Here is a 144,179-nt window from a genome sequence, read left to right on the forward strand (position 1 = left end):
AAGTTTGATGCCTCAATGTCACCTCTAAAAGCTAAGTTTTACTACTTAGCTTTTAGAGGTGTCATATATTATATTAGATTTTTAATTAAATATTATGTTATTGATAGTAATAAAATTTTGATGATGAATGATAATAATTATAATTATAAGTGTGCTATAGCGCTTTTCAGGCTTAAAAAATGAATTCACGTGAACGTGGACACTAATTATGTATCCATGCAAGCTATTTAAATACATTAGGAATGTTTTTTCAGATTGCCAGGAACTAATTAATTTTATGTCTTTCGTTCGTCTCGTTAAAATAAATAATTTAATTGGGCGAGGGAGTCGCAACCGTAAACTCGTTTTATGAATTCGTGCCGCATCCGAACGAAACAATATGTTATTATTTGATTGCTTCATTTGAGACGCTCCGATGACGTTTTGAAAAATAGCCATCGAACGCTTTCACAATCGGCTATCTGCCCCAATGATAATCACGACCGGCGACCGGCGCGGACGTTTCGCGGATCCAATTAGACTCCATTTTGTGGCGATTAAAGATAGCTTAGTTGGCTATTGTTTAGTTTGTTGATTATGTGGGAAGGCGTCGTCGGCAGCCATCGCTCACTAACTGTCAAACGGTAACGGGTGACGTTTAGGCGTCGGACGAGACACTCTATCATATTGCGAGCTCCTCGCGCTGACCGATAACGACTTAAATGCCCACTCCTCCTATCTTATCTTAAGGGCATTGAATGTGATCAGTGATCACATTCCAAAGTATAAGGTCTTCACTATTTAGATTCGATCGCAGTACCTATCACGAGACTAATTAAATTTTATTTCGACGTACTTACATTGTAACTTGTACAATCGCAGAAATTGATTCATAGACAGATGACGGACGCGCGGCACTTGGTCGAGCTATGTCAAGTCAATGTTTAGGGCTCCCGCACAAAGCTGCAAATCGCATCGCAGCGCAATGTCATTTTTTATGAATTTTTTCGCAGATATTTTGCGATGCGATGTGAATTCGCCGTTATGTGTGGGAAGCCCTAACGGCCTGTCCACATTTCCATGTCACGACGTCGCGTCGTCAACGTGGAACGGTGCGGTAACGTGGCACATTACGTTGTCTCGACGTGCAAATTACGTCAACGTCACGTTGTGACGTGAACATGTGGACAGACCCTCAGTCGTGATCTGTCGGCTGGGTTTGATATAAAAAGCGACCAAATTACGTAGGTCTGCCATCTGCCTATGAATCAATAATTCTTTGATAGTACCTACAGATTTAGTCATCACACATAGCTTACGTACCTACATCATAATTCGTAATAGATACACATTTAAGAGTAGTTGAGCAAATCTAAAGTAGATCCTCATATGTAGGTACCTACTCTACAATAGTTTCCCTTTAATATTATGGCCACCCATGTAAACATTGTGTCCAGTCACACGGCGCTATGAAGATTCCATAGATAAACATTTCGCAGATAATTCATTAGGTGTCCACAAAAAAGGCTCGGTTGAGTTATTCGCCAAGTTTTATATTATCTGCGGTACGAGTTACGATAAGCTTATCGCAGAATTTTCAAGACGGAAACCCGATACAATAAAAGAAAAACATTATGCTAATGACGTCTAAAACAGAGCTGTTTAACATATAATAATATATTATATTATGTGTAATAAAATAAAATCGATCCTGATATTTATGCATTAGTTACAACATTGATCGCCAAAACAGGTATTTTACAATGTAGGTTTCTACTTTCGGTACGACCGAGATGCCGGGAGACCTTGAAACCGGCATTCGCAAAACACGAGTATCAGACGTCCCCTATATGTGTACGAATTTGAAATTCAATTCAGTAATTACCTGAACATACTGACTTTATTGGCATAAATCAATGAACGGATGATACAATCTTAGTGAGGTTTAACCGCATTCTTGATGAAAAACATCATTTAGTTGTAACAACCTGCAGACGAACTCGAAGTCCGGTTCTGTGCATCATGCACCTAAATAACTCGTTATGGCCTAAAGTAGACTACTTAGCCGCTACAACGACTAGCCGAATCGTTAACGATGATCTCTATATGCGTGATCGCGTTGCCTCGCGAAGAAAAGGAATGAGGAGCGCTGATGGGCGAGTGACCGACATTATTTTTTTTATCATGTACCCACATGATAAGTCTTTAAAAAAACGTGATGCCAAGCAAATAAGTAAAGGTACTACATGGTTAATTAATATATCGAAGAATGAAGCGAAGAAATATAACTGTAATTTTAAATATTACTTTAACTCATGGGCGTACCGAGGCCCCTGGATCATGTTGACGTCCCTACTAAGTATATTATCTAGTACTTTCATCTATAAAAATAAAAATAATAAAACGAATTTTTGCCATTTGTTTGCAATACAATATTTTTACAACACTTTGGTTAAAGTCAAAAATGGACGCCATATTTAACCATAACCTTGAGTTCGACAAGGCTTTAAATGGACGAAAAAAAGAACTAACGCTGTCACCATACAAAAACGCATTTTTTGACAGTTCCCCTTTACCAGCAGCGCCCCCGCCCACCTTCATATAAAGCCTTGTCGGATCAGCTGTCATCTGTCAAATTCTGTGGTCAAAGTTAAGGTTAAACTTAAAGTTAGCCTTAACTATAACCATAACTTCGACTTTAACCACGCCTCTGGTGCAACCCACCCTTATTATCTAAAAATAACATTTTCTTGGAAATATTAGTCATTTTAGTAAACTATACAACGAAAAAATTTACCTATAAATACAATTTGAATATTTATACTAAGTTGCAATTAATTTGTGCTCGCAAAGATTTAATTTATAATAATTAAGTCTATGATGAAGACGATGCAACATCCGACCGTTTTAAATTAATTAATAACACTCTTTAGTAATGAGTATGATAATATCGTCTATCATCAATTTATTTTCGAAATTATGAATTTAACTCTAATACTTCATGTCTATAATATTTTAACGTTGTTAGTGGCGGCCGAAAAGGAAGATCTTCCGACCGAGCGAGATAGCATGCTCGGTCAGGCCGAAGCCCACTGACGTCATTGCAGACGTTGTATATTATATCTTGCCGTTCTCCGAAACTTCGATAGCGCGATGCAGGAATGTTAGGCGAATTGTGGGTACCGCCACATCACTCCCCCCCGAAGACCTGTGGTATTCTTCGATGCGCTTGTGTTGTCAGGTGTGGGCCGAAGCTACGCGTGCAATGACCAGGAGAGGGACCCCGTGCTCTGCTTGTTGACCGGCCGTTGTAGCCTATGGCTGCCCCGTTCAAGCCAGACACGGGTTCGACCGGCGCGGACGCCCAACGCGGCTTATGGTCGAGGCGAGTGGCGACCCGGTTATGCTTGATGTCTGCTGACGTGGTGCGGAGGGGCGGGGAGTGTTGATGATGACTGATGTCCAGAAGGATGCGTGTTCTTGTCGGTGGTCACCAATTTAACGTTGTTCGTGGCGGCCGAAAAGGAAGATCTTCCGACCGAGCGAGATAGCATGCTCGGTCAGGCCGAAGCCCACTGACGTCATTTCTTACGTTGTATATTATATCTTGCCGTTCTCCGAAACTTCGATAGCGCGATGCAGGAATGTTAGGCGAATTGTGGGTACCGCCACAATATAATACTATATTTATGTCTATAGGTAATAATTTTGACTAAGTATATGTAAAACAAAGTTGAACTTTAATAAAGTTTAAGTTTTTCTTCATTTCCAACCCAATGCATCGGATGTTGTGTTACATTTACATTTGTTGCATTTTATCGTATTCTAATGAGAAGCTTTATACGACATATTTCAAACAGGATTTATGTAACTTCATCCTCTCTTGATAAATATCTTATGCAAAAGGATGTGCAATTTTAAGTAAAGATGGCCTTAATATTAACTACCTGATTAGTGTTTTATGTGTTTATTAGTCAATAATAATGTTAATTAATTTATTGATGTAGATTACATTTTAAAAATTGTTGTGTACGTAACGAATAGAGTGTACGAGAAGAAATTATTGGTTGCTTGAACTAAAGCTAATATTAAAAACCAAATGACCCGTTCAAATTCGTATCACTTTTCGCCACTTTCAAGACAAAAATTTAAAAAACCAAAACGGTTCAGCCATTCTCGAGACTAAAAAAAGGAATTTTTGTTAATACTAGAGATGGCCCAATGGTCGAAATTCGACCCTAAATTTAATATTAAAGGTTTCAACACTACTAATATTCTATTACCAAAATATTGACTTTCTTCTTTTTCTTTTGGCTCCCCGTTTGAAGTATTGACTATTTCAGATTTAATTAAAAAAAAACAACAATCTATTCTTAATTTGACAACAGACTTTAACCATAAATAAAAGAGTATAACTCGTGTGTATAGGCTTGTCATTCAAAATCTCGTAGTGTGCAATCTTGTAGTGTGTGTAATGTTTTATATTTGTTAAAAAAAGTATGATAAAAGCATAATTTCAAAATAATATTAGCTCGATGCACTTCTTCTCCATGTAAACTACAACTGTGCGCATGCTCCTACGTTTCTGCATTTTTCGTTAAAAAAGTTCCAAAGTTTTTCGCTCGTGTATCGCTCGTGTATATATATACTCGTAGATATAAGTATACCTCTAGAAAAGTGCTAATGTTATCCTTTGCTTTATTTCTCTAATAAAAGCTTTTAACTTTTATTAGAGAAATAAAGGCTAAAACGGCTAAAATGCTGTTAGTTATGCTCGTAAAGTTTTGTCATTTAAAAACAATAATTGTTGTAGCTGTTAAACGATTGTACATATTTTTGGGGTTCCGTAGCCAAATAGCAAAAAACGGAACCCATAGGTTCGTCATGTCTGTCGATCTATCCATCCGTATTATATCATAGCCACTATAAGATACTAGACGTTCCGCGCGGCTTCGCCCGCGTAAATTAGATATTTCACAGAAAAAATAGTTAACAAAATACATATACGTGGGAGAGCCATGCTTCGGCACGAATGGGCCGGCTCGACTGGAGAAATACCACGTTCTCACAGAAAACCTGTGTGAAACAGCGCTTGCGCTGTGTTTCGCCAAGTGAGTGAGTTTACCGGAGGCCCAATTTCCTTCCCTATCCTCCCCTATTCCCTTCCCATCCTTACCCTCCCCTATTATCCTATTCCCTCTTAAAAGGCCGACAACGCACCTGCAGCTCTTCTGATGCTGCGAGTATGGACACTCGCGACAGAAGTTGCTTTCCATCAGGTGACCCGTTTGCTCGTTTGCCCCCTTCTTTCATAAAAAAAGAGCCTATGATCCTTCACGTGGTCTATTTCTTAAGTTCTTACCTATCTTATCCAAATAACAGAAAAATGCTGTAGTAGTTCGTGAGATAAGCCCTTTAAAATTATTTTCCCCCGTTTTTTCCACATTTTCCTCTATTCCTTCGCTCCTCTTAGTCTTAGCGTAATAAAATATAGCCTATAGCCTTCCCTGATAACTGGGCTATCTAACACTGAAATATTTTTTTTTATCGGACCAGTAGTTCCTGAGATTAGCGCGTTCAAATAAGCTCTTTTAAATAATTTCCCCCGTTTTTTTTTTCACATTTTCCTCTATTTCTTCGCTCCTATTAGTCTTAGCGTCATAAAATATAACCTATAGCCTTCCTCGATAAATGGACTATCTAACACTGAAAGAATTTTTCAAATCGGACCAGTAGTTTCTGAGATTAGCGCGTTCAAACAAACAAACAAAGACTAACTAACTCTTCCGCTTTATAATATTAGTATAGATTTACTAAAAATTGGTAAATAAATGTATTTTGTAACCCACATTTAGATTTTAAACAAAAATAGAAAGAAAACAATTTTTTTTCATCAAACACATGATAGGTCTTCAAAAATGATATTGAGGTATCTGAATAGTTTGCATATGAGACACTTTCAAAGTGGTAAAATGTGTGCCCCCCCCCCCCCTATAATTTTTAAAGTAAAAGAACAATAAATTATACAAAAAGTTTAACATTTTTATGTACATTTCCATGAAAACTACCAGTGAGGGTTGATCGAGATCTAGTGAGTTTTTTTTACCTTTCGATCGTTATTATATTGTTATCGCGGCCGGATGCGGCCGCTTTGGGCTTCATGAATTAATACATCATAAAAAATCGTAATACGCAATTTACATTACATTCCATCAACTCGAATATAAATATAAAACTTTTTTGCTCTTAGATAATGGTACTGAACCCTTTGTGCAAGAGTCTGTCTCGCTTTTGGCCCATTTTTTTTATTATCTGAAAACCAGAACGATTAAAATGAATTTACGATGTGAAAACATTCGATTAATTTTATCTCCTTATGACTTCGTCCAATAATCATTATCAATTTTGTATAGAGCAGTAACCCGATTCTACTGCCAATCCAATATTAATACAGCTTCGATCCCGTCCAGAATCTATTCGAGAAATTGTATTCTCATAATATTATACATAATAAAAATGTCAAAGCACCGAGTTTTAGAGTGATGAGCAATAAGAAGGCGTTTTAAAATTGGATAGAATACCAATTGGTAGCTCCATTTTACAAGAACTATATCGAAACCTAATCGAAGCTACATTAATGTTAGATTTAAAATCATTTTATAGAGAATCCTAGTCTCGTTTCTTGTTTCATCCACTCCGTTTGCTATCAAACTACAAGATCCTATGCTTAGAAATGGCGTGTTTAGGAAAATTCTCTTTTGCCGTCTGATAGGAAATGCTGATTGTATGACGAACAAGGATTGAATCTGCTTTGGTGTAGCATCACGGTAGAAGAATCGGGGTACTGTTAATATCCGCCTCAGTTCGAGTAGGTACAGTTTTCTCTTTCTTCGAAATCGTGCAAGTGCAGGATAATAAATCAGAAGTGTAAAGTTGCCTCAATTTACGCTCATTATTTCGGTCTTATGTGCAATTTGCCGTGAGCTAATTGTATTAATTAATGCCATTATGTTTACGTGCGTAACCCATGAATATTACTTTGCGGCCATAATGGAAACATCACATTCTTGTGATTTTACGATATTAGAAGGCATAACTTCCTAAGCACTCTTAGATAAACTGCTTTCTAACTACCTGCCTCCATAAGAATTTTTTTAAAGATTAATTAATTATTTAAAGGAACTGAGAAATTAAAAAGTTAAAGATCTACGATATTTTGTCTTTTTTCGCGCCAAACAATAATAATAATTTATCAAATACCCTGCTAGCCATGATGCCGTTTATGTTTTAAAACGTTTATTTCCCACGCCTTGCTGTTTACTATAGATTCTACATTCTACGTAGAAAAAGTCTGTATAAGTACCTATATGTAAAAGTGCTCAATACATTCAATAGCTTGTGCTTTTGTAGCATACGCGGAACACAAATCCTGCGTAAGCGACAACCGCAATTACTGACATCGACTAAGAGGAATTATGATTACAAAGTGCAACCAAATGTACTACTGAACCTAACTCAAGCGCATTGTGCGTAAGTCAACATTTGGACTTTACAATATGCCTCGTCATAACATAAACATGATTAAGACAAGACAATGCGTAATTGCAATGCAAGAAGCCATGTATGTCGGGACATTTAACTACTTGCTAAAAGCTAAAAGGCTAATAGGATCAAATAAAAACTTTATTCGTATGTAATTAATTTACTTCTTGATGCTATTGTGAAAATAATGGATGACGTCTTTTCATATATTATTTATTTATTTAAAGCCTATCTTCGAAGACCCATCCTGAACCACATGATCCGAATTATTCTCTGTTACATAAACCAAATGCACCTTGTGGCGATTAAACCATAACCACCGACGCAATGCTTCATATTTCATAATCGTCAACAAATCGCAGCAACAGTATATAAACATTAGCAATTAATGAAGTAAACACGTGTGACATATTTCTAAAATTATTATGATGAAGTAGGAGCAGGTGTGTATGGCGTGAAGTTAGCTATTGAATGTAATTAGCGATTTTGCACAGCACTGACGGACAGCAGCGGGCAGCCGACGGGCGAGATGAGGCCGACTGACCCCTGGCTGGGTCGAGTGACCCCTGGTTGGGTCGCCCGGTGCCGACCGGCTGAAACTTGCAACACAGTAAGGTGATATTCATACTGATTGCGACAGCGCAGTCAAAGGGTTACGTATGCGTATGTCGATCGCCAACAAAATCGTAAATTAAGAACACAATATACATAATATACAGTAGACCACCTTCACACAAAAAAGTAAAAACTCACGCTCAAATAAGTAAAGTTTATCGATGTATCCACTGTCCAGTAAGTTGAAGTATCAAGTTTGAGCACTCCTCTTATCTAACGAAAATATTATGTCTTGTGCAAAATGCGAAGATACCTAAGTAGGTACACATTTTTTTGGGTTAGTTAAGTACTTCTAAAAACATTTTCCAAAAATACCGCTTATTATCACAATTAGGTACTATAATGAGTATCAATACTTTTATAAATAATATCAATTATCATGTTATAGATAGATACTTTCATTAATTACTACTATCAACTTGATAAACATATAACTATGTTTTCACATCATTATTTTACAAACACACTTATACAATTTGACTGAATAAATTATGAAGTTAACTTAGGTCAGCTTAAATTATTCAGCGGTAGTAAACATGGTGTTTACAAATCGCCGCATACAGTTCGGTGTGAACATAATATACATTTCATTCAAGTCCATAAACACACATCAAATAAATTATGTTTCATTTACATGATATTGTAATGATATTGCATCGAAATAGAGACAAGTTTAATTTCAAATAATGCAAATATTTGGTAATACAATTCTCACGTCAGTCTAGCTGTTCCAGTGTGGCCCAGGGCGTTGAATCTATTTAGACCACTAGCCTAAGAGCCAGCAACGGCCATACTTTAGCCATTTTATGAAAGCCGAATGTTTTCCATATGATATTGAATGTACCGTAACTTCTTGGTGGAAATTCATGTTTCACAGTAATAATATGCACTTTTCATGCACTTTTTCCATTTTTATAATAAAAGTGGAAAAAGTGCATGAAAAGTGTATATTATTACTGCGAATGTTTTCCTGCCTGACCACCTCAAAGTCTAATATTTTAGGGGTGCAGTGCAAGGCAACTTTCAAAAATGTCCCGTAGTGGATGACGAGATATATATAGACCTAGAGTTATCCCGAAAAAAAAATAATTTTGAGCTTTACTCAAAATTATTTTTTTTCGGGATAACTCTAGGTCTATATAATATATCATACTTTATCGAAGGTTAGGTAGACCTTCATAACTAGATACTTACCCCCTAGGTAACCGCGACTGAAACTCCATAGTTGGTGGACATTCTTATCTCTATAGGAGTCAGGTACAGAAAAGCTTTCAGCTTTTATAAAATGGCGAAAGTCTGGCTGTCGCTGGCTCTTGGACCACATGATATCACGCTCATCCCAGCCGCAAGTACGATCTAGTTATATAGATTGTAGCAGGGGTTCCCAATCTTTTTCAGCCTGCGGTGCAGTTACACGTAAAATATTTTGTCACGGTGACCTACTCTACTTGATATTAGAAAAATATACATAAAAAAATACCTTTAATGATTATTATAGTTACGTTAAGCAGGTAAATAGTAATGAACAAATATTTAATCATCTACCATCTTTACATAATTTGTTTAATATAATTAAATTTTATAATTTTTGTGGTTTCGAATAATGATGAAGGACCGACTCACGGCGCCCCTCTTGCCTTTCCACGGCGCACCAGGGCGCCGCGGTGCATAGTTTGGGAACCCCTGGATTATAGAATACTGTCTCAAGTGACTGGTGTTTAAAGCTTTGTGTCCTCGACGATAGTTTTAATATGAATTTTTGACAGATTAGGCGTAGCGCGTAGCAAGTACTGCTGTTGTGTAGAAACAGTACGTATATTATGCAGTCTCTAAAGGATGCAACAGCAATTTGAGAATGACCAAGCACAGTTTAGTAATACGCTATAGCAGGGATGGCGAACTAATAGCACGCGTACCACCAGTAGCACGTGACATAAAATTTTTAGCTACTGCTCACGAAACTAGCATTGAAATTATTTTACCAACAATGAAGCACCAAATTAGGCACATTTGAGATACGCACCGAATCACAAAAAAATTGAATGGCACGTTTATAACTTCTTCAGAAAGATCTCTCCAGAAAAGGGCACGTTGATACGAAAAGGTTCGTCATCCCTGTAATAGCATTCTCATATTTCATTCTGCTCTTCTCTACTAGTACTTAGGTAGGTACTCTCGAAATCTTTTGGGACAGATGGTCAGCACGACTGGCGGAAGATAACGTGCAGGACTGATTTTTACATCCAGTGTTTGTCTTTCTTGAAAGACAATTAGTTATGATCAGCCTACATCGTTCTACCGTTCTTTTATAACATGGGAATTGAACCCACGAAATCCGAGTCAAGGGCCTAACGCCCTAAACCACTGGACAACATAGGCGCAATGGCTGTTAAAGGTACACGATACCTAAACCTTATATTACTATCGTCTAAGTAGAACTATCATTGAAGAATTTCATTCATGGCAGATGGTGGATCTACGATATTTGGTCGGGTTATGTCAGTTCAAACTTCAATGTTATGATGTCCGGTTATGTCAGTTCAAACTTTAATGTTAGCTGATGTGGGGTTATGTCAGTTCAAACTTCAATGTTAGCAGTGATTAACTTTACGCAACTTAACGTAGGTACGTACTAAACGTCTGCCTATGAATTAACTCTTCTGATATACAAATTGATAACTGATAATCACCGCTAGATGTGCCATGTCCTTGTCTATGCCTCGGTGGGCTGCGGCCTAATCAATCATCCAGTTTGATGAATCGGTCCCACATAACACCAGTGACAAGAGCGGTGACAGGACACTCCGAAGTCATTGTTGACAATCGTTGCATCTGGGCCGGGGCCACGGCGCACGCCTATCCTCAAGGCGGGGCGGTGGACTTGCCTATTGGTTGCTGCTGGAGCGTGACTAACATTTCATTGGACAAAACAACAAGTGAAAGTGATGTCTTCGTAACACCTTGCGCAAAATAATTAGGTACTATTAGATAGGTCAATTGAGGTACTATTTCATAATAGTTATTCTATTGTTTTTGTTGCAGAATAATGCGGAGCGTTAAGCAAATAAAACATTGCTCGAGCTATTAATGGATACCATTAACTTTGCATATTATTTCATTACTAATTCTCTAATTGGTAGTAGCCAGTAAGTAGTATATTACCTAATTTAATGTAGGGATACATTCGTACATCGTTTATATGATATACTAGCTGTTGCCCGTGACTTCGTCCGCGTGGACTTCAGTTTATAAAGCGCGATGTCAACAAAATTGGTGTCAAAAGCTTTTATAAAAAAACCCTGGTACCCCTTAAATCAATACAGCTGTGCAGTGTGCACATAATACGTATTAAATTTTTTATATTAAACTTTATATTTTATGCCAAATTTTAAAGCTTATTTAGCCCCCCAATTACACAACTTTACCCATAAACTATTTGTCATTATAACTACTATTTATCATTGATAGGTTTAAGGTTACGTCACTGCACAGATAAAGTTCTGAGTTTTTTAATACCGTAGAATAGATACAACAATCGAAAAAAATAGAAACTTAAATGTAAGATGATACCACCTCTTACAATGATGAAATACTCAAACCAGATATGTTACCTACTACCACGCGCGTTGTAAAGCTTCAAATACGGCCCAATTGGGCCGTCTGTTGTTTAGTCTGCATCGAGCGCAGTCACGAATGTGCCGCGTCTTGTCTTACCTAAATAAATTGAAAATGACGTCGTGCGTGTATCGAAAATGTACCAATTATGACTCGAAAGTAAACAAAACACATGGAATCTCTTACCACATGTCTTGATTGCAATAAATACCTCGATTATTTACATTTTCAATTATTTTTTCGAACAATCTGTAAAAATCGAATTTTCGTCATAGCTCAGGCGAAGAAAGAGACAGCGATACAATTCGACGTTTAAAAATATAACTATCTCTTTTACGTAAATGGTTTTTCGTATCTTTTGTTTCACTCATCTGTCAAATTTGTCAATGTCTGCAATTTTGAATTTGAAAATTGTTCGGAAGAGATTTAAGCCGGAAAATAGTATGGATGTAACATATCTGTATAAGTACAATATCATTGACCTCTTATAGAAAGACTTTTGAGCAAGCGTCAGCGCAATATAGAAGACGCACGGTGCCATCTATTATGAATTTTTGGAACTAACTTAATTTGAAAAAATTTACACATTTTCACCCCCTGACAACCCTTTTTTCCAGTAAAAAAGTAGCCTATGTCCTTTCTCAGGCTTAAGACTATCTGTATACAAAATTTCATTACAATCGGTTCGGTAGTTTTGGCGTTTGGCGTGAAAGTGAGACTGACAGGCAGACAGACATAGATACTTTCGCATTTATAATATTAGTATAGATTATGTGCACACTGCACAGCTGTTTTTGGGTATTTTGATTAATTAAGGGCCGCGCTACACCGGAATGGCAGCGGCGAGGCGAGCACTTTCAGCGCTGCCATTCCGGTGTAGCGCGGCCCTAAGAGGGGTACCACTTACCAGGGTTTTAAAAAGTTTTTAAATTTGACACAAATTTTGACCCACGACGTGGGAGAGCCATGCTTCACGACGTGGGAGAGCCATGCTTCGGCACGAATGGGCCGGCTCAACCGGAGAGATACCACATCCTCACAGAAAGCCGGCGTGAAACAGTGCTTCCGCTGTGTTTCGCCGAGTAAGTGAGTTTACCGGAGGCCCAATCCCCTACCTTTTTCCTTTCTCTACCCTCCCCTATTCCCTTTCCTTCCCTCCCCTATTACCCCTTAGAAGGCCGGCAACGCACCTGCAGCTCTTCTGATGCTGCGAGTGTCCATGGGCGACGGAAGTTGCTTTCCATCAGGTGACCCGTTTGCTCGTTTGCCCGCTATTTCATAATAAAAAATAAAAAAAATAAAAAATTTGTTGACACCGCGGGCTATAAACTAAAGTCCACGCGGACGAAGTCGCGGGCAACAGCTAGTAACTAATAAGTATGATTAGTTCTATGTTACAATGAAGTGAAAAATAAAACGCCATCTGTTGAATCGTATTAGAACTAAAATGTTCATTGCATCGATATATTTCTGGATTTTTTATAATATTATACATAAAATATATTTAAGTAAAAAATAAAGCCATCTGTTTTGATATATGAGAATTAAAATGTTGATTGCATTGATATATTTTCTGGATTGAATATAGGCCAACACGGTACACTTGAACCTCCTTTATTTTAGAGCGCCTTCTGTTGTCAACTTGTCACATATATTAGAAATGCAGTAGGAGTTCTATAAGATAAGATAGATTGATTATTATTATACCAAGTGATAATATTATTAAACATAATATTCTAACGTATTAAAAACTATAAACAAAAACATAATAACTAATAAGTATGATTAGTTCTATGTTACAATAAAAATAAAAAATAAAACGCCATCTGTTGAATCGTATTAGAACTAAAATGTTCATTGCATCGATATATTTCTGGATTTTTTATAATATTTTTGTTCCGCCTGCGGGACTCGAACCCAGGACCCCCGGGATGAGCGCTGGCCACGCGCAATGCGAATTAATTTTCATCGATATTTTCATGGAAATAGGATATTTTCCTACATCAAAATGTAGCCTATGTCCTTTCTCAGACTCTAGAATAACTGTGTACAAAATTTCATTGCAATCGGTTCAGTAGTTTTGGCGTGAAAGCGAGACAGACAGACAGACAGAGATACTTTCGCATTTAAAATATTAGTATGGATTGTATAGGTTGGTGCCTAAATAATAATAGTTAACTACAACTAGCAATGACTAAACATAGGTTGCCATCCGTCCTGATTTCCCCGGATTTGTACTAGTTTTAAGGGCGTCCGGGGTGCGTCCGGCCGGTTTTTTGAAAAGCGTCCGGGTGAAATGCAAACACTTTTGATGAAAAATTTAACTTTTAAGTCATGCAGCAATAAACGAAAGATAAAAACACGGTTTCTTGCACGGACTTGAGTTAGTCAGATTTTTACAAATTCTTGTTGGAATAGCAAAAATTGGCAAGACGTTATCGTAAATACTGGTGAAGAGGTGTCCGGGGAAATAACCACATTTCGGCCAAATGTCCGGGAATTTTGTCGTGCCTGACCGGCGAAGGGAATTCGGGTGATGGCAACCCTGACTAAACATAATACTAGATTTTTAGATTCTAGAGTCTAAAACTCTATAATCTAGAGTCTAGAGTCTAGACTTTAGGCCACGTCTTATTAAAGTATTTATATCCTATACGCAGTTCACCTATAGTTACATAAAAAGACTGACTGAAATACACCTTATATTATTTAGTTATATTCCGATAATTCGCCAGACTACCACAACACACAACCAATTTTTTTAAATTACCTATGTAAGTATTCTGTTAAGATTTAATTTAAAACATAATGTATTTAATATACACACAACAATAAGATTAGTACAAAAAGCATTATAATGCAAATGAGTACGAGTATAACAAGAAAATTAGCATCATAAACGACAATATTGTAGTGAGTCAGCGTGTCAGTCAGTCCATCAAGTTTTACATTATGGCGCAAGGAAATTGAAAGGCTGACTAGAGCAAGCCCGCCCAAGCCTTCGATCAATGGCTATGAAATTCAATTATAAAAATCAGGTCGCTGCCATACAATGGCCAAGTTCATGTCAACCTAGGGACGTGGTGAGCCTACCTACTATTGCACATGGGCAAGCAACTGGTTCTATTATCTCAGACGATAGAGGCTTGATAGATACACCCATACAATATCGCGTGTACCGTTCTATTGTAGGTGGGCACAGAATGGATAGTGCTAGAGTTTAGAGTTTCTATGTTTTGTAGCACCATGAATTAGTTTAGGGTTTCCGTACCTTTCTATGGCATGTTACTCCCCAGAATATATGGCGATCATATACGTTCTTGCTTTCATCTGAAACCTTTAACCCTTAACTGGTATCGGGGGTCAACAGTTACCCCAGGCGTTCGAATTTTCTATGATATATTTACTATTTAAGCGTGTACATTGACCATTGTTCACTCTTCTGATTTTGTGTAATCTCGTAACGTCGGGTAGTGCGGCGGATGACGAACGCTCTACTGTTGCTGAAAACGGAGCTACATAAAGTGGTGTGGTCAAAAATTAATCCCGATACCAGAAGTGTATGTTTTTTTCAACGGTACCTGGTAAGTAATAATAATAAAATAATAAAATGTCTTTATTTCAGGTATCAAAGACCCATGGTTTTAATTTTTTCGATATAAGTATCGTGAATTTTAAACCAAACTTAGCTTTTATGAAATAAGTACTCGAAATATAATTCAGAAACCACCCAGAAAACTATTACTTATATATAACAGTCTGCAACGTGAAATAGTTTACGATCGTAAGGAGAGGAAGGAAGTCAGCTGTTCGAGCGAAATTATCATAGGTACATTTTCGAATTCTAGTAGCAAAGGTGTATCGAGTATATCAAGTGCTAATATTGTATTGTAAAGAAAAATTTGCCAAAATCACATACTTACAAGTACTTAGTAAAATTTTACGAGTAGTTGCGCAGAGCAACGGAGGGGTACCCGCGGGAAAGCGGGCGGCGCGGGCCTGCGTACACAAACTCGCGGCGTTTGTATACCTCTCCCCACAGCCCGGTGACGTTGGCGCGTTGTCTACAAATTTTGTGTTGTAAAACGATAACTTATCTTATAAACAATGGGATATTATAATAAATGTTCAGTGTACGGATGTAAATCTGATTCAAAAAACAAAAAGGATTTAAATTTTCATAAATATCGGCTCACAGTTTGCACTAATATTGTGTTGGCCTTGGCGGCATTTATTTGCATCTCTGTGTTATTGTTTACGTTGTAAGAAGTGTAATAAATTAAAAATCTGTCAAATACCCTGTTACATACTAATTAGTACTTTCCTGGCTTGGTACACACACCAAGTGTAACATTTTGTCCTTTTTACCGCCCTTACCGCGCACGTAATAAGAGTTTTAACCAGGAATGTTAGACGGCCACTTGGAAATCCTTGTATCAAGCTGGCTAATAATTGTGTTAACTAGGTTTTTAATGTGTAATTTTGGTAGGATATTAACCATTAGACACCGTATTCGTTGTCGTGCATAAGTGTAGCTGTAGGAAAATGATGCTGCAATGCAATATCTGAAAACGTGCTATTTTGTGTTCCCTCCAAAACTCCATCGAAAGTTTCAGTAATGCGTCTACCACTAATTTAATGAATCGACCGACTTGACTTCTTGTCTTTTACTTAGACTTGACTAGACTTTAGACCTGACCCATAAAGTTAATAAGTATACCTAGCGGAATAGAGCAACAATCTCGATCTGTCATACGAAATCGAAATTGGTTTCATCTGTTTGTAAAAATATGTGTACCTATGCACTTACACAAGCATGATTAAACATGATTTCTATGAGATTAATTGTCAACCTGCGGCAAGTGCCGACTGGACGTTAAAAAAAGAGTGTTGCTGTCATGTATCACACGTCTCTTTTCACCACGCAGTGTTACTGATAGTGACATCTCTCTTGCTCAGGCCTTTGTTTCTCTATTCCGCTAGGTATATTAATTAACTTTATGACCTGACCACGACCTGACAATATAGAAAAACGATGCTGAAAATTACGAATATTGTTTTCCCGCCATAATATACTAGACACTGTCCATGGTTAAATAGCCGAAGTGCTATAATAAGAAAAAAAAAGTCACTGTTAGTTATCAAGCTGTCATCCGTGACTTCCGTGAGAATTGACATCTGTCAGATGAAAAAGTTTCGATTGTTGTGCCTCTTGATCATTTATTTTGAATTTCTAACATTATTTCTAAAATCGTACACATTTCATAAAAGCTACAAATGCTACATTTGTGGCTAGAAATAATATTATAAACTGGTCTACATCTACTTCTGTCTTCTGCAGTACTTGCAGTACAAAAGCACAAAAATGATTCCCAACTATGATCAATTTTGTGCGGATTTAGAGAAACAAGAGCTAGAGGTAAATATACTTACTTAGAACTAAGGTATAGGCTTTAACTTAATAATACAATGGGATTTAGTTAGAATTAAACTTAACTGTTTAATTAATTCTAACTAAATCGAATCAGTATTATGTATAAAGGTTACTTACACTCATGGTCAGACAATAAACATAGCTAATACCCAATAAAATACTCGTAGAACACTCGACAGAACTTACATCAGAAATAAATACTATTGTTGAATATAAAAAGATGATCAAGAGAGCTTGTTTATCATTTTTCAGGCACCAAATGGCATCCCATCTCCAACTGTTTATGCGCAGCTGCTAGCAATATATCTTTATCAAAATGATTTGTGAGTACATACCTAATATATTTTTAGACATGTTTGTTCTGAGAATAACATGAACACACTATTTGGTCTTTTATGTTTAAAATAATTTATTTACTGTCAATGTTATGAAACATATCGTTATATATAATATCGTTTTATATTACAATTGAAAAGACAAAAAATTGTTATTTGAAATAAAATAAAATAATAAATACAAATTACGTATTCCTTGCCCAGATAAGTCCTGGGGTTTGACAAACCCCACGTGGTGCGCGGTGTAACTTTTATCCACGTGGTGCACGAAGGGTTACGTATTATTGAATACATTATCTTAAGCAATTTAAGTAATTCAAGCAGAAATGTAACTAACGTTTTAGTCACAATACACAATGGACACATAGCCCAATAGGCAATAGCGCACTAGCGGCCACTGAAAGTATGGTGTGGCCGCTTGGTTGCCAAGTGCGCGCGTGGTCTATGGCGGTTTCATACTCAGGTATCTATGTCGATAGTGGATGGCCGCTGATAAAAAAACTATAAAAATGGGGCAAAGGATGACCTTTGCCCCATTTTTATAGTTTTTTTTATAATTATTATTTCAATGTATAATATTTATTTACAGGTGTGATGCAAAATTTTTATGGAAAAGAATACCTCAGAATGTGTCAACTAGCAATCCAGAAATAGCAGCAATATGGGCTATTGGACAAAAACTATGGAAGAAGGATTTTCCTGGAACATACCAAGCTTTGAAGGGATATAACTGGACAGAGCCTGTGGCACCCATTATAGAAGCACTTGAAGGTATTACTTGCATTTGGATTTTTTATCACAATATAATATAATGTATCACATCATAATCATTAATCACCATCATCAAGTATATAATATGACCCTCAGTTTAAAAAGGAGTACAACCTTGCCTCTAGGTCCCTCAAGAAAGAGATTACTCGGGCAAAGCAACAGCACGTCAATAGAATTGGCAAGAGACTTGAGCGCCTCCCCTCGGGAACCTGTGCATTCTGGTCTCTGGCCAAAGCTATTGAAGAAAATTCCTGCAAGCCAACCCTACCATCCCTACACGTAGGAAATGAATCGTTGGCCCAGGACGCAAAAGACAAAGCCGATCTTCTGGCCAAGCTCTTTGCGTCAAACTCGACCCTGGATGACGGGGGGCAGAAACCGCCGACCATACCGCGATGCACGAGCATCATGTCGGATATTCGGTTTCATCAGCGCTTAGTGCGAAAAGCCCTCCGTTGCCTTGATATCCAAGAGTCGAGTGGGCCTGACGGAATCCCGCCTATTGTGTTGAAAAAGTGTGCTTCAGAGTTAACTCCGGTCTTGACGCGTCTTTTTCGGCTCTCCTATGCAACTGGCATTGTTCCGGCTTCCTGGAAGACAGCCTTGGTGCACCCGATCCCCAAAAAAGGTGATTGCTCCAATCCTTCCAACTACAGACCAATTGCTATAACCTCTCTCTTCTCGAAGATAATGGAATCCATTATCAATAGCCAGCATCTTCGATACTTGGACAGCCAGGGATTACTAAGCGACAAACAATCTGGGTTCCGTAAGGGTCGCTCCGCTGGTGATCTCTTGGTATACCTGACTCATCGTTGGGCTCAGGCAATTGAGTCAAAGGGAGAGGCATTGGCTGTTAGTTTGGACATTGCGAAGGCCTTTGATCGGGTTTGGCATAAAGCGCTGCTATCAAAGCTTCCATCATAAGGGCTGCCCGAGAAATTATGTAAGTGGGTCACTAGTTTCTTAGCAGACAGAAGCATAAAGGTCGTAGTTGACGGCGAATGCTCGGAAACTCAGTCTGTTGATGCTAGTGTCCCTCAGGGCTGTGTGCTATCGCCTACTCTATTCATACTGCATATCAATGACATGTTACAAACCAACGGCATTCATTGCTATGCGGATGATGGTACAGGTGATGCTGTATATTCCGGCTCCCCTAATATTTCTCGGCAAAATGTCACTGAGAGTCGAAACGAACTTGTGTCTAAGGTGGAGAATTCATTGGAGAAGGTCTCTGAATGGAGTAGACGTAACTTGGTCCAATTCAACCCTGCCAAGACACAAGTCTGCGCGTTCACCACTAAAAAGTAACCAATGGTCGTATATCCTCGTTTCGAGGGCACATCTTTAATCATCTCCCTTAGCATTGAGATACTTGGCGTCAACATATCGAGCGAAGTCCAGTTCCGATATCATCTAGAGGGTAAGGCCAAATTAGCCTCGAAGAAGCTTGGTGTTCTTAACAGAGTGAGACAGTACTTCAGTCCGGAACAACGCCTACAACTTTACAAGGCGCAGGTTCGGCCTCATATGGAATATTGTTCTCATCTCTGGGCAGGGGCGCCAAAATACCAACTGCTCCCTCTAGATCGTATCCAACGAAAGGCCGCTCGAATTGTTGACTGCCATAGTGTTTCAAACAGCTTGGACCCCTTGGAATTACGCCGAGATGTAGCTTCACTCTGCATCCTCTATTGGTTGTATCACAGGGAGTGCTCTGAGGAATTGTTCGGAATCATACCACCTGTAACTTTTCGCTATCGTCCCACGCGAAAAACATACCATCCTCAGCACCTTGATGAGTGGCAGTCTTCCACAGTGCGTTTTTCGCGTAACTTTCTGCCGCGCACTGTAAAACTCTGGAACGAACTGTCACCAGCAGTATTTCCGGACCTATACGTCCTGCAAACCTTCAAGAAAAGAGCGTATTCCCTCTTAAAAGGCCGGCAACGCACCTGCAGCTCTTCTGATGTTGTGAGTGTCCATGGGCGACGGTAGTTGCTTACCATCAGGTGACCCGTTTGCTCGTTTGCCCCCTTATTTAATTTAAAAAAAATCTTTTGGCAAAGGCTAATAAGTCTTAATTTTTATTGTGTATGTGACCACTCTTGTCCAGTATGGTTCACATCACACATGTAACATTGAGGTGGTCCATTCACATGTGAAATACATCATTTACAAATGTGACAGAAATTGTAGTAATGAGTGCATAATTTATTTCAGAGAAAGTTCGTGCCTCTGTCTTCAATCTTATTGGACGATCATACAGCTCAATTTCTCTAGACACTGTTGTCCTCATGACTGGGTTAAATAAAGATGCAGTACTTCAAATTACAAGAGATCTCAAGTGGACCTTAAATGAGGATGGAGTTACCCTACAACCAACACCAAAATCCCTTCCAGCCCCACTGCAAACATCAAGTGAAGATCAACTGTTCAAACTTACCGACTTTGTAACATTTTTAGAAAACTAATAAAGGTATGCTTATTTTTAATTTCTAAATTTTTTATTGTTATTCTATAAATATTAACTTGGAAACCCGAGTTACTCTATCTAGAGCATCAAAATAAAAAGTAGGATCAGTGTGCAATATGTAATATTATGGCATTCTCAAAACATAGTCCATCTAGTCTTGGGAAATGAGCTTCTCTGACAAGCTAATTTGAAACATACCTGACGGAATGGGACCAACCATTAGCGGGTTTCACCTTACTCAGTTCCAGGATAAGCAATGACATTGGAATATTTGATGAGTCAGTGCCCAAACGAGTACAGTCATAGCAAACTCATTGTAATGTTTTTGCTCAATGCAATTAGAGGTTAGTCTATAGCAGTAACTCCCAAAGTGTTCCCGTTGGATAATCATTTTAATGTACCATCGAGGAAGTTGATTCTTCTTCTTCTTTTAAAAATGGCCCTATGCAATTGCCAGACCAACGTTATTTGGTCGAATATGTCAATTCAATGTTAATTGTGATCTGTCAGCTGGGTTTGACGTAACGCAACCAAACTACTTAGGTCCCCGATTTGCATAGGAATCAACTTCTCTGATAGTACTTAAGATCTAAAAAGTCATTAGTCATCAAAATTTGCTGACATTTGGGTTTTAAACGAGTGGAGGTTGATCTTCTCGAGTGTCAATGACAGCAACTAGAAAGTGAGTAAGTAGGTAATAATAAAACAATTTTATTCATATTAAAATATTTCTTTATTGAACTAGTAGTCTTATATTACAAAAGGTAAAAAATGCTCTGTGGCAGTAATTTTTTTTTACGTAAATAAACTTAATTATTATTATCAATACAGATTGGACGGAAAAATTGTGAAAGTCATCTTAAAATTAAAAAGTAAGTCATTATTAATGGCAGTGTAAATTCGTATTCAAAATAAATAAATACACAGAAAAGCTTATGCTTATGAATACTTGTAGCTTCTCAAGAAAGTTAAAAATATCACAAGTACATACCTAATTCTTTAGGAAATTGTCAAGGTAAATTTTACAATATTAACTAAGTACCTACTTATCAAAATGAGTATCTACAGTTGCTTATAACTAGCTGTCTCATAATTTTGGCAACAATCATGTTTCATTAGAATCTCTGGAATGAGACTTGGTTTGTTCGTGGTTGTAATCTCATAGAGTTGCTGTCGTCTTCGTCCCCTAGTGAGGCTTCATATGCCCTGTTGACCATTCCCCCGTTGGGCTCAGCGAACACATCTTTGACTGAAATGTTGGCGGTAGAAGTGCGGTGCCTCGGAACTACGCCGTGATTGTTATTTAACTGAAATGAGATGGTTTAATTAATTTGATTTTAACAAACATGCCATTAGGACAACATATTAACTATCTTATTCAACCCTCTTAGGCTGCGTTTCCACCGGAGCTGAGCTAAGCTGCGTTGCGAGGAATGTGTTTTTGAGAACCAATAGAAACACTTCATTTGCCTGACAATGCTCAGCGCAACGATTCTATTGGTTCTTGTAAAACACATTCCTCGCAACACAGCATAGCTCAGCTCCGGTGGAAACGGAGCCTAATAAAGGTATTTACGGTGCGTTAACTATACAACACCACTGACAGCTACAAGACAAAGACAATTTGATAGACCAGCTTGTATTCGCTTTTTAAATATTTTTATTAGCATGTGTATAAAAAGTTTTAAAGTTATTACCATTCCCGTAACGCCATATTCATTGTTAGCACCGAGTGTCTGCATCTGCGATTTCCTTCGTTCAGCCATCACGGAATTCCTCCTGGTCTCCAAAGCTTTCAGGGTCTCTCTTCTCAAAGTCATCTTCCGATTCAGAACTGGAGTTCCTGGAAATTGATGTCTCTGAATCATCTGAATCATGTTCCTGGTGTGAGTTTTGAGTAACAAATAGCCTGGCAAAATCTAATATCATAAATACGAAAGTGTCTGTCTGTTGTATATATCTGTACTCTAAACCCCTCAACTGAATTTGATGTACCATCGAGGAAATTGATTCCTAGGCAGTTGACAGACCTACGTCGTTTGGTCGGCTTATGTCAATTCAATGTTAGCTGTGATCGGTCGGACGAATTTGACTTAACGCTGGACGCGTTTAGGTTAGGCAATTACTTAGGTCCGCCATCTGCATAGGAATCAACTTCTCTGATATACGATGTATGGAGTATATATGATGTATGGAGATATGGGATGTATGATGTATGGAGATATGTTTTGTCTTGAATGTGGTTTCTACGTGCTAAATGAGTTTCGGTGCAATAAAGCGCGCAATATCTGGTAAAGCAAAAGTTAGTAAATAAGAAATAATCTCCTTCAAAAGAATTCTCACAGTTTTTTATTTACCTGGGCCATCGTTGGCATTCATATTGAAGAAACGTTTCTTGAATGCCACGTCAAGAGTTCCGATATTCCTCTTCTTTTGCCTGGCCTTCTCCAGGTTATGTATAGTTTTCCTGCGCCCTACATTTTGTGGACCAGATCCTGAATCGTTATCATAATCGTCATCCAACCCATTCAGTTTTTGCAGATCCTTTACTATTGCTATTGCATTCTTATCGAGTAGAGCATCTTGAGATAAGTCATCGGACTGAAACAGAACATAGTATATAAAGACAGTGTATAAAAATATTTATATACAAATCCATTTAATCGACTTTTATAAAAATCACAGAGCGCACACAGAATATATTTCTTGCGCGTTTCCCGTACACGAGTGAAAAAACAGCAGTGATAGGTTAATGTACGAAAATAAGTACTCTTTGCCCGGGCTTTATTAAAAAAATCATACCTTCTTGGGACAGAACCAGTTCAGTTCTGTTGATGCTAATATGTGCGAAAGGGTTCCAAATCTATGGAACATCATCGCAGTGAACTGGATTACCAGAATCAAGGCGAAGAAGAATACAAAAACTAAACCGATAGGTTCCAATTGTAGATATTCTTTCGATACAAGGACCTAAAACACAAAACACTATTACTGATTGTCGGCCGAAAGGAGAGAACCATCCCCCTTTACGTAAGCCAATAAACAAATTAAAAATGTATATCACATTGAAACTGATTAAGTATATTATTTAATATAAAATATAAGCAAAATAAAAAAATACAGCAAACATAAACAAAAAGCGCTTGTGATATCAATGAACAAAAGTACTTAAATCATTTAATTAAACCTAATTAGCTTAATATGATTATGAAGAAAATAAGTCTAGTTAAGTGAAGAAAAGTTTTATCCCAAAAATTTTTGGTGAACGTAACTTAAATATTTTACGCGTAAAACATTTGTGTTGCATTTCTTATCTTAAGTCTTAAACATAGGAAGAATGCCAGTGTCTGTTAAACCGATAGAAGAAATTTAATAGAAGAAACTCCACCACCTCGTAAAATAAACTCAGGAATTCGGGGGTGCATTATTATAGGTGTATATTATAAAGTGCCCATTCAACACATTAAATATTAATTGACCACATAACGTCACAGGGTGTAGGAACTCCTCGAGGTTGGGTATTAATTCAGGTGATGTAATTAAGTGACAACCAAGTTAAGTCCTCGGTGTGAAGGTCTGGGACATCCATGCTGGTGTGCCCTCCCAAGAGAGACCGGTTAGAAGAAGGTCGTTAAGTTTGTGAAGTAACACACTTAATTTGTAATGGCTTATACCTCGCCTGTCTCCTCGACGTACGTAATGTTCGTCTTTACCCCCAAAGGCCAAATCACGTGGAGTTGATCTTTGTTGAGTTGCAATAAAAACACTATCAATATAAATAAAGCATTGAACATAACAAATGCAAAAACTGACTTATTGCGAAGCTCTAACAAATCACTTGCAATTCGAGCCTGTAAAATTACACAAAAGAAAGCATTAATAGTATCGACGTTCAACAGTGACCAAGATTTTGACTCGCTATGGACCTATGTAAGTAACGAGGTTGTGTTGCAAGAGTCGTGATCCCAGGTCATCATTGAAAGCCAATACTGGTACACAGTATTTTCCCACATTACCTCTTGCGAAACCTCGTCATAAGTTATGTTAGTTTTTACTCCGAAAGGCCACTTAATGTGAAGGTTGTCTTTATTTAATTGTAGCAAAAACACAATAAGGACAAAAAGTGCATTGATCATAAAGAATGAAAAAACGGAAGAATCTCTCAGTTCTTTCAAATCCCTGGAAATACGTGCCTAAAATTTGCGAACATTAAAACATTAATTACATTTTAGGATATTCAAATGGTATATTGGGAGAAACCTGTAAGGCAAAGGGCATTAGATAAAGAATCCAAAGGGTGGATCCTAGTGAAAATTTAAAAATGTAGCTATTAAAATGAACTAAATTCAGATAAGTATTTAGTTGTTTTAAGCCAATTATTTTAGCAATATGCCTGCCGTTTTATATTACCTGTTCTTCCTTGTTTGCGTCGATAGGATATAAATATTTATCGATTAAATCTTTCCAGAATGATAATTCCGCTGGGGTTAAAAAGTCAACTTCTCCCTTCTTTAAATCGGGGTCCTCTATCCAGTAAGGGTTAATAAGATCGTCTCTTTTTTCCTGCAACAGTGCAAAAAAATAAAATAAGTCAAATAATATTACTGTATTTAGCACACGAAGTTCAAACTAAATGCTTAAATGTTTTGATTCTTAGCTCACTCTAGGTGATGTAGATAGAGTATCAGTCTCAGATTCAGAATCATGATCGTCCTCTTCACCCTCCGCTACGGTATTCAGAGCATCTCCATTGGTACTTCCTCTTAATCCCAATGATAATTTTCTTCCTCGTGTTTGAGCATGTGGATCGACGATCCTAGAAAATATAATTAAATGTTAATTTTAATTTTTTTTTTTATTAATATCTAGATTTTGAACATAAGAATGAGCATGTTCATACTTTTCCATGTTATCAATTTTCTTCTCCAATTTATTCAATGTTGTCGCGATGTGTAAAAGTTGTACTTTTTCTTCGTTTCCTTTAGGATGTGTGCATAATAAACACTTGAACAAGCCAGCAAAAGAAAACTCGATTGATCCTTCTTCTTCATTACTATTTACTCCTTGTAGGAAACCTAACAAGGAACTCTGCTTCGCCTTTTTCTTTGCCTCCTCTGCGTCCTTTTTCTCTTGTTCAATTTCCTGCAAGATAAATTGTTTGATAAAGTTTCTCTCTTCTTTTAGACACGGATATTGTTTAAAAAATTCTCACCTTTTTCGTTTTCTTAGTTTGCACTTCTCTCGTACCCCAAGATACGACGTTCAAGTTGATGATAGAATACAAAATCAACAGCAAGTACATAGATGGGATCGACAGCAGATAAATAATACCCGGTACTATACACCAAAACTCTTGCGGATGGAGACATGCTGCTATAAAGAAGGAGCCTGATAGTGATATCAAGAATATAGCAGACGGTGAACCTATACCGTCCTCGCCCAATTGGAGGGCAGTACCGACGATTACAGCCATCATTATCATAGCGTACGCCGTTGATAATATTTGTGCCACCAATAACTGAAAACATATTAAAGTCAAGAAGTAGGAGATGGTTGTAAAACAAGAAATTGTTAATTAGTTTGTATTTGGACAAACATTACCTGATATTCTGATTTCATCGTAAAACAAACGAACATAAACAGCGCGATAGGGTACAAGTTGTATTCGAAAGAGGTCCAATTGTCGATTCTGAAGGCGGCCACGAAAGCACCCACCAACATAAGGAATATAGTACCAGGTCCCAAGATAGTACCTCCCATCAACATCATCTGAAAAAGCAAAGTGTGTTAGATTATATCATTACAACAAATAATTAATGTTTGATAGAAAAAAATCTCTAGTACTTAATAGCTTCACCTGATAAGCGATGTAAGGCGAGGAGATATTATCGTTGATTTTGATGGTGTGTTTGTAATCAGCGAGCAAGTCCATAATGTTAGCGATGGTAGAGGGTACCCAACGACGACGTTGATTGTAAAACTCGTTGAAACCTTCGGGGCAATGGGTGTAGGCATCGGAGGCAGCTGAATATTCTACTCGGTAACCACGCTGCAGTAGCAAAGTACAAAGCCATCGATCTTCACCTGCAAGGGTAACATAAATCGTGTCATATTGCGTACTTATTACAGTATTTTTGAAGCCACTTTTTGCGCATATAATTATGAGTTGCGTTATAATTTGCATACATGAGCATGCAACTGATTTGTGTAAAAACGTCGGAACTTACACAAGACATTAATTAAAACGGTAATGCGCGAGTAAAAGTCCGTTCACCATTACTGCAGTATATAATTTTGAATAATATTTAGGCCGAAAGCTGAAGCTTTTAGAAAAAACTCGTCTAATATTAAGCCACCTTATTATCTACCTCTTTCCACAATAAGCTACTTGACTTATATTGAATTTCATTGACATATATTTGCGTATTTAGAGTATATTTTTTTAATCAGTTTGATTGAAATTTGAAAAATATATTCCATACCTTGATCGTACTGTACATAATGCCTAGCTTCGTCTGATCGTAGAGTATATTTCTTCATAACGTTGTCGTCCATCAAAGCCTTTCCTCTAAAGAGAGAGAAGCATCCAGGACTACAAAGTACGCAGCCAATCATGTGTTCGGTAGCCTTTTGCAGCCAATGACCAATAGCGTATTCGAACATTTGATACCACACCATGGGCCCTGAAATGCGCAATAATTTAATATTTAATTATTATTTTATTAATGGCTGTGGGTAGTGGCATGCCAAATAATATAACATCATACAGTCTGTGAAGAAAGAATAGACGCAGTACAAAATTTTCCAAACGTAATCACGCTCAAAAGGTGGTGTCTTCTCTTTGTATGTCCACAAAAAAACGCTTAAACACTTTAAATATTATCACCTTGCACATTTTTATCTCGATTTAATAAGGTTTTCATATTTTATGTGATTTCAAAATTGTGTACAGCGTCTACTTTTTTTTGCCAAGCTATACCTACATACTTTCTAAAGTTTGTGTAGTTCCTAACATTACCTGTGCCAACGGGGTGAATACGTCCACAAGCGGCACCTAAGTTCTTGTTTTTCTTCATCAAGTCAATAAGCAGTCTGACAGCGTGCGGTTGGAAATCAATGTCTCCGTCGAGGGTTAGTAGGAACGTGTTTTCAGCCATCACCTCCTTTCGGTCCACTGATATCGGTAGCTCCATGAGACGGTGACCCAGAAGGTAGTACATGTACATCACCTAGAAAATAACCACCAGTGTAAGTATATTGTAACGCTTCTCCATAGAGAAAGGGTAAGAATCTACTCTTGGTGCACTTTTTTTGACGGAGTTACTCTTCCTTAGTTTTTATTATTCGTAGGTAAGAATAAAGGTCATAAAACTTATAAGTATGAAAAGGCCGATTTTTTCATACTTATAAGTTTTATGACCTAGTGCTTGACAGACCATAAGCAGTGCATGAAAAATGTGACTCGTCCCGCTGCGGCATGCCTACAAGGGCATAAAATGTTTACATCAATACCTGAGACCATCGTTTTCTGTGACGAATCTTTGCCTTATCCTTCAAGTGACAGATCATTTTAGTTTTTCCTGGCAGCACCCATGTCAATCTTCCTCCGTATGGTGCTGGGAATTTCTTCGGTGGCCTCACACGAATGATGGTCTGATGGACCTCGGAAGCGGCCTCGTCGATAGTATCCACAAGAAGTTTCACGAAGCGGTTCACCTGAGAATCGTCGTCGCTGTGGTCGGATATTTCAAAAGCGTCGTCCAAGAATATGTGCGCTGAAAATTATTAATACAATTAACGTTAGAATTATCTGACAATACTAGGACAATAAATTACAATTGTCATTTGCTGTGCTTATTTTTCTTCGCCACGTCTCGTGCAAGTTTAGTACAACAAAAAAATCCGATGCAGATATCGAATTTTGTAAAAATGTTCGTTAATATTTTGGACGCACAAGAAAAAGGGTTACTTTCTAACGTATATTTTAATACAAATATTCTTACTTTCGAATTCGTAGTAATCAGGATCAACAACCCGTAAATACTTTTGAGCCACTCGCCGTGCGCACTGATCTTCGTCCAGGCGTAAAATAGATTTCAAGAACTCCATCATCTCGTCTTTAGTCTCGTGCCACATAGTAGCGCAAGCGTATATTCTGGTGATCTGATCCGAAGACTTTATAGCTTTGGGAGAAGTACCAGTGTTGTCAGTATGAACAGAGATCGTTTCGTAATACTCATCGCCCTTTTCTTTTTCTATTTCTGCAAGATCCTGAAATTAAAAATGTATGTGGTTAAATTTCACAGATTGAATACTTATTAAATTTTCCGCAGTCTGCATCCATAAGGCAATGAAGGAGTCAATTCCTAAATCGGGAGTCAATATTTGGAAACACAATTATTAGAAGTCTTGTGGTTTGGTTACGTTACCTCAGTTTTGACATCTTTTTGATCGTCTCTCTTGCGGTTAAGTGCCATGCTTTGATCAATCAGAAGTCCGTTGTACATGGGTAAAATGAATAATTTTTCGGTGGAAGCCAAACGTTCGGCCTTGGGAATCCATATGTGGATGGTAATCCATGTTTGCGAAAGTAGCCAAAGCAACCAGATCCATGCCATTTGACGGGTTATAAAGTCGCTTAACGTGAACACTGAAAAAGTATAAGTAGTAATACAATTATTATTCAATAATTAAATTGTGTTTTTTTAAATTAAAACATGTATTTCGGAATTTGTGTCCTTGAGATATCTGATTTATGTAATTAAATGTAATAAAATAAATAGTAGATACTCTACCTGAAGGACTTTCAAAGAATAAGTAATCCGGAATGGTTCCATGGAATATACAAGTGTCGCCATTTCTTAATCCACACGCAGCTATCAAAAAGTTAACTACCAAAGGTATTACCAAATTAATGGGGAAAGCGTAACTGAAGCCTTGAATGAGAATTTTGCAAGCGAACTTTCCGAATATGTAACATAAGTAAGCTGCAAAAACTTGGATTAGTAACACGTAAGTTGCCGATTTGTATACTGATGCTACTTCAACAGAGTCTCCGGTCAAAGTTGCATTGGCGAGGTCAGGAATTAGAGTTCCACCGAGTTGAATTTGGACCTGGAAATTGAGAAAAAAAATTGTAGACATTCTAAATTATGTAATAAAACGGAATTCAAACTATACATAGTATGGCAAAGTGCGCCACCCCGGCAAGTGCGCCATAACATGGCCATAGCCCATAACGCCTTAAGCTCCAAGCGGCCACCGGCGACCGCGATAACAATTGAATAGCATTGTGTCTGGTTTTCCCACGATCGAGGTAATAATATAGCTATAATTATTTAAATAAAAATTAACGAATTGTAACTTACTTCTTCAACGACAATGTTATGGGGTCCGAAACCAGGATTGAACAGTTGGAAAAACATGGCTGGATCATCACCATCCACCCAAATACTAAACAAAATACAGACTAGAAACAAGATGATTTTCCACACTGACATAACTCTATAGATGTTGTAACGGCAGACATTTAGTTCTTCTTTCAGCCGAGCCAATGATTTGATTAAACCTGGAAAAAGAACAAACATTGGGTACTTAAACAATCTCACGAAATAAACATAAAAAGTATATATTTTATCGAAAGATTCCGTTGCAAATACGTATATCTAAAGAAAAACAAAACACGCAGCTTACCAATAGGACTCCGACGCGTCACATAATTTTCCCACCATCCTATGGAGATGCATAAAGAGGAAATGGGTATTAGCCATAAAACAGGCTTATTCTCCGAAAGAGGCCACACTATAAATCCGGTGACTTGAGCGACAATGGCAACCATGTCCACGATAACTTTGATAAACCTTTTTGAGTCGCGAGAGTTTCGCGACAGCAGGCCTAATATAGCCGGCACAATGCAGAGACAGTTCGTTATCATCGCACCTTTGACCACGTCCAGTTCGGGAAGGACTTTGAAGAATAATAGTGCAAGTCCTATAGTGTGTAATGATTCTGATATAAAAACCTGAAACAAAATTTAATTCTTAAGTATGACATGTTACTAATCAAGAACTGTGGAAATTAAATCTTTGTCCAGCAGTGGGACACTGTGGCTATGAATAATAATAATATGTATAGGTCCACCTTAAAATATGTATTAACTTGTATGGAATTAAATAAATCTTTATTATTATTATAGGTCTACCAGAATCTGATGGCTGATGGCAGATTTACAAAAAATATCCTTGATCATTGGATATTTTTTTTATATTTGCATGTTTCACACACAGAATAAGCCGCTATAAGGAATAAAGGATCAAAATGTTTTATTCCGATTACCCCGGTATGCTAGAGGCAATTTATTTTCTCACTTTTTGCCATCAGATTCTGGTAGACCTATATTTGCTTTATTAAAAAAAATGTGTACTTAATGACAAAAATAACATAACTTACCACTACAAATTGAACCATAGACGGCCTTTTAGACGATTTGAAGAAACATATTCGCACGGATCGGATCAAAGTTCCCATTTCGGGGATCGCAAATGCAGCTAAAAGAACCCACATCCACGCTACCCGCTCTTCGTCTGGCAGTGTTACTACAAATTGTTTATCTCTACCTGGAAAGAGAAAAATATAATTTTAATCATTTTACTTGCTTTACCTTGACTTGATTTTGACAATGCGTATGAGCAAATATTTAGGCTTACCTAAATTCCTATTACAATATGCTAGCCTTTTGTCTTTTTTGAGCTGTGACGTCATAAAGAGTACTGCACCCTTGGCTATGACTCCAGATGCGAGTACTACAATGAAGGTAACTGCGTACGCCAGTACTTTAAATAATCTAACCGTAAATTCTAAACATTTCTGCGTTTCCATGGACCCACTGTCCTGCTTCGGTGGAAATTCTCTGAACACGTCCCATCCTTTCGTTTCTTGTACTGTTCTTTGACTGAAAAAAAGGAAAATAATATTAAATTTCATATAAGTATACCTAATAAGTAATAATATTATAATACGATTTTATAATGTTATTGCAATATATTTGATGTTTAAGGGTTATTTAATATTTTAAAAACCCTTTTCAGTGCTCGTATTCTAAATATGACAAAATTAAAAAAGAAATACTATTTAACGACTTCTAATGGATAACATTAAAGCCCTTGACTAAACTAACTTTTATTACCTACCATAACGCTATAGTTCGTACATAAAAATGTGACAAAATAGTAAAGTGAATAGTTAATAGTAAATAATAGTTTAGTAGTAAATAGTAAGTAATAGTTTCATATACGATGTGCAGTGCGCTAATTGTCGTCATTGTGAAGCCAAGAAAAACAACTTTCACACGCGACTGACGAGAAATCTTTAGCATTTACCACACACGGTAATGATTTCTTCCGATTCCTGTGTCCTCTATTGTTATTTTTTTTTTTATGAAAAAAGGGGGGCAAACGAGCAAACGGGTCACCTGATGGAAAGCAACTTCCGTCGCCCATGGACACTAGCAGCATCAAAAGAGCTGCAGGTGCGTTGCCGGCCTTTTGAGAGGGAATAGGGAAGAGTAGGGAAGGGAACAGGGGAGGGTAGGGGATTGGGCCTCCGGTAAACTCACTCACTCGGCGAAACACAGCGCAAGCGCTGTTTCACGCCGTTTTTCTGTGAGAACGTGGTATTTCTCCGGTCGAGCCGGCCCATTCGTGCCGAAGCGTGGCTCTCCCACATATAAACGTGTTATTATTATTATCGGCCGATACATACGTGTTTTCTTGTATTTTTTTCCAAACCAGTTAAGGCCTCAAATTCTTATTTCGGTCAATAAAGTAGAGCAGTAACATAATTTTAAGAATGTGTTTATTTCGAGATAACGACGAGTCTTAAAAAAAACTAACAATGCTCTTTCCTCAATGTTTTAAAGTATAACAAGTAGTTTTGTATGAAATTAAGTTCGCAATTGTCTTCATAATGGTTTCGTCATAACATTCTTGCTTCATTGATATTGTGACAGAGTTTTACGTAAGGCGAGCACGGTCCACTCGCTGATCTAATACGAATATAACGAGTGCACCAACCTATCCATCACCTATCTATCATGCCAATTCCAACTTATCTATATATTATGCCATATTGTTATTATTTTTATTTATATATACTTGCTGTCCCGGTGAACTTCGTGTCTCTTTAAAACCTTCCCTGGACTTCTACGAATATTTTAAGACTAAAATTAGCCCAATCCGTTTAGCCGTTTTCGAGTTTTAGCGTTACTAACATAATTGAAAATCCATTTTTATATATATAGATATGTTTTTTACAATACATGTATGTTTGTATGTTTTGACTTTAGTCATCCGTAGAAGCTCTAGAGGGTTTTAAAAGTTAATGATACACAGTACAAGCTTCTTACAGAACAACAAGAACAAACACTAAGTAAAACATTAATTTTGAAATATAACATAATATTATATTAGCATAGACTGTGAATTAGTCTATACTCTAAGTTAACACTAATTCCCACAGTTTAACATAAAATAGCAGATTAACTTCTGAACTTGAAGATACATGTCTTAAATAAATATTTATATTATTGTTATAATAAGTGTTGGTTTATTTGTAAAGTTTTTATATTACATACACGAGATGTCGTAAATGATAGCACGTATCTTGAGAATGAGGTACTACAATGTTTTATAAGTTTTAAGTAATAAATGTAGAAGGCTTTTTCAGTTTAGTTTTCAGAAAGGTGTGTTCCGTTTGTAATTTATTTTCAGCCTAAATATCGTGGTCTAGCACTATTATTTTACTTCATTGAGAACACTTTGCTTGTTATACCTTGTGGCTTGTAGGTATAAAAACTGCTTAGTATCTAAAACTCTACATTTATCACTAGTTTTTGTGGAACTATACTTTGACCTGTTAAAGGCAAATCATTGATGGTGATGATGATATTGACTCACTAGCTTTCTATATTATATTTATTAGAAAGCGGTATGAAATTATGAATTAAAGGTCACAACGTATGAGTGGCCCGTATTGTGACGGTCAGCGTCGACTGTGTCATCATAATATAATATCATTTACGATTATTTGATCAATTTTTGTAAAAAACTTTCTGAATAAAAATATATATCATAGTGATAATAACGTCTAATATGTTATTCTTACTATCATTTTAACCGCCTTGAAAGTTTTTAATTAAATAAACACCTGTTTATAACGTTTGATTTGGCAATTGGAAACGTTTAAGCACAAATCTAAATTCATCAAGATCTCTACCAACTTAAATCTACCTGTTGTGAACTAAGCTAACTGCTGTGAAAAAGAAAAACTTACCTGTAAATACTGCAGTAATTACTATAAATTGAATTATTATAATTATTACTGGGCACATAAATAGTTTCTTCTGAATTTCGTTTCGCGTAATACACTTTACAGTCTTCGTCACTCATTTTGGAATTTCACATAGTCTTTCACAGTTTTCTCACATAATTTATTAGCTGATGCGACAGTCAAAAGAAAGTCCACCTTGGCCGAATATTGTCCAATAACTAATTGTCAATAGAATCAAGGACAGCAAACGGTCCGCTATTGCCGATGCTGAAGGCGAAGCGCGTACACACCCATTGTTTGATGATGTGACTTATGGACAAATCTTGCATATTAATATAGCAAATATTTCGATTCAAACAACTTTTACATTTGAAGATCGAATTTCGAAAACATTAAAAATTGATTAATTGAAAGATTTTAATGATTGTCAGAAACTAAACAGTAAGCGTCGAAAAAAACTGAGTACAGAAATAGCGACAGTAATAATTAAAATTAAATTGATCTTATACTTAATCGTTGGCTTTGATGGAATGATAGAGCAGGCTGAAAAGAAGGTACATGTAAAAACCGACAAACTTTTTCACTTATTAACGCACAATTAATAAACACTGATTGCGAAAACTTGAGATAAAACTATAAATACACAAGACGACACAAAATATAATGTTGTCCGACAGATGATAGAAACAGTCTGGTGTGCTTTCTTCGTTCTGCCGCACTGGCCACGTGAAATTATATCGCCACTTTGTTAATTATCAATACAGCAATAGGGCTGTGCTTGCATTTGAAAAGATTTTTTAAAGACTCATTTAAAATTTTTGAATATAAGACACCTGATGATTATTTTTTCGAAACCGGTCGTGTATTTAACAATTTTGTAATAAATATATTCAAATAAATGTTGTTGTTTGATAAGGGGGGGTCCCCAACGTAAAATAGCGGCCAAGTGCGAGTTGGAATCGCCCATGAAGGGTTCCGCAGCAGCAAATAGGCAACGTGTTTAGGAAATCAAAAAAAAATTTTATACATGTACGGCACCGATTTTAATCGGCGAGGTACATATATTATTGTCGAAATTGGACAAGTAAGATTGATAGTAATGGGGGGGGTCCGGACCCCCAGGACACCCCCCTTATATACGCCCATGCAGTTCTCTACTTTATACTTCTAAGAGCGCCTTCACATTACGTCGCAAGCAGTGCGACTGCAGCGCTGCTGCCGCAGTGCTGCGACGTAATGTGAAGGCAGCCTTAAGAACAATTTGGACGTATGTTTTAATACAATGTGCCTAAATACAAAACTTAAAGTATCTTTGTTTTAGGCTAATTAATAATTATGATTGTTAAGTAATTATAATATTTAAAAATAAAGTCGGCAACCCTAATAAGGCGCGTACCTCAGTTCACCTCACATGGAACCGCTATAGAAACGAAAGTAGACTGCCAGAACCAGCATTATAAATAACAAATATCGCACTTGTTTTGGTCAAGTTGCCGTAGAAAGTATTGACACTAGATAAGAACACGCTAATCGTTTTAATTTAGGCGCCAAAATATCTTTAGTCGAATTAATCGTATTTTAGGTCTTAATTTTACGACTATATTAAAATTTTAGTAAAAATAATAAATAATCTTTTAAATTTTCACTGATATTTATAAGAGGTCAATAATGATTTATCAATAATTTCTTAATTTTTCGAATTTGCACAATTTACGTGTAACAAGGGCTTAAAATATTATCCATATTATCCCAGTTAAGGTGTAGTGTAGTACAAGGTGTAACAAAACTAAGTTCTAATACTTTAGGGTGTATATGTGTTCATTATTTAGAGTTAGGCTGCTGTTGTAAATTTGATATTAAATAAAAGCCTACATTCAAACAGACGTCACGCTTAATTATAGCATTCCATGTATAATCATTTTATCGAAATTTTCGCCACACTTTTGATAAAGTAATAAGAGCAGAAATATAAAAAAAATAGAGTATTCAGATTTCAAATCTCCTTCATTTTGATTTTAAACTGTTGGCATCACGTAGCTCTGACCCAGATAAAATCCACAAAAGAAAAAATAACTTTTATTCTTTTTATTAAAAGCCGTGCCAATGCAACAAGAGACGTAGAAACGGTCTTGACCTTCCTAAAATCACGATTTTACTGGCATTTCGCACAGGCGTCCGTGAACGAACGACGAACAAAGGACAGATACTTCTTGCTATAATCAAAATAAATAGTATGCATTTTATCATGTAAAAATGTTTCTAATTAAAAGAAATGACGCTTTGCTTTGTTCTGCAGACCTTTTTTTTTTTTGTTGAGGAGGAAACACGTTTACGTATCCCCTACCCCCTCGGGGGAAGAGGCGGGGGTATGTGGGACTCCCTCTCGAGGTTTACCCACTAAAACCCGGTCCTTCCAGCACCATTCCAGTTGGACATGGGAACTCTACAAACTCCGCGTCCTCACTGTGCTAGCCGCGTCCGTCTACAGACCTACGAGGATATTGTAGCATTTGGATGACATTTACAAGAGGGCATCTATATATTAATTTTATACGTGATCAAAAACTTTGTACCCCTTTTGACCAAAAATTGGGTTTTTTTTATAAAATAAAGGTATTAGTCTGTAGTCCTAATGTCGTTGAAACGGTCGAATTTCGACCATTGGGCGATCTCTAGTTGCAATAAAACAGTTATCTCTCAAGTGACACTTTCTGTCGCACTCAGAGTGTAACATTAATTACTTAAATGTAATTAATTCAAAATTTTGACATAAGCCCCATACATTATCTGTCAAACTCTTCATTAAATTGAAGGTTAATCGTAATTTAAGGTCTCTGAGTACGGCGGTTTACGACATTAGTATTTAGTTCTTATTTTGGCTACGCAAAGGAACATCCTTGTAGAATTATAAAATGATTAGGTTCACATGCACCGCTCTGGTTTAAACTTAACACTTGGTTAGATAATAAATATATCTACTTCAAAATTGAGTTCCAAAATTCCACCGCAACATACATACATACATACAGAGCAAGTTAAATAAAAGCTTTTAATGTTAGCATCATTTTAATGTAGTTGTAATACTTTTAATACTTTGAATTTAAAATCAATTTAATTTTTTACTCTCTAACACGGTTTGATAGGCATTATTTTAAAAATAATTGAAAATTCAAAATAGATTCGTTTTGTATGCAAAACACCACCCCGGGCGGCGGGCGGCGGGCACGACATTCCGGCCGTCGACCACTGCCCACCTGATTGGAACTCTACATTAATTCATTAGAAACACTGTTTTATTGTTTTTTTTTTATTATTATTTATAGCTATATTAAACTTTAATTACATTACTAAACTATGCATAAATGTTAACAACCATAGGTTTTGTAAATTGTTTTCACTTACCTCTTATTATAGGTAGGTATTGAAGAATATTTACATATCTTCAGATTTGAGGATATAATTTTTTTTATATAAAGTGCAAGTTACGCTGAAATTTATTATTGCGGTATTATCACATTAAATTCAGTTGACTTCGACATCTTCCTTTCTGTCCTTCGTTCCCTCAATATATCATCCGCAGTGATAGACTGGTTCGACTCCTATCTTCGGGGGCGCTCGCAGCGGGTCCGCTATGGTGAGGCTACCTCTGACTGGTGTGATCTCGATGTGGGGGTTCCACAGGGTGGTGTTCTTTCTCCTCTCCTTTTTTCAATTTTTATAAACACTAACCTTAATAATTTTGTCATGTAACTTTCATCTCTACGCAGACGACTTGCAAATATATCGTCGTTCTCATGTTGATGATATTGGTACAGCGGTCAAGGACATCAATGCAGACCTACAACGAATAGCAGACTGGGCAACATCGTTTGGACTCTTAGTCAATTCGAATAAATCACAGGCAATAATTGTCGGTAGCAGGTACATGACACAAAGGCTAAACGATGTGCCCAGAGTTATATACAATGATACTCCGATTGCTTACACACAATCTGCGAAAAACCTCGGAATAATCATTGATAGCAAACTGTCCTGGCAACCTCAAGTCAATGAGGTAAGTAGAAAAATATTCCACTCGATACACATGCTTAAGCGTCTTCAGAACTTTTTGCCTTTCAAAACTAAAATTTCCCTAGTCCATTCACTCATTTTCCCTATCCTCGATTATGCTGACTCCTGCTACCTAGATGTGACCGAAGAATTGCTGACAAAGTTAGAAAGTTTGCAAAATCTTTGCATTCGTTTTGTCTTTGGTCTTAAAAAGTATGACCATGTCTCTGCTTTTAAGTCACAGCTAAGGTGGCTTCCGATTCGCCTTCGACGAAATATCCATATTCTCTCCCTCCTTTATAATAACCTTTATAACCCTTTGTCCCCCTCTTACCTCGTAGAGCGTTTTAACTTTTCACGATCCTTAGACGTCCCTTGTAGACCTAATGTTAGAACAAACCTTTCCCTCCCCTCCCATCGCTCCAACTTTTTTTCTTACTCCTTTACTGTTCATGCAGTCAGATTGTGGAATTCCCTCCCCCATGCCATCCGTGATAGTTCTACAATCACTGTCTTCAAAAGACGCTTGAAGGAGCACTACCTCAATACTGAATCCAACTATGATTATTAAATATACATATAGTATGTATTTATTTTAGTAAGTATTTATAGTTTATAGTATAGTATGTATTCTAATATTATAGTTTGTTATTATTATTAGTATAATGTATTTTTTTTGTTGAACATAATATGTTACATAATAATAATTTTGTATTACTTATATAGTTATAAGTTATAACTTATATGATTCATTTCTGTTTTTGCACGCCCTCTCTGTTGTGATCAAATTTCTCTTCTTAGGGCTAATAAGCAGTACCTTTTGTGTCGTTTTTCTTCATATGTATAATTTGTTAAATGTTTTTGTGTGCAATAAACTGTTAAATAAAAATAAAAAATCTTTTGTACTGGACGTAATTTCTTCGCTCATATGTAACGTTAGATAAGTAGCGCTATCTTTTAACATCCATCTCACGTTTGACCTTATGGTACGTTACCATTTGAGCTCGAAGAATTAATGAATTCCACGAAATAGGACCTTAAAGCTATGCTAATAAGGATCAAAAAGGATAACGAAGTAAAAATATTGGATTCTATTTCACACTTTGCATGCTACGAAAGTTGACACAAAATACGAGACAAAGTTGTGATTTTCCACCTTTTAGATTTTTGTTAGGTTGGTAATTTTGGTATAGTATCTAGCACCTTCAACATTTCTCTATTTCCGTTATTTAAACGCTATTCAAAAAATATCATAGATATCGAAATCTTTCGCAACTTACATTTTGTTAAAAAATGAGTTGGCATATGACTATTAGAATTGGCATGTAGTTATTCATATCCATTATATAATTGATTACATACAGTGTCCATCAAAGTGATGGATATCTTTATTATTGTCTGATCGTTCCTGCTATGTTTCTTTCATAGAAATTCCGTGAATAGTGGTATTTCTAAAATTACAGTGTTCCGCTTTCAAGTAAAGTAGATGTCACATTTCTTTAATAAGAGCGTAGGTGGCCAATTTTCACTCTCCTCTTTGGTCTCTACAACTGATTGCAAGTCTATAATATATCGAAATCTCTCGGATAACTTAAAATAAACATGGCTGACTAATTTGTCGCGGTGGTGGGGCGCAAAAATGTAGCGCACTCGATTGAAAGTTGTGTCGTCATAGTGGACAGCCTTGGCATTTGAGTGGGTTCCGGGCCGCGCTGACCGGTCGCCGTCGCCGCAGCCAATATGTTTGATATACATTTACCACTTGGGTATATTTTGCCTAGTCCTGAGTTTTCAGCCTTTTTTGCTACACTCGACTATGGTATTGATACATTTCTATAAACCCTACCAGTAACTTTTACTCTCGTGCGTTTTAATATGTGACAAGTTATTCTTATCACTAGTTTCACGAACTTTCTTTGTTGTAGAAAAAAATTACGAGTTTTTAATGAAGTAGCTTTCCCAGCAATAGCTTTCTCCTATAAATTAGGAATTTCGCTACCTTTATAGAGAGGCTTTGTGATCTCCCAGGAACCTAGGGGATCCCAAACCACAGTTTGTAAACCCTGGCCCCTCGTATGGCCGATTTTATTGGCAATTAAAGAATTCGCAAGTCGGTTATAACAGCGCAAATTCTCTATTTGGCGAAAATATTCGACACAATTTTAAACTACATTTTTTGCGTACTATAAATTATACAACTATTTCAGTAATTCTGCTTTTATGGCTGTTTATAAGACGATTTAAATGTTTTAAAAGTTGTACACGATTGAACTCCTAATTCAGCTCCTAACATGATTTTTTAAATAAGACAAGTCATTTTTGCTAAAAAAATCAACCACTATTTGTTAAATTTGAATTTTACCAAAATCCTCATTCATATATAATATATTTTAAGATCTATATCAGTAGCAATCAAAGCAATGCGATAGCCAAAATATCAGCCAAATTCTTAGAACTCCAGTGTTCTCGATTGGTGGGTATAAAACAATATAACGTTTATATTGTTTTATATTTCTGTTATACCTGACTTGTTTATAATCAAAGTTGAAAGGAATAATAAGGAAACATAGTAAAAATTCAAGCAAAGTAGAGAGATCATAAAGTCAAACAAATTAATCATCTCGATTGGCTATACTGCCATTAATTACAGCCTTTTGTCTCTTTACTATAAGAAAGACTAACTTAGTAAGTCTTAGTAACAACGAAACTCAAATAACATTCTTGCTCACAGTAAGTTTATTGTAAGTAGTATCTTGTAATTTTATTAGTCATATCAGTGGATAGTGTCAGTCTAAAAATATCCGTCAATAAAACAAAACATAAAATCCGAGCTAGGCACGTCGTGGGGCCATAAACTCAGGGAACCAGTTGTGTGCCTCTTTAACCTTTTCACGGAACAGATGACCGGACTAGTCATCTGCGCTTTAAAATGTAGCAGACTATGTTTTATTAAAACCTCAATACCTGCACTAAGCTTATAGAATAAAGCAGATTTTTTTTAATAATAGAAGCTATAGTCGAAATGTGTGAGAGCACTGAAAAGACTTTTTCGTTTAACTATTTCTTTTGAGCTAAATGTTTTGTTCCATACATTTTCATCATCTATCGTGCACTAGTGTCATAATATATAAAAAGGTAGGTATGGAAAATACGGTCCACTCAATTACTACATCACAGTAATTACACCTACTCATACACAAGCCTCTATCTGGAATAGCTGCACTCTCTAAAATAGGGTTGCAACTTGCATATCAATTTGATGGCTTTATAACAATTCACGAAATGATTAGAAACTTCAACAGGAGTAACAGTGGGATATGTGACTCACCTGCCGCCATATATGTCGTTGGCGAGCGGCAGCAGCTCGTCGTCGGAGTTGTCGCTCTCCTCCCGCCGGGACTTCCCCCCGGTCGCCATTGTTTAACCCGGAACCTGCAACGTGTCATATTAATTACTGCATTTAAACCTTCTAGAAAATATTCTGTGGTCAAAACTAATTTATTGAAATCCGTTCAGTAGTATTTATGTGAAGATGTAACAAACGACATAGCAGTCAACAAAACAACAAAGTTGCAAATTCACAAACCCAAAAAACAAAGCGTATAAACGCTTTTTTATACGGAACAATTTAAAAATTAAAAATTTTTTATACGGAACCCTATACGTGCAAATCCGACTCGCACTTAATCAGTTTTACTCTAAGATTATTTCAATTTAATTTAAAATGTGGCAGAGCAATTGCAGTATTGCGAGCACTAAATATATTATTATGCGAAACATAATATTCATAACTACCGCGTAGCGCGTTGATGTCTTTTGTAGAGCAGACAAAATCGTAATCATTTTAGTGTAAATTGTAAACTATTGAAATATTTTCAAGTCCATAGTACTATTTTAACTTAACGCTGAGCTTGCCTAAATATTTTTTTTTAAATACAATGATTTTACATTTCCATTTAGTATACCTACAAGATGTAGTTCTTCTTTTTTCAGTTTTATTTAGTATACCTACAAGATGTTGCCAGCAACCTCGTTGCGACGCTGCACAGTACACTGTTATACATTTCTGGCGCTGGAACCCCAAATTTTGCCTACGTAAAATCATATTATGTTGTGGCGGTACCCACAATTCGCCTAACATTTCTGCATCGCGCTATCGAAGTTTCGGAGAACGGCAAGATATATACAACGTCTGAAATGACGTCAGTGGGCTTCGGCCTGACCGAGCATGCTATCTCGCTCGGTCGGAAGATCTTCCTTTTCGGCCGCCACGAACAACGTTAAATTGGTGACCACCGACAAGAACACGCATCCTTCTGGACATCAATCATCATCAACACTCCCCGCCCCTCCGCACCACGTCAGCAGACATCAAGCATAACCGGGTCGCCTCGACCATAAGCCGCGTTGGAGGTCCGCGCCGGTCGAACCCGCGTCTGGCTTGAACGGGGCAGCCATAGGCTACAACGATCGGTCAGCAAGCAGAGCACGGGGTCCCTCTCCTGGTCATTGCACGCGTAGCTTCGGCCCACACCTGACAACACAAGCGCATCAAAGAATACCACAGGTCTTCGGGGGGGAGTGATGTGGCGGTACCCACAATTCGCCTAACATTTCTGCATCGCGCTATCGAAGTTTCGGAGAACGGCAAGATATATACAACGTCTGAAATGACGTCAGTGGGCTTCGGCCTGACCGAGCATGCTATCTCGCTCGGTCGGAAGATCTTCCTTTTCGGCCGCCACGAACAACGTTAAAATGTCTATACTGTAAACCTTTCGTCCTTTTCCGGGAAAGGACATAGAGTAGTTTTAGTACAATTGTATCTCCATGACAAACAAAATGCTTCAAAGTATACGCTTTCGCATTCATAATACATATAATAGACGGAATTAAGGCGAGGATAAACCCCAATTTGTTATTCCGTAACTCCCGGTTTACCTAGTTCCAATATAATAACCAAGTGTTAAAAAATATGAGATATAAAGCACAATATTTAGAATACCTTAAACCATAAACATTTTAATAAAACGTAATACTTTGGCTGTAATTAATTTACAAACTCACGTCCGATAAAAATCTATTTCATCGAAATATAAGTATTAACTAGGATAATTATACATTTTATTTGAATAAATTGTTAGTAAATCTATATTAAAATCTCCTTAACCGAACAATTTTGTTTCTTAATGTTTATTTCCAAAGATATTAAAAAAAAAACATGAAAAATAGAGAAGATCCGCCCGAGTAACTACAGTTTTATGCTAAGCTAAAATGAATCTTATTGCGATGCGTATACGCTTGGTCTTTGGTTGTGTGCAAGGTTATCGTTTTGGATTGAGATTAATCCCCGCCTTAAGCAAACAATATCTACTTGTATCACACGACATAATTACGAATATGTTTACGAAAAATTAATTGAATGGTTTACATTCTCGTCTAACTTGTTAATTCGTACAAAACCGGTCCGCGCAGGAAGAATGACAAACGCTGCCACTAAATATTATATTAGTCACAAGATACAAAGTAATATAAAGATATAATTCTTTTCTATATTTGTGACAAATGATTTTCCACGCATACATTTTTTATCAATATTATAAATGACAAAATTGAAAGATACAAAACGACTAAAAGATCCCTATTGTTTAGGCTTCGATTATGTTTAAGTGCTTTTGATATAAGAAGTTAATAAGTTTTGGGGTAAACAAAAAATGTTATCTCTGCAATGTCATTATTTTTTTGTTAATGTTGCTAAATGTATGCTTTTGGTAATGTTACCAACTAGTTGTTGACCGCTACTTTTTTGATCTTGCGATAATTTACTTTTGATCGCTGTAAATATCCTACGTCTTTACTAGGACTAATAGTAATGCAACTCTGCCTTAAGCGAGGAGTGGAGCACAATGGGGTTTTAGTGGGTAAGCTAGCAGGAGTACCACATACACGGCCGATATCCCCAATTTGCCGGGGATGCGTAAATCATTTCGACATGTCAAAAAAAGGAAGCCTTTAACTGTTTAAGTGTGCAGAGCTAACAGACAAACAGACACACTTTCGCATATAATATATATATATATCATTACTCATTAGATAAACATGTTATTTTTAATAATACGGACAGTAATGTCCCGCTTTAATTTGTTTTACTGCTTACTTTGAAGGAGCTTAACATTTCCATCCCAATCTCAGAAGTCATAAATCAATAGCGTTTTTAACTCACATAAAACGCCCTCATTCCCGCTTAACTGTACTGCAGTTAATATTGCAGTAATGAATCACGTGGGCACAGTCGTAAGCAGAACAGGTATTCCCCATTTCTACCTTATTACTATGGCTATAAAGTCCAAAAAAGTTACAGCGGAGTTCTCGACTGTGCACCACCGCATACCAAGACCGACCTTGCCGGCCGTTCATCTCGCATTTTCCCTCTAAATCTCAATACTGACGGAAAATGAAAGTTACCTACTATCAAACACTTTCATACTCGACTATAAAATGCTCTGTTAAATTAAACTTTTGGAATGTATTATGCTATATATTTTACGTCATAATTTATGTAAATGCACATACTTTTACTAAGCGAGGTGAATGTGTGAACTCCAAAGAAAAAGTGCTCCAATACTGAGATTTAGGATTGTTTGTGGAATGTGAGGCAGAAGAAAATAATTGCATAGGCTCTATCATGATTGTCATTTATTTGTAGTAGTCAAATCATAATAAATGCATTTCTTATTTGCTATTGAATTCAATAAAATTACTACATGCTTCTTCTACAGCTACAAGTTACAACGTAGAAGCTGTACACCTATTCATTCCGTTAAATGAAGGAATTCATATTTTGAATACTTACGAATCAAATGCATGTATTTTCTTTAATCTTTACAATAAATTATTTTGTATAATGATTATACTACGAACATAATTTTAATCTAATGCCTCATGAGCCATGACTATCCAGGATACTTGAGACTTGAAAGAATTCCTTTCGATATCCAATTCCTTTGTTTACATAGTACATTGTATAGATAGACGCCAATATGCAGTCGTACAAATAGTTTGGTGGAGGCGTCGCGGGCGCAGGCTGTTGGCCGCAAGGTCAGCGACATCCGCGCTGACCGCCGCTCTGTGAGGCGTGTGCGTGCGCGCTAACTGCTAGATCGGGCCCTTTGGACCTTACTTTCTGAATGTTATGTTAAATGAAGACATTGATTTCTGAATATTCTTTTTAATCTAAGGATTGCTGAATGTTATGTTCCATCTAAGGACAAGTTTAAACGCATCGAGTCACAAAACTTCATATACGACATGATATTTTTTTCTAATTTTGCTCAGTGTAAGGAGGAGTCCACAAATTACGTCAGGTGTTTAGGGGTGGGGGGGGTCGAGTCAAATGGGGAGAGGGGGGGTCTCGGCAAATCTCACGTAATTTTTTCTCAACAAAATAATACTATGTATTTTGGTCCATTTCATCCAGATTGTACGTATGCTTAAGATTCAATCGTATGCGTAATCGTTATACGATTAAGATCATTCACAAGTTCGTTCGAAAGAAAATCTACTGACTGCCAAACCAAACTTTACGTAAGAAATCCATATTTTGAGAAATCTCACCAGGGAAGTAAAAAAATTATAGTATATTTGCTTATGCTTTAATTTTCCACGCAACGAACTATAATTTAAGTAATATTTGAAAGTCCATAAGAGTTTCAAAAGTTTAGTTTTATAGCGTAGTATGTAGGTAAATCTAATTAATGATGTAAATTAATTTACTGATAAACATAATATCAAATTATAAGTATTAAAATTGTTAAAAATATTTCCAATCTTTTTGCCACGTTATAATATTTTCTGCTTATTATTAACTGATGACTTAATTATTATCGTACAAGAAAGCTCAGCAGATTCGAAAACGAGTTTTGTTTTTTACTAACGAGTAACGTATAACGATGATTTAAAGGCAGGAATTATTCAGATGAAGCAAGTTATATACTTACTTTCAGATTGGAATCACAGAATCCTTGGTTTTGACGTAGATCCGTGAATAGATCATCGAAATCGTTTAAGGATTAGTCATAATTTATTTCACGCCTAATAACACTTGACTCAAACTACGAGGATATCCTTTCATCCTCCTTCTATGCTAATTTGCCTTCTTTTTATCAACCACCTTAAGTTACGTATGTTTTGTAGCTGAAGGTATTTTTTTCAAACAAATAATAATAAAAGAAGGTATTTCTAGTTTTACTTTTTTAGTTCCTTATACTTATATAATAGTTATATTAGTGAGGTTTCGTACAATATCTTCTGACAATCCACAAAATTACAAAAATATATGTCGCTGGAAAATGTGCATGACACGGCGATTTGAAGCTACATTGCGTTTTACCAATCACTCCATTAGGCCGTCGTTGCATAAAACCCGCGATGGGACGTGAAGTGCTGCGTCGAATCGTAGGCTGTTCAAATGCCAGTGAGAGTTGGTGATGCTAATGACAGTCATCACCATCATCATTAGGAAAGTTGTGTACATGTACTTGCGTAAGTGTACCTTCATGTTCAGAGAGAGTGCATCTCATTGAACTTAATTTTCATTAAACTTTACATTTTATGCAGCCATTAAAATGTTTCGAATTCTTACTGCTTTAATACTTTAATAGGGTTGAAAAACTGCTGAATTTTTTGGTACTTTGTGTAAAGACCTCAAGTACCGTAGTAGTAAATGTACAAGTGCGCACTCGTAGAGTTTCTGCGTGAAATACAAATAAAACAGCTGCTAGCAAATCCGTTCGCCTGTCTTTCCTTTTCTAGTAAGCGATTGTCACCTCCAAATAACTTTATATGACCCATATTCGCTATATTAGAATCTAATCTAATCAGTAATCAACAGAAATCTAACAATAAATAAAAGCTATTACGGATTATACCGGCCATTAAAATTTACGTGTAATAGATATATTCACATTCATTTTTATGAAACGCCCTACACGATTGGCTTAAGGTTAGGCAATCTAGAACCGAACAAAAACTAAGGTTATAAGATCTATAAATGTATCAAGATAGAGCATTGCCGAGTCACTTTCACTATTGGCGGCCGTCAGCTGGTCTCCCTCCTACAGCCTGCGACTGCGCAACACTGCCTTACATTCTTAGAGTTACAGTACACTGTACATACAATACTCTGTTAAAACATAATAGACGCCACGTAATGAAAAAATTCACACAATATATATCCGGATACTATTGTGTCATGTTTTGGTGTATTTCAAATTAAAGACTAGCCTTATGAGGTCAAGTTGACCTGAATGCCCCTTATAAAACTATAAAACATACCTTTAAGAATATTTTTCTGTATTATTTTTGCTAAAAGGTGACCCCGTGAGTGATTTACGCTGGGTTGGATCCTAAAACGGTAGGTATCATATTAGGACTATACCAAAAGTGTGTCCCATCGATTTGTTAGGAATTTATTTGTTTTCTTCGTATTTGGTGGATAATAGAAACAGGGGGGTGAGCCAAGATATTTTCTTTATCGTTTCTTTATAGAATCGCCGATCAAAATGTATGGAATTGACATAAGACGAGCCGAACGTCAACGTCATAATATTAACGTACGCTTATGTCAATTCCATACATTTTGGTTGGCGATTCTATTAACTTTAACGAAAAATATTTGGCTAAATGGCCAGTTATTATTTGGAAGAACATGGAAATAGTACAAGTGTTGTGCCACAAAAAAAGCTGGAAGCCATACGACAAAACAGCGACTAGTCCACCTATGAAAATACGTCGCTACCTACTTCAGTTGTCCGTGGGAGAGCCATGCTTCGGCACGAATGGGCCGGCTCGACCGGAGAAATACCACGGCCTCACAGAAAACCGGCGTGAAACAGCGCTTGCGCTGTGTTTCGCCGAGTGAGTGAGTTTACCGGAGGCCCAATCCCCTACCCTATTCCCTTTCCTACCCTCCCCTATTCCCTTCCCTACCCTCCCCTATTATCCTATTCCCTCTTAAAGGGCCGGCAACGCACATGCAGCTCTTCTGATGCTCTCGTGACATTTTCCGACGTCTCGGCAAAATGTCACTGAGAGTCAAAACGAACTTGTGTCTAAGGTGGAGAATTCAATGGAGAAGGTCTCTGAATGACGTAGACGTAACTTAGTCCAATTCAACCCCACCAAGACACAAGTCTGCGCGTTCACCACTAAAAATTCACCAATGGTCGTATATCCTCGTTTCGAGGGCACATCTCTAACCTAACCATCTTCCCTAGCATTGAGATACTTGGCGTCAACATATCGAGCGAAGTCCAGTTTCGATATCATCTTGAGGGTAAGGCCAAATTAGCCTCGAAGAAGCTTGGTGTTCTTAACAGAGCGAGTCAGCACTTTACTCCGGTCCAACGCCTACAACTCTACAAGGCGCAGGTTCGGCCTCATATGGAATATTGTTCTCATCTCCCGGCAGGGGCGCCAAAATACCAACTGCTCCCTCTGGATCGTATCCAACGAAGGGCTGCTCGAATTGTTGACTGCCATAGTGTTTCAAACAGCTTGGACCCCCTGAAATTATGCCGAGATGTAGCTTCACTCTGCATCCTCTATCGGTTGTATCACGGGGAGTGCTCTGAGGAATTGTTCGGAATCATACCACCTGCAACTTTTCGCTATCGTCCCACGCGAAAAACATATCATCCTCATCACCTTGATGAGTGGCAGTCTTCCACAGTGCGGTTTTCGCGTAACTTTATGCCGCGCACTGTAAAACTCTGGAATGAACTGTCACCAGCAGTATTTCCGGACCGATACGACCTGCAAACCTTCAAGAAAAGAGCATATTCCCTCTTAAAAGGCCGGCAACGCACCTGCAGCTCTTCTGATGTTGCGAGTGTCCATGGGCGACGGTAGTTGCTTACCATCAGGTGACCCGTTTGCTCGTTTGCCCCCTTATTTAATAAAAAAAAAGTCGATAAGAACTTAATTAGGTAGACATGGTAGAAGGTCAGCAGCCTAACGTATACTTACAAAACATACAAACATTCCTTTAACTTTTCATAGATTCTCATAATAAATTCCCATATTTATAGGAAATATTAGTTCGCTAATACTATTTGATGAATAATACAGTGACGTATCACACGTAAACCTTGAAGAAATTTAAAATGTCATTATCTATGTGAAAAGTTCAGGTTTCTCTCTCGACTTCTCGAGGTCGGCGACTTAAATGTTAAATGGAATGACTATTTTAGACAAGCTGGCAACACTTTTGTGGTTTGTAATAGTTTGTAATAGAGTTAGCCATTTGTTCTAGGTTTCTTCGTAGAAATTCAAAATATTCTAACTTAAATTTCAAACTTAAATTAATGTAGAATGTATATTTAATGATAGCTCTCTCCAAACGTTACAATATCATATTTTACTTGGACGTCTTAAAAATATAAAGACTTCTGGATTCATATCTTTGTGAATCTTTTCAAAATAAGGAAGCTTTTAATATGTAAAGTATTAAGAAATAGATTAATTACTTTATGCAAATCGTTTGCTGTGATGACGAACGATGATATAAGTAATGTAATTGTATTATAATAGTGTGGAGAGAATATCTTAAGAATTTTTGTATGATTAACAAGATAATCTTGGAAACTGTGTGTAATAATAAGTTACACTAAGTAACGTAATAAAACACGAGGCAGTAGAAGTGAGATTAAACTTTTGAACAGATTCTGCGCAAAAATATCGTTTACTTCATAGTCAGTTTTTATATTTAATTATTTACGACGCACATCTTTTAAATAAATTAAAAAATATAAACATCATTTAACTTAATTTGCCGATCAAAGTTAATCAAGTTCTTAATTGAGATCTTCCTGGAAATATTTAATGATATTAATATGAGCATGATTAAAACCATAATTGATCTTCGTCCCTAAAGAGAAAGTGTTAAAATTGTATTTAGGAGGTATAAAATAGAAAAACTTTGAGGAAATCATACCTTATAATTAATTTAGTAATACTTCTTCTTACTATACCTACTATACTAATAAAAATATAACTACTCGTATTACTATACCTACGCGTATACTTCAAGGTCCGCACTATTTTTCTGTCAAATGACTTTACCAACATGTCAGACCAGGACAAGCACATTTTTTTTTTTATAAAATTAGGGGGCAAACGAGCCAACGGGTCACCTGATGGAAAGCAACTTCCGTCGCCCATGGACACTCGCAGCATCAGAAGAGCTGCAGGTGCGTTGCCGGCCTTTTAAGAGGGAATAGGGTAATAGGGGAGGGTAGGGATCGGAAGGGAATTGGGGAGGGTAGGGAAGGGAATAGGGTAGGGGATTGGGCCTCCGGTAAACTCACTCACTCGGCGAAACACAGCGCTAGCGCTGTTTCACGCCGGTTTTCTGTGAGAACGTGGTATTTCTCCGGTCGAGCCGACCCATTCGTGCCGAAGCATGGCTCTCCCACGTATAAATTAACATTACTTCTCAATTTCATTAGATATATTATTATTACTTAGATAAGTAAATAGGTACCCAAGTAGAACGTCGTAGTTTTTTAACAATGCCCAAAACCTACCAAAGATCGGCGACGCCACACGTATGACGTCATGGCGTGCAGTTTTCAAATCTCAATCGTAACAGGTAAACAAAAAGTGTCGGTACCTACCTTGGAGGAATCAATTAATGGAACGAGCCAGCACGCGAAGTACGCAACGCACCAGAAATCCGGTGGAGCGGAGAAATATTAGATATGTTACATAATGACACTCGGAGATGACCTCCAGATGAAAAGGAATCGAAATCTGTGATCGATTTTTTGAATAAAACTTGACTCTTGAATGGCTTTCATCGACATGTAATCGAAAATCGTTGAGATAAGTTAGTTAAATTGAAACAAACATTTATCTAAATAAGTAGAGACAATCTTCAACACTTTGAAACATTTGACACGACATGGAAAGAAAAGCGAAATTATTCTGTTACGTATGAAATATGAATCTCAGCACGATTTACCACCTACACTATTACGTGACATTATAGCTCTACTATGATATAAAAACGAAAGTTTTTAAGATGAAACACGATAAAAACTGTAACAAAATGAATTTAAATATATTTTGTAGACGCTCGCGCCCGTTGAAGTCTTTTGTTTGAGTGCAGCGCGGCCGATATCATTACAGCATAATTGCACCTTGTGTAAGCGCCGTTTTAGTTTCAATGTTTTTGTTATTACTCAATACTAATAGCCCTTATTACTGTACTCACTTTTATATTATTCTATTAATATTGTTACTATATATCTTGGCATTCGTTTCCGGTGCTTAAAAAGTATTTTCTCATGAATTAATATGCGCTTCGGATGACACTACACGTAAGATATCTGCTATTTGAATTCCATTACGCGTATTGCCCAATACCATTATAGAAAATTAATATTAATTGCTGTGAATCATTCATCACATGACTGTGAGCAAGAGATATCTTTTATACCTTAACGCCGATCTGTAGAGATCAACAAGAAACGGTTTTGAACTTTCTGGTAGAGTTCCGTCTGCTTCCAGAGCGTGGTTTGAGATTATTCAGCACAAGGGCCAAAAATAAAAGAGAATCAAGCATGCCAACTCTCGAATTTTGAAACAGGGTCAGCAGCTACTCGATTCAACTAGAAACTTTCAGCATAATTTTGTTTACTGTTTCGTAGTGCTAGAATAAATGTGGTCGCAAAATCGCATAGAATGTGGGTGTTCTATGCGATTTTTCAAAACCATAAGCAAATATTGCTCAAGGGAGAAGCCACACGGTGCGATGCGGCACCGCACCGCACCGTGTGGCATATCATTGATTTTTAGCCAACCGTGTGGCTTCTCCCTTAATCTAGTATCAATCAAGCCATCGCTCTACATTTCATAAACATCAAAAGCTTATGTGTTTTAGTTACCAATACAGTCTACAGAACCCTATAGGCAATGTCCGACACGCGCTTAGCCGGCAAGGATTATGACGTCAGACTATATTATAATGTTATAGTCATTACAAATCCGATGTTATCCATTATTATTTATGTTATACGATATTTGGACAAGGTGAATATCTGACCTTTGTATTTACAACTCAGGGCTGATAAATTTTTGAGGGTTCGTTGAATAAATTTGCGTAATTATTTTTTTAAATATCTACCAAAGTGTAATATATATAAAAAGTTTTAATGAGCATGACGTTACGACATTAGTATGAGAAACATTTCATTTTTAGTTATGATTATTGTGAAATGATATTTGCAACGTTTTTGCAACAGTCACAGGACTCAGTACGTCAATATTACAATAAGTAGTTTATTTTACGCACATTCATTTTTAACCGACGTCCAAAAAGGAGGACCGACTTCAAAATTATGAAGATTATTTACAGAAATAGTTGAGGTTTAGGGGAATTCTGAAAAAGGCACTGTTAAAGAGTAAGAATTATTTAATATTTTTAGTTCATTGAAGAATAAGTATGATATTGTTTCCACTTGGAAGACGGTTTTAATTTTTTGTTAAAAATAATATTTTTGTACTTATTATTTACTAACTAAACATCGTAATATTGCCTCCTGCTTTCGATTTAGTATTAAAAATATACGAATTTTGTTGAATTGTGAACATTAATCATTCAATTAATATTCTGAATTTTAAAATTGAAGGTTGAACGCCATTGAAAGATAGCCGAAAGTTAAAAACAATACAATACAAATATCTTTATTGCAGACTCCTCTGTGGTCTATTGCTTAGTATTACATACATTATTTTTTTAGGGTTAGTTAAAAAGAACAAAACATAACTTAAAATAAATAATAACTAAACTAAATCATGCACCCCAATTAGAACTATGAGCGGATGTATCCTGGAGGTCTGCTCCCGAATTCGTTCATTATCCGCACATAGTTCTTCAATATAGGTGCATGCGGATCATCTGCCACAATCTTCAGGATGCTGTTGTCACTTCCCCTTACGCGATTCATTAGAGATGCAGCTTTCTTGCGCATGAGTGCCCGGAGGCCATCCATGCTTGCTTGTGCAAACATCTCGACGCACTACAAAATCGGGGAAGTTTCAGCATCATCCAGAATATCTGTATAGTTTTAAGTTTATTCTAACACGCACAAGATAACTAGGCTTGTTCTCAAAAACGTCTATGATATCGGGTTCAAATTTATTCAACAAAGAAGGGGGGAAAGAATAAAAATTAAGGTGTAACATGAATATTTTTATTAGGTGAAGTAAACTTATTGTGTAACTTGGTTGTTAACATTACATAAGTGATTTAATTACTGTATTATAATTTAATGATGAAGTGGCTCTGTCGCTAGGTGTTTGAATAAACATGTTAGAAAGTTATTTTAAATACGAACGTACATTATTAAAATCAATGATATTGTCGTTTTAGTCGCAGTAGAAAATTAGATAACAATAAGAAAAGGTCTTTTTAGAAATTAGCTATATTTGTACAGTACTTTGTCAGATAAATATTATCAAACAACGAAACCTTATTTTACATAATATATAATATCTGCACTTTAATAACCGTTAAAATAATAAATAGAAACTAAAATAATTACTTAACAGTTGCGTTAACTACGTCCTATACTTGAACGAATCATGATAACGGCTAAAACGTTATTAATTGTGTAATTAAAATTGCGGAAATCACAAAATTGTTCATGATCAGTGTAAGAACGATCCGCCGGAACCGGATGCTCGCGAGGCCTCCAGTCTTTCTCATGTAGTGTGTACGGTGTACCACACGTTACAATGAAAATTTTACCTCTACGATTTGAATGCAAGGACACACCGTTATAGACAAACCACTTAGATACGCATCTGAGTGATAGACGTAGTGTCGTGCTAGAAATACCATAGAACAACAATAGAACCGAGCTATAGAAACAGTGTCGGTCACAGCCTTTAGGGGGAGGGGAGGTCACGTTAATTTACAGTAAAAATGTTGAACTTATACAATCATATTAGAAACAGTGACTGTGTCTATTGGTTTTTAAAATTAACATGTCTGTTACAACGTACTTACCTTTGAATCTTATTGTCATTATAATAAGGTTGAAATGTGGTAAAGCAATTTTGTCAGCGACTGTCCCTACTTTTTAATACGAACATAATTTGGCTAAACGGCTCTATGCATTGACTGTACAATCACATAACATGTATCAACGTAAGAGAAAGAACGATAGAAACTAGTTGGTAAACCACAGCCGTTAATTGATGACTGCTAATTAGAAAGCCATCAGACTTGACGAAATGTGAGACAGCAAGGACATAACTTGAATAGTTTTGTATAATCGTAGTATAAATAGTTGGTTTCCTGGGCGATAAAAACAGACTTATAATAATGTTGATATTTGGATAGAGCAAATTAATGATTACATGATTTATCACACTTAGTAAAAGCTACACTGTCCTGACTATTTATGTAATTACAATCATAACAATGCGAGTTTGAAATACAATTTCATAACTAGTATTTTGTTAAATATATATGTTCAACATCATATTTGAATGTCTCCGATATCAATATTCGTAGAGGCCCGCTCCGTTTCCCTGCGAGCCTTACGAAGGTACGACTCCTACATTCACTTTTGTTTGGCATTGCCAACCAGTATCGATATGACACATAAACTTATAGAAAACGAAAACTTATCTTGTCTCGTGTTTTTGATTCGAATATTCAGCCAACTACGAAATCACGGACTAAGTAACGTCATTCACACTTTCGAAAGGGAAACTCCTCTACAACCTACATTAAGTTTCTCAGTAGCAACGTAATAATAAATATTAACAACGTAATATGAATAATAACGTATTATATCCTTTTCCATATTTTGCATACAGCCAAATGTCAAAGACCGAATTTTAAGCAATTTCGTAAGCTCCTCTGTTTTTGAATGTAGAGCTTTTGTCTTTTGAAAAACTTTTAAGGAACTTTTTTATAAAAGTACGGTACTCACTTTTTGCTCCAGTGTGTAGAAAATCCGTAGTTTTAGTCACTTCACTTAATTCCTGAGGTTAGAACACATTCGGTGCGCATGGCGAGTGCGGTCGCTCGGGGCGGCGCGAGCTCACTGACTGCTGACTCTACGTACACTCGCGCCTTACAATCACCTCTTAGCAAACACAATTTTCGTTACTCTTTCTTTTCATTGTCTCAATAAAATTTTATGAATATATATTTTTTTAATTATATTTATGTGTGCTATTTAGTATTTTAAATGTGCTATTTAGTAGTTATATAAAGAAAAGGAAGTTAAATCGCAATTCGCAATTTAATATTTTTTCTGCTGCATCTACTTTCTGCCAAGGTGAACCAGGTTATAAACGAATTGAAATTCTAATAAAAAAGATTTAAAGAATTCTAATACATAACTTTTATTAAAAGCAACTTAATTATTTTGTAGCGCAGTACGTTTGCAAACATCGTCATTATGACAAAAATTTAAAAACAAGACACAAAAATGGTTCGTAATAAAAAAGTATTAAAAATAAATAACAAATATATTTATAACACAATACTGCCAACTTAATCACCGCTCGTCAAAACGCGCTTTCATAGATGGAAGACTGCTCCACATTTTGATCCTTTCCGTTCATGTTATTAAGGGGGCGACTAACCCTAAATTGTCGATTTTATAATTCATTTTTATACTTGAAAATAAGCCCCGAATTGTTTCATTTTCTAAACATAGATACTACATTATATTTCCAAGAATTTGTTTTGAGCGAAAACACGATATCTTAAAAACTAGATAGAGAAAATCACAAATATGCATCTAATTTTAACGAATTTTTCATATATTGCCATAACCGTGCATTAAACTAAGTTATTATTTAACACATTGTATAAAATTTTATCATTGAGGCACTAACCTGGCGGACTTAATTATTATTTAAAATGTTGTATATTTATAGAGTTATTAAGAAAAACTAATTTGGCGATGATTCCGCGTCGTCCTTTTTCACCTGGCATATGAAAGACGGGCGTGAGTGTGAAGACAGAAGGACGATGTTTGATTTTTTGGGTTAGTCGCCCTCTTAAGGTGCGGCTACATATTGTACTGTCGGAACCGCACGGTGCTCCGTCGCGGGCGGTCGTCGTCGTCGCTGTCGAAGGCCGGCTCGTACCCGCGGTTCACGAACGCGGACGGGCGCCCGGACACACTGTCCAGCTGAAATGAATATACATATCACTTACTACCCGCAGATAAAAATAATGTATTTCCATACTAATATTACAAAAATACAGGTCGTGATAATACTTTCGGGTGTGTACGTGTTTCTTGTAGAGAGTTTACTGTGAAAGTAGCAGCGCTGAAAGACCAAGTTTTTTTCACTTTTGTATGGGCAAGCGCCCCAGCTTCATGAGTTTCCCCATACAAAAGTGAAAAAAAATTTGGTCTTTCAGCGCTGCTCTCTTCATTTTGTTACACTCAATTTTGTTACACCTTGTGTATTATGCTTATGTATTGCCTCATGTCTGCAGTCTTTTATATGTCTACTACAGAAGTGACAGACAGAAGAATCTATATATTAATACGTGAGCCAAAAACTTTGTATCCCTTTTGACGAAAAATGGAAAAACGTAGATGAATGAAATTTTGCACAGTTGTAGTTTATATGGTGAAAGAGTGCATCGAGCTAATATTATTTTGAAATTATGTTTTTATCATACATTATTTTAACAAATAAAACATTACACATACTACAACACACACACTAGGGAAAATGACAGATTTTTGAGTGACAAGCCTACTCTTTTATTTATGGTTGAAGTCTAAGATACTATTAGACAATGCTTACACGGCCAGTCTGAGATCAGCTGAGTCCCAGAGACAAGAGTTGAAAAAAATATGATAAAGTCAATATTTTTTACCTAATGTCGTTGAAACTAAGGTCGAATTTCGACCATTGGGCGATTTCTAGTCATACTTTAACTGTTGAACCTATTTTGATAAAATTTGGTATGAGCAGAGACGGCAGAGTATCCTGAAAATGTACAGTTCTTTCTACCAAAAAAAGTTGTCGAATCATAGATCGTCATCATGGCGACTACTAATGAATATTTCTTTGACACGCTCTATAACCTAAACGATTTAACGCATTTGATCTTGAGAGGTACCATTAGATTCGCCTCGGCCGTGAAGTCCGTGAAAGTGACAGTGAGGCCGGCCATAGACGGACCGCATCTTACAGTCGAAACCGACTGCAAAATGCGGTTGCCGTACGGCGATCTGCAGTTTTCATACTAAATTCATATCCGCAATACACGGACCGCTCGAGCAGTTCTTGAGCGGTCCGTCCCGACTGCAACTTGCGGTCCATCTATGGCCAGTCGAAGTGCAAAGAAGAAATCCGTTCTAGTTCACTAATAATATTATCAATTACACCTCTCTTTAAACAATACGTTAAATGCAATATTGTCATGATTAAAGCGCCATAATTAGTTTACACAATTTTCATTACCCTATACAATTAGCTACACTCACCTCATTCATGGGATCATCATAGATATACCCCGTGGTAGAGTCGCGCCGCAGCTGCGATCGGCGCTTCTCCGCCAGCACGGAGTCGCGCCGCGTCATCAGCGCTCGAAGCGTGGCGCGACGCGACGTCGGGTTTGCGCCGAGAGACGGCAGACGAGTCGCTACTACGTCTGTATTAGAAGACAACTATTCTTAAAAGTTGCTAAAATTAATGGGTTTAGAAGTTTATTAGGTGTCCTAACTCATTGATTTCATTGCATCGACCTAAAAATTTTACTGCCCCAAAAAGAGGTAGCTAATTCGGGCTAAAGTTAAATGGAATTGCTGATGCTTATTGGTTACTTACAACGTAAAAAATAGAACTACGCTTTTTGGCAGAGCTATCCGAAAGAGCGCAGCCTCACCTTCAATTTAAGTTTAACTTACTAGGATCACTATCCTGCAGTATCGTCAAGCGCCTCTTGAAGTTGGCGTCAAGGTTGGCAGCACTGCGTCTCTCGGAGCGCGCCCGCTCCAAGTCGTGCAGCGTGCGGCGGCGCGCCACTGAGGACTCGTCCACGCCGCGCCGGCCTAAATCGTCCACGTTGAGCCTCTGTAGGTCTCGCGCGATCTCTACTGCGCGTTTTTCAAACTCCGCTTCGTCCGACAACTCGTTGGGCTGCATTGGTTTAAAAAAAAAGTAATGAGCATCCGGGTTTCGATTTTTGAATCACTGTGTGAAATATTCTTTTTTAGGGTTCCGTACTCAAAAGGTGAAAACGGGACCCTATTCATGAGACTTCGATATCTGTCTGTCCGTCTGTCTGTCTCAAGGCTGTATCTCAAGAACCGCTATAGCTAGAGTTCTGAAATTTTCACAGATTGTGTATATATGTTGCCGCTATAACAACAAAATATACTAAAAACAAAATAAACGGAACGGAACCTTTCGTGCGCGAGTCCGACTCGCACTTGGCCGATTTTTATTTCAAATGATCGCTTTCCGTTTTTTTTTTAGTCCATTCGTCAATAATACTTTCGGAATGGACTTAATTAATTACTCACAGTATTTAATAGTAATTTTGAATTTAAGTAAGTACTTACTTATCAAACAACACAAACTTATTGTATCTCAACTACTGTTTTCTTAGCATCAGTGCGTTTTATCCGTAGGCATTGCCAATCAAATGATTTCTTACATAGATATTTTAAATGAAACATGAATAAATCATAAAATTACCGGAAATAAGAACTTTTATCGTAATTTACAAAATAATTTGTACTAGAAGACGGCTTTCTATATTGCGTGTGCGGCGACAGTGATCAATGCTATATGATTATTAGGAAACGTGTCATTTAAATATACACACAAATAAGCAACCAAATGTTTGCATTTGGTTGCTTATTTGTGATTGATTGGAGTAGGTAATTGTATAGTTTATCACATTTCAATACGTCGAGGACACCGGTGGCATCAGAAAACTATCAAACCTTAATTTAATTTAAATAATTGATAAGGCTGAAATATAAACTACCGTTTGATTAAAAAAATGCAATATTCAATGTAAAATGACAAACAAATTAAGGACAAAATTGTCACACAAAATTTAACTCACCTATAATTCCATTTAACTTGACTAAAACGAATTACAACTTGCAGACCTCAAAGGAAGATTTTAGCGAGGTTCTATGCTCGGTCAAGCCGAAATCACCTATGCTCTACATCAGTGTTTTTGAATCTGTGGGTCGCGACCCCTAGGGGGGTCGCGAGGCCTTACTCAGGGGGTCGCCGACAGAAAGAAAAAGCTGACGTATAATAGATAAATATATACCAAACTAGAAAAAAAATCATTACCTCACTTAGGTCTCATAAAAAGCCTTTTAATTAAAATTATTTCTTTGGCTTTCTATGACACGAGGGGGTCGCCAGTATATTTAAATCTGTAAAGGGGTCGCGAAATCAAAAAGATTGAAAAACACTGCTCTACATCACCTATACGTCGCGTCGTTTTTAGTTTCTTCGATGACGATATTCAGAATAAAATTGAGTACTGTTTCGTCCGCTACACGACTTTACATCATAAATGTCTGAAAAAAAACAGTAAAATTAACCTTTCATATTTTTCTTACCTTCTTGGCAAAGTACCAATTGAGTTGCACGGTCGACAGCAGATGCGTGATCGTGCCGAAGCGATGCGTCAACATTCCCAGGAACTGAATTCCCATCACCAGCCCGAAGAACACGATAAACATGGATCCTATCGGCTCCAGCATTAAGTAGTCTTGGTCAATGATCACCTGAAATATTAAATTAGTCTAATCCGGCTCGAAGGACCAAAAAAATTCGAACTTTTTAAATTTGATATTTATCGCATAAGTTTATAATGTATATCTTGTCCAGGAATAGCAAAATCGCAGCAATTTACGAGCGTATTGCGTGTACTACGCTCGTATTTATCGCGTCGAATAAGGATTTTGTGGTTATGGTACACTATAGCATCACAATGACAATAAATGCATACGACCCTACGCGAATTGCTCTTAAAGATTAGATCATCAAAAACCATTCCCTAATATCACATTATCCAATACAAAATATCGGCCGGCGGCGGCCGGCTTTAACCCCATTACTAATAATAATAATTAATTAAACACCGAATACAAATATACAAGGTCTACTTGTTAACAAGCTGGCAGACAGAGATCTGGCAAATTGAATATGTCACATGTGAGACGAAGACAGTGGACTTTGAACAGTTATGCGCCTCCGTGGTCAAGTGGCTTAGAACATGGCTCTTGACTCGGAGGTCGTGGGTTCGATTCACGCGTTGGAGACATGTTATTTCCAAGTTAAGTTAGGACAATGCAGGCTGATCACCTGATTGTCTAACAAGTAAGATGATCCATGCGTCGGAGGGGCATGTAAAAGTCGGTCCTGCGCCTGATCTCTCACCAGTCGTGTCGGTCTTCCGTCCCACTGGGTTATGAGGGTATAGGAATAGACAGTGCTATTGTGCTCTGCGCACACACTTGGGCACTATACAATTACTCCTGCATAACTGGTGGGTTTCAATGAAACCGGCCACCGTCACCGAAACCGGTGTGGGAGTTATTATTACCTTTATAAGTAAGAGTGTAAGCGATTATACTTACAACATTAGTGTCTCCGTCATACGTGATGGTGATCTTCTGGCCGAAGGGCCACTTGATGTGCAGCAGGTCCTGGCGCAGCTGCAGCAGGAATATCACCATCACAAACAGCGCGTTCAGCATCACGAACGCGAATACGATCGTGTTGCGTAAGTTCTTCAGGTCCGTTTTGATACGAGCCTGCGGATATAACGAGGTATGTGTACTCAACCAGTCTGAGTTAAAGGTAATAGTGGATAAAATACGAGAATAAGGGCCTGTTTCACCACTTTCTGGTAAAGTGCCGAATAGGCTATTCACAGCTTTTTTGACAGATTATCCATACTTCATATTCTGTCAAGTTAAGTGGTGGATAGCCTATTCCGCACTTATCAGGAAGTGGTGAAACAGGCCCTAAGGGTCTGTTTTACCACTTCCTGATAAAGTGCCGGATAGGCCATCCACAAATTTTTTTGCAGATTCTCCATACTTCAACTGTCAAGTTATGTGGTGGATAGCCTATCCTGCACTTATCAGGAAGTGGTGAAACAGACCCTAAGGATTCAGTCTCGAAATCAGCGGGCAGCGGGGCGGGAGCGGTAGCGGCGCGTTCCAATGTAAGTATAGAATTATATGGATAAGCCATCTATTAAGCCGCGCGGCGAGCAGCTTTCGAGGCCTGTCCATGTCCAAGTTTAAAAAAGTAACCAAACTTACCAGTTCCTCCTTATTCTCATCGATTGGCCTTAGGTAAGTATCGATTAGATCTTTCCAGAATTCCGTTTCGGCTGTTGTCAAAAAGTCTACCTCTCCCTTTTGAAGGTTAGGGTCTTCTATCCAGTATGGATTGACTAGGTCATCGCGTTCTTCCTACAAATATTGACTATATTAGTGCAAGATTTTAGACACTAATTACGTTAATAAGCCTAAAATATACTCATTATTTTTTAACAAAGAATTTTAAGGTTAAAAAAGAATGTTCTTCAAAATTAGTGATTTAAAGATCGAAAAATTTTTACAACTTTCACGACGACATTGCACTATTTTGCCCATAGGAGTCAAAACTGTTTAACTTCACGCGGGCCACTGATAAAGTCCCGGTGGGCCTCAGGTTAAGTATAGCTGATTTAGGTTTAAAAAAATTGTGAAAAATACTTACCCGTGGAATGTCAACGGATTCTTCGCTGTCGTCAAACTCCGGTAACATGGATAGCGTGTCTCCTCGCAGACCCATAGAAGACCGACGTCGGGGCAACTTTTCGGTATCTGGAGGAGCCCCTCTGTGATAAAAAGACTGAATAAGAACGAAATAGACGTCGGTCGACCTACAGCTATGAGTATTTCTCTCTCAAAATGTAACATGCGTTCCATGTATGATGTAATAGCAGAATAGACAGAATTATAGAGTATGCCGACTTAGAACTGATGTTGAAATATTTTAAATTTGACATATTATGACGAAAACCGTCGCTAGGGTTGTTAACTTGTTACCTACGAACTATGACATATTCGCTGGACGTGTTCCTCTTTGGTCGTATTGTTGTTTGTGTTTTGGCACATGCGATTAAAATTGTCAGAATCCAATTTTGAAATCTTTATTTTAAATATTTAAAAATAAATTATATCAGCCAGCGCGAGGCACATTCCGTTCATAATCCTAGTGAAACCCGACGAATTTGACAGATATTGAAACCTGTCCGTCTCTTAGCAGTCGAACTTCTGGTAGTTATGTCTATTGTGGTAATAGGGCATATTACGCAAGGTTCGGAGCAGAGGGATACTATACTTAGCTTTAAACTCATGGTAGAGCTACTGATATGTCGTGTGCAAAATCCGACATTTTGCACACGACATAATGTAAAAACGTTGTCGAACGTCGAACAATACTTTTTGTTTACTGTCTGTGCTGGCACTGCCGTCTTGCGTGAAAACAATGCAGTAATATATCCTATTACATCATCAATATCCTACCTTCCCTGCGATATCCATAATATCTCACACTGTCATCTGTTTCAAACATAACATGCTGTGAAAAACTATATCCCGATATTCTTGGCGAAAATTACTTACATTGAATCCAGTCTCTTCTCGATTTTCTCCATAGTATGCGCTATCTTCAGTAGATGCAAGTCCTCCTTATGGTCTTTAGGGTTGGTGCAGCACATACACTTGAAAAGGCCCGCGACTCCAAACTCTAAGGAACCTGATGTCTCTTCTCCCTGTCCAAACATCTTCAGTATGTTCTGATTATCCATCTTCTTCTTCGCTTCTTCTGCCGCCTTCTTTTCAGCTTCCATTTCCTAAATGGCAGAAAAGAAATACTGAAATGTTTTTGCTATTGAAACAAGCTTAGTCAATGGCACTTGCGCCAAGCGTAGCGGAAAACTCCGCCTCAAAACCTATCAATTGACGTGATTGACGTATCCAACGGCAACATAGTTTCACTTTTTTAGACTTCTTATCCAACTTGTGCTAATCCAGAACCTAAAACCATCCGAAATTTGATCTTAATCCGCTCTGTGTTTGTGTGACGACTCAAACATAAACATATATTTCTCACGTATAATATTAGTGTGATAGGTCACAAAACATATTTTGATGATCAACAATTAATTTTCCTCAAATCCTTTTGGTTTGGATACTATAATTATACCCATAATTGTAACTGTAAGTAAATATTACAACACACGTAACATTTAAATCCTAGATAGGAAATCATTAGAGAACTGGTTGAACATAGGCGTATGTAAACGTTGAGAGTTGAGACATAGCTGAATTACTTAAACATACAAGTCATAAATACTGCAAATTAGTTTCAAGCATTTGCAATCAAATATTATAATGTATCTTACACTTTTATGCGGACTTATACTACGTAATATGTTTATTTTTATTCGGTTATATTATTATAACAATTAATGAGTATAATATATTATAATTTATGAGTATAATGAGTAAGTATAGACTTAATTGTGATTTTTTTCCTAAAAGCTCCGAAACGATTAGACCAATTTTGATAAAATTATCACATAATATAACATAAAGTATAAGGAAGGACAGCTAGTTTTTCACAGCATACAATTCTATTTTTTTTCACGAAGTCACGGAATACGACGGACGGATACAGGTTAAACTTATGACAGAAGAAGATTTACTCTTTTGACTTTTCGTTGGCTATTAAGACTTACCTTAGCAGTTTTCTTCTGTGCGATCTCTCTCGTACCCCAGGACACGTTGTTCAAGTTACATAACGAGTATATAATGAGCAACATGTACATGCTGGGTATGGTTATGTAGTATATAATCAGGTATAGCAGGCAGGATATCTCCTGTGGATGCAGCATGGCGGATGTTATGAATATCATCATTGTGGCCAGGAAGAACATACTGGTTGGGGCCATCCAGCCGTCCTCGACGATCTGTAGCGCTATGCCAACTATCACCATCATCATCACCATCGCGTAGATACACGTTATTAGATGGGCGAAGGTTATCTGAAAGAAAACAGTCAAAATTAAAAACTCAAAGAAAACGTCAAAAATAGCTTGGGTTGAATAAAAGAAAAATGATTCTACAATACATTTTTTTATTCTTGTCTTTACTAATAATATAAAGTGGAAATATATGATTGTTTGCATCGAGTACAGAGCAATCGGCTCAGTGGTTTAGCGTTTCGGAGTTGGACTAGCTCCGAAACCGATTTTAAATAAAGGTACAGCAATAGATCCTTTCACCGTTAAGTCCATCCGCACGGGCAGATGTAGCCTATATAATATATGCTACTTTTAATCTGCACAAAATGTTCCCACAGAAGTTTGATTTAATTAATCACCCCTGGACAACCTTTTGTAGTAGAAGTGTACATACATCAATCAGACATTATTATTTATTGGTCTATGATAGCAGTCAGACAATGTTACCTGCGTATCCGACTTGCACGTCATGCAGATGATGATAAATGCGACGATGGGCACGAGGTTGATGATGAGCGCGTTGATGTTGTCGAGGCCGGTGATGGCGTTCATGGCGCCGATCATCATCAGGAATATCGTCCCCGGACCCAGGACCGTACCCAGCATTAGCATCATCTACAAGTGTACAATTTCATGTAGAAACAACTCCATACATTAAAGATGGAAATTGAATCTAAACTAAAAGCACAACAGACAGAATGAACCATTAGACGAGACCGACTTAGAAGAGTTCTCGAAATTATACGTTTGATTTATCGGCTGGCACGCGCCGTGACACTTCGTTGTAAAGGCGTTAGTAGCATGCTTACAGCGGATAGTAGCGGTACTCGCGCCGATACGTCAGTTTGTTTAAAGTCGGCCTACTGGTTTGTTCCGTCTATTGTGCTAAGGAGGTTAAGTCGGTAAAGAAGCTTAGAAGATTGATGGATAGAAGAAACCCACTCTTATGGCGGTTTTTGCGCTTTTGAAATTGGCTGTTTTCACTTTACCTGATACACAATATACAGCGTGGATATGTTGTCGTTGACTTGCACTGTTCTCTTGTAGTCTGTGAGCAGGTCGAGAATGTTGGCCATGGTGGAGGGCACCCAGCGGCGGCGCTGGTTGTAGAACTCGTCGAAGCGCTCGGGGCAGTGCGTGTAGGCGTCCGACGCGGCCGAGTACTCCACGCGGTAGCCGCGCTGCAGCAGCAGCGTGCAGAGCCAACGGTCCTCGCCTTAAAGTGTTATTGAAATACTTTTTGCACAAATAGTACTATCAGGGAAGTTGATTCATAGGCAGATGGCGGACCTAATTAATTTGGTCGCGTTATGTCAAACTAAGCCGGCAGATGACGACTACACTGAGTTGACATAACCCGACCAATTGACGTAGGGCCGCCAACTGCCTATGATTCAATTTTTTCGATGGCACAAAGTCAATCTAATGGAATGGGTAAAATCTGGGCATGGATTTAGTGTCGGAGAAATGTGGTCACTACCCAGTCTTTGTCTTTTTTTTCTCGGGCGTGAATAGCTAGCTCGCCAGAGCGAATGAGAGATTTTTTGTGTGCGAGTAAAAGAGCCAAGTAGCGACTGGTCTATAGCCGAATTCCCGATTCTACTTGTCCTGTGACCCCAGGCAATAGGAGGAGAATTTGAACAAAAGACGACAAGCATCTTTGTTTTTTAATCTCATTAAAAAATGAAGGGAGTATTGTCACGTGTATCTTATAATTTATAAAGTAGTTAAATGGTAAAAATACATTTTGTATGCAATAAACACAAGAAAATCAATATTCAAATCTTATCGGGGAAGTCCGTTGATTGATAAGTCAACGGACATACATCATTATGCGATAAATATTAACTATCTTGATGTTATCTACAAGTATTACCTGAAACAAAAGGGCAAGTGCCATTGGCCAACAATTGTTTCATTCACTTCATTATGAGTAACACTTTGATCCACTTTAGGGTACTTGACCTAAAGTGCTCATTTTCATTTGAATGGTGGTCTAGAAATATTTACGAATTTAATGTCTATTTATAAAGCTTGACAAAAATACGATGACGAGACCACTACACATAGGCAACTTGAATACCATAAAAGTCTGTCCCCTTTTAAACTCTTCATAAATTCCTTCTCACAAAAGCTTTATATGCGTATAAGACAGTGCAACACTTTATCTTATTGGGCTGTAGGATAGCATTTGCAGGAAGAGTACTTGTGTAAATGACTAAAAATTGTTACAGGGAAATTTGATTTTGTATCGAAAACGAGATTTTTTATAGTGCCTTGAAACCGTACCTTGATCGTACTGCACATAGTGCCTCGCCTCGCTGGAAGTGAGGGTGTACTTCCTCATGACGTTGTCATCCATGAGCCCCTTGCCACGGAAGAGCGAGAAGCAGCCGGGGCTGCACAGCACGCAGCCGATCATGTGCTCCGTCGCCTTCTGCATCCAGTGACCGATCGCGTACTCGAAGCTCTGGTACCACGCCATAAAACCTGCAGGACGGGCCACAGAAAACCGGCGTGCAACAGCGCTTGCGCTGTGTTTCGCCGAGTGAGTTAGTTTACCGGAGGCCCAATCACCTACCCTTTTCCCTTCCCTACCCTCCCCTATTTCCTTTCCTACCCTCCCCTATTCCCTTCCTTACCCTATTACAGTACTCCCAAATTAATAATGCGCATGAAAATCTTCGCTAAATGTCGTAATCACGGAAACACCCGAATCTATAAAACGTAAGAGCCACAAGCAATGCTTTTGCATTTTGCACCTTGTTCGAAAGAAATAGAAGTTAATATCATATTATAGTCGGTACTCGGTACTCGGTGGCTGTCGCCTGTCGCCGGTTCGTCAATTGTTTCTATTTACGGTCAAGTCGTAAAGAGTTAGCGTTGCCATGGTATGACATGACTTGGACATGCTCAAAAAAAGGTTTTAAGGCAACGTCTTCCGACGCTCGGGAAAAACGATCGTTGCCGAACAATGACGAAAATTTCTATGCGCATTATCATTTTGGGAGCACTGTACCCTATTCCCTCTTAAAAGGCCGGCAATGCACCTGCAGTTCTTCTGATGCTGCGAGTGTCCATGGGAGACGGAAGTTACTTTCTACCAGGTGACCCGTTTGTTCGTTTGCCCCCTTATTTCATTTAAAAAAAGGACGGTACTTTTGAGCAGGATGTAATGTCTACCAAGAACGTTCACAAAGTAAAGGTTGATATTATGTTAAACTCTGGTTAGCGTTAATAAGATTTAGGGCCTGTTTCACCATTTTCTGATAAAGTGCCTTCACAACTTTTTTGACAGATTCTCCATACTTGATCTGTCAAGTTAATTGGTGGATAGCCTTATCAGGAAGTGGTGAAACAGGCGCTTAGGGCCTGTTTCACCACTTGCTGATAAGGCTATCTATAAGTTATCTGACAAATAGAGTATAGAATATCTGTCCAGACAAGTTGTGGATAGCCTATCCGGCACTTATCAGTATGTACCTGAGACAAATAAACTTTTTGTATAAAATATTGGTTTAAAGCTAATTAAAGGTCGCATCTAAACAACTAAGCTACCTAATAAAAAGTTCCTGTCTACTTGTCCAAATTACATCGATCAATACGTGAATCGCCGCAGCGGCGCCGTTCTGGCGTTTTACTAAAATATGTTGCATATTTTATGATATTATTATGCCATATTGATACGTTGCGTCGTCGGACGCGGCGTTTAGACTGAACAATTGTTACAAGAGACAGGTGGCAGGATAAAGCTGATCGCACATTCGTCCCCACCGTACGCGCCGCATTTTGTGACGTCATTAATTCATACAGCGAATTTGTCCTCACCGTACGCGCCGTTCGCGCCGCACGCGATGCATTTTAGAATTCGTTGTATGAAATAACGTCACAAAATACGGCGCGTACGGTGTGTACACATTCATCCGCACCTAAGGCACCGCATTTCGTGACGTCTTTTCATACAACGAACGTACGGCGCGTACGGTACGGACGAATGTGTGTTGTGTAGCGCTGTCACTGACGCAGTGTAGCTGTGGCATACAATTTTTTCCTTTCCGACGTCGTCACGATTGGCGATTGCGATTGGCGGAAAAGAGGCAGGCAGATTTTTGGTACCAAACGACATATTGTAACGCGTTTTGCATCTCGTTTTACCCCTCTTTAGGGTTCCGTAGTCAACAAGGAACCCTTATTCGCTGTCTTTTCACTATTTGCAGCGCCAGTATACTAACGGCGTTACTACACTATAGTATAATAAATTATTATTTATCAGCAAAGACTTTGTCTCACCTGTACCAACAGGGTGGATTCTACCGCAAGCGGCTCCTAGATTCTTGTCTTTCTTCATAAGATCTATCAGTAACGTAACGGCACTGGGTCTGAAGTCTATATCTCCATCCAAAGCGAGCAAGTATGTGTTTTCTGCTATCACTTCTTTGCGGTCGACGGAAAGTGGTAAATCCATAAGACGATGGCCGAGTAAATAATACATATACATAACCTGTAAACAATGATATTATAAGTGAACAAGTTCTTTTTTTTTATCTATGGACGCTTCACACCACGTCAGTCTGGCCCCGTGCTAAGTACCTGAAGGACTTGTGTTACGGGTACCAGACAACGGAAATACACTCAATACTTTTATACTATACATATATTTAAGATTTTATTATAATAATACACATATTTAATACACATCCATGACCCAGGAACTTTGAAAACTTTTTGTTCCGTCGGCGGCATTCGAACCCGGCTTGAGCTACCAATAGCCCACCAACTGAGCCACAGAGGTCGTCAAAATGGAAGTATTTAAAAACTTCTAAGAACAATAAACAACCATTTCGTAATGAGTTGTCGCTATAGCCGGGTCGTCGAACACGTAGAAATGCGGCCATTGACCTTTCGCTTGTCTCTCTCACTTGCGCACTATTTAGCTATCTCCTTTTCATATGTATACTATACAAGCTCAATAGCGATATTTTCACGTGTAAATGGCAATGATGAAATTTTGTTGTTGTTCTCTTTATAAATCTATCCATATTATCCATAATCTGCTACTTCATACAACTTTACAACAATAAGTATTTTCCAAGATCCCCTGCTGACTTTATTATTATATAGTCAACAGTCCCGACCAAATATGGGTCCGACGATTGCCTATGAAAAAAAATTCTGATAGTAAGTGCCGAGGTACGAGTACTTTACCACTCCTGAGCCTCATTCGCCACTGTGAGGTTTACAACTGATGCTTGTCGGTACCCTAAATAATATAATAATTAGTCTACAGGGCCGACAGTCAAGATGCCTTCGTTAGTTTGATTGTCGAAATTCAAAATCAAAAATTATATTTTTAGAAGTTTTTTGGCTAAGGGCCCAAATCACAAGCGTTTTACTAATACATGATATAATTTTAAAGTATCGAAATATTATTTGGAAATAAATAAGAAAGTCAGCGTTTACTATGCTTAAAATAAATTCATATATACGACAATAAAGATTTCATTTTTAAGTTGTGTGGACTATGAAAAAAGTTTATACGAGGGCTGCCTTTTAAGTTTTGTCGTTTGGAATAAATACAGGCAATCTAATAGATTATCACTATTAATTGTTTTTTAAAGAATTCTTCGCGATATTTAAAATACTTTTGCATGCGTTCAAACCAGTTTTTAAAACATTTATTCCAGTCCGAAGTTGGGTAGTCAAAATGGCCGATTTTTACGCGTAAACAGCTTCTTCAGGTGAGCTTAAACGTTGGCCACAAAGACTTTGTTTAATTTTGTGGAACTTATTAAAATCCTTAGGGCTCAAGCCAGGGCTGTAAAGTGGATGATCTAAAATTTCAACGTTTTGGGTTCCCAAATACATCATTGTTTTACCGGCGATTCGAAATTCGGTGATGACTTGTGGCAAAAAAGCTGTGGTATACTAGTCAGCGGTAACCGTTTTGCAATCTTCGGGTACAATAGTGGCGATGCGACCACCCTTTGTCACAATGGAGGCAAACATTTTTTTTTAAAGTGCTCTGTGAGTCCATGACTTTGGTCAATTTTGGCTCATTCAAGAAGACAACAGTAGACTACTGCTTAGAATTTGGATCATAAGCATATATCCAAAACTCGTCACCATTGAGCAAATTATAAACGTGCTTTGACTCTCCTCGGTTGAATTGCTGCAGAGTTTTGCGACAAAAACTAACACGGGCTGTTTTTGGTCGTCGCTAAGCAAACAACGTATCTTACGAGAAATTACAATTTTTACTCCAAGTTTTTCGTGCAAGATTTTTTGGACAGTGGTCCCTGAAATGCCCATGGATGCCTCTATTTCGCGATATATCACATGACGGTCTTCGAGGATTAGCTGCTGCACGACGACGGCGACGACCACCACGTGGCTGGTCACTGAGGCTAGGGTGTCCACTTTAATCTTCTAAATACCAACGTACTATAATCCTAAGACATGGTCCTGCATCAGTAAGTAAGTGATCTCTTCAACACGCTGAAGTCGCAATAATCAACTTAGTTAGTTGTAAAAAATTATCGCACGGAAATTTTCCTTTAACATTTCCATTTTTACAACCGACTTGTCACCTTTGAATAGACGATACAATAAGACTATTCGACCAATCTGAATGATTTCTTTTGTTTTTGAAATCCAAATACAAGGAGATTAAAATCCCATATGGTTTTTTTTTCAATGATCGCGGGAAGTTTACAAACGACAGAACTTAAAAGGCAGCCCTCGTATAGTTTGAAGTACGTATGCACTATGCTTATATTGATAAGTGAGTGATAATAGTTCTAAGTGTTTCCTATTAACCCATCAATTCAATCAATTCCAAAACATTTGCCGGGTGCAAATGTTTTGGAATTGATAACTATAAATTTTAATTTTACTATAATAAGCAGTAAAATAAAAATTAATCGTTATCAATTCCAAAACATTCGCAATTCGATATCTCGTTTAACCTGGATAATCTTTATTAAGCCCCGTTTTGATATTACTGGATTAAATGATTTATGAGATTTTATAGGCCAAGGATAGTTCAGTGACAACATAGATAGCAAAATTTAATTAATAGGAAACACTTAGAACTGTTATCACTAATCACACACTTATGAATTTATAAGCATAGTAAACGCTGACTTTCTTTGGAAATAAATACTTCCAAATAATATTTCGATACTTTAAAATGATAATATGTACATTAGTAAAACGCTTATGATCTGGGCCCTTAGCCAAAAAACTTTTAAAAATATAATTTTTGATTTTGAATTTCGACAATCAAACTAACGAAGGCATCTTGACTGTCGGCCCCAGTCGGCCCTGTAGACTAATTATTATATTAGTACCTGGATGACCGAGCTTTACTCGGTATAGCAAACACTCATTGACTTCGTGTTACTTAATAACGCCATCTGCTGGTCGTTAAAACAATAAGTTGCTAACAAAATAGTATTATTATTCGCCAATAGATGTCAGGAAGAGTCATATTTTTCAGTTTATCGACTATCGATAAAACACGAATAAAAATACATTTTCTGGAAATGATTCCTAGCTAGATCGATTTATCGCCTCTGAAACCCACTATATACTAAATTTCATGAAAATCGTTGGAGCCGATTCCGAGATTCCAATTATATATATACAGTGTGTAACAAAAATAAGTGATAATACTTTAGGGTGTGTACATGTTCCTTGTGGAGAGTTCACTGTGAAAGTAGCAGTGCTGAAAGACGAAAAAAATTTTTCACTTTTGTATGGGGAAAGGCCCGAGCGTCACGTATTTCCCTATACAAAAGTGAAAAAAAATTTTGGTCTTTCAGCGCTGCCACTTTCACAGTAAACTCTCTACAAGGAACACGTACACACCCTAAAGTATTATCACTAATTTTTGTTACACCCTGTATATATAGCAATTCTTGTATATATATATATATATATATATATATATATATATATATATATATATATATATATATATATATATATATATATATATATATATATATATATATATATATATATATATATATATATATATATACAAGAATTGCTCGTTTAAAGTTATAAGATTTAGGGTACTGACAAGCATCAGTTGTAAACCACCTTACAGTGGCGAATGAGGCTCATGAGTGGTAAAGTACCTCGGCACCTACTATCAGAAAAAAATTTCATACGCAATCATCGGACCTATATTTGGTCGGAATAGGGTCCGGTCGCCATCTGTCAATGAATCAATTCTGTGAAAGTCTCAGGGGAGTTTACACAGGTCGATTTCCGTCGTGCGACTAATCGCCTCACAAGTCGCCTAAGCTCGTCGTATCGACCTTCAGTTTACATTGACTAAAATCGCATGGTACATGGTACTCGGCCATTCCCTTCGACACCAAAACACCTTATACGGCGGGCGATCGCCTACAAGTGATCGTTAACATGGTCAATTTTAAACACAATTCGCATGCGGCGGGGCGCCGTACGCCTTGTAGTTGGTCGCCAACCAAAGTTGGGGCTTGCGACTTTAGTCACCTGCGATCTAGCCGAATCGCCATTTAGACGGTCGATTTTCGCCGTGCGACCAATGTTGTGCGGCTTTAGTCACCCGTGTAAGCCCCCCATTTCTCAGCTAAACCAAACCCTTGCTTAACACCTCTTACCTGTGACCACCGTTTCTTATGCCGAATCTTAGACTTGTCTTTCAAATGGCAGATCATCTTGTTCTTCCCCGGTAGAGTCCACACTAATCTCCCACCATACGGCGTGGGGTACTTCTTCGGCGGTCGTAGTCTAACGTTGGTCAAGTGTACTTCCGATGCGGCTTCGTCTATAGTGTCTACTAGACATTTGACGAAGCGATTCACTTGAGAATCATCGGCACTATGGTCTGACACTTCAAATGCGTCGTCTAGGTATATGTGAGCTGAAATCATTATTATAAGAAAGTGTGATTGTATTTGTGGGTATTCACGCAAAAAGCAACTTAGAGGATTTTAACGACTACGTAGATTTATGCATGAAAATTTAAAGTATTTTTATATATAATATAATTATTTTAAATATAATATAATTAATAAAATTAAGCAAGCACTTAATATAATATTCATCAGTGGCGGATTTACCAATAGGCTAAGTAGGCTGGAGCCTAGGGCGGCAGATTTAGAAGGGCGGCAAATTTTGCTCAATTTTTTATCTTACACAAATAAAAAATCCCACCAAAACATTTCTTGTAAAATATTGTCGAGACGACCACTTATGGTTTACGGTTTACCCTGTAAAAAAGATAATATGAGGTCTCATGTAGAGCCAGGCTTCTGAATCTACACGGCCTAAATCTAACCCTAACTTAAACAAATTCTACATACCAGGAAACATAGCCGTTTCGCTACCGTACCTTGTGTGCTCGTCTCAGCAAAAAATTTCAAAAAATGTTTTTGGTGGGATATGATTGTGAACTAAACTAACGTATTGAATTTCAAAGGTCAGTTATAGGGGCGGCAAAAAATTGAAAAGCCTACAGGCGGCAAATTTGTAAATCTGCCACTGATATTCATTGATAATTTAGTAATATTTAGTGCCTGCCTATAATATGTGACGTATGCAGCGTCCTTGCGACGTAAACACTTGATAAGATTCTGCATAACGAAACTCATAGTCATTATTTTCGAAATATCACAAAAATTGGATTTTGTTACTTTGAAATTTTTTATCCTGGTTAATCAATAATTTGTGAATTACGTCTTTACACTCAAAACGCTGAACTGATTTCAATGATTTAATATGAAGACACTTCGGGACCCAGGTGAGGACATAATAATATTATGATCAATTTTACGGTGGTAAAATGTACAGTTACCTGGTAGGCAAATAAAATTACCTTCAAGTTCATAGTAGTCAGGGTCGACAATGCCGAGATATTTCTGCGCCACCCGCCTCGCGCTTTGGTCCTCATCCAGTCTAAAAATCGACTTCAAGAACTCTATCATCTCATCCTTAGTCTCGTGCCACATAGTCGCACAAATAAAAATTCTGTAATAAAAAAAAACATGAAGCCCTTTGCTGTACTCATAGATAAAGTATAGGCTGTACTAGATCTTTTATAGTGCGCGTGGTACTAGTTGGCCGCGCCTCAGGTAGGGACAGGGGTGAGGGAGGGGACGGGTTGCTTGCTGCTCGCAACGTACATGAGATTAGACAGCGACCACCAATCTCGAGATATCGTGAACAATAATTATTCAATTATTGAAAAGAATAAATTAAAGTCAATTGATCAGTTTTATATTCTAAACTATTGACATCGGCTTTCCGTTTTTTTTAAAAACGTACCTATGCACTTTGAATATTATTTCCTTAGATTATATTTTTTCTTTCGGCGGACTCATCTTGCTATTGCAATCTCTTGTGCGTTTTGTTTAAACTAGCCAGCCCTAGTAGACAAGTGGCAAGCGATTATCGTAAACGCTAACAAAATGTATGCGATTTGACATAAGTCATCGCTTCGCTAGCGAATACTAATGTCAAATCCCATACATTTTGTGGCGTTGGCGTTTAGTACGATAATCGCTTGCCGCTTGTCTAGGCCCTCAGCGCGCACTATACACCTCGCAAAGGGCCCATCTTATATTCCCACCACTGCAACTCTTGAGACGTCAACAGTGGTGAACACAATCCCTTTAATTTAGCTATGATAATTAAAGGGATTTACTATTTTCATTAAGTACATCTAATAAGTTCTTGCTTCTGACTAATGGCGTTTTGCTTGTGGGTCCCAACTTTCCCAACCCGGAACGCAATTAGTCAGCGGAAAGAACCTATTAAAAGTAATGAAATAGTAAAAGGAACTAGGCATTTATAGTTGTCTACCTTGTGATATTATCGGATGGCTTCACGTCTTTTCTGTAGTTATCCAAACTAGTGATGGACACATTATCTGCCTTTTCGTCTTGTTCCTGAAACAAATAAAAAATAGAATAAAAGTTTTAAGAGACTGCACAATGTAGGCTCAGGGTCTTGGGGCATACCGCATACCTTTAGTCAAGTTTGGTATCGTCAAGGTCAAGGATTTGACATAAGGCATCGTAACACCATGTCACTAGCGATGTGTTGTTTCAAATCCTAAATCCCATAAACTATTTATTTCTTACTTCGTAGTAGTAAAAAGCGTAAGCAATTTGATTTAAGAACCATTATGGGGCATACTATCTTTCCGATAGTATTATTATACTTATTATCTATTTAGTTTTTTTTTTTATGAAATAAGGGGCAAACGAGCAAACGGGTCACCTGGTGGAAAGCAACTTCCGTCGCCCAGGGACACTCGCAACATCAGAAGAGCTGCAAGTGCGTTGCCGGCCTTTTAAGAGGGAAAAGGGGAGGGTAAGGAAGGGAATAAGGAAGGGTAGGGGAGGGAATAGGGTAGGGGATTGGGCCTCCGGTAAACTCACTCACTCGGCGAAACACAGCGCAAGCGCTGTTTCTCGCCGGTTTTCTGTGAGCCCGTGGTATTTCTCCGGTCGAGCCGGCCCATTCGTGCCGAAGCATGGCTCTACTACTTGAAAGTGAAACTTAGTGAAATCAGTCAATCAATTGTTGAATATATGTACAGTGTGTAACAATAATAAGTGATAATATTATAATACTTAAGGGTGTGTACGTGTTCCCTGTAGAGAGTTCATTGTGAAAGTAGCAGCTCTGAAAGACGAATTTTGTTTTCACTTTTGTATGGGCAAGGGTCCGAGCGTCACGAGTTTCCCCATACAAAAGTGAAAAACATAATTTTTGGTCTTTCAGCGCTGCTACTTTCACAGTGAACTCTCTACAAGGAACACGTACACATCCTAAAGTATTATCACTTATTTTTGTTACACCCTGTATATGAAGTGCCGCCGATACGTCACTACATGCCCTCTACTTCCACTTTCCATCCAAACAGTACAGTTCCCACAAAATAAAGCTGTGTAGGTACTCACATCGAACATAACCTCAGAATCGTCTCTGCTTCTATTCAAGAGTAGCGACTGGTCAACAAGCGGGCCGCTGTACCAGGCCCGCGTGAACAGCTTGTCCGTAGCCGCCAGCCGCTCGCAGTACGGCGACCACGTGTGGATCGTGATCCACGCCTGCGATATCAGCCACAACAGCCAGATCCAGGTCATCTCGCGACCTATGTACTCCTTCAGGAAATATACTGAAACGGTATTGGTTAATTAGAGGTAGGCATGCGCGTAGCGAGGTACAGGCATAATATGTCTAAATAACTGCTTATAGTTTTTCCAAGGATTGAAACAATATTGATAGGAACGTCATGTAAGGAACTGGAAGAGAATGTAGTTTAACATCAAACGGAAGTTTGAGCAATTAGTGTCAAGGAATTTAAATTTAGAATTCAGTTATGCAGTTGATGGATTTGCTCATTGCGTATTCACTTTTTGCTCAGAACATTTCCATCCGGCTACATTCATTATACTTTACATACTAAAACTGGAGCATAAACAATAAGATAGATCAGCTATTATACTTTATAATATTATAAAGCGGAAGAGTTTGTTAGTTTGTTTGAACGTGCTAATCTCAGGAACTACTGGTCCGATTTTAAAAAATCTTTCAGTGTTAGATAGCCCAATTATCGAGGAAGGCTATAGGCTATATTTTATCACGCTAAGACTAATAGGAGCGAAGAAATAGAGGAAAATGTGGAAAAAACGGGGGAAATTATTTGAAAGGGCTTATCTCACGAACTACTAGAGCATTTTTAACCGACTTCCAAAAAACGAGGAGGTTTTTTGGAAGTCGGTTAATTCGGCTGTGGATATTTTTTATTTTATTTTTTTTTTTTGTATGTTCGACCACTACTCCGCCGTTTGTGAACCGATTTTCAAAATTTTTGTTTTGTTATATTAGGTTTCACTCCAATTTGGTCCCATTTTCACAAAAGTGGTGATCTGATGATGGGATCCATGAGTAATCGAGGGAACTCCTCAAAATTTATATGGAAACATATGGTGATTTTGGTTTTATGAGAAGCATCCTAAGCATATGCTACCAAAACGCAAGATTTTGCACCAAGGTATACTATGGTTCCGAAGATACTAAGAGAACTCCGGATTCCTTATAGATGCAAGTTTGGGGGTTTAGGCGTTGTTTTAAGAACTGAAAGCATATGCTACTAAGCAAATTACATTCATCATCATCATCATCACTACCATGTCAGGGTCACCAATGTCACAACTCACATGGTTGTATATGGATACAATATACACACAACACCATAAAATAACATCAGTCATCACGTTATGTCCTTATTTATTTGGTACATTTCAAAGCGATTTTAATACAAAAAAGGTTGGACTGAAGGAAACGGGGCACTATGGAAAAAATACTTAGAAAATTTTTTCCACAAAATTTTAACCTCTTATAACCACCCTTTTTGAATATACTAATCGATAGGGGGCGCCAAGGGGAGCAACAAAGCTCAGATAAACTTTTCTCAAAAATCAACCCCTGTCGAAAGACAGGCCGAAATGTGACCCTCGTTAGCACGGAAAAAATACTTAAAAAAATTTGGACGAAAAAATTCAACCTCTTATAACCACCCCTTTTGAATACACCAATCGATAGGGGGCGCCAAGGGGAGTAAGAAAGCTCAAATAAACTTTTCTCAAAAATCAACCCCCGGCCAGATACAGGCCGATATACGAACTTCGTTAGTATAGCGAAAATACTTGAAAAAATTTTGACGATAAAAATACAACCCCCTATGACCACCTCTTTTTATTATACCAATCGATAGGGGGCGCCAAGGGAAGCAAAAAAGCTCAGATAAACTTTTCTCAAAAATCAACCCCTGTCGAATGACAGGCCGAAATGTGACCCTTGTTAGTATGGCGAAAATACTTTTACAAAATTTGGCTAAGGTTAGGAACCTACGTCAATTAAATGTTGGTGACATGGGTTAAGGAGGATTGTTTTGGGTGAGAAAAACTCCTACTTACCGTTTCCACCGCCAGTAAACTCTCCGTTTAGAAGAAATTCGCATTTGAGATTTTCGTAATCTTCAGTTAAGATCATCTGTTTTCTGATGTTTAAGAAGTATTTTTAAGGCATCTCAAGGCTGTGATGAGTGGGTCTTACTTAACTATTCAGCTACGGATACCGAAGGGGGGGGGACGGGGGGGCGCAACCACCGACTAAAAATGATGAAGATTGAGTACAGAAATAGTTGAGGTTTAGCCGAATTCGGAAAAAAGCACTATCAGATAGGAAAAATTATTTAATACTTTTTAGTTCATATTATAAGGATGTTATTATTGTTTTTACCTTGGAAGTCGGTTTTAATTTTTTGTTAAAAATAATAATTCTGTTATTTGGATCAGATAAGAAGTCCACGTGAAGGATTTTTTGTGGACTAATTTTTCTGTGTCTATGATATATCTAAATTACGCGGGCGTAGCCGCGCGGAACGTCTAGTTAATTTATAACATTTGTCATATTATATATAACTAGCTGTTGCCCGCGACTTCGTCCGCGTTAGCATAGTAGACCATGTCCCAAGTATTATTGTACAAAAATATTCAATATACAGAATTGACCTTCCTTATAATATTTAGATGTTCCGCGCGGCTTCAACCGCGTAATTTAGGAATTTCACGCAACCGTACATTTTTCCACAAAAAATAGCCTATGTCCCTTTACGTGGTCTATTCTTCATGTTTGCCAAATAACATAAAAATTGCTCCAGTAGTTCTTAAGATAATAAGCAATTTCATATAATTTTCCTCGTTTTTTCCACATTTTCCTCTATTTCTTCACTCCTATTAGTCTTAGCGTGATAAAATATAGCCTATAGCCTTCTTCGATAAATGGGCTGTCTAACACTGAAAGAATTTTTCAAATCGGACCAGTAGTTCCTGAGATTAGCGCGTTCAAATAAGCCCTTTCAAATTATTTCCCCCCGTTTTTTCCACATTTTCCTCTATTTCTTCGCTCCTATTAGTTATAGCTTGATAAAATATAGCCTATAGCCTTCCTCGATAAATGGGCTATGTAACACTGAAAGAATTTTTCAAATCGGACCAGTAGTTCCTGAGATTAGCGCGTTCAAACAAACAAACTCTTCCGCTTTATAATATTAGTATAGATAATATAGATTTTTCCACATTTTCTCTTTTTCTTCGCTCCTATTAGTCTTAGCGTGATAAAATATAGCCTATAGCCTTCCTCGACAAATGGGCTATCTAACGCTGAAAGAATTTTTCAAATCGGACCAGTAGTTCCTGAGATTAGCGCGTTCAAACAAACAAACTCTTCCGCTTTATAATATTAGTATAGATATTTTATGTTTTTAATAAGTTTGAAGGAAATATCATATTTGATAAAAGTATTTGCTACAAATGTATTAATACTTTTTTCTTTCTTAGAAAAATTCTCCGTTAGAAAAATGAAATAATTACCTGGAGGTATTTCGAAGAACAGGTAGTCCGGTATCGCATTATGGAAGGCGCAGGGATCGGCATTCCTCATGCCACAGAATACCAGCAGTAGATTAACTGTCACTGGCCCTACAAGGTGTATGGCTAAGGTAAAACTGAACTTCTGTATGAGGATCTTGCAGGCGAACTTTGACGCCTCGTAGCAAATGTATGCGGCGGCGACTTGAACGAGGGCAACCCATAGCGCCGTGGTCCAGGCGACTGGGAGGGAAAAACTGCCTTCTGTTAGGACGTACTCTAACGCTCCTTGGTACGCGTCTTGGAATGTTACTTGGATCTGGAAAATGATGTAGATTGTAGACTGATAGTAGACCCGTCAGAGGACAAGGCAACGCAATCCTTTGTCTTTATTGGTACGAACTTAGTGATGGTACAGACCGCTCTCAACTTAAACTCTTTAACCACTTTACAACTCCCTTTCCAAAAATTAAAAGAAGAAGCGCAAAGTTCCACTATTAGGTCTCTTTGATGGGCCGAGAAGTGAGCAGGACTGTATACGCAGTGGCGTATACCGTCCTGCTCACTTCTCGGCTACAAACTGTAACTAGCTAAAAACGGCTATAAACTGTACTCACCTCATACACCGTATATTCGCGCTCACCAAAAGCTTCTCCTACGGAGGTGAAAAACGCAAAGGGATCGTCGTCTTGCAACCTCAAGGATATAATGATACACGCCATGAACAGCAGTATCTTCCAAATGCAGAGAAATCTATGACTGTAGTACCGGGTCTTCTTCAGACTTTTTCTAAGATCATCCAGATATACAATAGGCGCTGAAAATTATGACAGATTTCAAAGCACGACGAACGCACATAGACAATTCTTGCTATTGTTCAATTTTGAACCTGTACTCCGTGCGTAAGCCCTGAAGAATCGGAGCCTTATGGTCAACTCAGCGACGCGTAGATGCATATTTTCTAAAGTATGGATTTGACAGACTTTAATTGCGTGTGACATCATACAAGTCTAGTCTGTCAATTCAGTACAAATTTAGAAATGTATCTACGCGTAGCGTTGCGGTCTGAATTGACCCTAAGGGGGATATTAGATTATCATATATATTTGATCCGAGATCATTGAGTCAATGATATTGGATAATGTAATATAGACATAAGATTAATTTCTTCCTTGATCATAGATTTTTGACATTTGCTGAGAGATTGGATCCAATACGGTCATAGAAATATGTGCTGCCAGTTATTTAATATAAAAAAGATTTTTTAATTTCTTGTTCGTTAATATGTTTCAAATAATGTAATGTAATTATTTTTCTAATTATATACTTGGATAATCTTGCTGAAATAACAAAAAAGAAGCCATATTAAAAATGACGATGTCTTTTGACAAATCGAATTCTCTGAGATCTAGTAACCCTGACGTCAATACCTGTCAGCGTTAGCGCTCTCCATTGGCTATTGAAACCACATATGACGTAAAATAGGATCAATGAAATATGATAATGTAATATGTAAATATGATCAAATGATCATATATATTGGATCCTATATATGATCATAGAAATGATCCAATATAAATGATAATGTAATACCCCCCTATGTATGGCTTCCTCTACCTCAAAACATAGGGTATGTTCTCTGCCACATCCCGAATAATTCCTCGGAGCTCACGCGAAGTTACATACCTGCCGAATAGTTATCCACGTAGCCAATAAAGTTCTCCCACCAGGATAGCGATATCAACACAGAGGCGAGAGGAATGGCCCACAGAGCGGGAATGCCGTCTAGAAGGGGCCACACAACAAATGCCGTGAATTGGGCAGACACGGCCAGGACGTCGAAAATTATTATCAGGGAGTATCTATTGTTGTGTGGGTCTCTGGTAAACGCGTTTAATATACCGGGCAGTATGCACATTGCGTTTATGAGCATGGCGGATTTGACGACGTCCAGCTCAGGCAGTATTACCAGTAGCAGCGTCGCCATTCCTATCGTCTGTAACGACTCAATGACTAAAGCCTGAAACAAATGATTAGCATCTTCTATGTTAACTTTATCTAGAACGAGGTATGAGACTATAAAAAATACAATAATATCAGATGTAAATATTGTTTGCTTAGTAGGAATAAAAAGGACCTCCCAATTGACTAATTTTATCAAATATTGTTACGTGCCTAGGTAAAAATATTTACTTACAATAATGAAATGCCCCACAGAAGGTTTTTCTGCAGTTTTAAAGAAACATATTCGGGCGCTTCGCAGAAACATTCCTATTTCTGGGACGCTGAATATTATGAGCGTCGCCCACAGCCACGTCACACGCTCCTCCAGTGGCAGCACCGCGATGAATTGCTGGTCTAATGCTGTTGGACAACAATAAGTAGGTAAAAGCAACGTCAACATTAATGCACAGCTTTTATCGCGGGCTTCGAGGGCGGCGACCGAATCAAGAAATTCCGTAACGAAAATAGACCTAACACTCCGACCGACACAGCGGTGCGGCGTTGCCGTGCATACTGCATAGTCTATGAATTTCAGTTCGGCACACTTCGGCACGGTATTTGTGTGCGTGCGACTGGACGTATGCGAATTATAATTGCATAAATTGATAAAATGCTATGCAATAGCTTTACCGCGGCAGTCGCCGAGTGTCACACGTATTAATTTTGTTAATAATGTAACTAGAAACTTCATCTGAAGCTATTAACAAATTTATTGTCATTATTAGGGTACCCAAAGGGTAAAAACGGGACCCTATTAGTAAGACTTCAATGTCTGTCTGTCCGAACCCCTGCTAATCCGAATACCTCTATAATTCGAACGACCTCCCATTCCCGCACAAGTCACTCCCGCAGCCGCGCCGCCGCATTCTAGTGCCGAGTTAGACGTCTAACGGCCGTTCCCAATATTTGATCTATCTTTGGTTTTGCCCTACTAGAGATAGGAATAGCTAACATTAGACATTATAGACATATATTTTATGTCAATTGTGAGCTATTCCTATCTCTAGTAGGGCAAAACCAGAGATAGATCAAATATTGAGAATGGCCGTTAAAGTAATACGCGTATTGTTTTTGACCGCCCCTATTCCGCTATTTTGTTACATACCTTTGTACTGTATTTGTGCTTTTTATTATGGCTTCAACATCCAAAAAATGCCTTTAAAAATGTCTATATACTATAATCCGAACGCTGCTTGGTACTACTAATACATATTCTGTGACGCTGCGTACATCCGAACATGTTATAGGCCCAAAGGGGTCTATCAGGTTATAGACTGACGTCCCTTTAATATGCCGTACCAAAATTTCAATTTGGAACTTGCCAAAAGTTTGTGCCGTAATAACCATAGTATAATATTATAAATGCGAAAGTTTGTATGTCTGTTACGTCTTCACACCCAAACCGCTGAACCGATTTTGCTAAAGGCATAGAGATACTTCGAATCCCGGCAAAGGACATAGGATAGGTATTTTTTATCCCGGAAAATATCTACGGAGATCTACGGAGATGCGGACATCAACAAGTACAAAATAATTACCTAGCGCCTTATTACAATGACTGATCTCTCTGCCCTTCTTGAGTTGCGAGGTGACAAACAAGAGGGCTCCTTTGGCGAGGACGGCGGACCCTAATACTAGGGTGAACACTACGATGTATGCGACCAGCTTAAGGACCTTCACACTGGTGTCAACCCACGCCGTCGACACCATGGACCCACTCTCCTTCTTCACAGGAATCTCCCGGAACAGGTTCCATCCTTTGGTCTCTTGCGCTGTTCTTTGACTGTAAAGATATTTGATTCAGTTGTGTAGCTGGTTTTCAGTACCTAGGACTGAGATTTGTCTTTCCAGGTATATAAAGTCGGCATTACATATAGGCAAACGCGTTGGCCGGCGCGCTGGCCCAATGTGTAGAACAGGCGAAATACCTACCGCCAACGCGCGAACGCCCGTTCTACACATTGGGCCAGCGCGCCGGCATAGCGTCGGCCAACGCTATATGTAGTGCCGACATAAGGAAAAGTTACCAACAGATGAAGATCTCAGACTATTTCAACGAAACTTAAGTTCCCTCTAATGAACTCTAATCTTATAGTGAAAAAAATAACATGGTTGAAACTTACACCACTTTCAATGGTAACGTACTTACATAATAATATGAAATATGTACACCTGATGATGAATAATTTCGAAACCGGTCGTGTTATTTGTTAAAAGTTATAATAATATCTTAATATAGTGGAAAAAGTGCAAGAAAAGTGTGTTTTATTAGTGTACAACATGAATTTCCACCAAGAACCGACAGTACAATCAATTACATAAATATGAAATATCATATTGAACGACTATAATATTTGTGATAAAAAACATTACTTTAAGACAAGTTAATATAATGTTCTTTTCTAGTATTTATAATATTATAGATAGGTACCTACTTGGGCGGAACTAGCTCTAAAATTGAACTTAGAAAAAAGTATTTACTCTAAATCTTCTGTGTCGTCGTAAAACTGTTGATATTCAGTCTCAGAGAGATCGCTGTCGTCCGATATCCCTTTAATGCCCGACGACTTTATCGTTTTCGCCATCACTGCAAGTTGAACAACATTTGGTACTTACTACTAATATACAAAGGAAGACAATTTAAAAGATGGACAGATGATATAAAATATGTAGCAGGTAGCACCTGGACTAGACTGGGGAGGAACAGGAAAAGATGGAAAGCCCTGGAGGAGGCCTATTGCCAAAAGGGCAAACTAGCTTAAGATAGAAAAGCATTAAAGAAACTAAAGAAAGCTGCAGCTTGATAAAGAGGCTTAAATAAATAAAATAAAACTAATATACATTCTGTGCCAATATGGTGAAATGCATTCTCGAGCTTTTGTTTTCCGCTTCTATATGACGAATACGTTTATCTGATTAAGAAAAAATCCTATTGATTTGTTTTGATAAGATAACAATCTTTAGGTAGCCCGTAGCAAGTTTAAGGTAGAATATTTTACCAACAAAGAAAATATCCACAGCCGAACATATAACCTCCTCCTTTTTTAAATCGGTAAAAAATGTAGATTGTAGAATGGCATGACCTGTTGATGACTTTTACAGCACGGCAATTGGAAAGCACCGAAACACGTCTTTATCCGTAAAGACGAGTAGGCATAGTATAATAACTATTTAGTCAGAACAGTATCTTAAATATTAATAATTTATTTTGATATTTCGGGTATTAGGTAGGTACTTTCGCAAAAAGATACTTAATACCGTCCGTGCTTAATACTATCGAATTACTAGTTTCAATTCTACTGCGTAAATTTTATGTCAATTAGGTACTTACTATTTCTATAAATAAAAAACATCGAATAAATAAACGGTAAATCACAATCTTAATAATTTATTAATAATAAATCGATAAGATTAGGTACTTATTTATGATGCTATTTATTATAGCAAAACAATTTAAAACATGGAAATAAAGAATTCCGTGAAACGAAAATACAGTAAGTAGGTAAATTTGTTTGCTTGTTGTACAAAAGCGACCCTAAAATGGAAAATACGATAGTTTTCCATATTTACACCTTTCCACTAGAGAACCATAAAGTTAATATACCTAGCGGAATAGAGCAACAATCTCGAGCTGTCAAACGAAATCGAAATTGGTTTTCAGCAGTGTGAAAAATATGTGTACGTGTATATACACTTACACAAGCATGATTGAACATGAATTCTATTAAATTCAACGTGCGGCACGTGCCGACTGGACGTCAAAAAAAGAGTGCTGCTGTCATGTATCACACGTCTCTTTTTACCACACAGTGTTACTGTGTGGTAAAAAGAGACATCTCTCTTGCTCCTGAGCAAGGTAACAAAGGCCTGCCTTTGTTTCTCTATTCCGCTAGGAATATTAACTTTATGTAGAGAACACACAGGTGAATGCTCGACGTAATTTTTTTAATTTGCTAAAACTACAACATTTAACTGTCGTCTTGAATTTTTAATAAAATTACAAATGAAAAGGATAAAAATTAACACACAAACATACAATTAGAATACAAACGTATTTATTCGAGAAATACATTCAAATACAAATATAAAAATATAAATATCCTACCTTGAGGACAATCTCAAATCATGACACTTATGTTATTTTTAATTAATATAAATAAAATATAACACACAACGCAATTTCGTATCAATGTCTTACATACACAAACGAAAGTTTATTAATGATACTCAGTTATTATTAAATGTTAAAGTCCTTATATCAATAACGTCACATATCTGATTAAATTGATAATGGTATCGGTAATCGCTTATTGTGACCGTGATTTCTTCAAGTTCTAAGGAAGCGGCATTTGTTTATGAGTGCCCATATAATTATCACTTTCAAACGAGCCCACGCTTATCTTGTCTATGGTAATCCACCTCTTACATTCAAATACTTTAATCCAGTGGTCCCCAACCTTTTTTTCATACGGGCCACAAACATGTTTTGGTCTTGGTGTCGTAGGCCGCAACAAAATATTTTTAGGGTTAAAAAATAACGTTCTCAAAAGATAACGGTTTCAAAGTGGAAAATAATTTGCGATTTTCACAACGGCTTTACATTATTTGCCGGTAGGCGTGAATTTTAAAATGTTTTGAGATCAAGCGGACCACAGATAAAGTCCCGGCAGGCCGCATGCGACCCATGGGCCGCGGGTTGGGGACAGCTGCTTTCATCCTATTTGAATCCATCGGGGCATCCCCGGTACATAAGTGTTCACACCTAGGGTTGCCATCCATCCGGATTTCCCCGGATTTGTCCTAGTTTGTTCCCGGGGTGCGTCCGGCCGGGTTTTTGAAAAGTGTCCGGTTGAAATCACTTTTGATGAGAGAAATTTAACTTTTAAGTCATGCAGCAACAAACGAAAGATAAAAACTCGCTAAGCATACACACGGTTTCTTGCACAGACTTGAGTTAGTCAGATTTTTACAAATTCTTGTTGGAAAAGCAAAAATTGGCAAGACATTATTGTAAATACTGTTTAAGAGGTGTCCGGGGAAATAACCACATTTCGGCCAAATGTCGGGGAATTTTGTCGTGCCTGACCGGCGAAGGGAATTTGGGTGATGGCAACCCTATTCACACCACTATTAGGGAGATCGCAGACGGCACACTTTTTGTGTGATCGAGTCTGCAGCGCACATACAATCTGCATGGCCACATTCAATAGAGTACGTAAATGTCTTAGGACTAGTTACAATAGAAAATTGTGAAAAAATATAAAATAAAAGCTCAGTCATAATCAAGTCGAACTCAGATAGACATCAGGCACAATTTCAGCAATACCTGCCAATAAAGACTTTTGCTGTTACGATTCAGCATGATATGCGTAAGCATAGAAAGTGTGTATAATATTAAAGGCGGTGTAGTCAAACAATATAAATCCGTGCGCCGCGGTAGAATCGCGCCTTTAAATAAATAAAACATTATTTCAATTAATAAAACATGTCGTAAGCCTTACTCATAATAAATATGCCTAATTACGATATCTTATAATACTCTTTAAAATACTAATAAGTTGACACGACACATGTAATTCTATACTCTTATACCCTAAAATCTAAATATTACTTTTCAGTCTCACTACTAGAACTTTTAAGGTTATAGTTTTGGGCTTTACTGAAGTCCATGGCGTCCTCCATTTTACTAAAGTTGCCCATCGCCACCTGCGCGATCGTGTCCACGATGCTCGCCGCGCTAGAGTAGGACATGGTGGACGTCGGCATGGACGGGAGCGGCAAAATCTCCTCGTCCCTTTTCCGAGGCTGACTGAAATCGGCTGGATAGTCCGGCAGAGACGTCGTCTTCTTCGTCAGCTCCAGCATCTGATTGAGGAACATGTCGCTGCCCACCCTCGGAATGCTAAAATCGTCGGGCTTCGGCGTCTCCGACTTGGACATCGGGTCGGGATGTTTCATCGCGTCCAGCGAGCTCTCCTTCCCTTTGCTCACGCTTCCGAAGTCCGGCGGAAGATAATCTTTGCTTTTGCTGAGATCGTGCGAAGATTTCATCGACATGCCCTGATCGAAGTTCATTTTGGACGAAATGGGACTGGTGTTGGCGAGAGGTTTCATCAGAGATTCTTGCATTTTCAGGAGGGATGGAGATAGGAACATGTTGTTGGCGGCCAGCGTCGATTTGGACATCGGGTCGGGTATGCCGAGGATGCCCGCACTGGAGTATTTACTAGCTGAGAATAAAGCATTGGCGATATCGGCCGAACTCATCATCAGATTGGAGGCGATGCTGGCAGGAATTGGCGTCGTGGAGGTTGTGTTACTAGAGGACGTGCTCGTAGACGTCTTCTCGTAATTTACGATATTGTTTGACAAGTTCTGCAAGGATTGCGCGTAAGACGGAAGATCGGGAAGTTTCCCGGTCGGCAGACCTAAGTTGGAACCCAGTCCTGGCGTTAGACCAGTGAGCATACTGTTAGCTGCGGCGAGACTCTCTAAGCTACTCGATCCCAGAGGCATATTCCCTGTCCCCAAACCTAAAGCCATGCTCGTCAGCATGTCTAAACCGGTGGGATAGCCGGAAGGAATTGGGTTGGTCGATTTAGACGACTTCGTAGCCGGAATGGTAAGAGGCGATTCGTATTTATGCGGCGAAACCGAGCCAATGCTAGAAGATACATTGATGGGCGGAACTCCAGCCGGTCTGCTGACCATTTGCTGCAGGGTACTGACCGAGGGAAAGTTGGGTATAGAGGTGGATTGATTTGGTTTTGACGGTGGTATCGGTTGAGGAACAGCTAGCAGAGCGTCTAAGTCCATTTTATCATCTTGATCTGACGAACATCCTAGTTCATCTCGGATGAAGTGCCACAGAAGACCGTCACTTTGTTCGCGAGGAAACTTAGGCGTCAAAGTGCTCTTTAGCTTGTCTAAATATGTTATATCCGGTTTGTAGTTATCTTTAAAATTGACTAATGTGTCATCAGAAAATGTAAAATAATACTTAATCATCTTCTTTATCTGATCCATAGCATGTTTTGATAAGTGGCTGTCGGGGACCACATTGTACTGTAGCAGCAGTGGCCTGGGATATTCGGTTGGTCTCTGCTCTGATGGTGGTGCTACCCAGAAGAATGTCAAAGAGGACTCCAAAACAGGACTCTCAGGATTATATGGTGCTGGAAAAGATATTTAACATGATAACAACTTAGAATTACTATCGTATTAGGGTTCCGCACCCAAAGGGTAAGGGGACCCTATTACTAAGACTTCGTTGTCTGTCCGTCTGTCTGTCTGTCTCCAGGCTGTAACTCATGCATGGTAATAGCTAGAGAGTTGAAATTTTTACAGATTATGTATTTTTTGGCTTTTTTGCTCTATATCAATAATGGCAACAGGTCGGCACTTAACTTTTTCTCAAAGTCCCTTGTTATATGTGTTTTTTTTTAAATATAAAATAAGGGGGCAAACGAGCAAACGGGTCACCTGATGGAAAGCAACTTCCGTCGCCCATGGACACTCGCAGCTTCAGATGAGCTGCAGGTGCGTTGCCGGCCTTTTAAAGGGAGAATAGGGTAATAGGTGAGGGTAGGAATGGGAAGGGAAGGGAATAGGGGAGGGTAGGGAAGGGAATAGGGTAGGGAATTGGGCCTCCGGTAAACTCACTCACTCGGCGAAACACAGCGTAAGCGCTGTTTCACGCCGGTTTTCTGTGAGAACGTGGTATTTCTCCGGTCGAGCAGGCCCATTCGTGCCGAAGCATGGCTCTCCCACGTATTAAAATATTTACTAATAATATTAAAATAAATTAAGGGGGGCTCCCATACAAAAAACAGAATTTTTGGCCTGATTTTGCTCTATAATGGTACGGAACCCTTCACGAGCCAGTCCGACTCGCACTTGGCCGATTATTTTTTATTTTACTTACATGAATCAAATAAGTTTAAATATTACTTACAACAAATAACACCTATGCATGGAGTATATGATATTTCAGCGGGCCCTCTCATTTTAATTTGGTACTCCAGCTGGCTGTCACAATCTCTTAAGCTCGGCATAGCTGGGTTGGTTGGATGTGAGTGGTAGGAACCCAGAAGAGTTAGGCCAAGCTTCTCTATTTCCATTTGTATTTGTAGCTCCACTAAAACCCTCGGTCTTTTGTCGCTTTTACTTATCAGACATGGAAATGTGTGGCTTATCACAATATCTAAAATATATAAAAAAGTTTTAGTATGCAGTTTCAACTATTCAAAAATTATATTAAGTATATATATGATTATTTATCTTACTGTGATTATTTAAGTCCCATGCTCCAGCCAGGTATCCGTATACTTCCTCCTTTTTAAGGTGACAGTGTATATCTAGCACTAAACTGGCATTTGAGGTTATAGAAATAAGAAATGGTTGAACTTTGCCCACTGATGAAAATGATACAGCCTCAATCAGCATATTTGCGTCACTGAAAGTATATAACACAAGATATGTATTTATAATCAACTGGCTGTTCTGGTGAACTTCGTGTCACTTTAAAACCTTCCCTGGACATCTTCGAATATTTTAAGACTAAAATGAGCCCAACCCGTTCAGCCGTTTTCGACTTTTAGCGTTACTAACACAATTGAAAATCCATTTTTATATATAAAAGTGTTGTTTTTAGACTTTTTCAGGAAATTTTAAAAATTTTTTTTTTAATTTTTCTCTCCGTAAGAACCATCCTCGTACTTCAAGGAATATTTTAAAAAAAGAATTAGCGAAATCGGTCCAACCGTTCTCCAGTTTTGCGCTTAGCAACACATTCAGCGACTCATTTTTATATTATAGATTAGGTGTTACTTACAACTTTACACAGAACTTTTGTCTTTTGTCCTTTCTCGGAAATTAAAAGTTAGTTTATACCTTTCACTAAAATCGATCCAGTGGTAGCATAATAATAATAATAATAATATCTATGGACGCTTCACACCACATCAGTCTGGCCCCGTGCTAAGTACCTGAAGGACTTGTGTTACAGGTACCAGACAACGGAAATATATTTAATACTTTTATACTTTACATATATTTAAGATTTTTATTATATGATACCCATATTAAATACACATCCATGACCCAGGAACTTTGAAAACTTTTTGTTCCGTCGGCGGGATTCGAACCCGCGACCATTGAGCCACAGAGGTCGTAAAATAAAGAGATAACAACTAACAGCCAAGGGCGTATCCAGGATTTTGGCTAGGGGAGGCAGCATACCTGTTTCGAGAAGATGGTCTGGTAATGTGACTGAAAAGATATTTTTATTTTTTTTGTTTCCAACACTTCATTTTGCACAGAGTAGGTAACACGCTTGTAATTCCCACTTGCCACGAAAATTGATGTTTTTTCTATCTTCTGCTGACCCCCTCCCCCCCCCCCCTGCCCCTACCTGGAAACGCCCATGCTAACAGCAAACAGACAGGCATTTTTTTTTAATTTGTAAGAACAATTGACACTCATAGAAAATGACTTACTGTTGCATCATTCTATTTGGCACTGTGTTATGTTTCATCACAACCCTTTGTGGAGGTGGTTCAGGACGCCTCTCTACTTCTGCTTCCACTTCATCTATAATAAAATTAGTAATAAAGTAGGAGATATCCTTTTTATTTATTAAATATTTGTACCATTGAGGAAATTGATTCCTATGCAGTTGACAGACCAATTTTACTTGGTCAGATCATGTCAATTCAATGATATGTGTGATCTGTTGGATGGGTTTGGCATAACGCGACGAAACTTCGTAGGTCCCCCATCTATATGGAATCAACTTCTCTGATAGTATGATTTACTGTTCAATATCACATGTTTACTATACTTATAAATGCAATGCAAATATTGTCATAAAAATACCATCAGTGTGTGCTGTTTCCCTCTGCATTTGTTTCTTTCTCAGATATGTTGCTTTGATGGTGTCCAACTTCTTGCCTCTATACTTCACTGAGGCCCATCCGCAGCCTGATCTCTTGTCAGGGTTAATGATCCTCTTACAATGAATAGCCCAAGCTGAGGGAGAACAGAAAATGGTTTCTGTCTCATGTGATTTTATTTTTCCATCAGCTTGTAAATCACCAACAAACTTTTGCCCCTAGAAGAAAACATGGTTTAGATATGAAATAATATTTTGGTATAGTGGTTGACAGAAAAACTATACAGTTACTGTTTAATAGTAAAACATAACTCTTTTGTTACACAAATAAAAATATCACTAAACAATATAATAATTATTATTATTGTGCATAGGAACTATACAAATTAACAATTAACTTGCTAACAGCTATTTCTTTCAACTAACTGTAAGCCTCTCTAGTTAAAATATAAATACAAAACAAAACACTCCTATTATAATGATTGTATACTAACTAAATATTCAATAGTCATAGCAGCATTGCCTGGTTCCAACATCTTTTCATCGAGCAGCATTTGGAGTGTCACACCCCGACCAGGTAGAGACTTCCCTCCGGGTTGAGCTTCAGATTCCTGCAATTATTGTTCTTAATAAACATATTTTCTAAATATGAATAAAATGAATCAATTTAAATCTAATACCCAGTCTTTACCCTAGTTTTCTTCACATATACTTACTTCAAATTTGATAATAGAGCATCATAACTTCTAAACAAATATAAAAAATTAATTCTATGGTAAGTACTATATTTTTTTACCTCATCAGTGAATTCATCTCCACTAGCAATTTCTTCTTTCATTTCATATTGAGATTCTTTAGGAGTTTCACTAGGTGTATTGTTCTTACTTTCGTCTTTTGCTGGCTGGCTGACTTGTAATGGGGCAGTGTTTTCAGATGCTTCTGGTGGAGAGCTATTGTTATTGCTACTACTTCCCGACATTAGAGCGGCTGCTAAATGTGATGTTTGGTAATCCATGGCTTCCATACTTCTGAGGGGTTTGTGCTATCTTCTAGGTTTTAGAAGTAAAATTACTAACACTCTTAAAACTACGACAGTATATAAATAAGTCTATGCTCAAAACTTAATGACAACGAAACTGTAATTTATCTGGAAACGAGCCTTCGCAATTTTCACTCACAGGGTATCTTTTAGATTATATATTATACTTCTGTAATAAACATTAATTATAAATTATTTAGTGCTGAACAATACAAGCAATAAATACAAGCGCAGCTAAACATGAATTTGATGAATATTGATATTGTTAATGTTTACGTTTGTCAATTGTCAATTATTGACATTTTGTAGTTTTTTTTTTTTCTTATAATGGCACTTCGGCTATATATCCATGGCCAGTGCCGAGTATAATATTAATTATTAAAGCTGGAAAATAATAGCCGTGTTCGTTTCATGTTTTCGCAGTTTGGCAGCTGACTGTCAACCTTATAATGGAGTGTCATGTTCTAACACTCACACTGACACTAATTTTTAACTTTGCGCATGCGCAATATACATTGAAAAAACGAAACGAACACGACTATTATTCTTATATTTTTTTCTATATTGTCACATCAGTCAGGTCTAAAGTCTTATCAATGTCTAAGTATAAAGTCAATACTCCTAACCCACATTTTTTTTGTTTTTGAATGCAGTCTTGTTCTAATAAAGAACATTACTGCATTCACATAAAACTCAATACGTTATTTTATTGTAGGTTAGTAGTTACTACTTACTAGTTAGTAACTTAGTACACGAACGCTTTTAAAACAGCGTCCTAGAAATGTATTTGAGTCGGTGTTTCTTTTGTCTACGTGGCCTTAAACTTAAAACAAAATACTGTCATTGCATATTGACACTGATAAGTGACAGATGTCAAATATTAGTCTGTGATGTCAAATGCGATTTGCATGCAAATCTGTATCCTGTACGAAAATATTTTAAAAGATAATTAATAATTTCATTTCCCTTTATTTTAGAGAAGAAACGATATTTATACATCGGTGAAACAAAAATAATTTCGAATATAAAATGATAAAAGTGTAACTTAATTACAAATAAGACCAAAAAGCTACCGAAACCATGGCAGTGGTTAAAACACCTGTGCTGAAAGTTATTTTATGCGGCGAATATGGTGTGGGAAAAAGTTCTATATTCCGAAGATTCATCAACAATACCTTTATGCCTAACGCCGACCGAAAATCCACCTTAGGCCTCGATCATTTTGAAAAAATTTATCGTGTTGGTGACAAAGAAGTCAAGGTAAACTAATTGAAGTAATTTAATTATGAGATTATCTCGGTGTTAAGTGGATGCTTTTAAATGTGTTGAACATTCAGTTGCAGCTATGGGACACTGGTGGCATGGAACGGATCGCATCAGTCACCTCCAGTTACTATAAATTTGCTGAAGCTGCAATTTTAGTGTTTTCTTTGGATAATTCGTCATCATTCCACGTATTAAGCCAGCATCTTCTGGACATTGTCACATATGCTGAGAATGCTAAAATATTTCTCTGTGGAAATAAGTCAGATTTGGAAGGATCATGTCCTCAAGTAACAGATTCGGACATAGAAGCTTTCTGGTGAACTTATTAATATTATTGTTATGCAATATTATTTCATTTTTAAAATATTTTACTGTCAAGTTTTTTTTAATTATGTATGTCCTTTTCAGTGAACAATGTCACAATCTCATAAGCTGTACATACAGAACTTCTTGCAAAAGTGGGAAAGGACTGGAGGAGATGTTTTCCGATATAGCTCTCCAGTTAGTAGAGTCCAATCGATCCAGGATTGAATTGCAGACTTTGGATCACAACAGCTTTAAAATCTCGAACCCCGAACCAGCTGAAGAATCATCATGCAGCTGTTAAAAACTTGCTCTCTATCAAAAATATATTCTAATCTTAATGCTTCAAGTCCCAAGCGGTCAGATGTGACCGCGATTACAATAGATGATAAACTATTGTGTCTGGTTTTTCCACAGTCAAGGTATTAAGAGTTGCTTGCGACATAATAGTTGTGTTTTTTATACAGGCAAAAGAGAATGTAAAGCAGATTTTAATCTCATAATTTTAAGAACCATTAATATCAATATCTCAAAGCTAATCAATACAAAATATTGTGTAATCTGCTTGGCTACTAAGTATTGTGTGTAATGAGATTGCAGCTCTTTTAAATTTTATAAACGATAATTTCTAAAAAAGAATTATTTTTTAAGATGTGTAAGAATGACATGTATTTTGGAATATTTTAAACAAACTGTCAGCAAATTTTTGTAATCACTAGTGTATATTATTTTTACAGTATTACATTTGTACAACTTCAATAGTATTCCAGTTTGGTATTGGTATTAATCGTCAGAGTTAACTTACTTATACTTTTTTGTATCTATTGTACTTAGTTATATGGAACTTAGCTTCAATTTTAATACATAAGACAAGAAATACATACGACAAAGTAATAAAATCTTACCTCAGTATGATTGCTAACAAACATTGGCCTAATCAAATATACAACAAAATAATAATCAAATATTGTGGTATTTTTATGTAGCTTATAAATTATTCTATACTGACAAAAATTAAATTAGAAACCTTACCTTAGTAATTGCTATAATATTGTCACAATTTTTTTGGCTTTAGGTGAAATGTTTTTATTCTACATACATAATACATATATAATAAATGTAATTTTAGTTATAAAAAAATCTTAAAAAAGAACAAATTAATTAAAGACTAGGTGAAATGTAATATTATGTTTAGTAGCATAAACATAATAATGACAATATTTATGGACATAACTTTGTTTTGTTTGTTGAGAGTAATCATGATTCATGATGCATGCTGATACTGATCAGTCATCATCACATCACATTGCGATGCAATTACTGAATCATCATTTGTTTTTTTATAACTTTAAAGTAGAATTTGAACATGTTTATACTTAACTACACTTATTTTTAATATTTCAATGGGTCCTACTTGTATTAAGAGACAAACAAAATAATTTGGTCACTTTGACTACTACTGTAAGTGATAATTTGGCCCTCTTATGTTATGTAGGACCCATAGTACCTGACTATAATCAAGATTGAGATTTTATTTTAATAATTTTTGTGTGATTTAAGAAAGTGAATGATGCATTATTTATATCATTCAGTATGTCTTATCATTTATATTCCTTATTGTAGCACATTTATAGAAAATTGTAGAAAATGTATTACTTTTTAAATTGTAAATCATAAAGTTAATATACCTAGCGGAATAGAGCAACAATCTCGAGCTGTCGAACGTAACCAATATTGGTTTTCATCTGTATGAAAAATATGTGTATGTATACACTTACACAAGCATGATTGAACATGAATTCTATGAGATTAAATTGTCAACGTGCGGCACGTGCCGACTGGGCGCCAAAAAAAGAGTGGTCCTGACATGTATCGCACGTCTCATTTTACTACGCAGTGTTACTGATAGTGACATCTCGCTTGCTCTGGCCTTTGTTTCTCTATTCCACTAAGTATATTAACTTTATGTTGTAAATAGCCTGTTTATCTTTAACTTTTAAATAACTTTTTGATTCTTTGATTTTGTTTGTCAAAATAACATTGAGATATTGAGGCCATGAAATTAACGCTTAGATGTTAACTTAATATTAATAACTACAAAAATGGTTGGATCGCTGTTAGTCAAAAATTGACAAAAAACATGGTCTAATACATTGGTAATACATTATACAAGTAAAACAAGGCCACACTGCTCTGGTACGTTGCGTCGTTTAAACGGTGTAACCAAAGGTGTAACGCAATGAATGCCATAATATAATGACATTGCGGCAACGCACTACAAATTAGTACCGTACCACACGATGCGGTAGAGCGCTCCGGCGCTGCACCGCACGCGCACCGGAATCGAGACGAGGCGGGGAGGGCTGTATGTATTGGTGGAGCACGAGTCCGTCGCTGCTACGGTACTGCAAAACGTGTGGCCGGTAGTCCGGCGAGATGACCTCCGGTGGGCACCGCACCGCGTCGTGTGGCATGGCTGTTACAAGACAAGACTGTCTTTCTGTCCGTTGTGCCGTCACGTTCATTGTATATTATTTTGCACAGTATCATAAAATGTCCATGTACAATGTCGGAGCGAGCAGCTGCGGTGACGCACCGCAGCAACAAAGCAATGTGGCTTTGCTTTTGGGTTTATTGTATTGCATAACTTTTTTTTTATATTGTATATTTATTATATTGCATGATTATATTATAAAATATTATATTGCATAACTGATAGCTAATCTCAGGTTGTGTTTATTACTATGTATAAAACACCACTATTTATCAGACATAATTTTATTAAGTACCTACTTACCTACTTCAGTATTTAACTGAATATTGTACCCAAATTATTTTCTTGGTGTTGAGCACTGACCTCCATTATAATGGAGATCAGTGGTGTTGAGCCATAAAAATATTTTTAGTCTGTCATGACTAAATAATGATATTTTAGTCCATGCGAAATGTTAAAATGAAAAAATCGTACTTTTATAAAAATAAATGCATCCATAATATTGAACCTAGCAGGAATACATAATATTATGTGAAATATAATACTGCTTAGTGTTAAAGGTGAATATTTTTTTCCAGATCAGACATATTAACATTTATTATGTGAACCATAACAAAATTTTGTTAATTTTCTAATTAGTGTTAAAGGTGAATATTTTTTTCCAGATCAGACATATTAACATTTATTATGTGAACCATAACAAAATTTTGTTAATTTTTTAATAATTTTGAATAAAATGTTGTAATTACAATAGCTTTTTTGTTTGCTGATCTATCAATTTGAAAGGAAATACAAAAATATATTAAACATCAAAATGCGATAAAATCATTTATTTACTGACACTATACAAGTAGTATTAATAATAGCAATAATTTTTACATCTTTATTGTGCCTTGTTATAATTTAAAACTTTAAACATGGAAACTACTTTACTGAATACCTACATAAGTTTTATCTGTATTTTGTATAAAAAACAAAAATAATACTTTTTTTTTCTGGTTCGATTTAGGTTTATAAAGCACTATGAGAATTTAATACTTATCTAATAATAATGAATAAAACATGAGGATACATTTTAACATGAATTCTATGAAATAATAGATATTGCATTTCATGCCAGATCTTTTTCTATTTACAATTTAGTGGAATTCTGAAAATACTTCATATTTAGTGCTGAGACCATTGGATGTTTTTAAGGTCAATACCCTCCTGTACCATCTCCCAAAGGGGGCTCATTTCTCTGAGACGTTCAACATGTTTGATAGTTTTTTCTGCTGTATAGTCCACTTCTTCTACTGTAGTGAATCTTCCTAGGCCAAATCTGTAATCAAATGTTGCTCATAATAATAACTCTCCTTTATGTTTCCAGTGATAATCAATTATTATGATTATCACTGGAAACATAAAGGAGAGTTCAGTTTGGACCACAAGACCCAGGCGCGGTCGCAGTCTGAAATTTGGGGGGGGCAACTAACTAATTTATTTTTTATTTTTTTATCTGCGTCCTCGGACGGTTCTGGGTTGACAGCTGATCCCCCCCCCTCCCCCTTCGGACCGCGCCTGACAAGACCAAGTTGCTGAATTATTTTTGTCCTAAGGCTAAGTCTAAAATTTTGAACTACTCTTGATACCTTATAGAACTATGTGCAAGATCCTCTTCTGCCCCTATTGCTCTCAATACATATGAGGGTTCGAGAGAAGCCGACGTACAGGCCGATCCACTTGATAGAGCAATATCCTTTAGCGCCATTAATAAAGATTCGCCTGGAAATATAAAAGTATTCATTCTTAAAACTAGTTATTAAACATTTTATTGCAATGTACTTATACAATTTAACAAGTTTTATATTTCTTATTATATATTTTTTTACCTTCAACATAAGCGAAGGATAGATTGATGCAACCATGATATGATTGTTCAGGATCGCCATTTCGTATAACGTGTGTTAACTTTGAATTAATTTTCTCCAAAAATCTCTTAGACAACTTTTCCATCCATTCATGATCATAGGCCATCTCACGTTGCGCAATTTCACAAGCAGCACCTGCAACATTCAGCAGAAAAAATATTATTTATGGCTATGCATTGTAACTACTAAGCTTGTAATAATAATTCCATGTTAACTTTCGTCTTTATCATATAATGTTTGAATCCTGCTTGACAATAATTTAGATTTATACCTGGTTATGACAAAGCACCAACTTTTGTAATAATTATAGTATAAATCGAAATTCATATTAGACTTATAAAACCACAAGATTCCAGGATCTCAAAAATACGAATCAAATGAGACCTTTCGAGAAGCCAAGCTTCTGTTTAGGCCCATACGACGTTGCTCTAGTCTAGAGTACTTACCTAAACCAACTGCTAGCGGTGTTGGTACTGTACCACTTCTCATCCCTCTTTCCTGTCCTCCACCACTTTGTATTGGCTCCACCCTTACTCTGGGTCTACGTCTAATGTATAATGCTCCAACACCTTTTGGTCCATACAGTTTGTGGCCTGATATAGACATTAAGTCAATGTTCATGCTATTGACGTCTATAGGCATTTTACCAACTGCCTGAGCAGCATCAGTGTGAAAGAATACTCTGTTCTTCTTACATATAGCCCCAATTTCTGCAATGGGCTGTTTTACACCTGAAATTTATAAATTCAATACAAGTTACAGATATAATTAAGTTTCAGTCAAAAACAACACCACAGTATTACATAAAAAAAAAACAAATAACGAACCTATTTCATTATTAACTGTCATAATAGATACCAAACTAGTTTCTGGTGTGATAGCAGCTTCTAGGTCTTGTAGATGTATAATACCATTTGGTCCAACAGGTAAGTAAGTAACTTTGAAACCCTCTCCTTCCAAAACACGGCATGAATCCAGCACACATTTATGTTCCTAAAACAAAATAAGTTGCCAAAATTACAAAACAAATATTATACATATTCTTATTTCTATAATAACTAAATAACTAATACTTATGGATTTATAATGTCCGAAATAAATGATTATTATTATATATTATTCACATATTTTGTAGCGAGTAGGCAACACAGTCGGTTGACGGTTGCTAGGTGACGGAATGTTAGGAATCGGGATCAGATCGGAAAGATTGTATACTGTATTACACATTGTTATTTTATTTACAAGCATTGACAAAAATACTTACAATCTGTGTGGTTATAACATGCTTCTTCTTAGCTGAATAGAAATGTGCCACTCCTTTTATAGCTATGTTATTTGATTCTGTTGCTCCAGATGTAAAGACAATTTCTTTAGGGTCTGCTCCAATTAGGTTGGCAACTTGTTCTCTTGCTTTTTCCACTCCGGCTTCACTCTCCCATCCATATGCATGTGTGCGTGAATGAGGGTTACCATGGTAACTGACCAAATAGGGTAACATAGCATCCAGTACTCTAGGATCCTGGAATATTTTTAGTATGATTCTTAAAATTTGAAATTAATTAGTATTTAGTAATATGTAGTGCCCAGATTTATCCAAATTTGGTGGACTAGAATGGCAGATTTCACTAGAGATGTCACTGAATAATAAAAAAATATCGATATCGATATGAAGTTTTTTTATTCAGTGACGTCTCTAGTAAAATCTGCCATTCTAGTCCACAAATTTTGAAATCAAAGACAATACTATTATTTGGAAAAGTATCAATATCAATATTTTTTTATTATTCCGTGACATCTCTAGTAAAATCCACCATTTTTAGTTTACAAATTTTGAAGGCAGGCGTCTTACGTGGTCATTTCGTGTCCATACAGCTTCTTATGTCGATGGTATTTACATATAAATCCGGGCCCTAGTAATATGATATAATTATCACCAGACTACCATATTACAAAAACAAATAACAATACCACAACCTCTCCTATAATGCAGCAGGAGATCTGGGATACAGTCAAGTACAGTCAAAGGGGAAGTGAAGTTGCAAGATATTTTAGATATTATCTAATGCAAGGTAAAAATAAATTCAGATGCAAACATAAACTTTCGACAAAGATAAAGTTATTGCAAAGATAAGAACTTTGTGGTAAGTAGGTATATATATTATGTAAAAAAAAGTGTACAAAAAATATCGTTTGTCTTATGTTTCATTAATTGGTTGAGCGGTATAGTTCTAAATAGTTAATAGCTGTAAAGTGACTTACAGTGGGGGTTGTTGCTTGAGCATCAAAATACAACGGCCGACCGACTTCCTCATGTTTGAGCGCAAATTTTTCATCAACTATAAAATAAAACATAATATTGTGACCTCGTTTTAGTATAAATTATAAAGGTAAATAACAAATTACATCATTATTGCGTGAAAACTTACCGGAATGCGACAAAAACTTTTGACCGTGAATCAAGAAGAGAATACAGTTTTCCTGTGGTGTAGATTTTTGCAGCAAAGATTTGGAAAGTATTGGATAACAATTCTTTAATATTCGAAACATTTTATTATTACTTTGTATCTTTTTTTCGTAATTTTGATAAAGATTGTTAACACTTTTGAGTCTTTTGACGAATGGATACAATAAGTGAAAATTTGACAAATGACATTGACATTTTGATTTTTTGACATAAATGACAATGCATTTTTTTATATGTTTCATGCAGGGACTGGTAACAATACCGGTAACAATAAATATCGATTCATGTATCGATACCACTCGAAATTTATATTGATTTTTGTATCGATTTCTAAGAAACTGGAAAAAAAATACCGGTATTTTTATCGATACTTCGTACCGATTATGAAGGGTAGATGAAGGAGAACTATCTTATAAGGGGGATATTTGAAAAAGTGTCCAGCTGTACGCAGTAAATAACAGTTGAAAAATCCTCCAATGTAGCCGTTGGTGACAAAATATAAATATATATTATTTAAATTTATTTAAATAATTATATATATATATATATATATATATATATATATATATATATATATATATATATATATATATATATATATATATATATATATATTCTCGGTCCTAATAATGGGGGCGCTGATTCCGCTTCTAATGTGGGGATCCAGCGTACCTACTTGTATAATGGAGATCAGTGGCTATTCCTATCTCTAGTAGGGCCAAACCAGAGATCAAATATTGGGAACCGCCGTTAGTCAATTCAAATTATCAATATCAATGTATCAAAAAACTATATTATATCGATACCAGGTACAGGTTGCTGGCTCCCATAATGTTATCGATATTTGCACCGATAAATATCAATACCTATTGCTATAAAAATATGCCGGTAACAGTCCCTGGTTTCATTCAAGAAGATACCGACTGGAAAAGATCCAAGTTGGATTTAAAAGAACATGTTTTCGAACTTACAACCACCGGTGACTGGGCACACCAAAATCAATAAACTAAAATTGCAGAAAAATAATATCAAAATAGGATTAGTATTAATTATTGAGTTTTGCTTTTGACTAATGATTAGCTGTTAACCGCTAATGACACTAAGACAAGTTGCTAAATAAATTATACTAAAATAAAAAATATTTTATTTTATATTAATTTATTCAAAGAGGTCATCATATGTCAAGAGAGTCCGGTTAGAATCTTTAGCTGCTGGTGCATTCCGCGGATTCGATGCTTGATTCCAGGATCCTGTTTGTGGTGGTTTTCGTGCAAAAGTAACTCTCCATCCTTCTTCAGTACCATCAAGAGCAGTTTGAGCATGAGTAGCCAGCTCTGATGTCTCAAATGTGACAAAAGCCCTAGAATACATAAAATATGTTTTAATTTTCAAGCTGAAATTTACTTTTATTTGAAGAGTAAAAGGTTTGATAGTTATTCTAAAACAAAATCTAAGGAAAATAATTCATGTGTGGTGAATAATCTATAAGCAGTATAAATTACAATAAACTATATTGGCTGCATAGGCAGGGCAGTATCTACATAATATTTTATCATAAATAAATAAATAAATAAAAAACTCTTTATTCAAACCATTAATGAAACAAATCAGATACTTACAAAGAGGGAAAAAGAAACAGTTTGAAATGGCGGCCTTACTGCTGGAAGCAGTTTCTTCCAGGCAACCGTAATCATACCTGTTATCATCTGGTTCCTGAACATAAGTGAATGGTTCAAATGAAGCTAGTCGACGTCTAACAACATCCTCTGTAATCTGTGGTCCCGCAATCTGTAAAGTGCTACTTTTGCCACCAGGATTTGGAGTTTCATTACCAGCAGGATGCTGTGGACCTTTTTCCTCCCTAAAATTTAAAACAATAATAAATAAAACAATTAAAATTAAGGACAAGCAGTCGAAATTGACTTAGTCAATGACAGACAAGTTTTGTTTGCTATCAGCCGGTATAGAATAACTTAGAATATCTATATTTTTTCTCTTATTTGTCTGAAACAGAAGCTTGCAGTTTGCACCCATAATATGACCCCTACCTAAATCATCAGTAATTGATGAAGAGGCCAATTATGATATTTTTTTTATATTGGTAGGTTAATAGTTATATAATTTAAGAGTAATATTGTCCTACTTCCATCCATATTTTAGGACCATCAATTCAAAGTATGAAATCCTTTCTATCTCTGTAAGCTGCCACTATAGAGATTTTTCGCAAATAAAAATGTTGTTTGTCTTATCAATTATAGGAAGCTACTTACAAAAAATTAGCTTGATAGTTATAAAAAAAAATGTTCTAGGGCTCCCTGACTATTTACTATATCTCAGTATAAAATAAAGTGTTCAATGTTTAATTAAGTAGGTAGATCAAAACAATGCAAACAATTAGTTTTCAGAGTCTGGGATAGATTTTGAAATTAAAAACTTACTTTTCTCTAGCCGTTACAAACGAATCATATAAATATTTCACACGAGGTGCTGGTTTTTCTTCTGGAAGTGGTTCTTGTGATGCGCTAAATGGTTGATAGGAAGCAATGCCGCCAGTTGCTCCTGTTGATCCACTAAGTTTTCTTTCTCGACCTATTTAAATTAAGGTTTACTTAATTTAATTAAACAAAAACTCTTAAATGATACTAAGAATAATACTTTATAACTTAGGATATACGAACCTGCCCTGGGTCTCTTAAATGTGGCGTTTTGTGGCTGTGCTGGTGGACTTTTGATTGCTTGAATTGCTCCACTCTTTATCAGTTTTCTTGCTATTTCACGAGCGTCGCGGGCCTCAGTAGGACGTTTTGGCAAAATAGGTTTTTCAGGTTCTTGCTTCGGCGCTTTCAGTGCTTGCAATGCTTTCTTTTTTTTCTTTAATTTTTGATATTTTGCTTGGAGCATCAACTCCTCCTCAGTTAAATTAGAAGGAAAGTGTAAGTAAACCATCTTCGAAGAGGCCAGATTGATAAAATATACTTTTCAATTTGGGAATAACTTACTTAAAACACCTAAATTATCAAAGAATCAAAACAAAAATCTTATTTGGTATATTCCCGATATTGGTTTAATATTAATAAAATGATAAAACTTAATAATTTGTTTTCTAATTTACGCCTGCCCGCCTGCCTTCTTCTTTTCCAATTTTCAATGACAGTTGACAGTTGACAATTGACAATGACAACAGACATTTTTTTTTCTTATGGCACTTCGGCTATATAATCATGGCCAGTGTCCGGTATATTATTATGACGGGAAAACAATATTCTATATGAGTCATATAAAAGCAAAGGCAGCAACATCCAGTTTATTTGAAATGTGAGTAACCTTTTTTTTTGTTTAGGTCGCATATTACAATTATTGTGCACAGCTTACGTTTGTCTATAGTTGTAAAATTATCTTAGAATTATGAAAATTAAAAAATAACTTCAATATAAACCAAGACAATCCTCAAAAATACAAATCAATTTCGGATGATGCTGTTTTTGCTACCAATAATTGGATATTGCTGCTTTTGCACCAATATGGTTAGGATGTTGCTATTTTTGCAGTAACTTATTTTTGAATGCAATAAACGTAAATAATCTTGATACTTTTGAAATAAATAGGAATGTTAAAGTAATGTATATAAATAATAAATATAGTTTAAAAAAACTAAAAAAACACGCTTTTAAAGAATATCGAACTAAAAAGTTTAAAATAAATTTAAATAATTGAGGGAAAAGCGTGGGGTGCTCGATATACGAAAATTATGGCACAAAGCGCCCCACGCTTTTCCCTCAATTATTTAAATTTATTTTCAACTTTTTAGTTCGATATTCTTTAAAAGCGTGTTTTTTTAGTTTTTTTAAACTATATTTATTTTTAACTTTTTAGTTCAATATTCTTAAAAGGAAGGCAGCAGGCGCGCAAAAGAGAGTTACATACAAGCAAGCAAACAAGCTCACATACAGGTGAAGTTAATAAAAGCGTGTTAAAAATGAATCCATAAAGCCCTTGGTCACCACATCACGAGTAAATGGCCTGACCGATGTTGCTGAAATTTGGTATAGAGATATTTTGAGTCCCAAAAAAGAACAAAGGATACATTTTGTCCTGGAAAAATGTACGGTTACTGCAAAATATACTTTTATGATTTGCGCGTAAACCATTAAATCGATTTTGATGAATTTTGGTATGGAGATACTTTGAGCCTCGGGAAAGGACAAGGGATACTTTTTGTCCCGGAAAATGTACGGTTCCCGCACAATAAACTTTTATGATTTTCGCCTAAACTACTTAATCTATTTTCATGAAATGGGCGAAATACATTATATGGCAAAACAATGTTTGCCGGTACAGCTAGTAGAACAAAAAGATATTGTTTAAGTTTCTATTTTTATTAATGCGTAAATATTTAACACTTATAATTAATTTTAAAAAATCACACACGCATGTCGCCTATATCTACTTCCTGTAGTTCACAGAACTCTTCGCTGCCTTCAGTGGTTTCAGCTTCTTGTAAAAGAGTTTTAAAAAATATTAATTCATGGTTTTGCTCCCAGTTGTTGCCCCAATGACTTTTTAACAGTGTTAAAGTGTCTTTTCTCTTTGCGTCAGTTAACCTACATGTTGGATTTATTTTTGAAGGATTTATCATGGAACTTAACTTTCCTTTTTTGCAAACATTTTTGCAAATTCCGTCATCAGTTTTGTAGTGCAGATGTCCACCAATTAAAACATTCTGGCCTCTTATAGAACGTCTTAAAACAAAACGTTTGCATAATTTAAATTGAAAGTGCCATTTACCTACTGGTTTAAAGACTTCTTGTGAAGCTGTCTTCCAATCGAGAACTTCACATTCTGCTCCTAATTTATTAACAGTGCTGAACCCTGATATAACCTCCAAGTACTTTTGAGGGCCGTTTATGACTTCATGTTTTCTGACTTCTTTCTCAATTTGAGCGAAAACTCTGTCTGGCGGTATGTAAGAATGTCCTACAACGGGAAATACGAATTCCACTTCTTTGACATTTTGTGGTGCTTCAGTTAACCACTTCGACAACATAGCTAGCATGATGGTGTTTTTGTTTTGACCGGCACAGCCATCTGAAATGAGTCTGACTTTTGTCACTGTACTAAAGTCCGTATTTTGCAGCCTATGATATAATGCTGAAGCTATTTCATTTGCAGCCTTGGGATATTTTTCCTCAGTCCAGCAGTATGCGAACACATTCTCAGGAAGCAATTTACTTTTTGATGAGCCAACTGTGATAGTGAAATTGTATAGGTAAACATTTCTCAGGTAATATGCTACCTGGTCTGGAACTTTGAGCAAATTTAAATTTTTTTCGCAGTCAAAAGAAAACGTTATAAAGTCTGTGTTTTCTTCTTTCACTTTTTCGAAAAACGCCTTCGCTTTTAATTTGTGTACTCTTTGCGCCGTCATTAAGTCGACGCGTACTTTGTCGTCTTTTTCTCGTTTCATTTCTTCAGAAAATCTTAAGCAAGTAGCACATACATCCGTTCTTGGAGTTCCAAATGAAAGATTATATTTTGTGTTAAAAATACGTCGAAAATATGATTTTTTGACTTTTAAGTCATCGACAGCTTCAGAATTATACATCTTCCATAATTTGTTGATTGATAACTCCGAAGAAAGATAGTACCTTTTTGTGTTTCCTCGACAGTAGTGGGGTTCTTCGCATGGGATCTTATTAATGAAGCTCATGATTGCTTCTCGTTTTGCTGTATATTTCATAGAAACGCGATCGCCTCCTCTGTTTTCAGTTAAAAGATTTCCAGTGTCGTAATATTCTTTCATAATTCTTTGGACTCTGTACTTCGTTATTTGCAAAATTGTCAAAAAATAGCGTTGACAAACTTGTACCTTCTTATTTTCCGATTTACTATAAATGTAAAACTTGGTTTGAAATCTTTGTTTCGCTTTGCTTGAGTTAGTACAACGGCGACGCTTGACGGTAATAGGCGTGCAATGTTTTAGTAGCATAGCATCTTGCTTCTGTTTATCTGGCTGTGCATAAAAACTTTCAAAGAAATCTTTAACGTCACTCATTTTTAGAGACATACATTTGAATGTTTTCTTGTGGGTACACATCAATCTTTTTGGCAGAGTTTTGGCAGAATACCTAGAACAAAATATACAAATAATTAGGCAGACAGTTTTTTATAGCTTCAGTTGCCGTGTCCCACTGCTGGCCTCCCAATTCAGTACACACCTTTCTGTCTTGGGCACATAAGGGTGTTTACACACGCGCCGCAGCGGCAGCGGCACCGCCACCTCGACGGCGCCGCTGCATTACTCATCCTTATATTTCTATGGGCCCTTACACACGGCGATGCCGTGCCGCCGTGCCGCTGCGGCGCCGTGTGTAAGGGCCCATAGAAATATAAGGATGAGTAATGCAGCGGCACCGCCGCGGCGGCGGTGCCGCTGCCGCTGCGGCGCCGTGTGTAAACACCCATGCATAAGAATTTTGCTATCTACATGAACATTTAGAAATTAATGCAAAATCTTAAAACCGTTCCTTTAGTATCGCTGTGCCTAATCAAACGATCAAAAGTTTAAAATTACTATTTTTCCGTTTTTACACGAAAAAGTTTTTATAACTTTTTTTAGCAAAACGGACTCGGGTTACGATACCGAAGAAACGATTTTTTTTAGCGTCAATACGTTTAAATACGTTATACACATACCTAAAAATCTGTGAAATTACTTGTAAACAGATTTTTTTTATCAAGTTGTATCCATACAAGTGAAAAACATGGCCGGATAAAAACTCAAATATCAAACTTTCGTAGTCACACTTTACTTACCTCTGTCTTTTGGCCAAATTTCGCTTCCATTTTCCGGGTTCAGCATTTCTTTTTCTACTGGAATTATTATTCACAGGTGAAGGGTAAGAGTCCATCTTGCTATTATTTCAATAATTATGGATAAAACAATACTTCTTCTATTTTAAATCACTGATCCAAATTACACGCACGAGCAACTGATAAACAAATTCGCCATATTGAATCATGCGTAATGCGGGCATCTGATTGGTCGAGAGGGAAGATGCTGTTTTTGCAGTGAACAACGTGGGATATTGCTGTTTTTGCTACTAACCTTTAACTAAAATGATGATTTTATAGGGTTTGTTGCTGGTTTTGTAAGGAACTATTATATTGATTGTATGCAGATGATATTAGACTGTTAGACTGCATTCAAAGTTGCAATTCTAAAAAAAATGGATGTTGCTGCCTTTGCTTTTATATGACTCATATTATAAATGTTCATCATCGTTTTTCTAAATCGTCAGGTCAGGTCTAAAGTTTAGTCAATGTCTAAGTATAAAATCAATCGAGAAAAGGTAGGTAGTGCCCTTGCGCGCTTCGCTTGGCTCATCTTGGCAGTCAAGAAGTCAAGTCGGTCGATTCAGTAAAGTGGTAGACGCTTTACTGAAACGATGGAGTTTTGGAGGGAACACAAAATGGCACGTTTCTAAATATTTCATCACTTCCCTACACGATACGTGCACGATAACGAATATCAGCTAATCTATAATATAAAAATTAGTCGCTGAATGTGTTGCTAACCGCAAAACTCGAGAACGGTTGGACCGATTTTACTAATTCTTTTTTTAAAATATTCCTTGAAGTATTTTTTACATCCGTGGTACGAGGATGGTTCTTATGGAGAGAAAAATTAAAAAAAAAAAAATCCTGAAAAAGTCTAAAAACAACACTTTTCTATACTTACTCCCATACAAAAGATTTGTGATAATACTTAAAAGTCGAATATATAAAAATGGATTTTCAATTATGGTAGTAACGCTAAAACTCGAAAACGGCTGAACGGGTTGGGCTGATTTTAGTCTTAAAATATTCGTAGAAGTCCAGGGAAGGTTTTAAAGTGACACGAAGTTCACCGGGACAGCTAGTGGTTAATAAAATATTTTGCTTGCTTGCTTGCACGGTGTTTGATAAAACAGTAGATAAAACACGAATAAAATGACATTTTATAAAAAGTAGAGATCGCCCAATGGTCGAAATTCGACCTTTTTTTTATGAAATAAGGGGGCAAACGAGCAAACGGGTCACCTGATGGAAAGCAACTTCCGTCGCCCGTGGACACTCGCAGCATCAGAAGAGCTGTAAGTGCGTTGCCGGCCTTTTAAGAGGGAATAGGGTAATAGGGGAGGGGAGGGAAGGGAAGGGAATAGTTGAGTGTAGGGAATGGAATAGGGTAGGGGTTAGGGGATTGGGCCTCCGGTAAACTCACTCACTCGGCGAAACACAGCGCAAGCGCTGTTTCACGCCGGATTTCTGTGAGAGAAACGTGGTATTTATCCGGTTGAGCCGGCCCATTCATGCCGAAGCATGGCTCTCCCACGTATAAAACCTTACTTGCAACGACATTAAGACCACTACCTATATTTTGTAAAAAATATTGACTTCATCATAGTTTTTTCCATAAACCTATAATGCTAAAGACCAACAAAGAGTGCGAGGGAGAAGAAAATCCTTTATGGAATTATAACAAGATGAAAAGAGAGAGGCAGTCTAATGAAAATTGTAACAACTTTTATTTGACAGGTCGTCAAAAGTCGTCAATCGTATTTATGCCCTTTCGGTATTTGCAATTTATTATTTAAATCGTACGTTATTTTCAACAAATACTATTATATATAACAATAATAACTTGTGCTGTGAGCGATTGCAGTGTAAATCATAGGAATAATCCTGAAAAATATACATTTCACCCGTAATTAATCTTCATGTCCTAATTGCTATGATGTGTTTATTTTTGCTATATTCTGTCTTTACTTCTCTATTTCAAATAAAATATTGTGAATCCTCCCTTTTACTTTCATATTTTGCGTAGGTAACTAAAGGTACTATTGTTCCTATATTACACAAATTTTGAAGAAAAATTTTTCATCAAAATTTTTTACATATTATACGCTAGTGCTTGAATCAAATTTATCGATATGCTTATCGATATTTTACAATAACATAAATCTAAAATAAAATCATTTACCTTTATATTCATCACCTTAAGCCCGGCCGCACATTATCCGAAATTTCTGATCAGAAAAATTCGGACGCCCGGCGGAACGCACTCTGTTCATACATTTTGTTGTAGACCCATCATACTAAAAGAATTTCTGGCGTGTCAAAATGTATGAGCGGGGCGGGGCGTCCGAATTTTTGTGATCAGAAATTCGGAAAATGTGGGGCCGGACTAAAAAGCACATATTATCTTATTTTAACTAATATAATATAGTATAGTATAATATAGCTAATATAATATAACTTCTATAATATAGAGTGACTCTAAGACTAGAGGAAGGTTTATATTTATATATCATAATCATTTGTTTTACAGATTCCCTCAAGATCCTTTAATAAGAGGAAAAGGGCTGAAATTAATTGGGCGTGTTGGTTGGAATCCCAAGAAAAATTCAACAATATGTAGCAAACATTTCATTGAACATTTTTAAAGAAAAATTAGAATAAATACTATTTTGGTTAAAGGAGCTATCCCAACTTTATTTGTGCCAGTAACTTTGACATACTGTTGCACTTGTTACTGAAGCAATTAATAAAAATAAGCAATTATAAGCAATTAATGCTTTTTGGTTCATTTAAGATTATTTTATTTTTATTTTATTTTTTATTTTTGGGAAAACTTACAGCTATTTACAACTCCAATAAGATACATATTACACAGCGATATGCCAATTAAAAGTTTCCACTAGTGTATAATAGGTTAGAACTTAAATGTAACATACTCAACATCAAATCATGACAAACACAATGATCTAAATTATTATGCAACATAATAAATTAAAAAATTTTAAATAACAATAAGCAACAAAGCTAAACTAAACCTTATTAAAGCACAAGAAAAGGAATATAATATTATTATGAATTCGCAAGCGCTTACTCGTTATGCGTCTATACAGTCTATGGATATTATTGTTATACTCGCTGTGAATAAAACTACTTATATAGAAAGGCGTTTACTGAATAGAATTAAAATAGGCATCAGTCAAAAGTTTTCTGATTTTATTTGGTGTAAGGGAGGATATGTCTTCAAGCGGATTTGTATTCAATAATTTGTTAAATCGTGCACTCGACCTTAACACAAACGAATTCCTACGGTAATAGGTGTTGTAGGGTGGGACATATAGAGGCGTAAAATGGCGAGCGTTTCTAAAGGGGATATTAATATTAAATCTACTGAGTAATTCGGGTGCATCTATTTTACTATTCAGTACTTTACTTAGGTAAGCAAGGTCACTAATGTTCCTTCGTAGGCACAGTGGAAGAAAATGGAATTTTTTACATCTGGCATCGTAGTTAGAAAGAAATTGATTAAATTTAAACTGGAGATATCTAAGAAAGCGTTTTTGGATAGACTCTAATCTATCTATGTATATATTGTAAGCAGGGTTCCATAGCTCCGAACAATACTCCATGATACTGCGCACATAGGCACAATACAGGATCTTGACCACTTTAATAGATTTGAAATTTCTGCACGATCTAATTACAAATCCTAAGGCTTTCGAGGCCTTGTTAATAACGTAATCTATATGCTCATCAAAAATTAGTTTTGAATCTACAATAACTCCCAGATCCTTTGTAGATTTTTTGAATATAAGAGCCTTATTCTTAAGCTTGTAATTATACTTGATTAAATTTACTTTACGACTAAAGTTGATAGCAAAGCATTTAGATACGTTAAGGTCTAGCCTATTACGCACACAATATTCTTCAAATCTATTCAAGTCCTCTTGCAAAAGGCGGCAGTCATCAAAAGAGGTTATGTTTTTTAATATTTTGGTGTCGTCTGCATATAAAAAGAAATAAACATGGTGGAAGCAGGAAGAAATATCATTTATAAAAATAGCGAATAGCAAGGGCCCCAGTAAGGAACCTTGTGGGACACCAGAAGGTACAAACATCCACCTAGAAATGAAACCATTTATAGTAACGGCTTGAGACCTATTGCAAATATAAGATGTAAACCAGCGAAGGAGATTTCCATGTATACCTGCATTGGATAACTTCTGGAGCAATATACAATGATCTATACGATCAAAAGCCTTGCTAAAGTCGGTAAATATTAAGTCCACTTGTGCGCCTGAATCCATCCCCGAACTTACATGGTCATAAGTTAAGAGGAGATTTGAAGTTGTTGAGCGACCCTTCAGAAAACCATGCTGCTCTGGTATAAACCAGCCTTTGAGAGCAGTATAAACTTGTTGATGCACAATTCTCTCAAATAGTTTAGCAAATATACAGAGTTTTGATATTGGTCTGTAATTTTGAATATTGCCCTTGTCCCCTCCCTTGTAAATAGGTGTAATAAATGCTGACTTCCACATACTGGGCACATATCCTTCCATTAAGGATCTTGAATAAAGAATGGTAAGTGGGAGAACTAGGCTAGTGGCACACTCAACAATAAACAGGGGAGAAATATCATCGGGCCCCGCTCCTTTATGCAAATCTACTAACTTTAGCAATTTCAGTACCTCATCAGGATCAATCGTTATATCTCCCACGGAGTTCTGATGAACGGTATGTTCTTCAGTACATGTTTCATCAGGCGAACTAGTGGAATCAAGAAAATTTGCCTGGAAGTAAGTTGCAAACAAATTGCAAACTTCCTCACCTTCTTTTGTAACCTTACCTTCAAAGCGCATCGAAGAAGGAAACGTAGTAGAAGTTTTGCGAGTACTTTTTATAAAATTCCAAAAGAGTGCAGGGTCATTAACTATCGAGTTCTCTGTATTACGAATATAAGACTCATAACACTTGTGCTCCATTGATTTGGCTCTACTCCTAAGCAGTGAGAAAGTAATGTAATCGCTATGATTTCCGTACATTTTAAATTTACGATGAAATTTGTGTTTCTCCCTGATGACTTTCTTTAGGGCAGAGTCATACCATGGCGGGTAACTGTTTGGGGAAATGACCTTATGTGGTATATGAGTGTTCCGAAGGTCGTATATTATATCATAAAAATACTTAAGCGCCTCATCCAAATTAATGCCATTAAGACATTCAAGCCAATTCACTGAGTTTAGTGATGAACGAATAAGGTGATATTTACCACGACCGTAAAAATATTTTACACGTGTTTTGGATTCCAGATTACTTTCCGCACCTTGTGTAAGTTCAATACATAAAGACCGGTGGTGCGGTAAGTCTTCTGGGACCAAGGGGTCGTCACAAGCAGTAACAGTCAGCTCACAATTGGAGAAAACTAAATCCAGTAACCTGTCGTTGTTATTACGCACTTGACTGCGCTGCGTGAGATTACACTGCGCCAGGGTATCGAGGAAGTTTACGTGACTTCTAAAGAGAGATATACTTGACATGGGTTGCGTTTCTTCAGTATTCCAATCAATAAAAGGGAGGTTAAAATCACCAGAAATTATAAATTTATCATTTGGGTACGTGTTAACAATATTGAAAAGATTATTTGAAAATGCTTCAAGCTGAACAGTAGAACTATTTCCCTCATTTTGTTTACAAAGATAAAGAACGCCAAAGTGGATTGTATCATAGGACTTATCCTTCGGAGCTATGGACACCCATAGGTCCTCAAAGTCCTTATATGAACTATAATATATATTTTATACGTGGGAGAGCCATGCTTCGGCACGAATGGGCCGGTTCGACCGGAGAAATACCACGTTCTCACAGAAAACCGGCGTGAAACAGCGCTTGCGCTGTGTTTCACCGAGTGAGTGAGTTTACCGGAGGCCCAATCCCCTACCCTATTCCCTTCCCTACCCTTCCCTATTCCCTTTCCTTCCCTAAACTCCCCTATTAGCCTATTCCCTCTTAAAAGGCCGGCAACGCACCTGCAGCTCTTCTGATGCTGCGAGTGTCCATGGGCGACGGAAGTTGTTTTCCATCAGGTGACCCGTTTGCTCGTTTGCCCCCTTATTTCATAAAAAAAAAGAACTAAAAAGTATTAAATAATCCTTATTCTGTACTCAATCTTCATAATTTTGAAGTCGGTACCAGTCCTAAGTATATAAGTTGCTGTTATACACCTATTCTGTCAGAGAACTGGCGATTAGGTTAGCTGGTACCGATTGCAAAATAATGAAGCTTGAGAACAGAATTAATACTGAGTACAAAATAAGAATTATTTAATACTTTTTAGTTCATTTAAGTATAATATTACTATTGTCATTACCTTGGAAGTCGGTTTTAATTTTTTGTTTAAAAATAATAATTTTACTCTTTTTAGCTGTCCTTAAGGTTTTCTATACTTACAGTTGGTGTTTTAAAAAATCAAAATCAAAATTGCTTTAATTCTGAACAAATCTAAAATAAAATATATTTTCAGAATACATGGTGGCTACCACCGGTTCGGGAACTAAGCCGACGAGAAGAACCGGCGTAAGAAACTCGCACGGGGCCCACTTTTTACCAAAAAAAGTGAGAAAAAAAAATCTTTTAAAATAAAATTTACAATGCTGTAACTAAAAATTATACAACGTAAACATAGATAGATACATAATAATTGTAAGTCATGTAGAAGTAGCCTTGCAAGCAGTCATTCAGCATTCTACTCCCAAGATGTGCCATTGTTTATGAAATCATTTTGGCTTTGGCACAAAACGTTCTTTGACTACTTTTTTAAATTTATTAATCGAAAGATTTTGAACGTTTTCTGGGACCATATGTTTCCATTCGAATATCAAGGAGTCACCTCGATTTCTCATGGTTTCTATCACCAGACTACCACTTTTGTGAACATGATACCTACTCGAAACAATACAATGTACAACAAAAGAAAAATTTTGAAAATCGGTTCATAAACGGCGGAGTAATCGTAGAACATACATAAAAATATATCCAGAGCCGAACGTCTAGACTCCTCCTGTTTGGAAGTCGGTTAAAAATAATTGTAATAAAAAATATTATGATAATAAGAATAAAATATAATATACTAGTATAGTGTGTTGTTTACTTTCAACGTTTACTTTCAATGTAAGGGCTGATTTACCAGATAGATTTTACCTGAGTAATAAATAACTTTATAATGTGTTATGTGTATATTATTTACCCCTATAAGAACCTCATGTCATAACATATCCGACGATTGAAAAATCATTCCAAAAGAAAATGTGTAGGTACTTATCTACTTTTCAATCGTCACCTTTTTTTGCTAATTAAAATTTATGATACCTAATTTGAAATACAAATCTGTCAAAGTTGCATATTATTTATTTCTTATAGAAACTCAGGTAGAATAACTCGAACGGACTATACTATCGATAACAAAATACTATACTATCGATAGTAAAATATACATCACTAGCACACGCACACATTGACAGATCGAAAATGGTCACGCATTTTCGGGTTGTCAGGTGGTCTATACGACAGTATATATTAAGTCTATGGTCTATACGACAGTATATATTAAGTCTATGGTTTTTTCAATTCTTGTCTCTGGGACTCAGCTGATCTCAGACTGGCCGTTTAAGCATTATCTAATAGTATCTAAAATTAAATAAAAAAAACAATAATCCATTTTCAATTTGTCAACTAGTTGTCAACAGGCTTCAACCATAAATAAAAGAGTATAATAAAGCCATAGACTTAATATATACTGTCGTAAAGACCACCTGACAACCCAAAAATGCGTGACCATTTTCGATCTGTCAATGTGTGCGTGTGCTAGTGATGTATATTTTACTATCGATAGTATAGTATTTTGCTATCGATAGTATAGTCCGTTCGAGTTATTTTACCTGAGTTTCTACAAGAAATAAATAATATGCAACTTTGACAGATTTGTATTTTAAATTAGGTATCATAAATTTTAATTGGCAAAAAAAGGTGACGATTGAAAAGTAGATACACATTTTCTTTTGGAATTATTTTTCAATCGTCGGATATGTTATGACATGAGGTTCTTATAGGGGTAAATAATATACACATAATATATTATAAAGTTACTTATTTATTACTCAGGTAAAATCTATCTGGTAAATCAGTCCTTACATTGAAAGTAAACGTTGAAAGTAAACAACACACATAGTATATTATATTTTATTCTTAAATTAAATACATATCATAAAATATCATAATATTTTTTATTATAATTATTTTTAACCGACTTCCAAACAGGAGGACTCTAGACGTTCGGCTGTGGATATATTTTTTATGTATGTTCAACGATTACTCCGCCGTTTATGAACCGATTTTCAAATTTTTTCTTTTGTTGTACATTGTATTGTTCCGAGTAGGTATCATGTTCACAAAAGTGGTGGTCTGATGATGGAAACCATGAGAAATCGAGGTGACTCCTTGATATTCAAATAGGAACATATGGTCCCAGAAAACATTCAAAATCTTTCGATTAATAAATTTAAAAAAGTAGTCAAAGAACGTTTTGTGCCAAAGCCTATTATAAGGTCAATGATTTCATAAACGATGGCACATCTTGGGAATGCTGAATTACTGCTTGCAAGGCTACTTCTACATGACTTACAATTATTATGTATCTATCTATGTTTACATTGTATAATTTTTAGTTACAGCATTGTAAATTTTATTTTAAAAGATTATTTTTTTTCTCACTTTTTTTGGTAAAAAGTGGGCTCCGTGCGAGTTTCTTACGCCGGTTCTTCTCGTCGGCTTAGTTCCCGAACCGGTGGTAGGCACCATGTATTCTGAAAATATATTTTATTTTAGATTTGTTCAGAAATAAAGCAATTTTGATTTTGATTTTTTAAAACACCAACTGCAGGTATAGAAAACCTTAAGGACAGCTAAAAAGAGTAAAATTATAATTTTTTAAACAAAAAATTAAAACCGACTTCCAAGGTAATGACAATTCTGTACTCAGTATTAATTCTGTTCTCAATCTTCATTATTTTGCAATCGGTACCAGCTAACCTAATCGCCAGTTTTCTGACAGAATAGGTATAACTACAACTTATATACTTAGGACTGGTACCGACTTCAAAATTATGAAGATTGAGTACAGAATAAGGATTATTTAATACTTTTTAGTTCATTTAGGTATAATCTAAAATGAACTAAAAAGCAATAATTGCTTATAATTGCTTATTTTTAATAATTGCTTCAGTAACAATTGCAACAGTATGTCAAACTTACTGGCACAAATAAAGTTGGGATAGCTCCTTTAACCAAAATAGTATTTATTCTACTTTTTCTATTTATGTCCTTTTTAGTCCGGCCACACATTATCCGAATTTCTGATCACAAAAATTCGGACGCCCCGCCCCGCTCATACAAATTCTTTTAGTATTATGAGTCTACAACAAAATGTATGAACAGAGTGCGTTCCGCCGGGCGTCCGAATTTTTCTGATCAGAAATTTCGGATAATGTGCGACCGGGCTTAATTAAGGTGATAAATATAAAGGTAAATGATTTTTATTTTAGTTTTATGTTATTGTAAAATATCGATAAGCATATCGATAAATTTGATTCAAGCACTAGCGTATATGTAAAAAATTTTGATGAAAAATTATTCTTCAAAATTTGTGTAATATAAGAACAATAGTACCTTTAGTTACGCAAAATATGAAAGTAAAAGGTAGGATTCACAATATTTTATTTGAAATAGAGAACTAAAGACAGAATATAGCAAAAATAAACACATCGTAGCAATTAGAACATGAAGATTAATTACGGGTGAAATGTATATTTTTCAGGATTATTCTTATGATTTACACTGCAATCACTCACAGCACAAGTTATTATTGTTATATATAATAGTATTTGTTGAAAATAACATACGATTTAAATAATAAATTGCAAATACCGAAAGGGCATAAAAACGATTGACGACTTTTGACGACCTGTCAAATAAAAGTTGTTACAATTTTCATTAGACTGCCTCTCTCTTTTCATCTTGTTATAATTCCATAAAGGATTTTCTTCTCTCTCGCACTCTTTGTTGGTCTTTATGGTATATATTATGTCTATGAATAAAGCCTATAGGCTTGTCACTCAAAAATCTGTCATTTTTCCTAGTAGTAGTGTCGTAGTGTGTGTAACGTTTTATTTATTAAAAATATATATGATAAAAGCATCATTTTAAATTAATATTAGCTCGATGCACTCCTTCACCATATAAACTATAACTGTACGAAATTTCATGCACCTACGTTTCCCCATTTTTCGTAAAAAGGGTTACAAAATTTTTTTTCTCACGTATTAATATATAGAAAGATGATTCCTAGCTAGATCGATTTATCGCCCCCGAAACCCCCTATATTATACTCATGAAAATTGTTGGAGCCGATTCCGAGATTTCAATTATAATATAATAATTACTCGTTTAAAGATATAAGATACCCTGGAGTGGAGCACAAAGTAGATTCCTAACGCAAATAAACAAAAAAAAAGAAATATTTAAAGGGTAGGTGCATAATATTCGATTATAATATGTAATTATAAATATACTAGCTGTTGCCCGTGACTTCGTCCGCGTGGACCGACTTCCAAAAAGGAGGAGGTAATACATTCGTCTGTATGTATCTTTTTTTTATGCATGTTCAACGATTACTCCCGACAATTTACGAACGACGAACGATTACGACCGATTTACAAAATTCTTTTTGCGTTGTATAGGGTTTGACTCGAATTTGGTACCATGTTCATAAAAGTGGTGACCTGATGATGAGATCCATGAGTAATCGAGGGAACTCCTCAAAATTTATAATAGTTGTTCCCGTACATCGATTGAATCGTTTACGCGCAAATCAGAAAAGTATATTGTGTGGGAACCGCACATTTATCCGGGACAAAAAACATTCCTTGTCCCAGATTCAAATTAGTATCTCCAATCTCCATGCCAAATTTCATCAAAATAGATTAAATAGTTTAGGCGATAATCATAAAAGTTTATTGGGTGGGAACCGTACATTTTCCGGGACAAAATAAGTATTCCTTGTCATTTCCCGACACTCAAAGTCTCTCCATACCAAATTCCATCAAAATAGATTGAATAGTTCACGCGCAAATCATAAAAGTATATTGTGTAGTATCCGTACATTTTTCCGGGACAAAATGTATCCTATTTATTTTTTCGGGACTCAAAGTATATTTATACCAAATTTCAGCAAAATGGGTCCAGCCATTTACGCGTGATGTCGTGACTGCGTGGCTTTGCCCGCGTAAATTAGATATTTCACAGACAAATTACTCCACAAAAAATAGCCTATGATCCTTCACGTGGTCTACTTACTTACAGATAAGTCTGTGAATAACAGATGCTCCAGTAGTTCGTGAGATGAGCCCTTTTAAATAATTTCCCCCGTTTTTTTCACATTTTTCTATTTCTTGGCTCCTATTAGTCTAAGCGTGATAAAATATAACCTATAGCCTTCCTTGATAAACGGGCTATCTAACATTGAAAGAATTTTTCAAATTAGATTAGTAGTTCCTGAGATTAGCGCGTTCAAATAAGCCTTTTCAAATAATTTTCCCCCGTTTTTTCCACATTTTCCTCTATTTCCTCCCTCCTATTAGTCTTAGCGTGATAAAATATAGCCTATAGCCTTCCTCGATAAATGGACTATCTAACACTGAAAGAATTTTTCAAATCAGACCAGTAGCTCCTGAGATTAGCGCGTTCAAACAAACAAACAAACAAACAAACGAACGAACAAACAAACAAACTAACAAACTCTTCCGCTAATTATATTTCGCAGCAGTTCGACTTCCAAAAAAAGCCAAAATTTCTTAAAATATTTTATTAATTAAATCTTACAATAATTAAACTATAACTAAATTGACTCGACTATTCGACGATCGAATAATAAGTGACGCGAAATAACTATTGCAAAAATGCTGTAAACTGAGGAATGCTGACTCCGCGCCTCGTGCCGCTGCCGCGTGACTGTGGTCGGGTGCTGCGTCGGCGTTCTTCATAGGGATCCGCAGCGTAACACCTCCCCCCGAAGATCAGCAACTATTTTCTTAAAATTGTTGCTGGGATGCTTGATGGATCAACCCTCACTTCTCCAGGATTCTGAGTCTCTTTGTGCTCCGTTGATGGCTGCAACTTTCTAAAACGTTGATACAGGAACATAGTCATGCAGATAATGATAGCAATGATTAATATCAGATATACAGGAATAGTAGTGTGATCCGGCGGGTCCGAAAGCTAGGAGAGCAGTGGTTGTTGAGGAGGTGGGGTGAGGACCTGGCGCAGGCCCAGTACGGTCAACGTACTGCTCAGGCTCTGCGCCCAGTTCTTGCGGCGTGGATGCGTCGCAAGAGAAAACCCCTCACCTTCCGCCTTACACAGGTGCTCACCGGACATGGATGTTTCGGTGCGTACTTGTGTAAGGTCGCCAGGAGGGAGCCTACGCCAGCCTGCCATGAGTGCGGCGCTGCGGAGGACACGGCCCAGCACACCCTCGAGGTGTGCGATCGTTGGGCCGTGCAGCGCCATGATCTCATGGCGGTGCTAGGGCGGGACCTCTCGCTCTCGAGCATGGTTCGCTGCATGCTCGAGAGCGATGAGGCCTGGCAGGCGGCGGTCTCTTTCTGCGAAACCGTCCTTTCGCAGAAAGAGGCCGCGGAGCGGAACAGAGAGGATGACCCATCCTCCGTTCCGCTCCGCCGGCGTAGGACGGGAGTGCGGAGGCGTCGTTACGCGAACCTCCAAACTTCCGTCTAATCCGGGGCTCCGGGCAAGGATGGGAACCTGCCCGGCTTAGCTAGTCCCGGCGCCGAGGGGAACGCTTCAGTTTGCCGGAGTGTTCCCTTACTTTGGTGGAAGTCCGGTCTCTTTTGAGGCAGACCGGCCGGTCATGGAGGGAGTCCTGTGTTAGACAGATCCAGGATATCCCTCCGTATATGGCTGAAGGCAAATCGCAGGTGGTTTTAGTGGGTAAGAGTTCCACATACCCCCGGGGTGCTTCAGCTAACTGAGGCACATCCCCAACCCGGGGCACCCATGATGGGTTTCCCCTGCGCACAAAAAAAAAAAAAAAAAAAAAAAAAAAAGGAATAGTAGTGTGATAGATAGATAAATCTTGAGAGCTTCTTATATCAATTTTCGGTTGCGCCATAATTTCTGAATTTATTTTATGAAGTTTTTCTAAGTTGATAGATTTCAAATTTAAAATATGTTCAGAGGGTTGATTTTCTTTTACAGGAACGATATCTGAGATTCTTAAGGGTTGTCCTTTAATAATATCATTTGAATTTGAAATAGTGAATTCTGGAGTCTGGATGGAACAGCCTTGAGGTATAATAGCGAGATAGCTTCCATTTTGAGTTTTATACTGCAATTTTCCACAGGAAGTTTGAATTTTAGTTGACTTCGGAAAACTAAAGATGTAGTGCTTCTGGTCTAATTGCTCAAATGCTTCAGATTCTTGGGATATAGAGGTAAGTTTACAGGATGGCAAGAGCTGCTGCTTCGTAATAAGAGTGTGGATGCATTCATCATGATTATTGAAAGTATGAGCAAGATTCTCCTCGCAGATATAATATGCCGAATTAGCTTTTAAGCATTCTGTTTCTATGGTTAGGAACTGCAGAGAGTTTGAAAAGGTCAAAACGTTTAGGAAGGACAATCGGCACTTTAAAAACTAAAACTATTTTAGTATCTAGATAGTAATATCCAAATTTCATAACTCTAAATTATTCTCTTAAATCTATATCTAAGGTAAATTCATTTGAATATAAAACTTTAATTTTCGAAATCATACTTCTTAACATAGCTACACTAATAATTGAATGTGCTGTGCTCGATGCAAAGCTCAAGTGCAACATATTTCCTAAATTAACTAATTCAATCGTTAAACTATCTATATTATCACCTAAAATTAAAAGATATTGAGATAAATGAGCGTATTTAATTAATTCAGTTTCTCTCTTAAAATCTTTTTCCATTATATAATTTAAAATCTTATTAATTTTATCTTGATTTTCTACAATAGTATTTAATATTTTAGTATGATGCTGTATCCATTCTCTAGTTAAACTAATATGATTATTATATTCAGATTCTAATTTAAATTGATTTTCTTTTAAAACTTTTAAAGCATTTTCATATTTAATTGCATCAGTATAATCAAGATTACCTGATATACTTTTTATAATAGATCCTAGTCCATTGATCAAACCTCTTTTAACACTCGAAACTTTAAACGTTTGCAATATTTCTGTAATTTTATATAATTTACCTGAGAGATATTCTAAATGTGGTTCATATAAGGATAGGGTTTTATTGTTAAGTAAAGGACGAAAATCTTGAATTTGGGAATACACTAAATTCATTTTAGATTCTATGTCTTCTAGGTTAACATGCTGTAAAAAGGTGTGATATTGGAATGATCCTGGTCTGTCCAAGTTTGAAAGGTAAGAGTCCTGGTCCGTCGTCAAGTGTCTCAAGTTGAATTTCTTGCGTTCTGCTTAGATGTAGAGTCGTCAGTGTCGTCAGTATTGTCCTGTAACAATTGAGCGCTTTTAGGCACTCTTTTCAGCCGGGATTTTGCTATGGGTAACTTTATCTTTTTAGTGTAAATATGAATTGGGAGATTTGCCATAACTTTATCGTGAGTATATCTAGAAGCTAATTTTTTTCTGGATGCTGAAGGATTTTTTATAAAAACTTGTTGTTCAGGTAAGTATTCTTTTTCAGGTTCTCTATTCTTATTTCTATTGTCCATTATATTATTACGAGTTTCAGTAGTCATGTCGTTTATTAAGGAGTAAGCTAATTTTAAAAGTTCTTTATGATCTACCATATATTGCTGTAACAAATGCGACGTAAGGTCTACATTAAAAGGATCTCTTGGATCAAAATATCCTGTAATTAAATCTATTGGTTTGCATTTTGTAAAACTATGAATAGAGCTATTATAACCTAAAATTGCATAAGGCATTAAAAGTACTACGGAATCATGTTTCTTTTCTAATCTAAGTATACGTAAATGCTCTAATAGAGTTGAATGAAATCTTTCGACTAAACCATTTTCATTCGGTGTATTCGATGCAACTTTATGATGTTGAATCTTATGAAACCTAATAAATTCGCTAAATAATTGGTTGGAAAATTCGGGACCATTATATATACTAATATTATAAAGAGGTAAACTTTGTTTGTTTGTTTAATTGTAATGAATAGGCTCAAAAACTACTGGACCGATTTTAAAAATTCTTTCACCATTTGAAAGCTACATTATTTACGAGTAACATAGGCTACTTTTTATTTTGGAGAATATAGGGTTACGTAAGATATTTCAGTTTTTCGGAAACAACCAGAAAATTTACTTATTTTGCGTACGCTGCCTAAACTATAAAATATAGAACTATACAATGTTCTAAGTAAATGTAGATCTTATAAATATCTACAAAAATGTCCGCGACACACTATACCTATCTATGTCAAGTGAGGCACAACAACCATTTTCTTATTTAAAAATGTAGATTTTTTTGGACTATATTTAAACGAATTTATTTTGCTTATGCTAATGATCCTTATCAAAATAAATAATTTCATCACTAAGTACAGTTTATGTAGATTATATTTGCTCTTCGAATGATTAAAATTGGACGTTTTGTTTAGAAGTTATGGCGAAATTAAAATATTGCGATTTACGCCCGTTTCGAAGTGGGCGCTACCAATGTGCGCATTGTACATATTGAAAAGGTCTACAGAAAACTCCGCGATGGTATATTTTTTTTATGAAATAAGGGGGCAAGCGAGCAAACGAGTCACCTGATGGAAAGCAATTTCCGTCGCCCATGGACACTCGCAGCATCAGAAGAGCTGCATGTGCGTTGCCGGCCTTTTAAGAGGGAATAGGGTAATGGGGGAGGGTAGAGATACAATTAAACAAACAAACAAAATTGAGGTGGTGGTTGTGGAGGGTTAAATGAACGAGATGTACTGGGCATATTAAAATTATTATTAATTTTATGATGATTACGTCGGTCATTATGTGAGTCATTTCTGTCCTGCATATATAATAAATTCATTTCGTCATGAACATATTCAAGGGCTTTTTCAATAGTTTCAGGGCGCATACAGCGTATCCTGGAACCTAGGGGATCTTTAAAACCACGTAGGAAGGCTTGCAGGGTTAACTTCTTATATAAATTACGTTTTGCCTCAATAGTAGTGGAAATCGTCTCATGCAAACTAATATAAGTCATTAAGGTACTAAAAATGTTCTGGCATTTTTCATAATATTCCTGAGGAGTTGAAGACCCCTGTGTCAAAAGTGCAAGATCATTATATAAAGAGGTTTCATCACGTTGGTCCGAAAAATTATTCACTAAAGCTGTCCTAATACCTTGCCAAGTATCAGGTATGCCATTCGAATTAATTAACCTGGCGGCAGGTCCAGTTACTTTATTTAATATACCGTTAATTAAAGCTAAATTAATTAAATCATTCCCTGGAACTACAAATTTTTCTACGAGCTGATCACATAATTTAATAAATCTAGTAAGGACATTCGAGTTTCCATCATAATCTGGTACTAATCTTAATGCTTTAAAAATACCATCCATAGTTGCCATATTTAAATTTGAATTTTCTTCACAAATTTCTCTAAACGTATCAAAAAATTTAAATCTACTACTAATTCTAGAAGTCCTCGATTGTCGCGGATGGAAAATCTTGGAAATAAAATTAAGTACTTAAAGGATAAGAAAGGAGCAAATTCAGAGTGATTCTAAAAGTACTCACATAAACTGCATTTCGGCTCTTCTTGGGCGTATCGATGGCTGGATACAGTCTTCTGCTGCGCGAAGATTCTTCTTTCTTCGGTAAAGACTTTTGGAAGTCAAGTAGCGATCGCACGCGCACGATTGCGATATCCTTTAGGAGGGCTACTTCCGAATCCGTACGACTGCGCCAATTATATTTCGCAGCAGTTCGACTTCCAAAAAAAAACAAAATTTCTAAAAATATTTTATTAATTAAATCTTACAATAATTAAGCTATAATTAAATTGACTCGACTATTCGACGATCGACTAATAAGTGACGCGAAATAACTATTGCAAAAATGCTGTAAACTGAGGAATGCTGACTCCGCGCCTCGTGCCGCTGCCGCGTGACTGTGGTCGGGTGCTGCGTCGGCGTTCTTCATAGGGATCCGCAGCGTAACACGCTTTATAATATTAGTATAGATTTTAATGTCTAGTGCAGGGGTCACAAAATGGCGGACCGCGGTCCGCATCCGGATCGTCGACCAGCTATTGTGTGCTTACCAAGTACCAACTATTTCCGAAGATGAACTTAGGCACAGAATATATATTAGTAGTACCAACAGATTTCTCACTCGTGCAACCCGTTTAAAAAAATAACAACTCTTGCTGCGATACTATAAAGTTCAAATTCCGACCGCGCAGTGCTAGGTGCCTACAATTATATTTGCCTACATGTCCGCTCTCTTTCTATCGCGTAAGAGGCACCCTTTCTGACGAAATCAAGATTGTCACCTTTTAGAAAATAAAATAATCTTCTTTTAATAGCTATATCTACTAATAGCAAACTTTTTTATAGTAATAATCAAAAAGTAACCAAACGTATATTTTATAATGGTTTTATATTCGATTATAGTGTAGGAGCTGGTCAGGAATTTTTTACAACTTAAACATAGTAACTTGTGTTTATTCATGTGTAGTATGAGGTTTGTTTGTAACAAATTAATTTATTTGCTATGTTTGTATATTTTTTTTAAATCTTTTTTTGTATTTTAAAGTCTTAAATTACTTTATTGAAATATTTCTTTGACTTTTTTCAATTGTTCATATTTATCAGAATAACGATTATGTCACAGCGGTTAAATCAGTACGTAGATATATGCGACGAAAAAATCTTGCGCGCGCGTCACCGCTCGCTTGTGAGTCCCTTGTGATCTGCCCCTTTAAAGGGGTACTTACAGTTCGATACCTAAACACGCGAGTGGGACAGGCCTGACTTAGGTAAATTTCGTTCTCGACTATGTAATGAGTAGTACTCATTGATAATATTATGTGAATAAAATATTATACCTTTGTCACTTCCGTAATTACCTTTGAAAATGTGAGGACCGCGAAGGTCATTTTATTTCTTAAAATGGACCCTGAGTGAAACTAATTGGTGACCGGTCTAGTGCTTAGCCGGCTAGCCGCTAAACTGATAGTTGCGTACTTACCTAATATGTATGATGTAAGTATAATGTGTTGGGTTATTCAATATTTCAGTGCATGTAGTCAGCAATTATATGAGTCACACTCAGAAGTCACAACTATAAAATTTCCAACTAAGTATAGTGTTTCATGACTTGTTTACGGAGACAATGAATTTCTTGTAAGTACATACACTTTTTTATTTAATGATTTCATAATGTTTTTTTTCCCACGAGTAACACGTCATAAGTATTTACTTCATTTTCACTGAGCTCATTATTTATTCATTATTATCTAGTTATTACAGAGGCTTTAGCTGCTAATCCATACTTCCGTACTAATAATTATAAATGCGAAAGCATGTTTGTCTGTTTGTTACCATTTTGGTATACCTAGAGATACTGAAAGGACAATTATTTTAAAATCTATGGATAACTTGCGATAAACGAATTTTGACGCAATGGAGTTGCGGGCGTCATCGAGTAATTATTAAAGACGTGAGTGGAAGAACACGATAGTCGATAACTAACATTTTATAACATAGTACAATCACTCATTTTTTCCCTTATATTTTTAACAAACCTTATAAGTTATCCACTTTATCATCTGGCTAATGTATTTGGCTTCACATAAAATTCACAGTTGTTTTGTTTGAAATTATTTTTTCGACCCTAACGCAAGCATAAATGGAATGCAAAAAAACGGCAATTCTTTTACTGTTACTTAATACCTACAGTTCAGAGACAAATATTACAGGCTAAAACCATTCAGAAGTAAAAGTGGTAATGATACCTGAACAATTTACTTTACAACTGTTTACTGACCTGCGTGGATTAACCCAGGTTTTGTGAAAGATAATGATACGGGCCCTGGTTTTTCCACTCACGTCGTCTTCAATTATGTAATAGTTAATAATAATTTTAGCTCTACTCTATTGCTTTAGGTACCTACGTTATGCTCTAAATCAATGTTGTAATAGGTATCATTGCTCTAAATAAGTACTTAGGTAATTACTGTTGACTTAAAAATTGTAAATATAATACTTAAGTAATTTTTATTCCATAATTATTAGGTTCTTACTTACTTACTTTATTTACTCTGTCAATCTGTTAGCCTCTTTTGCCTGCCTGATAAAAGTGATAAAATAAAAGCGCTGAATCGGTTTTAATGAAGTTTGGTTTGGACATAAATATTGGACATCAGCTAGTCTTTCCTGTTAAAATACAATAATATCACACGATACCGTATTATGGTGGTTCTTTGCCTATTATTTGCATGATTTAGTAGACCAGCCTGCCTAGCATACGCCAACGAGATATCTCACTCTCGAGATAATTAAATAAAAACAATGTCAAAATCTCGAAATTATCTCGACAAAACGATTTCGATGATAGATCTACGCGAGAAAAAAGTTTGTCATGCTAGGGTCAATAGAGATGAAGAGACAAACCATCAAACATCAAGAAAACATGTAGAGTGAGATATTATCTCATTGGCGTATGCTAGGCAGGCAGGTAGACCCACAGCCTAAAAAAACATTCGCAAAATTGCGTGAACCGTGGAGTTCTAAGTAGGTCATTAGAGTTCCGATTAGTAGCATGAATCATGATTAATGCCTATTAGCATCCAATTACCAATACATAAGACGGTCGTCGACATATAAAAGCATTACGTGTCTGTTGGCCAACACGAGCGTCACTCGTCGCGATGACCTCTTGAAACCGCATCGTCATTTACCGTTTAAGTGTGCATTTGATTTAGTTCGGTCAATCTGTTCACAATGAACGGAACTATTTTCCTATTCCTCACTGGGCTGAGCGTCTGTTGCGTCCAGAACGCAGCGACGCTACCTAGAGACAGCTCCGTGGTTGTGACGGAGGCGATCACGCAGGCGGATTTTGAGTTCCACATAGACAAGGAACCAAAGGAAATTGAGAGATATGGTATGTTTTTTTTTTTTTTAATTTTTAAATCATAATAATATTAAAAATCCAATAACCTAGATTAATTTTACGCAAATAAAAAAATGAAAGTGTTAGGCAGGTGTTAGGTATGTTCTATTAAGTATGTTTTATTTCATAAATTGTTTTACTATCGAATTTAAGTATTGTCTAATGATTAATGAACTAATGAATCAAAATGGATAAAACTTATAAGTTTTTTTTATAAGTTATAAGTTTATAACTAATAACTAGCGGCCCGCCCGTATAAAAAAAGCCACTGAAAAATTATAAGTAAAATCGATAGCCTATCCTTCCCGTGGTCTACTTCTTATCTGTGTCAAATAACATAAAAATTTCTTCAGTAGATCGCGAGACAAACCCTTTCAAATGATTTCCTCCGTTTTTTCCACATTCTATTAGTCTTGGCGTGATAAAATATAGCCTATAGCCTTCCTCAATAAATGGGCTATGTAACACTGTAATAATTTTTCAAATCGGAAAAGTAGTTCCTGAGCTTAGCGCGTTAAAGTTTGCCCTTTTGAATAATTTTCCCTGTTTTTTTCCACATTTTCCTCTATTTCTTCGGTCCTATTAGTTTTAGCGTCATAAAATATAGCCTATAGCCTTCTTCGATAAATGGGCTATCTAACACAGAAAGAATCATCAAAATCCGTTGCGTAGTTTTAAAGATTAAAGGGAACAAAGGGACATGAGGCGACTTTGTTTTATAATATTATGTATAGATAGATATAAGATAATAATTATTCATATGATTATTTGTATCTACCTATTATATTATATTTGAACAAAAATTATACTTGTAATTAATATTATTAATTAATAATATTTGTTAATGAATCACATCGTTTATAATATTGAATCAAAGTGGCGATGCATTCTAAAATTACTTAGATATATTATTATTAGTTATAACCATCCAAAATTCCAAACTAATTTCAAAACGGCTTACGCGCTACTAGTTATATTCACTGACTACTGAGGTATAAATACTACGTAGTACTTATATCTCAGTGGTACTATATTACTTTTAATAATATTAACTGAAACTGTTACTACGAAGTTACACCAATAGGCAAAATGCATGTTTTTTTTTATTCCAGGACTGATCCAGCCGCATAGAGTAAAATGTGACTATGAGGAGGCTACCGAGGACGCCAGCTGCCAGAACCACTGCTTACCAAAAGGCTACTCGTACGGCATCTGCGTCAGTGGTACTTGCAGTTGTGTTTAGTGGTTTGAAAGTTAAAATATTTTTACATGAAGAGTTTTTTTAATAAATAATTTTGTTATTTGCGTAGGCTTTTCATTTCGTCATCCCTTTTGCTGCTGTCTATCTAGCCTGAATAAACGCTGTAGGTATAAGATATTATGTTCTTCTATAGATATTCTTTCTTTTGGGCTTATAGGACTAGATTATTTCTGTCTTTACTTTTTGTAATTAAAAGTTAATATTGTTTACCTACACATTATAGATTCTTGAGTTGAGAGTCGCCCACATTAGCATTTTAAGTGACACTGAAATGACTCTTGACCTCAGCATAAATTAAGTACTTACAGTTATGTATGTGTATGTAAAGATCTTAATTACTGTAAGCTGCAGTTACTATGTAATGAATACTATATAATATGTCTATATAATATGAAAAAATCGATGTGCAAAAAACGAATGCATTGCAGTGAAACTGAAGGCAAAATGGCAAAGCTTTCCCCCACATAGGTACCTAATACGTCGCGTCGTTGTGAATATAATATTTCCTACAATAGTGTAGGAATATATCCTATAATAGCTGGATATATAATATAATTTAATATACTGCAATGTTTTCACGCTAGAGCAAACTTTTTGTTTACTACAGTATCAGTAGGGTGAAACTTTCGAACAAAAAAAAATGGGTTCCAAATTTAAACGTAGCAACTAAATTAAGTTGGATAATCTGTGCAATTTTTAAGCAAGATCGACTGTGATTGGTTGATAAAAAAGACGAAGAAGAAGTTTAAAACTCAAAGTTCGATTTTCAGTTAGTGAAAATTATTTTGTAGCAACTCTTTCAAAAATTGTAAATTAGTGGATTAATTATTGAAAAACAAAAGGTAAGCCATTGTAAAATGTAAATATAACCGTAAATTGATAAATTGAAGCAAAACATAACTATGTCATACTGTGTTCTAATACAAAGTATGTCATAGTGATTATTTGCATATTTGTATAATAATTTACAACTTAAACTATAATAATATGAAAAAGATAGATTATTATTTCATGGAAAATATTATAATGTATCAGTAGGTATGTATGCAGTTAATTTCGAAAATGTTGAAATGTGTCTATTGATTTATTGTAGTAATTAAGTAATTGCACGTTAAGGTTATGAACTATAATAATTTATGTATGGAAATGTAGTAAATGAAAAACTTTTCATTAATTTCAGATTTTTAGGTCCCTGTACTAGTTTGCAACATTTTAGTCTGCAGGCAATGGTTGTTAAGAAGATTTAAGAAGGTATTTTTTTTTTTTTTTTTATTTTATGAAATAAGGGGGCAAACGAGCAAACGGGTCACCTGATGGAAAGCAACTTCCGTCGCCCATGGACACTCGCAGCATCAGAAGAGCTGCAGGTGCGTTGCCGGCCTTTTAAGATGGAATAGGGGAGGGTAGGGATGGGAAGGGAATAGGGGGAGGGTAGGGAAGGGAATAGGGTAGGGGATTGGGCCTCCGGTAAACTCACTCACTCGGCGAAACACAGCGCAAGCGCTGTTTCACGCCGGTTTTCTGTGAGAACGTGGTATTTCTCCGGTCGAGCCGGCCCATTCGTGCCGAAGCATGGCTCTCCCACGTATGAGAGGTGCGGCTACTAAGGGAAAATCCTCTGATCAAGTGAGGTGGTATACAGCTGGCCTGAGCCCACGGGATATATTTCAGCTGTCGTATGTACAGGGTGTAACAAAACAAAGTAATAATACTTATGTGTGTATGTATAAAGATGCGCGTCCACTGGATCGGAATCGGAGCGTAAGCAGCGGACGGATTTGTTGCCTAAACCTTGTGGATCAAATCTGTTTTATTGTTTTGTGTTTATTTAGCTATGTACAATAATTTTTATTGAAATAAAACATTTATTTGAGCTCATTTCTTTTTTTTTTTAATTTTTGGTATGTTTAGAGTGGAAAGTTTTGCACTTAAAAATTTTAACTTTAGTTTCAATTTTAAAAAATAATAAATGTTAATTTTTTTTCTTCAAGTCCGACCTCTTGTTACGTAGTATATGACATTCTCTTTGGTTTACTATCTTTGCTAGTGCTTCATGCAGCACCAGCAAAGATTTGACAGAAACGCTTGACAACGTTTCTGTCAATATTCTGATATCATATGACGTGTGCAGCATGTAGAATTTTGGTCGGATTATTTACATTCCCCGCGTTCCATTTGATGTTAAAAACGATCAAAACGTCAAATGGAACGCGGGTGTATATTTAGGTCTACCAGAAATCAGAATCTGATGGCAAATTTTGATGGCAGATTTTCAAAAAAACTTTACTCGTTTACCCAATTGTAGCTATAGGACTTGGCTATTCAGCCATGTTTGTACACGAGCTAGCAGCTAATGGGCAATAGCCGACATGCAATTCAAATTTCCAACAATTACTATACAAAGTTGCACTCTTTGTTACTGTGCCGAACCCAGAGGAAACGAACAAATCTATTCTCACAGATAGAAACACAATATTCCTTATTTATTGGCTACCCGTTTTGCTGACATTTAAAAAAAAATTGAATATCTTTCCAGGGCCAGGAGTGCCAGTGCGTCTAGCATGCGTCCAACGAGATATCTCACTCTCAAGTGTAGATAAAAACTACTGTTCTCATAATATCAAAATCTCGACAAAACTCGATAAAAATGTGTTGTCATGTTAGGGTTCGCTAATTTTGACGAGAGATCTACATGAGAAAAAAAATGTATTTCATGTTAGGGTCAATAGAGATGAAGAGACAAACCATCAAAATATGTTGAGAAAACATGTACTAGACAAAATTTTCTCGTTGGCGCATGCTAGGCGCACAGGAGTCAGGAGTCTGGACTCAAAATATCTCTATACCATGTTGACTTGTAATTTGGACATAGAAGGGTAAAATAAAAAAAGCTACGAAGATCATGAAAATATTACACACGGTCTAATTCGGTGTCAGTTTATTTGGTATAAATTATATTTACATGATTCAAGGTAGGTAAATAATAAATATACTTACAGAATACTTACAAGTTACAAGACAATATTAATTTTTTTAATAATTTTATTACTATCTTGCGTACGGTAGGATTGATACTGTTTGCTTAGACTAGATAGATGGGTACCTAGCACGTAGTAGGTAGGTATATAATAATAAAAAATAGTATTTATAATATAATATTAGGTATGAAATAGCAGCTCAGTTACCTACTAGTAGAGTTACAACTAATTCTATTTCAAGTTATTTATATAAAAATGTTTACTTACATTTTATTAATTAATCGTTGTCTTCTTACTTTAGTTTAACCCTTTCAAGATTATGAATGCCAAATAGGTAATTTAAAATTCACCCAATCTTTAATTTTAAATCTAATAATAAACGCGTTAATAATGTATATCTCAAACTATGCCCCTACTTTATTTTAATGCTTGGAGCTTAAAAAAATATAGGCAATTATGCTTGTGCACTGTAAACATTATTGTGACTTTTCAAGCATATTAATATCTAAGTGATCAATAGGTGTGAAACACTGGGCTTTCAGTGGTATTTTGTCTAAGATGACCAAGTTGTCCGCTTCCTGCTTGATAATCTTCCATGAATAGTTCACATCTTCTTTGGTCGTGAGACGCGAGCATATCACAAAACGTATCATATAATTGTTTAAATATGTACCTGCTACTAAATAAACCTGCTTCTTTTTGGTAAGATTGGCCAGGAGAGTTTTTGTGTCGCACTCTCCGCTTTTTAGCCTGAAGCATACCAGCCCCATGGACGGTTCCGGCTCCACGATAAATCGCTTGTCAGCTCGGACCAAGCTGGCGAAATGCTGCGCTAGACCTATGTGATTCCGTATGTGGCTTCGCAGGCCCTCCGCTCCGTACATTCGTAGGACGGTCCATAATTTCAACGATTTGAACCTTCGGCCGAGAGATATCTGCCAGTGGCGGTACTCCGGGATCTGAGACTTATCTTTTATGTCGTCCAGGTATATCCTCTGCACGTCGAACGCTTTGACGATGTCGCAGCTGTCTTTGATCCACATCGCGGAGCAGTCGAAGTTGACCATGAGCCATTTGTGCGGGTTCATGTCGAAGGAGTCGGCGAATTCTACGCCCCTCATGAGATGCCTGTACTCGGGGCAGATGAAAGCCGCGCCGGCGTACGCGGCGTCCACGTGGAGCCAAACTTCCTCCTTCTGACATATCGGGCCCAGCTCGTGCAGCGGGTCGAACGCGCAGGTTCCCGTTGTGCCCAGCGTGGCGATGACGCAGCACGGTATGAGACCCCGACTTTTATCATCGTCGATCGCCTTTCTTAGCGTTTCCCCTCGGAGTTGTCCGTCGTTGTCAGATTTCAGAAGCCTTATTTTCATCGCTCCGAGGACCCCGGCTTTTTCCACGGAGGAGTTGGATTGGTCGGAGGTGTAGGCGACCAATTTTGAACGTATTTCGTCCTCGTCGGCCTTCGGATCGTTCGTTGTTAGTCTGCGAATAATTTTGTCTTTAGCGACGAGAAGAGCTACGAGGGTGGCTTCGCTCGCGGAACTCTGAAAATAATTTTAGAGTAAATTTACGACAATGCGTGACAATGTTAACAATTTATAGAATCAAAGAACTCTTTTCCGATAGTTTTTAAATTACCTGCAGGACTCCTCCACCAGGCCCAGACGAACAGTTGAGGAACTCCTCAGGCAGACCCAACAGCTTTCCTAGCCAGTTCAGCGTAACCACTTCTAACTCTGTGCACGCGGGACTTGCCATCTATGTTGAAATGTTAACATTAATTAGTATTGATTTATTCTAAGATGTTATAATATTATGATAGTAGCGATTCTTGGCGAGATTTTATTAGTCTATATAATATTCTTGTTAAGCTTGCAGTGTATCACTAGCGCTATGATCAGTAATGTCTAGACTCTAGGCCAAGTTAATATTCGCCAATTAAAGTAACTAACCACCGTACTCAGAGACATTTAATTATGATTAGGCTTCAATTTAATGAAGAGTTTGACAGATAATCCCCGCGTTCCACTTGATGTTAAAAACGATCAAAACGTTCAAAATGCCTCCTACTTTGAGCGTTTTGATCGTTTTTAACAATGAGTTTCTAAAATACTAGAGTAGCAATGTCTTACAAAAGATTCTCAGAAATGCGTAACCACTTTTTTGTTCAAAAGACAATGTCAAGTCATATATTCGTTATGTCATTATGTATGTGAGATATGCCTGCAGGCATCTTCGAAGTGGCAACGCATTGCTACCGTAAACTTCCAATCTAGTTACGTTAGTAACATAGAATATCATTGGTTTTTAACATCAAATGGAACGCGGGGAATATATTATGGAGGCTTATGTCAAAATTTTGAATTAATCATTGTAATTAATGTTCCACTCTGAGTGCGGCAGTAAGTCGTATTATGAAATGACCACGTGAAGCTAGTTTTGAATGTTCATCGATAATAATATTTATTAATTTATTACATTACAATCTTGACTCGCTGGACTATATGAAAACGATATTAGGACAGTACTAACCCAAGTAAAACCAACGACACCCAGTCCATCGCTGAGCAGTTCACCGACTATGCTGGCAAACGATTGACCTGTGGGATAGAAGGCGTGGAAACGTGGTGACTGCCAGTGGGTTACCTGATGCAAAAAAGGCAAAGAGTTGGTTACACATGCAGTTGATTTTTAATAGCTACCTAAACTAAACAAATTTTAGTTGACCTCAACTAAAATCTTAAGGGTAGCTGTAAAGGCAGCCGTTAAAGTTAACATCTGCGGGGCTAAAATGGTCACATTTAGCAATTCCTCTCAATCAATTCAGCAAATGAATTGCTAAAACTGTCAACATGACAAATGTCAAATCAGTACAAAAATACAGAAATGAATTGCGAGCAGAGTTGCATTTTGCGATTTTAGACAAATGAATCATATTATGATTCATATCATGATTCTTCATAGCGACCATTTTAGCCCCGCTGAGGATGAAAAGTGTATTAAGAAATAAGAAAATCAATTGCACTTACTAAATAGATACAAAAGCTAACAAGTTGAATGGTACATAATAATATAATTGACATTTGTATCGTCTGTGCAAAAGCGCTATTAGGGAAGCTAGTGTGGAAGCTAGCTTATATACTTTCTAAGACGTTTCACAAAAAATCTAATTAGTTGGTAATATTAAACAGGGTGTAACGAAACATAGTGATACTACTAGGTACTTTGGGGTGCGTGGTGTACTAGTGATATGAATGGATAAGCGCCCCAGGCCCAGCGCGATGAATTTTCCCATACAAAAGTAAAAAAAAGTTCCTCTTTCAGCGTTGCCACTTTCACAGTGAATTCCATACAGGAGGCTCATATACACCTTAATACCTAAAGTATTATCACTTAGTTTTGTTACATCTTATATAACCATTAAAATACGTACTCCAGGCATTATTATATCATTGTAGTCTTTGATGACATCCTTCCAGTCCTGTGGTTCCTCCGGCGGCTCATCCGGCAAAGCACTCAGAAGATACCCTGGCTCCACTGACGGTAGAACATCCCTGTAAAATGGCGTAGTGTTTTTTAATCTATATGTTATTAACGAGCTTTTGCCCGCGGCTTCGCTCGCGTTAGGAAGTATTATTATATACAAACTTTCATCCCCTATTTTAACCCCTTGGAGGTGGAATTGATTAAAATCCTTTCTTAGCGGATGCCTACGTCTTAATATCTACCTGCATGCCAAATTTCAGCCCGATGCGTCCAGTGGTTTGGGCTGTGCGTTGATAGATCACTATGTCAATCAGTCAGTCACCTTTGAGTTTTATATATATAAATTATTATATACTATACATATGACGCCCGCTACACCGTTGCGCCAATACTAGTTGGTCGTGCAGAAACCGTAAATTTTTCCGAGATAAGTAGTATCCGACGTCGTTTTTCGGGACTTAAAGTATCTGCATACCAAATTTATCAGAGTCGCTTCAGCGGTTTGGGCTGAAAATGTAACGACGACGGACAGACAGACAGACACACTTTCTTATTTATAATATTACTATGGAAGCATGGATATAGATTATATTGAAATTAAAAGAAGAGCTTATTCTTAACAGCCTTATCTACAACCAATGAAGTCGTTTCTATGTTATTAAGTTTTTGCGTGATTGAGTAACGAGCATTAAGAGGAGTCCACACCGCCCTTTTTTCCATACAAACGTTGTCCCCTGTTTCCTCCCTGGATAATGCTAGTAGAGTTATAATTTTTTTCCTGAATATCTACGGCCACTAATACGATGTCCCTATGTTTTCTTTTTTTTCATAATTTAATTATTAAATAAGATATGAACGTTCAAAAACCCAAAAAAATGGCCAGATTTTCCGCTGTGTTCAAACGTCTAGAAAACAGATTTGGCTAGATTATACAAAAAAAAAGCAAAACATAGGAACACAGCTCAAGCCTTTTTTTAATCTTTAATGAAAAAAGTACTTAAATCGGTTAAGTTTTGGAGAAGGAATCAGGGGACAACAAATCGTTGATTTTCTGGATTTTCTGCAGTTGTCTCTATCGCGTTCTGCGGTATAGGCTTGAGGTAAGAGAGACAGCTATAGATATTACACGTACTTTTTTTTCATTTCTCTAGCCCCTGGTGTATCCTCTTAATATATTATGCACTCTTTTATTTAATTTTAAATTAATTTCAATAGTATAAGTTAAAGAACATGTTTTAAATGCAGATTTTTGACTTTAAAATAATAGATAATTGTTTTTTGTACTCTTTCGCTTGCGGAAAATAGAGATCACTTGTAAGAGAATTTCATGATGTTATCTTATGTTATATCTTTAAATGAGAAATTCTTGTATATACCTATATAATTGGAATCTCGGAATCGGCTCCAACGATTTTCATGAAATTTAGTATATAGGGGGTTTCGGGGGCGATAAATCGATCTAGCTAGGAATCAATTTTTAGAAAATGTCATGTTATTCGTGTTTTATCGAATACCGAGCAAAGCTCGGTCAAATAGCTAGTATTTACTTATTTATCATAGTCTACGTATTTTATTTAAAAACTCTTTTAACAATTCAAGTAACTGATAGTAACATACTCATACCTACCTAACTTTTTGTCATTAGCAAAAATGAAAGATAGAAACTGCAACAATGAAAATATGTTTCGTACATTTTTTTGACGAAACAAAAACTGAACGAGTACTACCTGTAAATGATTATTTACAGTAGCACTGGTTCAGTTTCAACAAAACCTGAACGAGTACTACTGTAAATGATTATTTACAGTAGCACTCGTTCAGTTTTTGAGCATTGGAGTGGAGGAGGAGTGGAGGAGGAGAGGAGTGTTTTAAGCATTATCGTTTCAAATAATTTTAAATAAATTGTTTAGTAAAAATAAAGGCCATAGCCCATACCATCGAAAAAATTGATTCATAGGCAGTTGGCCTGCGGCATTTGGTCGCATTATGTCAATTCAATATTAGTCGCAATATGTCGGCTGATTTTACGTAGCTCTCCATCAGCCTATGAATCTGCTTCTCTGATAGTACCTATCTGGGAAAATATGCTTAAAAGTAGGTAGCAATATATAATAATAATTAATTAGCGGTTATCGATGGTTATTAAGAAATCATGTCCTAGGAAATTATGCTAATAAGACATTAACGTAGATAAAATCTGCGTAGCATCCATACCTAGATTGTTCGTAATTGAATGTCTAATCGCCCGTAATTACTGTTCTTTGTTAGAATATTTTTCCAAACAATGCTGTTGACACAGGAAAATAACGACGTATTATTTAATTACTGTTCCAAGCTTATATAACTTTGATGTTACTGACAATATTAAATCAAAATGTTTTATTCCAACAATTACCCCGGTATTGCTAGAGTCAATTGATTTTCTCACTTTTTCCCATCAGATCCTGGCAGACCCATTATAAAGGGCTTTACGATTTACGACATTTAACCCGGCGTCAATGACGTGAAAATAATTACATGGACTATGACGTCGGGTCATTTTGACCCGAACTTTGTAGATACATTTTTAATGAAGCTAAGTAAGCTACCACAATTTTGATTTTTATTTATTTAAAAATGGGACTTTAATTATGCATAAAATTAAAAAAAAATCCCTGTGTTGTAAAATAAATATTTTTGTCATTGGCTTTCTTTACGACAGATGCAAAATCAACCTTGAAAACTTAACGTGTGCGTTAATTTTATATTTTCGCAAAATTTTCTTACATATGAAGGAAACAATTTACTGATGAATTTAAAGAGAGGTTGTTATAACTTACTAACATGAAAGTAAAAAGAAATCAGTCTTCTACTTCCTCATTCAGAGTTATAGAACTACTACAGTTATCACAGTATGTAATCATGCCCTAGCATATAAAAATTAGACATGCTGTGTGTGTTTGTTTTTTTATCTTTTTTAGATTAGACAGACGTCACATCTTTTGTAAGTACCAGAAATTTTTTCACTTTTGCCTAGATACGTGGTCCTCAAGTTCAATGTCCAAAGCAGCCTGAGACTCGTCATCGTCAAAGTCAAACTCTTGTAACAAATCTTAAATCCTTTCTGGGCTATTTGTCAATGATATTCTCCTTTAAAACGTAATATATAAGGCAAAACAATATTTTAATACTTATAAAAGTTAGTCACGAAAATACTACACCGGCGATGACGCCGGGTCATAATGACCCGTTTTAACTTGACGTACGTGTATCTTGCTGCACACGAGCTATGGCTCAAGCTGTAACAGCTAGACGGATGGAAGGAGGTTGTATCTCCAGCTATACGAAGATTGGAAAACATTCGATTGGCGCAAAGACAAAATATATCCAATTAAACATGGCTCGGGTCAATATGACCCAGCGTCATTGTCGCCGGGTTAAAATCGGAAAAGTGCGTGTTGGACTCGAGCACGAAGGATTCCGTACCATTAAAAAGCAAAATTAGGTAAAAATGTGTTTTTTTGTATTCCATACAAAAAAACACATTTTTACCTAATTTTGCTTAATTATTTATTTTATTTAAATTTTATTATTAATTATTAAAGTATAAATACAATTGAGTATTTTGTGAACATTTCAAGTACCTACCTATTGCCATTATTGTTATCGAGCATAAAATAGCAAAAAAATTACGTTTGTTGTGTTAATGCCCCCCTTAAATATTTAATTTATTTTGTTTTTAGTATTTGATGTTATTTATATCTGTTATATACACAATCTGTGAAAATTTTAGAAATCTAAATATAGCGGTTCTTGAGATACAGCCTGACAAACAGACGGACAGACAGACATCGAAAGCTTAGTAATAGGGTCCCGTTTTTACCCTTTGGGTACGGAACCCTAAAAACAGTAAGAAATGAAAATTTAGCTGTTTTTAAAAGTAAATTCTATGCAATTTACATATTGAGCTTTTTTTCTCGAGAAGTTCATGAACTAAGTATACAAAATTCGCCGGTGACAAAATTGTTCATTAAAAAATGTTAATATTCTAAACAGACTGTAAAACTTCGTGAAAAATATAAACTACTTACGTTGTTTTTATTTTTAACCGACTTCCAAAAAGGAGGAGGTTATAATAATTATTATGTTCTGTTTATATTTTTCCAAAAAGTCTTTTTTCCAGTTTTATCGACTTCGATTTCATAAAACGAACCTAAATGTAACACCTTTTTTTTTTTACATGGGGAAATGCGTTACGCATCCCCGGCGGATTGGGGACATCGGCCGGGGTATGTGGGACTCTCCAAGGAACTACCCACTAAAACCCCATGGTGCTCCACTCACCGCTTAGGCAAAGTTCAACCCACCGCACGAGCACGATCAACCCACCGCAACTTTACCAAAACTTTAAATGTAACACCTAGTGCTTATTTAATTTTATCATATAACTTGACGTGTAATCAAAATAGCTAATTCATTTAATAAAAATGCGACTTATTTAGCATACGAAATTTTGTATTGATTCAAAAAGTTAAATTTGAAATGTTATTGAACGAGTTAAACAAATTCGCTGTATTGTCTGCATGTAGAGTCGAGACTCTTGACTATTGCTTCTAAAACTTTAATAACAACTATGCTGTTTTATTAATCATTAAATTTAAATATTAATTATTATTAATTAAGGCCAATAAATTTATTAAAATAAATAATTTAATAAAAACTTACCTATTCCTAATATTCTCGATGTAGTCCGCGATCAAATCGATAGCGGCTTTTCCGAACTCTCGAAACTGTTCAGCATCCATTACTCGTTAACTTATCTGAAGCACTATCAACTGGAACGATTCATGTGACAATGGTGAAACAGCCCGACCTGAGGTATATTTATACTCTGTTCGCAGCTTTCTATTGTTATGTGTTTCTTGTACAGAGTAAACGCAAAATTATATCTTCGTTGAGTACTGTATTTATTATAAATTATTGTATTTTTATTTTTTGGTTAATCTGAAATTGAAATGTTTTTTTTTAATTTCGTCTTAAATTGAGAGTAATAAAAAATTGGTACTAGATAATTCTAATAGTTTTAAACACAAGACCTAGTCAGCACATGCAACAACTCTCAGCCAACTGGTCGTCTAAAATAATAACTTTATCTCTTGCACGCTTCACGTTCGTCGTGTTTCGACTAATTGCTAATGATGTGACTTTTTATTTAGATAGTATTTTAGGGTTCCTTAGTATACAGGTTGCAACAAAACAAACTGATATTTCTTTAGGTTATGTTCTTGTCCCTTGTATAGAGTTCACTGTGAAAGAAGTAGTCCTGAAAGGACATACGACAGTTTTCATCTCGGAATATTAATGTACGGATGCCATGTGATAAAAGAATTTCGGCGTAACACACTTATAGGTGACATCTATCCAGGGCCCCCGCTACCCTATTCTGTGCAATGTGTGCAATGCACACGGGTGCCATCCTCTAGGGGCACCAAATCGCCATCTTTAGGGGCGCTAAAACCAAGGACCCAAAAAATTTGCCTAAACGGGTGCCAAAATCCTTTTTTTGCACACAGGCGCCAGTAGCCCTTACGGGGGACCTGCATCTACCCTTGGGCCCGCCTAGGGCAAATAGTGGAGTGCCTCCGAGTTTTTAGTGAATAGGGGCTACGTCCACTACCATCTTTCGGGCGCAGCAGAGACCCACCCACCCATACTTACGGGCAGGACCTCCATCCCCCGCAAGATGCTTAAAAGCATTTTCTCGGCAAACAAAAAAAAGGTGACATCTACCATAGTTCATACTATACTAAGTATATCAATTTCATTTATGGATACTTATCCATAAATGAAATTGATAAAACTTAGGATTGAGGACACTTCTTTGAAGAAGATTCTCCCACATTTTCGGAAGGATCTTTGTGTATGGTAGTAAAGCAGATAGATGCTGTATGGCAAAACTTATTCTTCGAATCAAATTGGTAGACAATTGCTTAATGACTATACACAGTCCCGCTCGGGTGAACGCGGTTAAGTGGCTTGGTCAAGGAAACTGGATAGGGACACAGAACGCCATGTTACATCTAATCACACTAGTTTTTCGCACTTCTGTAGACTATTGAGGCATGGAAAACTATTTTTAACAGACATAAAAAAGGAGGCTTTTAATTTGACCATGTATATACAGTAATATTTCCAGAACTGCCCAGCTTTAGTAAACTATTATGTGCGTATACATGTATGTCTGTATCTATGTTTTTATGTTTGTGTTCACATATCTCCGGAATCACATGTGTGATTTTAATGAAGTGTTTCTTTTTTTGTGCTAGGTATTGTTCAACTTAGGGAAAACTACAAGTTTCATCAAAATCGGCTTAGTAGTTTTTGAGATAGGGAATTTTAATTCTAAATTTCTTACAATTCTGAAGTCGGTTATATCTTTTTAAAATTATTTCTCCATGGGGAAATGCTTTATGCTTGCCCGGCGAATTGGCGATATCGGCAGAGTATGTGAGACTTCCTTGGGATGGTCTACCCACTAAACCCCCATGGTGCTCCACTCATCGCTTAAGGCAGAGTTGCGAGTACCTACCACAGCGAGGCATGGAAAACCTAACTAGAGCATAATAATGCCTTCGACTGCTCGATTTTCGTACTTTATATTTTTCAATTTGATAATGCTGTTTATATTTTTCAATTTTTCTAAAAAAAGTTAGGTTTTTTGCGAAGACGCGCGTTGCCTTAGTAACATTGCACATTCTTAACGCTGATTGGCTTGATTTTTGCTTACTGGCCAACTCTTATTCTGATTGGTTACTATCTTTTTCTATATATATCTTTGAGGTATTACACCATAGAATTATAATGGGTAAGAAATGACAATGTCTCTTCATAGGAACTTTACTTTTTATTTAACCTTTTTCTTATCTCAACCATAATCTCACAATTAGATTCTGGATCTGTTGAACTTCCAGCACTAATTTCACGTCTTGTATCAGCCATTTTGTATTTACAGACACACCTTTAGATAACTTTTCGCACTATTTTTCAAGTCCAACTGCAACTTTAAACACATTAAAAATATCAAAAACTGCTAGCTCGCTTACAAATACGACCACAAAAAAAAAAACAACGCGTGACAATGAATTGACATTTAAAACGTCAAGTCTTCAACCAATCAGAGAAGATGTTGTTGTGGGGCGCTTAAACCGACTAATCAGTGATTTTTTTCGATAATAACTAACGATTCGTTTCGCAATCTTACTAAGGCGACTCGCGTTTTCGCGAAAACACGACCTTTTGTCAGTAACATTGAAAAATGTAATCACCATTGTCTAATTATCCGTGTTTTCGCGAAGTCCCTAGAATTTTCGCGATAATCCGATTTATCAAATCATCCTACGACATATACAAGAATTGCTCGTTTAAAAATATAAGATAATAAGGTTGTACAAAGATTATTATAAAAATTAAAAGGCGCCAATCTCTGACATGTTTTCATCGACAAAATCATCTCCAACTTTCACTTCCCACATTGTTTTCTTAATTTAAATGAATTAATAAACTAGGTCAATAATTTTTGAGTAAAACAAAATTATGTTATTGAATGCACTGAAACTTAGTGAAAACTCATTTTAACAGTAACCGAATTGTTTTTAACAACGAACATATTATAATAATAACAAAAGTCCAACTTTTTTTAGCACTGATAATAATAATAGGATTTAGATATACTTAATTTTTGAGAGTAAGTAAATTAACTAAAATCATCCATCACATTAAAACAAAGTAATGAAGCAATCAATTGTAATTTTATGAATATTTACAACGATATTATTTTTGTTTTAAATGTCGCTGTAAATATTTGTTGTAATTAAATTACCATATATCATATTAAAAATAACAATTCTATTTAAGTAATTAAAAACTACACGTTGTAAAAAACATGCTTGTTAAGATGTTTATGTCAAAAAAATTGCAAAAAAATCGGATAAGTGCGAGTCGCCTCGCACACGAAGGATTCCGCAAAAATAATTCTGGTTTTGTATGGGAGCCATTTTTTTGACAATATTACTCGGATTTCTAGTTTTTTGTTCAAGTTATAAAATAAACAAAGTATTGAAATTTTTTAAACTTTTATGACGTGATCCTGTTAAGTATGTTTATATCAAGGGCTCCACGAAGTGAAAAATTTTTATGTACGAAAATTATTAATAATATTTTTTTTAATGTACAATGGGGACGGAAGTTCGAGACGTTAGTTAACATTTGTCTAATTTGCTGAAAAATTAATTTTAAGTTAATACAC

At 36.6% G+C, this 144,179-nt stretch overlaps 10 protein-coding genes and 1 long non-coding RNA gene across 13 annotated transcripts; 3 read left to right on the forward strand and 8 right to left on the reverse strand.

Moving 5' to 3' along the window:
- Positions 1–943: 943 nt before the first annotated feature.
- Positions 944–13,260, reverse strand: LOC121731314. Its single transcript, XR_006036209.1, has 3 exons — positions 13,245–13,260; positions 10,087–10,088; positions 944–1,045 (listed from the first exon to the last, which is right to left on the reverse strand). It is a non-coding gene; the product is annotated as an uncharacterized LOC121731314 (long non-coding RNA).
- Positions 13,261–16,939: 3,679 nt separating this feature from the next.
- On the forward strand, positions 16,940–20,789 carry LOC121731294 (COP9 signalosome complex subunit 8). Its single transcript, XM_042120667.1, has 4 exons — positions 16,940–17,170; positions 17,438–17,508; positions 18,110–18,291; positions 20,518–20,789. The coding sequence occupies exons 1-4, from the start codon at positions 17,117–17,119 to the stop codon at positions 20,766–20,768; spliced, it is 558 nt and encodes a 185-aa protein (XP_041976601.1). The 5' UTR covers positions 16,940–17,116; the 3' UTR covers positions 20,769–20,789.
- Positions 20,790–21,626: 837 nt separating this feature from the next.
- LOC121731107 (chitin synthase chs-2) lies at positions 21,627–55,342 on the reverse strand. Of its 2 annotated transcripts, none has more exons than XM_042120460.1 (23): positions 55,153–55,342; positions 41,475–41,578; positions 31,477–31,721; positions 31,220–31,386; positions 30,464–30,791; positions 30,139–30,338; positions 29,566–29,884; positions 29,200–29,420; positions 28,774–29,041; positions 28,283–28,545; positions 27,794–27,999; positions 27,253–27,458; positions 26,628–26,854; positions 26,372–26,539; positions 25,983–26,288; positions 25,671–25,912; positions 25,433–25,586; positions 25,181–25,333; positions 24,787–24,963; positions 23,573–23,740; positions 23,128–23,371; positions 22,468–22,613; positions 21,627–22,077 (listed from the first exon to the last, which is right to left on the reverse strand). In XM_042120460.1, exons 2-23 carry the CDS (start codon positions 41,561–41,563, stop codon positions 21,886–21,888), a joined length of 4,689 nt encoding a protein of 1,562 aa, XP_041976394.1. In that variant the 5' UTR covers positions 41,564–41,578; positions 55,153–55,342; the 3' UTR covers positions 21,627–21,885. The 2 variants fall into 2 exon arrangements, with proteins under 2 accessions (XP_041976394.1, XP_041976387.1); XM_042120453.1 differs by lacking the exon at positions 24,787–24,963 and adding an exon at positions 24,445–24,621 and having other exon boundaries at positions 27,253–27,453; positions 27,789–27,999.
- An 851-nt stretch (positions 55,343–56,193) lies between these two features.
- Positions 56,194–86,197, reverse strand: LOC121731121 (chitin synthase chs-2-like). The gene is made up of 24 exons (XM_042120471.1): positions 85,812–86,197; positions 84,188–84,293; positions 83,245–83,489; positions 81,900–82,066; positions 81,389–81,722; positions 80,320–80,519; positions 79,706–80,021; positions 76,226–76,443; positions 75,120–75,205; positions 74,134–74,285; positions 72,917–73,179; positions 68,553–68,763; positions 66,552–66,752; positions 65,252–65,478; positions 64,710–64,877; positions 63,978–64,283; positions 62,860–63,089; positions 61,949–62,069; positions 61,507–61,659; positions 60,814–60,990; positions 59,791–59,958; positions 58,108–58,339; positions 57,685–57,851; positions 56,194–56,367 (listed from the first exon to the last, which is right to left on the reverse strand). Exons 2-24 carry the CDS (start codon positions 84,289–84,291, stop codon positions 56,245–56,247), a joined length of 4,569 nt encoding a protein of 1,522 aa, XP_041976405.1. The 5' UTR covers positions 84,292–84,293; positions 85,812–86,197; the 3' UTR covers positions 56,194–56,244.
- Positions 86,198–87,150: 953 nt separating this feature from the next.
- On the reverse strand, positions 87,151–92,863 carry LOC121731142 (MPN domain-containing protein CG4751). The gene is made up of 7 exons (XM_042120502.1): positions 92,395–92,863; positions 92,093–92,209; positions 91,583–91,817; positions 91,204–91,297; positions 89,992–90,161; positions 89,661–89,909; positions 87,151–88,881 (listed from the first exon to the last, which is right to left on the reverse strand). Exons 1-7 carry the CDS (start codon positions 92,620–92,622, stop codon positions 87,314–87,316), a joined length of 2,661 nt encoding a protein of 886 aa, XP_041976436.1. The 5' UTR covers positions 92,623–92,863; the 3' UTR covers positions 87,151–87,313.
- Positions 92,864–93,537: 674 nt separating this feature from the next.
- Positions 93,538–95,014, forward strand: LOC121731279 (ras-related protein Rab-30). Of its 2 annotated transcripts, XM_042120657.1 has the most exons (4): positions 93,538–93,897; positions 93,975–94,219; positions 94,312–94,548; positions 94,637–95,012. In XM_042120657.1, exons 1-3 carry the CDS (start codon positions 93,718–93,720, stop codon positions 94,508–94,510), a joined length of 624 nt encoding a protein of 207 aa, XP_041976591.1. In that variant the 5' UTR covers positions 93,538–93,717; the 3' UTR covers positions 94,511–94,548; positions 94,637–95,012. The 2 variants fall into 2 exon arrangements, with proteins under 2 accessions (XP_041976591.1, XP_041976583.1); XM_042120649.1 differs by having other exon boundaries at positions 94,312–95,014.
- A 2,501-nt stretch (positions 95,015–97,515) lies between these two features.
- LOC121731233 (cysteine desulfurase, mitochondrial) lies at positions 97,516–101,233 on the reverse strand. Its single transcript, XM_042120592.1, has 8 exons — positions 101,037–101,233; positions 100,870–100,946; positions 99,875–100,129; positions 99,438–99,603; positions 99,057–99,341; positions 98,572–98,745; positions 98,332–98,464; positions 97,516–98,021 (listed from the first exon to the last, which is right to left on the reverse strand). Exons 1-8 carry the CDS (start codon positions 101,155–101,157, stop codon positions 97,868–97,870), a joined length of 1,365 nt encoding a protein of 454 aa, XP_041976526.1. The 5' UTR covers positions 101,158–101,233; the 3' UTR covers positions 97,516–97,867.
- Positions 101,234–102,208: 975 nt separating this feature from the next.
- On the reverse strand, positions 102,209–104,140 carry LOC121731271 (negative elongation factor E). Its single transcript, XM_042120639.1, has 4 exons — positions 103,753–104,140; positions 103,513–103,663; positions 102,771–102,935; positions 102,209–102,434 (listed from the first exon to the last, which is right to left on the reverse strand). Exons 1-4 carry the CDS (start codon positions 104,018–104,020, stop codon positions 102,233–102,235), a joined length of 786 nt encoding a protein of 261 aa, XP_041976573.1. The 5' UTR covers positions 104,021–104,140; the 3' UTR covers positions 102,209–102,232.
- A 1,326-nt stretch (positions 104,141–105,466) lies between these two features.
- On the reverse strand, positions 105,467–108,167 carry LOC121731197. Its single transcript, XM_042120554.1, has 2 exons — positions 107,888–108,167; positions 105,467–107,199 (listed from the first exon to the last, which is right to left on the reverse strand). Exons 1-2 carry the CDS (start codon positions 107,980–107,982, stop codon positions 105,495–105,497), a joined length of 1,800 nt encoding a protein of 599 aa, XP_041976488.1. The 5' UTR covers positions 107,983–108,167; the 3' UTR covers positions 105,467–105,494.
- Positions 108,168–127,877: 19,710 nt separating this feature from the next.
- Positions 127,878–129,471, forward strand: LOC121731309. The gene is made up of 2 exons (XM_042120693.1): positions 127,878–128,158; positions 129,280–129,471. Exons 1-2 carry the CDS (start codon positions 127,996–127,998, stop codon positions 129,408–129,410), a joined length of 294 nt encoding a protein of 97 aa, XP_041976627.1. The 5' UTR covers positions 127,878–127,995; the 3' UTR covers positions 129,411–129,471.
- A 2,962-nt stretch (positions 129,472–132,433) lies between these two features.
- On the reverse strand, positions 132,434–140,748 carry LOC121731215 (3,4-dihydroxyphenylacetaldehyde synthase-like). Its single transcript, XM_042120572.1, has 5 exons — positions 140,600–140,748; positions 135,843–135,963; positions 134,942–135,055; positions 134,048–134,167; positions 132,434–133,953 (listed from the first exon to the last, which is right to left on the reverse strand). Exons 1-5 carry the CDS (start codon positions 140,677–140,679, stop codon positions 132,883–132,885), a joined length of 1,506 nt encoding a protein of 501 aa, XP_041976506.1. The 5' UTR covers positions 140,680–140,748; the 3' UTR covers positions 132,434–132,882.
- Positions 140,749–144,179: the final 3,431 nt, after the last annotated feature.

Source organism: Aricia agestis, chromosome 1 (genome assembly GCF_905147365.1).
Source record: "Aricia agestis chromosome 1, ilAriAges1.1, whole genome shotgun sequence".
Lineage (NCBI taxonomy): Eukaryota > Metazoa > Arthropoda > Insecta > Lepidoptera > Lycaenidae > Aricia > Aricia agestis.

What these genes read in the sequence shown, in the direction of transcription:
- LOC121731294 (XM_042120667.1), top strand. Translation starts at nt 17,117, where the DNA reads ATGATTCCCAACTATGATCAATTTTGTGCGGATTTAGAGAAACAAGAG. An exon ending in TATCTTTATCAAAATGATTT is followed by an intron (nt 17,509 to 18,109) that starts GTGAGTACATAC and finishes ATTTATTTACAG; the next exon opens with GTGTGATGCAAAATTTTTAT. An exon ending in CATTATAGAAGCACTTGAAG is followed by an intron (nt 18,292 to 20,517) that starts GTATTACTTGCA and finishes AATTTATTTCAG; the next exon opens with AGAAAGTTCGTGCCTCTGTC.
- LOC121731107 (XM_042120460.1), bottom strand. Translation starts at nt 41,563, where the DNA reads ATGGCGACCGGGGGGAAGTCCCGGCGGGAGGAGAGCGACAACTCCGAC. An exon ending in GACGCGTCGGAGTCCTATTG is followed by an intron (nt 30,339 to 30,463) that starts GTAAGCTGCGTG and finishes TTCTTTTTCCAG; the next exon opens with GTTTAATCAAATCATTGGCT. An exon ending in TTATGTACAGTACGATCAAG is followed by an intron (nt 26,855 to 27,252) that starts GTATGGAATATA and finishes TTACCCTTGCAG; the next exon opens with GTGAAGATCGATGGCTTTGT.
- LOC121731121 (XM_042120471.1), bottom strand. Translation starts at nt 84,291, where the DNA reads ATGGCGAAAACGATAAAGTCGTCGGGCATTAAAGGGATATCGGACGAC. An exon ending in TCATTGTAATAAGGCGCTAG is followed by an intron (nt 82,067 to 83,244) that starts GTAATTATTTTG and finishes GTTGTCCAACAG; the next exon opens with CATTAGACCAGCAATTCATC. An exon ending in CTGTGGGGCATTTCATTATT is followed by an intron (nt 81,723 to 81,899) that starts GTAAGTAAATAT and finishes CATTTGTTTCAG; the next exon opens with GCTTTAGTCATTGAGTCGTT.
- LOC121731142 (XM_042120502.1), bottom strand. Translation starts at nt 92,622, where the DNA reads ATGGAAGCCATGGATTACCAAACATCACATTTAGCAGCCGCTCTAATG. An exon ending in CTATGACTATTGAATATTTA is followed by an intron (nt 91,818 to 92,092) that starts GTTAGTATACAA and finishes GTTTTCTTCTAG; the next exon opens with GGGCAAAAGTTTGTTGGTGA. An exon ending in ATGCATAGGTGTTATTTGTT is followed by an intron (nt 88,882 to 89,660) that starts GTAAGTAATATT and finishes TATCTTTTCCAG; the next exon opens with CACCATATAATCCTGAGAGT.
- LOC121731279 (XM_042120649.1), top strand. Translation starts at nt 93,718, where the DNA reads ATGGCAGTGGTTAAAACACCTGTGCTGAAAGTTATTTTATGCGGCGAA. An exon ending in TTGGTGACAAAGAAGTCAAG is followed by an intron (nt 93,898 to 93,974) that starts GTAAACTAATTG and finishes TTGAACATTCAG; the next exon opens with TTGCAGCTATGGGACACTGG. An exon ending in TCGGACATAGAAGCTTTCTG is followed by an intron (nt 94,220 to 94,311) that starts GTGAACTTATTA and finishes TGTCCTTTTCAG; the next exon opens with TGAACAATGTCACAATCTCA.
- LOC121731233 (XM_042120592.1), bottom strand. Translation starts at nt 101,157, where the DNA reads ATGTTTCGAATATTAAAGAATTGTTATCCAATACTTTCCAAATCTTTG. An exon ending in GACAGTTAATAATGAAATAG is followed by an intron (nt 99,342 to 99,437) that starts GTTCGTTATTTG and finishes TATAAATTTCAG; the next exon opens with GTGTAAAACAGCCCATTGCA. An exon ending in ACCGCTAGCAGTTGGTTTAG is followed by an intron (nt 98,746 to 99,056) that starts GTAAGTACTCTA and finishes TGAATGTTGCAG; the next exon opens with GTGCTGCTTGTGAAATTGCG.
- LOC121731271 (XM_042120639.1), bottom strand. Translation starts at nt 104,020, where the DNA reads ATGGTTTACTTACACTTTCCTTCTAATTTAACTGAGGAGGAGTTGATG. An exon ending in ATTTAAGAGACCCAGGGCAG is followed by an intron (nt 103,664 to 103,752) that starts GTTCGTATATCC and finishes TAATTTAAATAG; the next exon opens with GTCGAGAAAGAAAACTTAGT. An exon ending in CAGGAACCAGATGATAACAG is followed by an intron (nt 102,435 to 102,770) that starts GTATGATTACGG and finishes TATGTATTCTAG; the next exon opens with GGCTTTTGTCACATTTGAGA.
- LOC121731197 (XM_042120554.1), bottom strand. Translation starts at nt 107,982, where the DNA reads ATGGACTCTTACCCTTCACCTGTGAATAATAATTCCAGTAGAAAAAGA. An exon ending in AATTTGGCCAAAAGACAGAG is followed by an intron (nt 107,200 to 107,887) that starts GTAAGTAAAGTG and finishes ATTTTGTTCTAG; the next exon opens with GTATTCTGCCAAAACTCTGC.
- LOC121731309 (XM_042120693.1), top strand. Translation starts at nt 127,996, where the DNA reads ATGAACGGAACTATTTTCCTATTCCTCACTGGGCTGAGCGTCTGTTGC. An exon ending in AAAGGAAATTGAGAGATATG is followed by an intron (nt 128,159 to 129,279) that starts GTATGTTTTTTT and finishes TTTTTATTCCAG; the next exon opens with GACTGATCCAGCCGCATAGA.
- LOC121731215 (XM_042120572.1), bottom strand. Translation starts at nt 140,679, where the DNA reads ATGGATGCTGAACAGTTTCGAGAGTTCGGAAAAGCCGCTATCGATTTG. An exon ending in ATCGAGAATATTAGGAATAG is followed by an intron (nt 135,964 to 140,599) that starts GTAAGTTTTTAT and finishes GCCATTTTACAG; the next exon opens with GGATGTTCTACCGTCAGTGG. An exon ending in CTGGTGGAGGAGTCCTGCAG is followed by an intron (nt 133,954 to 134,047) that starts GTAATTTAAAAA and finishes AATTATTTTCAG; the next exon opens with AGTTCCGCGAGCGAAGCCAC.